A 144,179-nucleotide genomic window follows, 5' to 3' on the forward strand; every position below is an offset into this window, starting at 1 on the left:
TGAGACTTTTTGGAGCCCTGAGAGGGAGAGGTTTATTCTGCATTTGAGCTTGATGTGAATTATTATGGAGGGGACTGTGGTTACTGGCCCCCAAGAGCCTTATCTCCTCATGTTAATTCCCACATCCCACATTGAATGAAGGCTGGCCTATATGATAAATAGAATATGACAGAAGTGATGGTATTTGACTTCCAAGTTTAGGTCATAAAAGGTATTTCAGTTTTTGCCTTAGCCTCAGGATCTCTCACTCTTGAGGCAGTCAGTCGCCATCTCATGAGGACACCCCAGCAGCCCTGAGGAGAGCCCCATATGCAGAAAACTAACACTCATGACCAATTGTCAGCAGTGGTGAGGGAACCACCCTGAAAGTGGATCCCCCACCTCTAGTCAAGCCTTCAGATGACTGCACCCCTGGCCGACATTTCACTGCAAATGCATGAAAGACCCCAAGAGATGCCCACCTGAGGTCTTTCCAAAGATTGAGCACACAGAAAACATGAGAGGTGACAAATTATTGTTGTTATTTGAGCAACTAAGTTTTGAAATAATTTGTTACACAGCATAGTAGCTTATACAGAAATACCAGATGAAGTAAATGTTGTAAATAAATAATTATTCAAAAGTAAAAATACAGTAAAGAAAACATAAATTATGTTTTGTAGCAGAGAAGGTACATTGAGAAAAAAAAGAAAATGTAACAGGAATAAAGATATTTTGACTCAAGAGAAGAAATTTTATGTGTGTTTTGCAGTGCATTTTATTTCAGTAGTAAGATCTAATGTGGGACATCAGTAAGACACTATATAAGAGATCACCCAAAAACCACATGTGATAATTATATACTAGACATTAGCAGGTGCAATTAACCTGGAATTTCATTGTACAAGCATTATAAATATGTTAATGTCATACATATTAACAAAGTGCACTGAATAACTTTTTAAAAAAACTGTAAGGGTCTAAACTTCATACTTCCAAATGGAGACCATGTTGTATACTTTCAGAATGTACGCAAAGTTAATCTTTTTATTTTTATCATTTAAAAAATATATTGTCAAAATTTCTTTTAAATGAATTTCTTTAAATAAACATGGAACCAAAAGTTTGTTTACTCTGATTTGCCTGCAATAGGCAATATGTATTAACCTATCAACTTTACATATAAACTAATTGTAATTATTACAATCCATATAATTTAGCAGGTTTTTTTTTCAAAAATTACACCCAAGCAACACCTTTCCATATGGCCAATTAGTAGAGTTGTAAAATGCAGCAAATATATGATGCTGTATTGAACATCTGTGTTGGTTATCCTATGGGAATTTTTAATAAAGGACCAAGCAGCATATTGATGTTAATTCTACGTTACCGGGACTTTAAATAAAAAACTAAAATAAATAGCATCCATTAAACTGATCATACTGTTGTAACTCAAATTGTGTTTATTATGCTAATGGAACATGAAATTAAGAAAAAGACCTTTATGCCAGTGGAATTAATTAATGAGCTTTATGAAGGCATTGGGATGTAATTTATTTCTAGATAAGTAAGTCTAATTTGCAGTTCCACGGGTCTCTGCAATGCTGATTGTAATAGTTATTCCTGCAGATGTGCTGCTCACAGCATGTCTTTCCATTAGAACTGAACACCTCATTATATAAACTGTACCTAATTAAACATAATACAGTGGCGACTTGTTAAACTGGCCTTTTTAAGTCAGCAGCTGCCTAAGCTAATAATACTGTACACAAGATTTATATCATCTTCCCTATAACACTGATATTAAAATAGACTGCCCAAGGGATTGATAACTAATTTACCAGTATGTAACAGGTACATTTCTGATTCTGTGATAAGAGATTAAAGACCAGCAGCCCATAAAAATAAAATGAATTCAAGTCCATTTGGAACTCAAGAGTACTTGGGGAACTTTATTAAAACTACATACCTTTTTTAAAAATCAGTGAAATAGTCATGAAAAGAAAGTGAACACTAAAAGTAAAAAATATAAATAAATAAATGTGAAAGATCGAGAGGTCCTTCAGGTCTTTTTCAAGTGCATACAAAATTTTTTCAGAGTCAACATGCTGCAGTTACAATCGTCACTTAAAGTCACATCTAGATATGAAATATGGCACCTTTCCACTAGAGATAAGGAAAGTACTTAGAATGCCAGACCTTGCTCTGCTTAAATTGGGTTTTGAACTGATATCCTTAACAGAAACTATAATCATCTTCCTTTTTTTGACTGTTAGCCAGTAAGGTGAAAATAATAGTTGTGAAGCTTGAACTCCATAACACAAAGTACAGCATACACAGAGATATCTATGCAAATTCATGTTCTCCTCCAACCCCACACTCACCTGGTTATACCATTCATCCTTCAACACTCAGCTCAGGCCTGAAATGCTCTGAAAAGCTATTCTTGACTCACCCAATCTATCTTAGGTATTTCTTGTTATATTTCCTAAATATCAGTGCTTCTATGTAATTATTGCAGGTATAACGCTGTGCTAAAGATGTCCAGGATGTCTCTCCTCCCCACCAATGAATTATAGGACAATGGCTAGCTAACATCTATCACCGCAACCTAACTCCTAACTGGATCACAGTGCTGCTTAATAAATATCAGTTTATTGGATGATTCAAACAATCCTCGGCATGTGATTTTTCTGTTAATTCTTTCTGCATTCAACTCCAATAACTTTACAGGGATATAGCGGGTCACTGGGTAAATATTTGCCATTTTAATCCATTGATAGACACTGTTAAAACCAAAGTCCGTTTAACTTGTGTACTAAATACTAATTTCACATCAGACTTAGGGATGCCACACTTCACCCAACTTTGTATTTCTAAGTCATCTCTTTCTGGTCTCCAATAGCTACTTCCCCTTCCACTTATTCACAGGGAATACATTCTAAGACCCCCTAGGGGATGCCTGAAACCATAGATAATAGCAAATCCTAAATATACTATGTTTTTTCCTGTACATACACACTTATGATAAAGTTTAATTTATAAATTAGGCACAGTAAGAGATTAACTATAACAATATACTGTAATAAAAAGTACATGAATACGGTCTCTTTTAAAATGCCTTATTATACTGTATTGACCCTTCTCGTGATGATGCAAGATGATTAAATACCTATGTGATGAGATGCAGTGAGGTAAAGGACACAGGCATTTTGACATAGTATTAGGCTACTATGGACCTTCTGACCATACGTCAGAAAAAGCATCTTCTGCTTCTGGGCTGCACTGACCATAGGTAACTAAAATAGGAAAGCGAAACCCCAGACAAGGGGGCGAGTTCTGTATATATTATTTGAGTCATGAAAGACTCTTCTCTCAACAGTTCCAAATATCACCTACTAGAAATATTATGAAGTTTCCATATGACCACTTTGAAACATTTAAACATAAGGCATAGTAGGTTCTGATACTTACAAATTGGTATTTATTTGTGGCAAATAGTAGAGCCAGTATAATCCCTGCTGTTAGCTCCTCCTAAAATGTTTATAAACCCTGTTATTCTCATTCTAGGTTAGCAAATGGCATCAACCCCAGGTTAAAAAAAAAAAAATCCATAGACTAGCCAAGAACCAATGGCCAACATGGGCTGAAAAAATAAACTAGACAAATCAGATTTCATTTTGGAGAAGATTAGAAAAAAAAATCATGATTAGTTAGAAATAAAGCTGCATGTGAATGAGCTGCATTCATGAGACCGGGTAAGATCCATGGTAGGCCAAAGCCATATAGAAGCTAATGACATGAAAGCACAGAAGAGACACAGTATCAGGTGAGAAGGGTTGGTCAGAAAAGAGCAGCACGATTGCTCCGTTGGAAGTAGAGATGCTACCAGAGAAACAACTTGAGCTTTCCTGTTGTGATTCCATTCCACATAGGGAAAAGTCTTTTTCTTCAGTCAGCCTAAGTACGTATCTGGTTTTTCATAGCCAAAAGAACCAAAATCAAATGCATCATTAAAAGGGAGGCATATAAATTGGTATAATGCTGGTTGCTATAATAAATAAACCCCAAAACTTCAGTAGCTGTTCTGTTAAAAGTAGGCTGACGCATGCATTCAAAGGCCAAAGAAACCACTGCTTCCAAACCATTTGCAATGATTACACCAGAAGTGTGGGTTTGAAGATCTAATGAAGATACCAAGTCTACCAAGGAGAACTAATAACTCCAACAAAGACGAGAGAGGGAGAGAGAGTTTTAATTCTATTTGTTTCTCTTTTTTTAAGTTTATTTATTTTGAGACAGAGAAAGTGTAAATGGGGGAGGGGCAGAGAGAGAGGGAGAGAGAGAATCCCAAGCAGTCTCCATACTGCCCGCTCAGAGCCCAGCACAGGGCTCAAACTCACAAAACCGTGAGCTCATGACCTGAGCTGAAATCAAGAGTTGGACACTTAACCAACTGAGCCACACAGGTGCCCCTCTATTTATTTCTTAATACAATTCTTTTAAAGCATGGAGAATATCAGAACCATATCTGAAAGGGTCATTTTCTGCACTGTTCTATCACTGTCGATCTACCTTAAAGAGGAAGCAACAGGGAATAATGGAAGGAGTCAGAGACCTGATGGAATCCTGTCTTAATAGTTGTGTAACTTTTAGCAAGACTTTTGACTATTTCTGACCTTCGGTTACCACATCTGAAAATGACATAACACCTACTTTGCAGCTGTTGTGTAAACTAAATGGACAATATGTAAAAGTTCCTATTTTCTGCTACAGCTTTGAAAAGTACCCTGAGTGTGGTACTATTCTTTTGATAACATGATACATCTAGATTCCTTAGAGGATCAGAATTTCTCTTTTCTGCTTTCCCAAACGACTGAGTTCTCAAACTGTGGATATCACAACCACCTCTGGATTTCAGAACACAACTCCTCAAATATCCAGGTGATCTTAGCTGTATGTTAGGCATCTAACTAGCAGTGCAAATTATTCTCCAAATCTGCACCAGCCATGATCCATTCAGTAGAATCTTAGACCCTTTGTTCTGAATGAGAAGAGACAGGATGTAACAATTGTAATTTAAAGTGTCCCCCAACCCTCTCCAAACTGCTGATAACAATGAGGTTACCCAAACCCAAATTTCACTGTCACCTCCAATCAGAGACCTCCAATCAGTCTTCTCAAGCTATCTCAGGGAGTTCTGGGGGCTGTCCCACACATTCCTACAAATACCACATCTTATACTGACAGTGTGCCTCAACCCTCCACCCCCTGCCTCTAGGTTTCTCCTGCTTGGGAAGTCACTTGAGGGAAATTTTCACCAATATTGCTACCAGTGCCATCATTAAAAACAAAGATTCTCTGCATGGGATGCTGTCTCCTATTCATAATTTTTTTAAGTTTATTTATTTATCATGAGAGAGAAAGAAAGCATGAGCAAGGGAGGGACAGAGAGAGAGAGAAAGAGAGAGAATCCCAAGCAGGTTCTGCACTGACAGCACAGATGTGGAGCTCGAACTCATGAACTGAAATCAAGGGTTGACGCTTAACCAACTGAGCCACCCAGGCACCCCAAGGCTGTCTCCTATTTAAATTCATATATACAAAACTCCAAAGGCCACAGGGCTAAAGCAAGACTATGTTATCTTCAAACCTCACTACACTGAAGCTTCCCTAGGCTTTCACAGAAATGGACAGGATGCACACCTTTATCATTCTATCATCTGGGCCTCAAACAAAACTATTTCTGTCTTCAAGGTTTAGGGTCTTTGCAGAAAGCTAATCTACTCCTTTCCTCTAAGAACTGCATGCCCTCCTCCCCTGTTCCCTCACTCCTCTTACCCCAGTCCACTTCTAACAGAAGTAGCTTGTAAATCTCTGTCCTTCATGCAAATCAACACTAAGGGCCATAGGCTCTACCAATGTTTCACTCAAGCCCAGGCATGGGAGAAAGCCAATGAGGGTACAACCAGAGCCTTGGATATAATAAAATATATAGAAATTCACATATGAGGAAAAACCCAATCAAAATACCTCTAGACTAGAAAAAACTGTCTTGTCCTGTAAGTTCCACGTGCTCAATTATAAATAACACGAGACCCAAACTACACCAGCTCACAACTAAGCTGGTAATTGGTCTCTTTAAAGATTTGTCATACAGAGGTCATCACAGGTTGACCAAAGAAAACCAAAACTACTAGATGTAGAAGTGTAGCAATCAACGTACAGAGCCAAACCTTCCTAAGTCCCTTAACATCAGAAGCCAAGCTGTGCTTCCTGTAACCGCTGTAAGTGAAATATACCCAGAATTTGAAATCCATGTTTTTTGAGTTTATTTATTTTTGAGAGAGAGAGAGTGCAAGCAGGGGAGGGGCAGAGAAAGAGGGGGACAGAGGATCCTGAAGCAGGTTTTGCACACACAGCAAAGAGCCCAATGTGGGGCTTAAACTCACTGTGAGATCATGACCTGAGCTGAAGGCACGTAACCAACTGAGCCACCCAGGCGCCCCTGAAATCCATGTTCTTAACTACATCCTGAAGTGTCTGAAATAATTCCTTTGGAGAAGATTCTATTTGATTCTTGTAGAATTAGCCTTTAGAGTCTCTAAAATGAGAATACTTTATACGTGCCCTTAGAAACAAGAGCAGAAAAGTGAATGTTGTAACATCAAAACAAAAACACCATTAATCAAAGATAATAAGATCACATTTCAGTGCTTGAAGGTGGATTATTGCTATCTTGAATCTATCCATTTAGGTCCAATTTCACAACCTCCATTTTTGTCTAAGGCGCCCTCATTTCCCATCTGAACTACCACAACAGCTTCCCACTTGCTCTCTTGCAACCTCACCTGTATTCCTGTTTTCTCTTCACCCAGCAGATCCCCATGCATTCTTCAAGATGCAGTGTAAATGTCAATTCCTCAAAAAAAAAAAAAAAAAAAAAAAGAAGTATAAAAAAAATTCCCTGACCATTCTTGTTACAGAGAGATTAAGATCATGTGATAGGCAGAATACTGTCCCCTTCCCAGTGATGTCCTAATTTCCGGAAAATGGGAATATGTTACATTACATGACAAAGGGAGAAAGAAGAGTTTAGGTGGAATTAATATTGCTAATTAGCTTAACTAAGATAGGGAGATTGTCCTGGATTTTCCAGGCGGCTTCAATGCAATCACAAGGGTCCTGAAATGTGGAAGGAGAGGAGGAGATCAGAGTAAACATGAAAAGAACTTAACCTGGGCACCATGGTGACTCAGGCGGTTTAGCATCCAACTCTTGATTTTGGCTCAGGTCATGATCTCACAGGTCATGAGTTCGAGCCCCATGTCATGCTCCACGCTGACAGTGCAAAGCCTGCTTGGGATTCTCTCCCACTCTCTGCCCCTCCCTGACTCATGTGCACACATGTTCTCTGTCTCTCTCAAAAATAAATTAAAAAAAAAAAAAAGACTCAACCTGCATAGCTTTGAAGACAGAGAAAGGAAAGGGAGCCACATGCCAAGGAATGTAGGTGGCCTCTTGAAGCTAGAATGAGCAGGAAAACAGATTCCAGCCTAGAGAATCTAGACACCTTGATAATAGCCCAGTGAGATCCATTCTAGACTTCTGACTTCCAGAATTGTAAGATCATATATCTGTATCAACCCAGAATCAGTGAACACCACTAGAGCCCAGACTCTAGCCTCAACATACCATTTCCCTTTAAATGAAACTAAGACTGTTTAGAAAAATGGCTAACTTGGGCTCAAGGATGGTAAATGTACAAAGTTGTCTTGGAACACGTATATACCATGTCACGAGAAAATTATCAGACTAGCGGGTGATATGTATCTATATAACTCAAGAGACAACTTGAGGGGAGAAGCCAATGATCCAAAGATAGGAAAAAATGAGCTTTATTTAAGGAGGATAAGATTACAATGGATTGAAATCTATAAACTATGCTTAAATCCATGAATTCAGAAAAATTTTATTAACAGAAAAACTGAATCATCCTTGGCAAGTGACAAGAAATCAATTCATCGTCTTGAATACCAAACAAATAAAAGGAAAATACCAAGAATTATTGGGTATATAATTCTTATAATTATATAAGGGTTTTCTATGTGATCTGTATCAATAGATTGTAGACAATGGATAAGTAAAAGTATCTCGTTAAAAAATTATTACAAACTCATAAATAAAAAAAACTTGATAGAATATCACCATTTTACAAACCTCATTGAATTAATGAATTCAGGTGTTGAGTTGTCAATGGCAGTTAAAAACAAAAAAGCAAAAACCAGGTAACATGTGCATCCTGATGAAAAGAAATATAAGCACACCTGTAATATTGCCAAATGATTAAAAGTGAATCCTCCAGCCTCTGGATCCAGCTGCCAATATTCAGGAAAAGAAGAGAACAGAGGAACGTGTACAAGTGCTCCATGCTCCATGAGTATACAATCAGAAAAATACAGACTGTGGGAGCCTTAGCAAAAGCCCAGTTTCTTTAATAGATAAACTGTAAATCAAAGAAAGGTAAATTGTCAAATTTTGATTGTGTATTAAAAGAGACTCAAAAGACATCAATTTTTTTTAACATGCAAGACTAACCTATAGTGTCTGAGGAAGTCAGCAAACCATGAAGAAAGTTCAAATAAGTGATGATTATAGAAGTCAGAAGTACTACTTTTGAAAGGAGAGGCTGTAAAGAGGCCCTGGGGTGACCAGAAAGTTCTATTTTTGTCTCAGATGGTGGTCACAATGGTTTTCACTTTATAACAATTTACTAGCTACATATTTTGGTGTTTTGGTGTTTGGCGATTCTTGTCCTTGCATTTTATTTTATAATAAAATGTTTTAAAAAATATGAATGCAGTTTCTAAGAACATAGACCACAGAGAAACAAAGAAGCAACTTCTTACCCCCTGATTTGGTTGTAGATACAGAGAGAAATGAATGCTGAGGAGATTCAGAGTAATACAGTTATCAGTGGTATTAATTTCTTACATATTTTTTTTTTATTCTTAGGAAAATGTACTTAAAGAATGAAAGTAAAGTCAGATTCACCTAAATTGTAGAACCCTTGGGAGCCTAATCATCTTCTCCCCCATAACTTTTTGCATGATTATTGTGGTTGGGAGAGGAGATAATCATTTGTGACTGACAACATTACAAACAGCTACAAATCTTCCAATAACATTTTCGTCTACACCATGGGAAATTTAAGAATTGGGCCTTTCTTTTCTCCTTAATATTGTCATCCCCTAGGTTTAGCTGACACTAGAGGTAAAAATAACAAATCAACTGCTTGAACTGAACCCCATCCTATTTAATTAAACAACACAGTTGACCCTTTTCAGCATAATTATTAATACTTTTAGATGTTTGCTTGAAAATTTTTTTACTTTCATAAACATCAGAATTCCACTCAAAACTAAATTTCCAAAACATAATGGGATCAATATAATCGATAATGAACCACAGAATATAATGTTTAGACCCAATTGCTATGAAGTGAAATAAAATTGGATATTTCCCTGAAAATATATTAAAGTTAATAGAGACAGAAAGTGGATTAGTGGTTACCCAGATCCGGGAGAAGGAGGGAATGGACAGTGACCTCTAATGGTTATATGATAAAAATGCCCTAAAATTAGTGCGATTCTTGCACAACTGTGAGTAGACTAAAAGCCATTGCATTGTGCACTTTTCAAGGGTGAATTTTATGGTATGTGAATTATATCTTAATAAAGCCATTTTACACACACACACACACACACACACACACACACACACACTCATTAATGAGCACCCTGGTGCTTTCTCTCTCCCTCGCTCACTCTTGCTCTTACCCAGTCTTTTCCTACTTTCCCTTGTCCCTTGACCTGAAAGGTAAACAAATTAATTCTTTAAAAAGTCTGTTATGCGTGCTTTCTATAAATATCAGGGCACGCATACAGTTGTAAGAAGTTTGCATCCTTTTATTTTACTTACTTCAAATTAGAGCTTTGGGAATTAGTCATGCAAATTTATGCAGAATAGGAATAGGAGTGCGGTCCTAATTCAATTCAGAGACGGGAGCACTATCCCTTTAAAAACCAGAACAAACCCTACCTCACTGTTATTGTGATCTTTCTGATTTCAAGAAATAGCAACTCTTTCTGATTAAAGTGCCTCCTCACTATTGTATGTATTTCTAATAGACATTAATAGCACATTACACATATTACATCCATTAAGTGAAACACATATCAGCAAATTTGTGTGCTGCATGCATCGAATGGAGCAGAAATGATAGCATACTTGATTAAAATACTGGGTAAAAGTGTTTCTATCCAGAAGTCTCTAGGAGAGATATAATTTAGTTTATGTATGTATAAATTATATTAACTGCCTTGGATTCTAAGTGTTTAAGTGTGATGCTACAGTGATTTTCAGCAACATATACCTCTCCTACATTTCTCATGCCACTACCGATTAGATATGTCTTCAAAATATAACTGCAACACCAGAATTTTATCTTATCTTTTCATGACTTCTATCTATAAACCAAATACTTCAATAACGTTTTCTAAGTTCAAACAAGACTTGTATGGTTTTTGCATCCGCAATGTTAAAGACGTAACTGGGTTTTAATTGAATTCCATCTCCACATTGTCCCTGATTATTTGAAAGGCATAGCAAATTGTACTTATAGCAAATGCTTAAAGCTTAAACATTTTATTTGCGTTTGTTTCAAGGCCAGAGATTTATTGAAACAATATCAAAAAAAACATTTTTTAAACTTTAGTAAATACAGTGTCTCATTTTATAAAGCAAAATACTCAAAATTTGTGCCAGTTTTCCTGTGGTTTGTAAAATCTGGTGTACAGTATGTTTGCTGAGTGAAGCCAAATCATCGGGATAGAAAATACGGTCCCAAGTTAATACATCACTTTACCATCTAGCATTTATCAAACATGTAGAGGAAAGTAGGAAAACAGGGCTAAACATGTTTTACATTTTAAGGTAGCAAAGACATTGGAACATTTCCTTCAAATTAGATCTCTTTCCCTAAAACAAACTAGTTCTCACTCTGAAGACACATTTTTTTAAAGGAATTTTTTTTTTTTTAAATAACAAAACAAATTAAAAGACAGGTCTTTCTGTCCATGATGATTTCTTTTTTCCTTGTTAGGGAAAATAGAACACATTCACAGTGTCACTGTCCCTTTTATGTCCCTATGTGATTTTAGTCACAGAGATATTTAAAAAGTAGAATTGGAGGGGCACCTGGGTGGCTCAGTCGGTTAAGCAGCCGACTTCGGCTCAGGTCATGATCTCGTGGTCCGTGAGTTCAAGCCCCGCGTCGGGCTCTGTGCTGACAGCTCAGAGCCTGGAGCCTGTTTCAGATTCTGTGTCTCCCTCCTTCTCTGACCCTCCCCTGTTCATGCTCTCTCTCTCTCTGTCTCAAAAATAAATAAATGTTAAAAAAAAATTTTTTTTTAAATAAAAAATAAAAAGTAGAATCGGAAACACTTAGTTAAGCCAGACAACATTAGACTAAAACCACAGCATTCTTATACCCTGATTTCTTCTCATGCTGGAGTCCTATTTATGATAAATGGTATGACCCAGTTACAGACAGTTCTGATCGGTAGCACTAGGAGGTTGTAAAGTTCATGAATCCCTTCTCTCTTTTTCTCTAAGACACTTTGTTTATTTCCTTTTCATGCCCCAAAATTGCCTTTTTGCAAAAGCCTAAAATTTCCCATCGATTCTGTATATTTTTAACTAAAATTGCACACCTAATGCACCAAATAACTTGTAACACTGAAAAGCATGTTATAAAGCCACTAAACATGTATGAAACCTGTTTCTAGTATGACTTGTCATTTCCTGACAACCTTATATTAAACTCAAGGCATAATCTAATTTATCACACTAGTTTTTATACATTTGTATAACTCAGACTTGACAATGAATCTCCCTGCTTAGCAAAACAATGATTAAATTAAAAATGATATTGTACGTGATAAGGGATATGCCAAAGTATTAAATATTTGCGGTTTTATATTACTAGGAATGATCCTTCAGCAAAATGAGCATGGTAGAATGTACTCCTTCTGCGAGCAGAACCTTTGTTTCATTCACCATTTAATCCCCAGAACCTAAAACAGAATCTGGCACATATCATAGGTTCACCACAAACACACTAACTAAACAGAAGTCTTAGTAGTAAATTAATAAATAAATGAAATTCAGGACGATTGATAACTATCTAAAATGCTTCATGTAGATACCTGAAATCTGAATGTGCAGAGGGAGCATAAAACAATTGTGAATATATAATTTTTTTCATATCCAGTGTTAGTAAAAATGTAGAAAAATAAAAAAGGAATCATCTACTGCTGATACAAATGTAAATTGGTACATTTTTGGATGATAACTTACAATATACATTATAAGCCTGAATCCAAAAACTCTATTTCTACCAATTGATTCTATGAAAATAATCAGAGATGGGCACAAATGTTTATTGACAAAGATAATAGAGTTGTTTATACTACTAAAAAATTGAAATGCTTTATGTATCCAAAAGTAATGGAGTGATTAATTAAATTATGGAACAATCATAAAATGAAACACTATGCAGCTATTAAAAATTGTCAAATATAAAAATTATTATAAAAAGTATTCAATAACATGAAAAAGCAGTTCTGAAAATACTGTCAATTAAAAAGAAAATCACAAAACAGCATGGTCCCTTTTAAAAAAAAAAGTGTATTATGCATATTCACAAGAAAGAATGGAAAAAACTTCAAAATACAAATGGCAGTCTTGGGTGCCTGGATGGCTCCATCAGTTAAGTGTCCTACTTCAGCTCAGGTCATGATCTCATAGTTCGTGGGTTCAAGCCCCACGTTGGGCTCTGTGCCGACCACTCAGAGCCTGGAGTGTGCTTCAGATTCTGTGTCTCCCCTGCTCGCGCTCTGTCTCTCACTCTCAATGATAAACATACATTAAAATTGTTTTCAATACTAATGGCGGTCATTTCTTGCTGGTGGGACTGCAAGTGACATGTATTTTCAATATTTTGTTATTGCCATTTTTCAATATTTTTCCAAATCTTCTACAATAAAAAGACATTGCTCTTGAGGTCAGGTGATTTTAATGATATTCATTTAAAAGCTAAATACAAAAAAATATATATTGAAACCAGACTAAGCAGGGTTTGAAATTAAGTTCAAACACAATTTTCTTATCCTGTCTCTTTATGTATATAAGACCATTGGCATTGCAGCGTTTGGCATAGGGCCCTGCACATAGTAGATGTTCAATAAATGATACCTAATTATGATGCCTAACTACATCCAGTTAATGCTACACACAGGTATCTACAGATGAAAGTTAAGAAACATATTTTTGGAAATTTTTCCATTTTAACATCTTTATCCCCATCTAAAACATATTTCATTGCCTGTTACACAGGTCAGATAAAAAATAATAATTGCATATGGAAGGACCATGGAAATTACAGCCAAAGCAATTGCTACTGGAGTTCACCAATGTATTTTTGAGCATATTGCTCAAACGCTTAAAATGTAACTTAAAAAAAAAATCTATCTAAAACATTTTATAACTGGCCAGCTTCTATGACAATTTAAATTTTTCCATATGGCCAACAGCTGACAGTATTATGCCAGCTTTAGAGTTCCTCTCTTTTTTTATATAAATACGCACTTTCAAAAACAGATCTCAATTATTGAGAAGAGAACGATGAATTTTTATAGAGTTCATGTTGATATAGGGCTTTGTAATACTTAACTAAACCTTTGTAGTATATCTTCTATATCGTTTTTCTCCATAGCACTCATGGAGTTTTAACTTCATGAAAATCTGGAAGAGGTGGGTTTAAGGCCCCGTTAGCACTATTGATTGCATCATACCAATTTTGCACTAATAGCTTAGCTCAGTCTGAGATTTGGCTACTGAAGGAGATCCAGACTTAGATTTCAAAGATCTACAGTTGAGTCCTAGCCCCCTCACTTCTAACTTAGTTTCCTTGCTTCTAACATGGAGATAAAAAAATGTTTGTATCACATGGATAGTAGGAATCAAATAAATTTAGATATAAGCAAAACTTTGTCAAAGCTAAAACCACTGTATGAGTCTCCCAAATAATGTTTCCATAAATTGGCCCCAGCTCTGCATAAAAATGGGGTTCTGAGCTTGCATGAGTTTGGGAAACCTTTTCCATGTTGGAGAATCACTGGCACATTAATGCACTAACACTGTGATTTTCAAGATTGAAGAGGAGACTGGTGGAGAGGGGTAGAAACATTTCAAAATCACCTGGAGAGAATTATCAAAATGAACATACAATCCCACACCTCCACCCCCACATACCCAGCAACCAGATCCAGACTCATCCTGGAGAAGAGCATATACTTGTTGAGGTGAGGACAATAAATCTGTTTTTTAGAAGTATCGAAGGGTTTCTGACGTATGGTTATGTCAGAGGATTTAACTACTCTATTAAAGGTGATAATTTCTACATTAACATATGGGTTTAACTTTTAATCCCATTATTTCACGTGTTGTTTTGAGTAATATCAATTAATAACCCACACAACTAGCATTCTTCAGAACACATCTTAGAAAACACTCTGCAATGTAAGTTAGCATTATTGCAATTACCATTCACCACAATGGCTTGAGAAAACCACATGGGTAGATAGACTGAGGTCACTCACAGACCCAGCCCCTGCATGGGACTCTTGAGGTTCTCTATGAAGTCTTGGAAAGTTGCTAGGTAAGGTTTACTCTGAAACCAGGCAGGTACGCAATCAAAATACTCAACTAAGGGAAAATATAGAAGAAAACGTCTATTACCTGAGGACAGGAAAGGGTTTTTTTTTTTTTTTTTTTTTTAGAAATTCACGTACATACTTAAACATAAGGCACAAGATAAATGAGTACCCCTACACAATAGGCAAGTCTAGTTTTCACAACTGTATTGTCCAAAAAAAAGTAAATCCTTACGTCTAAGTGTGCCACTTATTCTTGCCTTTGTTTATTCATTCACAAAATATTTATTGCATATCTACTATGTAACAGCTTTAGTAGTGATTTTTTTCAGAGGCTTGTGTACCAGTTACCATTTTTTTCGCAGAGAATTTTCTGCAGTGATCATATTCTGTAGCAAGACTTTTTAGTCACGACAGCTGGGCAAAATTTGAAATGGTGACCTCTCTCAATTCTGTTCTTTATACCCACTTTCTTCTTCACAACATGAGGCTTCTAGTACAAAACACCACCAGTATTCACTTCCTGACCTAGCAAAACAGAGATTTCCCCAAAAACAACAGACTGAACATTCAGGCAAGAGCAATCGTAATGCCTTGCACATAATAGGAGCTATACAATAATTTGATGTTTTTTTTTTAAGGTAGATCCTTTTGTTTAAAAAGTCATTTAAAAACATTTGTGTACTGTGATCAACACAGATTACATACTATTTAACAACTGGAGAGTAGGGGATAACACAATTCAGAAATTTGCCTGTGAAGCATTTAGTATTTCCGGCGTATGAAGTCTCTGAAGGATATTGTACGTGTGCTCATGTGCTTCTGCAAGCTTATTTGCACTGAAGCAATATGCTCATTGAGTTTGCCTCCTCTGATGTGTCTTGGTGTGTATTTCTTTGGATTTATACTGTTTGAGATTAACTCAGCTTCTTAAATCTGTAGGTTTCCTTTGCCACACTTAAAAATTTTTCCATTATATCTTTGAATATGTACTGAGCCCCACGATTTTCCTCTGTTCCTTCTGGGACCCAGCTGATAGAATTGTCAGATCTTTTGTTATAGTTCCATAGATTCCTGAGGCTCTGTTAATTATTTTTCAATCTATTTTCTCTCTTTTGTTCAGACTGAGTTATTTCTATTGTTCTATTTTCAAGTTTGTTGATTCTTTCTTCTGTCCTCTCCCTTCCACTGTTGAGCCTATCCAATAAGATTTAGTTTTGGTTATGGTATTTTTCAGTTCTTGTACTCCCATTTGGTTCTTCCTCATATCTCCCATTTCTTTGCTGACACTTTCCATTTCTTCCTTTGTTTCAAGTGTACTCATGGAACTACATGCTCATGGAAGCATTTTATGATGGCTGCTTTAAAATCTTTGTCAGATAATTTCAACACTTATGTCATCCTTGTGTTAGCCTCTGTTGTCTTTTCTTGTTCAAGGTAATATTTTCCTGGTTATCAATATGACACATGATTTTGTTGTTGTTGTATTCTGCACATTGTGTGTATTATGAGACTTTGGATCTTAGTTAAGTCTTCTGTTTTGGCAGATCTCCTCTGATGTAGCAGTGGCTGGGGGAGGGGAGCTGCCTCATTTCTGCTGGCTGGGGGTCCAAGTTCAGGCTCCCTACTAGGCTTCCACTGACATCACCCTGGCTGGGAGAGAGGGAGGTGCTTCATCACTGCCCCACACATGGCCTCCACTGACACCACTGTTGAAGGGACTCACAAACTCTGGGAGTAGGTGCATGTCCCAGATTCCCCCATTCAGCCTCTCTGACACAACCTCAGTGAGGAGTGAGAGAGATGTCTCATTACTTCCAGGTGAGGGTACATGTCCGGGTTCCACATTCAGCCTTTGCTGACAAGAGAAGGAATCAGGCCACCATTTTTTTTTCCCACTGTGTTTGGCTGGAGTACGGAGTGGGTATCTTCTAAAAGTTTTTTGTCTTGTTAGGCTGACCCTCCATGCTCCTTTGGCTGGAGATCAAATCATTCATTTACTGGGGCTTTCTATGTGTTTGTTTGCAATTTTAGCATTTCTAGGTTTCTGGCTTCTCCAGCACCCAGTCTGGGGTGTAAGTGGCAAAAATAAAACCCAGGGAACTCATTGCCATGTTGTTCTTCAGATCCCAAGGCCCCTAACTAATCTGCCTTCTTCTGTCCATCTTTCAGAATTTTCTCATGTTTGTTTTATATGTAATATCCAGAGTTTTTAAAAGTATTTAGCAAGAAGAAGGGGAAGAAGTGTGTGTGTCCTGTCTTTTCCAGAATCAGAAGTCAACATATTTGATTTTAACATTCTCTATGTTATATGTATGTTATTTCTCCTAAGATTTTTGTGGCCTGACACTCTAGTGATTTCATTCATTTGGAGGCTTGCTTAGAAATGTTTTTCATGACTACTATATCTTTGCATATTTCTCTGAAAGATTTTCATTTCACCATTAAAATTTTCTTAATCTGCAGCATGCACCCAATTGCGCTTTTGCTGCAAACCCACATTTCTTGGAAGGTATCACATCCAGAGCCACAAAACCCAATTTCAATGAAAGTACAAAGGTAGTATACGATTATTCCACATGGGCGAAGGATGAGATGCTACTCATCATATCTTTCATAGACTTTTTCCAAATGCACACGACCAGAGTCTGATTATTCTCTTAATTTCAGCCTCACCTGAACAGATGTTCCTAGTTGATTTTCTTCTACTTGTGCACTGATAGTCTCATTTATTCTGATTATCATTTTGTGTTTTTATTGAGCATGATCTTCTATTTGCTCATTTTCATTCCCCATTCCTGTTTGAGCACCTCCATCATCTTTCACACAGTTTGCTTTTGATGTCTGAAAGAGCCAATAATACCCACAAATCTGCTGTGGCTCAGATGCTCACTACAAAAGTCTTTTCCTATTCAGTCCATCTCCTGAAGATATTTTTCTGGCAGGCAATAAAACAACTTTGGAGAAATAATGTCTCATTTACTTCTCTCCACTTAATTTGCTTTTTTAATTTTTTCTCATCTTGGGAATTTGCATGAGGGAAAAACTCCATTGTTTTTTGAGCCTGTTTCATGGACTAAACATAACCTTTGACAATATTTCAGTGATACGATGCTCATTTGAAAATTTTACTAAAAATGTAAAACCTGTTTGGTGTAGCACGCCATGCTAACTATTGTTATTTCCACATCTGCACTATTTTGAAACAAAGGATTGTAAAAATCCAAGTCATCTTGTCCCAGACCATTCTGTTGCTTAACAAAGGGGTTTCACGAAACTCAATAGGTAGGCCACAAATTCGCACAAGTAACACTAATTTGTAAGCTGATTTGAAGTCTCTGTACCATCTACTCTCTTATTTTCTTTCCAATCACCCAATACAGGGTAGGAAAAAAGTAAAGAAAACAGGATTAAAAAATTATAGAAACATTGAGCCCACTGCTTTGTTTTCTCCCTCTTTGTGGCATGAACAGAATTGCTACTGAAATCCTCTTGGCTCTTATGATGTCATTAGAGAAATGCCCTCTCGCAAATCCTTTCCATTTGTCTCCTTCACTGCCTGCTCTGTAGTTGAAACAATTCTTTTCAAAATAATTTATAAGTTGTTTTGTATGACACCAGTGACATTTGTTACAGACATCAAGTTCAGCAAAAGATGCCAAATTATTTCTATTTAATTCATTTATCAAATGCTAAAGGCTACGGCAAGAATTTAGAGGGCATGTCACTTAGTATCTTACAGCGAGGAGGATGGTTTTGTTCCCCGTAGGATGAGCTAACTGGGAAAGCATTGGTCAACAGGAAATCTTTTAGAGAAGAAGCAACGGTGGCATTGAACAGAGAGGCTTGAGACAGAGGCCAAGATTTAACCACTACCAACAGCTGACTTGATTTGCTGTCATTCTTTTCTTTTATAAAGTGGCTATTTTCTACTATTTCTTTAAAACTGTTTTACTTGTTTTTTCAAATTGTCATATCACATGAGTAAAAGTGATTCTTTAGATAAATCTGACTCTTTAACCTTAATTATTATCGAATTTTATACCAGCCCTATATGCATAATGGGATTCTATTTGAAACATAGGTAGAAACCATGTTCAATTTCCCTCCCTGTACTGTGCGCTATACAGTTTTCATGCAATGCAAATATTTCCCCAAACTATTTCTCTCCATTGAAATTTTACTTGAAGAATTTATCATCACAGCATGGGGTTTATAGGAATCTGCATCTGTCTTTTGGACAAGAGAATGCCTTTTCATCCATCTCTACCCCTAGTCTTTTGAAAGTGTGTTCAAAACCACAGGGATCAGTGTCTGCTTGGTTTCATTGACTCCACCCAACGTTAGAAAATAAGAATTGTCGGATAAAACTATTGCACCACTCTCTTATTAACTTCTATTCTTTCTATGTTTATAACTCTAGCTGTACAGCTGTCCATGATGGTGTTTTACATGTAGTGATGCTCAACCCCAAAGAAGAAAATATTCCTAGATTTATACTGAATGACGTCTTCACTTGAACTATTTTTTTAAACAGAACCATTTTAACACATGTTTCACTGTTGGTTATTAATGTATTGTGGGTATTATGAGTTCACACACACAAAAACATCTGGGTGGGAATGAAGCTCTTCACTAGTCCTTACAAATGAGAAAAGATTCTGCAACTGATAAGCAGAAAACTTCTCGATGTTGAGGCATGTGCGAGATGCCACTTAGAATTGTAATAAAGACCACTAAGGAGTAAGATTCTTACCAAAGTCAGCTGAACAGCCTTGTTCAAATGGATCCCCAACATACCTAACGAGAGGACAGCAATCACACCATTGAGTTGTCATGTAAACTGGCCTTTGACTATTACTAGGAATCCCCTGATGTTCTAGCCTCACACTGGCACCTGCACCCTAGAACCTTCCCTTCTCATAGGATGGGAAAGGAGGGAGCATTCATTCTGGGATGTTTAATGCATCCATGTTAAATTCTTGATATACTATTCAAACATTTGCATGTTGATAGCACCTTGAGGTCTTTGAAGTTTATTTTTGCGCATTTTCTTATCTCTTGGCCCACATATTCCCTTTCCTTCATCCATCTGCCTTTATTTCTCCCACCATATCTATCTATATCTTGCAAAGAAATGAGACTCTAACATTTTCCCTTGCAGTACTTCTTCCCTAGAGTTCGTGCCAACAAATTGCAACCATTGATGGGCCCTGGTGTGCTAGTACGCTTCTGTGCATCACCACTAGAAACGGTAAGAGACAATAGCAAGCGCAGATCGAGCATCTAGTGTGGATATACAGCTAACATCCACCACTTGGCAAGCCGTGTTCAGGGAGGCTTACTTAGCTCTCATTCCGGGATTATTATAAAAATAAATCTTTTAACATTTGTTTGGGATTAAAAGTGAGGGAATCTAGACTCACATTTTAAAATGCACATCCTGATGAATAATAAATACACTTAGTAAATATACATTAAGAGAGAATTATATTTTCTGCAGCTTGTTGTGTTCACTGAAGGCATTCTGCACATAACAATGAATTAACAGAACCCAAATACCAAATCGAGATTGGAGGAGTTGAGTGTATAATTTGTACCATCTCCTAGAGATGAAAGAGGCTGAAAGAGAATGAAAGGGTTCTGTGTGAGTGTAAAGAGAAGCAACCTGCAGGACAACCCAGGGCAGTAAATGGGAGGCTACCAGGGGGGTGCTGGAGAGAGGCTTGGCCTCAGAGCCAACAACGTGGGTTCTACTCTTCCCTTGGCCAGCAATCCTCTGCTTCTTGGGTTCCTCGGCTGCACTGGAAATTCAAATGCCTTTGAGGATCACGGGATCTCATGGCTGCAGCACTACATGCAAGCCATGTAGCTGACAAACACGAAAGAAGGGCAGAAGTCCTGCATTTTCAGGATCTAAGAGACAGCTAAGAAAAATGATTCCATCAAATGGGCCACAAGCAAATCTGTGAAATGAACTTTCTGCCTCCTTAGCTCCTCCTCTTTTTCCATGTTCATTTCCACAAGTCCTTCCCTTCCAAGCCCCCAGCAGTGATCAGGAGCTCATGACATCTACCTTCCCTCTAATTAGTGTTCGCTTTTATGCGCACTCCCTCATCTGCTGGACAACACCCTTCCCGGGCCCACCACGTCAAAGTTTAACCCCATACTCTGTTTTTTCTGGACGTCATTCTCTGTTGACACCAAGTCAGAAGAAACTCGGGCTCAGCAATCAGATAGTCTAGGTAAAAACCTAGCTCCTCTGCTTGCCGACTCTAAGACTTGTCAAATAACTTAACCCTCAGGTGTCTTTGTCTCCTCATCTGCAACCTGAAGATAGTAATAGTACCAGCTTCCTAGCATTCTTGTGAGGGTAAATAGTAAGGATAAAATCTCTGGCATAGTGCCTGGCTCGTAAATAAGCACTCAGTAAATGTAAGTATTATTTGATCTAAAATGTTAATGATGTCAGTCTAATGTCACTCCTCTAAAGCAACTCCTGATTTCACCAGAATAGAAGTGTGTGATTTTTAAACACCATGACAAGGTGCTGAGGGAGATACTTTAGGGCAGGGGGCGGAGGGACCCTTGGGACAGGCTATTCCAACCTTTACTATAGGATATTCCAACACACCGGACCAGCCCTACTTGCTGGGATTCTAAGAGCATGTTCATCCACACATCCCCTCATTCATTTGTGTAACAACAGAAAATGCAGAGGCCTGAACCGGAAGACAGGAGGGAATATCCATCTATCTGGACATTGTTTACTCTGGGGCCATGTCACATGATCTGCTTTTTATCCAGAACTGGGTAAACAGAAATACTTTTGCAGAAACAAGTAAACACTGTACTGTGTGCAGTGATTTCACAAACAACTATTTAATAGCCCATTACCTGCTTTTCCACACAAACGATCACCAAACCTCCTTTTTTTGTGGAATGGGTGTTCATCTCTTTGTTTATGGCTTGAGGGACGGTGGGGAGGCAGAAGGGACAGGGAGGTGACACTAAAATTACTTGTCCCTCTTTGAAGCTTTCCAGGTAAGCTGTGCCCAGATTCAAGGACAATGTGTTAAGACTGACTCCTGTGTCGCCCCTGAACGGCCCTGGGAATTTTAATTGAAATTAGTTTTCAGCACTGGCATGCTGCCTTATTTGCAATTTGTATTATGAAGGACGATTTTAAATAAGAAGGGCAACTTTTTCTGAAAAACAGGCGCCAAAATTGTGTGTCGGCAAGCCTCCCCTCCCCACCTAAGAAATACACACAAGATTTTTTTTTTCATTAAAGGACAGTAAACATCTTTGGATATCGATATTCAAAAGCCAACTAAAACAAGCACACAAGCTGTAGTGGGAGAAGGTCCCCGAAGTAGAAAGCTATTCATGGAAATGGAAACAAGCAGAAGAACAAACAGAAAAATCTCCATGTTTTCAGCCTACATTTCAAAGCTGCACTGAAGTCACCCAGTTCCCCTGCCCCTTGCCAGGCATTTCCTAAAAATTCATGAAACTCCATAAAACAGACTTTTCTTTTCCTTTTTCAGTATTATTTTCCCTTCTCCATTCTGCTTTAGCTTACTTACTAATGTAACAGAATATTTCTAAAGAAAAACTAAAAACTGGTAACTCTCCATAAATGCCCTTCCTGCAAAGGCCCCCACCCCCAGCTCTCACTTTTATAGTGTTCTGAGCTGCTGGCACACTGCTTTCCTGTGACTTAAGAACACTTTTCCCCAGGAGGAAATACCACAGTAAGCACGATTTACTTTTTCCAAAATGCGACCAAGTTGCAGAAAATGATGCTCAGCTAATTCTGAGATATGATGGCATCTTGGAGAGGGAGGGGGAATCAAATCCTGTTCCTGAAAGGAGGCAATCTCAAAAAACCTGCAAGTTCTTAAAATGTAAGAACATGAAGAGCCTTTTCTCGGGGCCCAGATATGTGCCAGAGATAATGCTCCAAGAGAATAATTATTTCCCTGTGACAGGCTACTATGATTATCTAGCCCATTATGAGTCGAGCCTTTGAAAATCCAAAGGTAAGCATCAGTTAAACAGCTATAAACAGTGGTTAATGAGAATTTTGAGGGAGGATGATGAGGTGACAACACTGTGAAACCCACCACAGAAATGAATCCTGAGTATGAAAAGAATATGTTTCCCAAACGGCAGACTCCATACACTGCCCCCGTTTTTCTTCGATGATCCTCTCCTTTGTCCCCCCATCTCTCCCTTTCCTTCTTTCTCCTGTCCTGTGTTCATTTTCTCCAGTTTATTTTTCTCTCTCGACTTCCTCTGTCTCTCCCCCACACCCCTAATTTGTCTCTTCCATCGCCTTTTTTCTCTCATTTCCACACATATCCTATGACTTCCCTCCTCCAGTGCTGTGTCACAATATTGCATGGAAGTTTACTGTAAGCATATTTGGGTTCCCTGTTGTTATTTTTTTAATCAAAGTTAAGTCTTTTATATCACTCTTTCTGGGTACGAAAGGAAGTCAAGTTACAATGCTTTTTATCTTCATATGATGTGCCTGTTTATTTGAAAGCCATTTGCCAAAGATAGGGAGCAAGGAGGTAAGGAATAAAATACATGATCCTTACCCTCAAAAAAATGCCAAAGCTCTAAGAACCTCTTCCAACTAGACTCCTTTTATTCCATCTGCCTTGTTCCCCAAATCCTTTATTTTTTTTTTAATATTTATTCATCATAAATTTACTGAGTGCTTAATGTTTGCCAGGAAGTGAAAACATACAAACAATTAGTTGCCAGAAGGAGGGATTGTAAGCAACGTTTTTCTACTTTTTACTCTCCAATTTATTCCTTATTTTTCTTTGGGAGGATACTAGTGCAGAAAGAAACAAAAGAGCAGGGACAACCCCCTACACACACACACACACACACACACACACACGCACGCATACACACACACACACATACACCACAGAGTGGCCTAAAGTATTGGAACGTCTGCTTTCCTCCTGTCCCCAGTCCTTGCCTCTATGCAGACATCACCTGAGACTTGGCCTTTCTTCTAGGCACATTGAAGAAAAAGAATTAGGCAATGGGGGTGGGGAGGGGAGACAGTATCCAGAGGCCGAATTCTTCCCCTCCCAGGTCCAAAGATCTAAAAAACACCAGGAAAGGAGTGCAGCCATACCCTGATGCATATAGGTGAGCACCTGCCCTGCAAGCTGGATATTCTCAATCCCAAATGGCTGAGTTTCAGAGAGGCGAAATCGCTGGCTCAGCAGGTACATAGCAGATTCTAACCCGTAGTCATCTCGTACCAAGACCCCTGCGCTTCCTGCTCTACTCCATGGTTGCCCTCCACGCCTTGACTAGCTCCAAAAGACTCCTTAGCACTCTGGTTAAGTTTCCTTCCTACTTAAGTGATCCTTCAACCTCTTTCCTCAGAGCCCTGTCTCTGTCTCCATTATAACATTTATTACATTGATGACAATTATTTGCTTCTCCATTACCTCAACCCCTCACATATGAACGGCTTAAGGACAGAGTAAGCATCCTACTCATCTTTGTAACTCCTGAGATGTTTCATATAATGCCTCATACAGAGGGGTTCAACAAATGGTTGCATTGAAGTAAGATGAACACTAAAATATGGTAAATTAGAAAATCTATCTTGTTCTAAAAGAATAAATGGCAAAACAGCTAGGTTATCACAGGAAGAAAAGAGACACTAAATCCAAAAAAATTACTTATGCTGCTTCAGATTGAGGTCAAGAGAAACAAGTTTTCAAGAGGGACCTATGAGAGACCCAAGGACAAAAGAACCCAGTGGGTTGATCTGGAATTGTAAAGTTGATAAATGAGGCAGAAAATGTGTATTGGCCAACCCTGACAAGGCAACAGCTAAATTCCTCAGGAGAAAGGTAGAGAAGAAACAATATCTATCAGTTGGGGTTCTAACATTATAAACAATTAACTGGCCATCTAAAAAGCCTATAATCTTGCACTCAGACATGCCTTAGACAGATGTAGAACTTTTCGTGACCAGTATTTTTTCAGCTTTATATAATTGTACAATTGTGCAATTTGTATAATTGACACATAATATTGTAAGATATTTAGAGTGTACATCAAAGTGAGTTAATATACATATACATTGTGAAAGGATTCCCCATTATCTAATTAATTAACATATCCAATCATCTTATTTACTTATTGGGTGCATTTAAGTTATAGTCAGTTAGCAAATTTGAATTATACAATAATGTTATTAACTATAGTCACCATGTTTTACACTAGCTCCTCAGACTTTATTTTATAACTGAAAGTTTGTATCCTTATACCAGCCTCTCCCCATTTCCCCCACCCCCAAGTAACCACTTTGCCACTCTCTGTTTTTATGAGTTTGACTTTTTTTTTTTTTTTTTTTTTAAGATTCTACATGTAAGTGATCCCATATAGTATTGTCTTTCTCTGTCTGGTTTATCTTGCTTGGCATAATGTCCTCAAGGTCCATCCATGTTGTTGCAAAGGGCAGGATTTCCTTCCTTCTTTTTTTTTAATTTATTCTCATTATTCATTTTTGAGAGAGAGAGAGAGAGAGACAGAGTGTGAGTGGGGGAGTCAGAGAAAGAGGGAGACACAGAATCTGAAGCAGGCTCCAGGTCCTGAGCTGTCATCACAGAGCCCAACACGGGACTCAAACTCACAGACCGCGAGATCATGACCTGAGCAGAAGTCGGACACTTAACTGACTGAGCCACCCACGTGCCCCAGGATTTCCTTCTCTTTTAAAGCTGAATAATAGTCCTTTCTCAATAGAGATAGAGATAGAGATAGAGAGAGAGAGAGAGAGAGAGAGAGAGAGAGATAAACATCTGATAGAGATATAAACATCTTCTTATCCATTCATCCTTTAATGGACACTTAGTTCATTTCCATATCTTGACGATCGTGAATGATTTTAGCCAGTATTTTAATTAAGCTTAAGTTGAGAGGTATACAACAAAATCCCCACCCTTTCCACACTAAACTGAAGTTTGAGCAGATCTTCAAATAAAGCTCTCTTTGAACTGAATCAACTGTAGATAAAAAAATGCAACCTTCACTATGGGGTAACATCACTTCTCTTTACAGCTTTTGTTCAGATTTCTACTGCTTTAAAATATTTTTCAAAATTTTTTTCAACACATAGTGATAAACTCTTATCATTGAAATTACGTAATTCTGCTGGAGGATTTTTTCTTTTAATTTGGAAGAAAATGTTATTGATTTTATCTGAAATGCTTTTGTATATGATATGCTTATATTTATGTTACTTTTCTCACATAGAGTATTGAAAACCCAATTTTATAGATCTGCAAATAAAATGGATTTAGTAAGGTAATTTATTTAGAATGGTGGAAAAATATGGTATTCTGGTTAACTCAATGTTTTCATTAATTGAACTACCCCCTACTCACCATAAGTTGGAAACTGAGCCTCAGAAACTCGGTACAATACTCTAATGAGACTTAATAAGATTTTATCTGTTTTAATTTTATTGGGTGTTGACTTCTTAGAAAATCATCATTCCAGACATTACAACTCATCATTGCAAGTTCTCATTATACAGTTTACCAAGAGAGAAGTAAAATTCTAGCCATCGTCTATGAAATAGAAGATGCACAGGTGATTTTTAAAGGCCCAAGGACTGAGGTTGACCTGGGTCCTGGGCAAACATGTGAATACACAGTTCATTTTAAGTGCCTCCTTCCACCTGCCCCCCATCAATGTCTCCATCTCTTTCTTCTTTCTTCCACCCATTTCCTGTCCCCTTTCCATCCTCCAAATTCCTCTAATCTGCTTTTTGTTACAGCTCATCACTGTTGAAGTAATAGCTAAGACATTATTAGTTCATAAGAGACACAGATGAGATTACCACAGTTCCAGGAATATTTGTACTCCCGCAGAAACTGCACAAACAGTTGTCTTCCAGACTAAAGGAAGAAATGATTTGTCCTCAATACACAAAGCACTTACTAGCCTTAACCCTGGCTTTGTAGTTCAATCTCCCGGCATGTCCTCACACAAGCCTATAGCTTTCATTCCATCCCATACCTCCCTGCTATGCCACCTGCTTTTCCTTCTACCTGGTAGACTCCCACCCTTGCCCCCACCCATACCACCAACACCTCTCCACCTTGGTGACTTGCCCTTGGATGTAGGGCCCAAGAGAACACTGCATGGAAAAGCTTTCCCAGGCCTCCCATTCTGCATTAGATGTGCCCCCAGTGCTCCGTGCACATTAGAACACTTACTATTTCATACAATAATTATTGGCTCCTTTCTGTTTTCCCCACTAGCTAAACTGTAACTTCCTACAGGCTTATCATTCTTCTATTTTCAACATCTAGCAAATTGCCCGGTACTCACAGCTCATTAAGGTTGAACAAATGAAACACTGCAATGAAATGAAGGAGGTCTGAGATAGCACCACTTCATGGGGGATGGGATAAGTAAATGCTGGAAATACTAATTGAAAATGTTGTCACCCCCACTGTCGAATATAGGACTTAATGTGCACGGAGCCCAGGGTACTATAAAGCTTCCTGGTTTTTTGTTTTAAAAAAATCCCTGATACTACCTTATTAACTTTCCATTTGTTCCCTTCCCACTAAAGTAGAGCACAAAGCAATCCCGTTATTTAGGCTTCCCAATTGTCTAAGTTCCAGATAAATAGGCTTACCGAGTTTGTGTGTGCTTTTATGCACTTTAATCAATATATTTCCCAGTTTGAACAAGACAATAAATTAATTCCTGTCTTTTTTAAACTAGTTTCCACTTACTCAAAGATGTCACTACACAACTTGGAAGCAGACTTGAACAGTGAAAAAAAGAGTTTCTTTGGCCCCAAAGTTAGTTAAACCTGCAAGTTTCAGTCCTGGCTCTGCCTCTGGCCTTGACTCTGTGGCTTGGGAAATTTACATAACATTTATGCGCCTCAGTTTCCTCATCTATAAAACATAGGAGTTGGACCAGGTGATTTTTAAGCACCCTGTTGGTTTAAAATTCTATTATTATATAAATCTTTAATTTGAACGCAGAGCAGGTGGACCCTGAAAAGTACTGGAAATGACGTACTGTACTGTCACACAAAGAAGATAATCTCCATCACGGGCAATTCAATTTAAAATTCACGGCAAAGTCAAATTTGCACGCACCATGTTTGAGTGGCCAAGAGTAATAAAACGCGCACATGGAAGGAGCAGGAAGCAGAGGGGAGGGGACCCACACACTCTGTGAAACAGTACACAGCCTAAATGTATTTTCTCACACTGATGTATTTTAAATTTGTGACTATGAATATACCACAGTGAACAGCTTGAAGTTCTTTGGAACAAACATCGTCTCTTCTAAGGTCACTCCTGAAGGAACTGCAATAATAACATTTGGCATATGTAGATAGAGTGCTTTGCAGACTGGAGCATGGAGAATTATGCTCTGCATGTTCCAGAAAAGATGATCCATGATTCAGATGGAAAAAAATGTCAGGTACATTTTTGACAGTGGCAGCAAACCCAAACAGTAGAACCATGCAATCAATATGGACGCCCTCATTAAAATCCCCAAGTAGCTGTGAGTTTGATTTTCAGCAGGGTCTGGACAGGAATAATGGATTTGGTGGCCTGAAGGAACATTAGAGGTTTTAATAAAAGGAACTTAAAATTACCAGTGTTGGCCCTGGTTCCTAGGAAGCCTGGCTCTGAGTCCGCAGCAACACAGGATGAACCTAATTCCTTGCTTCTCCGATCCGTGCCATTCAGTTTAAAATGACATTTTATATACAGCCTGATAATTCCTCCTCAAAATAAACTCATAAAAATTGCTTTAAAATTCCTGATCAATGTTTCCAGTTCACATAGATACTAAACCGAATTTCCTAAAGCCTGAAAAGCTAATTATGCATTCAATTAGAGTTTCTTAATAAAGATTAAAACTCTGAAGTCTATTACAAGCCCATATTTAATTCAACTGCCATTTTATCCATGCCATGGAAGTGTAAGTGGTAACAATGAATATAAATTATAATACATGCCATAGAAAGAATGCTATTTGTCCAAGTACGTTACTATAAAGAATTAAATTTTGCTATCAGTTCCATGATCTAGTTAAAATTGGTATTCTTTATTTGGTCTTTCAATGTAGTCCAATTTCCTACTTTGAAAAACAAATTCTAGGGAATAAAGAAAAGAGATTAATTTATCATTAAGACTCTGCTTAATTGAAGTCAATTCCGAACAAACTTGAATTCAATTTCTGCTCATTAAATTGAATGTGCTCCGCGTTCCTCTCTGCATTGCTTTGAGCAAGCAGCTGAGAACAAGGGACTAACATCAAAATTATTAAATTGAGGAGATTTTATTTGGTCTTCACATGCCAGAGCCGCTTTGATGAGGAGCTGTTTTGGCACTGAAAGGAAAGAAGAGCAGCTGGAGGAAAAATCAAATGAAACTAAGCCTTGGAAAATTGAAGAAAACGCAAGCTTAATAATATTTAATAATTAAATTTCCACAAACAATAGCGGCAAATGAAGTAATCTGCAAAGTCTGTGAACTCATTTGCATAATTGATGCCGGTCCCCTGTAAATGAATAATGAAGATAATAAAAGATGTTGCTAAAAATGGGCACAATAACAGCAAATTTCATCAAGCCGCGCTCTCTGATTAATCTGCTCTTGCAAATCAGCAGCGAGAGGGGAGCGCGTGATTAACCGCGCCGAGGACGGCAGCAGGCGGCGGCGCTGCCCTTTCTCTGCGTGTCTCTGGGCGCGTCCCGCCCGCTCCCCGCGCCGCCCGCGCTCCTCTCGCCGCAGCTGCCGCTGGGGCTGCCGCGGGCGCCGCTCAGCCGGAGCGCGCCTCCGCCCGGCCCGCCCGCGCCCCGCAGCCCGCGTGCGCTGCTCCGCCACCTCGCCGCTGCCTTTTGTCGCGGCTGCCCGGCCCCCGGGTCTGCCCTTCTCCCAGCCCCAACCCCCTCTCCTTCCGATCGCCAGCCCTGGGGGCTTCCCGCCTGGCCTCCGCGGGGGCGCCCCGGCCCACCGCCTAGACGCGGAATAAATGAATAAAACGTTCGCAATCCGCGTGGGGAGGGAGTGGGTGACTCCAGTGCCAGTCGGCCGCGTGCCCCCCCACCGCCGGCGCTGGGATAGGGATTCCGGGCAGTTGGGAATTTATGTTTGGGAACGAAGGTGAGAGGTGTCGGGTCCGCCCACGAGGGCAACAGCCTCTCTCTGGGAACCCTGGAATGGCTGAGTAAACGTGCAGGCGCTCAGCTTCCTCTCTCCCCATCTTCACGCACAAAAAGAATGGGCCTTGAAAAGGATGAGTTTATTATGCCACTTTTAAATGACTATTCAGAAAAGATCAGGAGGCACAATAAAAAAATGCTTCCCACCCTGCCAATTCCCTTCCCTTAGAGAAGGAAAAAGGAAAAAAGAGAGAAAGAGAGAAAGCAACCCACAAAGGTAGGCTGGACATTGCAGATTTTTTTTTTTAAATCAAAATAGCATTTTCCAGTTTGCGACTTACATTTTCGAGTGTATTCTTCTCAGGGCCAACCCAAGGGGCTAATAAAACCTCTGAGAGCTGTTATGCCCAAATACATTGCGTGCGGGAGTTTGTGAAAGCAACTTTGCAGAGTGCAAACCTTAGAAGATGAAAATACTCTGAAAATCACACAATCCTCTTCCAACCGAGGCGCCGCACTTTTCCAGCCCTCTAGGATAAAGTTGTCTCAGGAAAATAAAACTGTTGATAAACCATGGTTCCAGACTGTTACTTATTTTACAACCCTGGGTTTGCAATCGATCATAGCTTGGGCCTAACAGGACTGACTGGGGCTTTTCATTTGTTTATAGTGTGTGCAGTGTTTTATCCCTCAAATGTACCATGTCAGCTACGTAAAATAATGTATTATTTCTGTCCGCATCCTGGATCCACCTCCACAGTGGTTTTTGTTTAAAATAAAGGCCTTGGTTATTTTCCATTATTACAGAGTGGAAACTACAATACTAGACATCTGAGAACACATCTTTAAAATCCAGTACTGAGTTGGGAAAAACAGAGAGGAGCTCTTGTTTACTTCATTTGCAGAGCGCAATTGACTCTATCTTACTTGACCAGTTTTAACCCAGTTTGACAAACCATGAGCTTGCTTTTCCTTCAGAAAAGCCAATATGCCACCCTGGGTCCCAAACTCCATCTTTCCCAGTGTCATGTCACCAAATAAACCTGTGAACTCCCTTTTTTTGCTAAGCAAGTGGTTCATACATTGAAATTAATTTTTCTGGTGCAAAGACTACACTGTAATTTTCCCTGACTCCTCTCTAAAAGTACAAAGAAATGCTAGCATCAGACAATGTTGAGCCAGAGGAAACTTCCTTGATTCACATGGGAGGAAACGGAGACCGAGAGAAGTGAAGTGACTGCCCACTCTCACACAGGCCCTACCGCGAGCTCCAGGTCTCTGTGCTCCCGGACCATTGGTCTCTCACCACCTCCAGCCTCTCATGGAAGGAAGGAAACTGAAAAGGGACTCAAGAGCAGTATTTCAAGAAGCACAGGGAAACCAAGGGAAGGCGGTAAAGAATTAATGGGATGTGGGAAAGGTTAGGAATGATAAATCCAGGTGATAAAATGAGTGTCAAAGAATCAGGAGCCAGATGGTGGTAGAGGAACCAGGGAAGGGCAGAGATGGTGTAAAAACTAATCTGGCAAAATAAGGACCGTGGAGAGGAAGTAAGTGGTTTTTAAGATGTCTCAAACATGGGGTCGAAGCTAGGTCAAGAGAAGAACAGAAAAGTCCACAGGAATGTTTGTAGACTGGCAGGAGGAGAGGATAAGTGCACTGGTGTCCAAAAGATTCTTTCTGTGCAGTGCTTCTGAGGAAGAAACGGTGACAAACTGCCTCATGAGAATGAACTAGTGGAGGATCGGAGACACACAAGGAATGGCTGCAGTCAAGGTGAATTGTAGGCAGTTGTTTGAGTTTCATCCCAAGAGCATGATGAGAATGTCAGGGCCTGACCCACAGCAAGGGTGCTTCATCTGCTCAGAGACAGAGTATCCTAAAACCATCAGCCCTCGGATGAAAAGCAGGCTGTCCTCGGATGAAAAGCAGGTGTCACCTAGCAGCCCAATGCCAGGCAGAGAGAATTTAGGCTTCCGGATCCCCATCCGTGCCTGCCGGCGGAGGACACCACTCTCCCGGTTAAGACCTGGAATTGTGCATTCGGGAAGGGCCCTGAACAGAGGCCCTCCGGGTTCTTTGTGGTTTCCTGTTCCAAATCACCCTAGTGTATAAAATAAGAATGTGTTCTACGGTGTTCCTCGGCTTATCAGTTCTCGTGTAAGAAATGAAAAATCCTCATGGTCACTTGAAGACATCCACACTTTGGAAACGCCTAGGCTACCAGAACGTGACAATAAAATTCATTTCAATCTGCCAGTCTTAAAAGTTAATCGGACAGGTATGCTTTAGTCTATTCCTGGCTAACATTGAAGCTATGAAAAATTAGGTGATGTTTTTAACCAACTCCTTGGGTTTTTTCTCTCAGACTTCTCTTTTTCTTTCTTTTCTTTTTTTCTCTTTTTATTTATTTATTTATTTATTTTTTAGTTACTTATTTTTTTTTAAAGACTGACGAGTTTGGGCAAGGGCCGAACACTCTAAGCAAATGAACTTGGCAGCAGTGTTTCTGAAACCCTGGGTTCTGGAATACTTTATGGCTCTTCATCACCTTCGAGAGCTGTCCTTATGAGGCCAGGAATCTAGCTGAGTTCCATGTGGGTAGAAAATGTAATGCTCTGGTTGCCTGGATACTCTGGTTAACCGATGGTGACCACATGCATTAGAAACCAGCGTCTGATTCGTAGAAACTTTGAAGGAGATGCCAGCTCTCCTGATATGCAGCAATAGGCAGAAATTGTTGGTAATCTGGCAAATTAAAATATTCATACTGTGTGATGTTTACTGTCTGTTTATATCCCGAAATTTGCACACACTCCAGAGTTATTATTTCCTCCAAATAATTTATCTCTAGTGAATAATGATGTTTTTTGTTGTGAGCCCCTGGTCCAAATAGCAAGTCTTTCCAGTCACGATTATCCACAACTATTAAATGTTTTCCCATTCAATTAAACTTTTCTTACAGAAAGTTTTATTAAAATTGTCAGAAATTATTTAAAAATTAGCATATAAACTAAAGAAAGCAATATTTAAGTAGGATACCCATAAGCCATTTAAAGCATAATTTATGGATATATAGACATTTTAAACAATTAGGGATTTTTCCCCACTGGTTATTAATTCTTTTTGATGATAGTTTTTCTGTCTACCCTCCTCCCGAGCTAAAAAGCACAAGTTATTTATAATTCCTGGTTTTTGAAGAATTTTTGAGGCTTTATTTTTACAACCCCCTGAAAACGAGTGTCAAAGGCTGTGCATCTGCCCTATTTCTATTTACTCTAGCCTCTGTCAAAAGCTCTGCATCTGCCCTATTTCTATTTACTCTACCCTTCTCTCTAGCAGGAAAGCCAAGAGAAAAGAGAAATAAAGGAGAAGGCTGCAATTCTAAATTCCTTAACTCCTGCTCTTTTCCTATCTCACCATATTGGATTTAATCAGCTTGTGCTGAGCATGTGACAGACACTGGGGTGAATAAATAGAACCCCCGTCCTCCAGGAGCTTAAAGACACCTGGGGAATACCTACACGGACACAGATTATAATGTTTACATAATGCAGCAAGTGCAGAAGCTCTTAGTCCAGCCCCAAAACTCTGGGATGTGTTCATAAAATGAAAAAAATGGGGGAAATGGTATGACCATGATCTCCTTGCCAACTTTTTGATGGTCTTTTTACAACCATAGACATCATCTTGCAATTCCCCATCTCCACCAGGTATTAAAAAAGGATCACTTATTTATAGTTCTAGTACGCTATTAGCAAGCACAGCTCTGATTCTAAATGTTCCCATAGAATGCACCTTTCCAAAAAACTTAGGTTAAAAAAAAAAATATGCCAAGCATACCTTGTTCAATATTGACCTGTATGGCATCGATTCCTTAGAGTGTTGTAAATATGAGATTCATTTTAAATACGTGTATGAGTATACCTGAATATATACATGTTTCCTTCTGGATATGAAACTTCAACTCTTATGGTGACTTGAGATGCCGTTAAGAGATTGGTCTAAAAAACCAAATATAAAAATTATCAGGCAATTAGGAATTGGTGGAAGTTCTTAAACTTTATGCATAGTATTACAAACATTGTAGCCTGAGAGCGTTGACCAACAAGTCTGACTACTGGTTGAAAGAAACCATGGCTGGAGTACGTCATGATATACTTCGGGAAATGTGAAGAAAACATAGGAGTGACGGCCTAAGTAGAGTACTAGGAGCCTATATTCTCAGAGACCATACTCTAACAAACGTGTTGTATCTCGCTCTATCGTTCACCTGTCTGTAACAGGAACTCTACTCCACTGGCTTCACCAAATAGGAATTTTTCATTTAGGGGGAGGCAGGCGGGGGCTAGTTCAATGGCCCTGAATTTCATCAGAGACTTAATTTCCCCTGTCTTTCCTATCATCCTCAGCGTGTATGTTTTCCCCTTATGGTCACAAGATGGTCCCTTTACCTCCAGGCATTGTGTCTGCATCCCAAGTGAAAAGAAGGAATGGCAAAAGGTATGTAGCAGCTGAGTTTGTCCCTTTTAATAGGAAAACAATTGGTTGCCAAGAGCCTCCACTGGTAGAGTTTGCGCACGTATCATTGAATAGAACTAGTCACATGACCTTAGCTGTAAAAGAATCTGGGAGGTGGGAAATTTTAACTGGCACATAGCCCAGTCTCAAACCAATCCAAGTTATCTTGATAAGGAACAAAGAAGACACAGATATTGTAGAGAACTGGTGCCAATGCATTCAGCCTTTCCAATTCTATAAGGTGTAGCTCTACAGCCCAATGCATGCAACTTCCCTATATTTATATAAAATGTAGCACTGTCATAAAATAAACATATCAAATAATTTCCATATCTCCTTTTCTCAGTACATTTTCCTTGGGTAAACAGGAAGTATTTTCTAAATGTGTCAAGTGGCCTGACCATTTTTAAAGACACCCAATATTTCTATAACTAGAGATATATCCTCCATTCTGGATCTTAACCTCACACGATGCTATATTTTTAAAGGCTTTGTGTCCTTACTGCTGGAAGTTTATTTGCTGGCTTATAATAAATGCATGCATAACATTAAGTAATGCTTTAATACACAAGGCAGGTACGAGGGTTTCTGAGCAACCCCAGGAATTGTGATCTAGGTCAGTGATAAAAGAAGAGACAGGATGATATATTTTTATCATCATATATCACTCTCATTAAAAAGCATTTGTTAAACACCCACATGCATGTATCATAGTTGTCAAAATAAAACAAAGAGATGTTTTACTCTAATCAACTCTTGATTTTATTAATCCTGTTACCTATTTTCTGTAAACCCTTTCTCCACTCAGCAGTACCTCAACAAGAACAGAGTGGGGAGGGGGGCAGAATGATAAAACTCAAACCAGTCAACATAATTTTGTTATTAGCTATAGTGAAAGGTTTGCTGAGGGAGAGATTGACGCCATTTGTAACATGAGATTTGTTTGTCTGTGGATTTCAATTATCCATGCTATTTCCCTATTTCCAGGGCTAATCAAGAGTTGGATAAATCTGAAACTATTGCTTTGGAGCAAGATTTGGTTGCTATCTGTCAGAAATCATAATTAAGATCAAAAAGCATTTATTCCACCCTACTTTTGTGCAAGGCATTGTACTAGCTGGTAGCAGTTAGGGACATTTTGAAAAAGGAATGTTATAGCAGCCCTCTCACCACATGCACATTTTCTTAGAAAAAGCAAGTAATGAGTACATAAGTGTATAACCTTCAACATGATGGGAGGAAAGAGTACAAGTAGTTTTTTCCTCAATAATTAGATTCAGATTCTTAGGAGTCTGGCTGAAGGCATCAGCCGACATGTATCATCTCATCCAGTTATCCCAAAAGGGAAGTTTGAATGTTCAATTTACACAAATGTGTTGACTTAGGTTTTGCAAATTAAAGACTTTTTTTTTTTTAATGTTTCACGCTATGTCCCACATCAGACTCTGTCTCAATCTTCCTTTGACTGAAGTACAAAGAGACGGCTCTGCCGATTTCGATGTGACCTTGGGAAAATCACTCACTTAACCTTTCTGGGCTTCCTTTCCTTCATCTTTAAAATGGGGGCAACACTGTCTACTCTGTGAAGCCACTGTAAAGTGTAATGTGTTACAGTAATATAAGGTATTGTTTCATTAATCCAAATATACTGTTGAGGAATCTTTTTTTAATATACCCAAAGCTTTATAAAAATGCAATCAAACAATAAATACTGTTTGTAACAACTTTCCAAACATCAGCAAATGGAGATCTATGTCATAATAAGCTATCTTATTGTACCATATCTTTGAACATGGTATTCGAACCATATTCAATTTCATGAGTGGACTCCCCTAGATTGATGTTTCCTCTACAGATTCTTACCAGTTCATAAGTGGCATTTTCTTTCTTTTTCTTTTTTTCTAATTATATAGGTTTCAGGTGTACAGCTTTATAATTCAACGTCTGTATACACTACAAACTCATTGCCACCCCAAGTCTAGTTAATTCCACTATACAGTTAACCCCTTCATCTATTTGGCCCACCTCCAAACCCATTCCTCTCTGGTAACCACTAGTCTGTTCTCTGTATCAATGAGTTTGCTTTTGTCTTATTTTATTCATTCGTTTGTTTTCATAGGGTTTTTTTAGATCCCACCTATGAGTGAAGGCATACAGTATTTGTCTCTCTCCATCTGGCTTATATTGTTTACCATAATACCCTCAAGGTCCATCCAGGCTGTCACAAATGGCAAGACTTCACTCTTTCTGTGGCTGAGTAATAGTCCATTGTGTATATATACCACATCTTCTTTATCCATTCATCTCATCTACTGATGGACACTTGGGCTGTTTCCATAACTTGGCTATTGTAAGTAATGCTGCAATGAACATAGGGGTGCATATATCTTTTCAAATCAGTGTTTTCATATTCTTCAGATAAATACCCAGAAGTCAAACAGCTGGACCATATGGTGTTTCTACTCTTAATTTTTTTTTTTTTGAGGAATCTCCATACTGTTTTCCATAGTAGCTACATCAATCACAATCCCACCCACAGTGTTCACAGGTTCCCTTTGCTTCCACATCTTCTCCAACACTTGTTATTTCCTACCTTTTTGATAATAGTCATTCTGGCAGATGTGAACAATATCTTATTGTGATTTCAATTTGCATTTTCCTAATAATTAGTGATGCTAAGAATCTTTATCTCATGTTGGAGTCATTGAGCTTTTGAGTGACTTTGAGCTTTGAATAATTTTGCTGAAGTATCACATGGTCTCAAAGACCAGACAGCATTAACAAGCTAATTGGGCATTCTCTGGTTTTTTAAGTGAGTGCCAAGGTAGTATACAATGGACTTCTGCTTCAGAAATTTTGTTTAGGGTAATCCTACTGTGGAAATGGAAACTACTTTCCAAGTTTGCTGAGGTAAATGGTCCTTAGCCTTCAGAAAGGACAGGTGGGCAAGTAGATATGGCCATCACTTATTTATTTAGTGTCGAGTACTACTAATACCTATGAAATGTATCCAAAGAAACCTTCACATTTGTATGTGCATTTTCTCCTTTAAGGAATGCACTAAAATTAAGAAGACATTGCTGAAATGGGTGTGTTAGTCCTCACAAATTGCTACCATCAAAAATCTGGTTATTGTTTTCTCCTTTGTAACCTAAGTTCCAGCTTTGCCCAACACAAAGGACACTCAACAATGAAAATACCATGTAATTCTCACTTAATATTCTGCATTAAATTACCTATGGTTGCTCAACTCTTTAGTCCTTGATATCATTATAAATCTTTTTTGGGGAGACTAATTTTTATAGGAAAACATGTGTGTGTGTGTGTGTGTGTGTGTGTGTGTGTGTACACATATTTCAAAAACATTTGATGGAAGAGTTTTTTTATTATTATTTCTTTCTAAACTTCTGCTCATTTCTTCTGGTGATTTGTAATGATAGGTTCATGCTAAATAACATCAGGTATTGCACTATACTATTTATAAGGCATGCTTCCAAATATTTGTGGGTAATTTCTAAAATGGGTTCTGAGCAGAGGATCTTAGAGAGGAAAAAGTATCATTAGTATCCCTCCTCGGCTAATTTAGCCAAGTACATTCCAGAACTCTCCCAATCAGTATATTAAGCAGATGTGGTCTTTGTCCACCTAGTATGTTGTGTTAGACCTTTCAACACTCTGCAGTCTTTTTATCACTCAGCTGCCAAGTTCCCTAGGGTAATCATAGACAGCTTGTCAATTTAATTGCAAAGAAACAGGCTTTCTTGTGACCATTCCAATTTTAGCTGCTACTTTAAATTGTACATGATAGTTCTTCCATGCTGTCTGCCCTTTAAACAGTGTGGATCTCTGCAAGCCTCTTAATGGTGATGGAAAGAAGAGGCAGGGATGAAAATCTGGCTTGCTGATAGAGCCTACAACATGCACTTTATTAAGTTGCTGCTTTAGGAAAGGAAGCTTTTCCTTGAGCCCTGTATGTCACCATTACATTGCCAACACTAAATTATTTTTTTTCTTTTCAGTGTTCCACTTTCATGCATATTTTCCTCCTTTCTGGGTGATAGAGGATTCATAGGCCATCTGGATTCTGAAACATCTGGACACTGAATTTCTTCAGAGGAGAATCAGAGGAAAGAGACGATCAGTGGTACTGGGTGTCTCCGGAGAGATTTAAATCAACGATGATATTTTGGTTGCTCCCTTTGGAACATTAACACAAAAAGTGAAAGGAAAAAACAACACATCACAGGAACCCAGTGTTCTAAGAACACCAAGAGTGTATAAGAAGGTAGGACTTTTAATATGAATTTAAGTCAATAACTGGATACATCTCTATATGTAAAACTTCCCCCTATTTTTTCCATTGTTATGCATTTTGGATTTAATGTAGTTAGATATACTTTTAACACTGCTGGGTGTAGATGGCGCATCCTTTGAACCCATTTTACTTTAAGCCATGTATAATTCAATTCAATAAACCCTTATTTATCAAGTTTTATATGTAAAGTCACAAAACTACCATACTAAAAATGCTGAGATGTTCAGCTTGGTAGAAAGACTAGTCGTGAGCACCTCTTGGGTAAATCAAGAAGAGTTACATTTCTAAGATACACAGAAGATTAGAACAAAGAGATAAACAATGTTTCCTAGGACGGTGGGAGCTGTAAACTTCTGGAGCCAAAAATCAAGAACCAAGGTGATAATATATGAATGAAATAGGGTCTCAGACCTTTAGAACGTTCAAATGGTCTCTTACAAGCTCAGCTTTAGGTATGCATGTGTATACGTGTGTGTGTAAGGATCTGCAACAGGCTTAGAGGCTGCTCTGGAAATGCTCAGGGGACCACCTATTCTAGGCCATCAATCTTGGTGTTATACCATACATAACATGAGTGCACGGTTTCCATACAGTCTAGCCAACCCCAAGCAAGTGCTTACCTATCACCCTCAGGCTTTCCCCACTAATGTAGCCGGGGCCACTGCCTTCCCTGAACTTGAGCTTCAGAACCAGAACAAGGGCCAGTTGCTCAGACTGCTCAGCGAATCTCAGGAAGCAGCCCTTAGACCAGTAGTAAAGCTTCTCCTTTGTGCAAAGGCACTAGATTCAGCTGTCAGGAAGTATGCGGAGATGTATAGATCCTGTGATTTATTCCCCACACTGTTAAAAAATTTTTTTCTTCTACTATATTTTCTCTGGTAAATATGTGGGTTCTTAATTGATAGATATTCTTTGCTGAAAAAACTGAAATTGCTACAAAGCACTCTCTAAAGGACATGAGTTTGAAGCAACTAATCTTCCACAACTTCAGGCAGATTTCCTGAACTATGTGATGCTTTGCCATACTTAAAAAAAAGAAAAAAATGTTTTAAAACATGCCAGTTTAAGTTGATTTCTAAGAATCCAGAACAGTTCAAAAGAAAAAGAATTCAACAGCAAAATTTTAGTAACTATTTTTTTAATTAGGCATATCTACATTTAAATATAATAACTCTCTGAAATAAGGGACTACAGACATAGTCTCTGTTTTCTGCAAGTCCACTGTGCCCTCAATTTCCTCTAACTGCATCTTTGGTGAGCCCCACAATGAAGTACAATATTAGATGTTCACTTGTATGATATCAACCTTGTATGAAGAGAATGAATAAAAAATGAAGTTCTTAGCTGTGATCTATTTCAGATTAGCCATTTTCATTTATAAAACTGTTTATTTTACTTTGTCAGCTTGAAGGTCAATCCAACTTCAAATTGCACCTTGTAGAATTTCAACAAAGATATGAGGCCCATCTCTGCTTCCTTTAAGACTAAAGGGGAAAAGCTGAGTCTTAACACGGGTATTAGGCAGAGCTTTATGAAATGGACCAGATCAACACTGATAGAAAACTCTCAAAGACACTCTACTTTGAAGTCAAAACATCAGGGCCTGGACAAGGTGGCAGATGGCATCAGGATTAACAAGCATTAATTGTGGACATTAACCCACAGCAAGCTGTAAGCACAAGTTCAAAGGAACACTTGTCACACACTAAGGGAGGAATAAACCACAAAAAATTATAACAGCTATCATTTTACGTACAGTGTATCAGGGACTATTCTGTGCATTTAAAATTTTTTTTAATGTTTACTTTTGAGAGAGAGAGAGAGAGAGAGAGAGAGAGAGAGAGAGAGAATCCAATGCAGAGAATCCACGCTGTCAGTGCAGAGCCTACATGGGGCTCGAACCCACAAACCCTGAGATCATGACCGAGCCAAAATCAAGAGTCAGACACTCAATGAACTGAGCCACCCAGGTGCCCCTATTCTGTGCATTTTAAAAATTTTTTTAACGTTTATTTATTTTTGAGAGAGACACACACAGAGTATGAGGGGGGTGGGCAGAGAGAGAGAGAGAGACGCAGAATGTGAAGCAGACTCCAGGCTCTGAGCTGTCAGCACAGAGCCGGATGCAGGGCTTGAACCCACGAGCCGAGCCGTGAGATCATTACCTGAGCCGAAGCTAGATGCTTAACTGACTGAGTCACCCAAGCACCCCATTCTGTGCATTTTAGAACGATCATCTCACATCTCCACACTAACTCTTTCAGGTAGGTACTGCTGTTATCCCATTGTACAGATGACGAAGCTGAGGGACATGGAGGTTAAGAACCTTGACCAAGATCACACAAGCCAAGTACATGAAGAAACAAGGACTCAAAAACCCAGGCAGAAAGACTCCGATACTCGTATTCTGAATGAGAATGGTATGTGTATATGCAGTGTGAAGAACACTATGAAGGACACAACCCAGTATGCTCAGATACTGATGTACATGAAAGCAGGCCCAGTCCCTCCTACATAGTACCATAAACTCTTACATCATCACACTTTACTATAATGATGCATTTCACGCCTGCCCCACATGATTGTAAGCTTCACTAAGAGACCATGTCCGTTTTCTTCACATTATAAGGTCAGTGCCTAGCATATCACCTTGTCACACTGTAGCCGTTTGATTAATATTTGTAGACTAAATATTCAATAATTAGATCTATTGAATATTTATTGAAATGTGATTTCTTGTGAGTCACTGTCCATTCCTTAAAGAGGCTATAAATAAGGCCACAGAAGGGTGCCTGTGTTGCTCAATAGTTTAAGCATCTGACTTCGGCTCAGGTCATGATCTCACAGTCCGAGGGTTCGAGCCCCGCATCGGACTCTGTGCTGACAGCTCAGAGCCTGGATCCTGCTTCGGATTCTGTGTCTCCCTCTCTCTCTGCCCCTCCCCCTCCCAAAAGTAAATAAACATTAAAAAAATTTTAATAAGGCCACAGAGTCCAGTAAAAAGAACATGAAATTCAGACACAAATAACTTAGGTTCTGATCTGAACACCACAACATCCGTAGTGCTGTGGTCTTGGACAAACCACTAAACCTCTGAAATCTCAATTTTATCATCTGACCAGGAAGCACAGTAAAAATACGTTTCTTAAGCAAATTTGGGGTGTCCTACAAACTATCATTATGGTAACGACAGGTTCTTCTATTTGGTGGTGAAATATCTAAAAAGCCAAATATTTTTTTATGGATTCTGGAAACAGGAACACAGAACAGGAAGTCATAAATACCAAATGCTCACTTCACTGAAAAGACCCTGTATCCTCAAACTTAACCTGAATAGGCCTGGCTGCTTTTCTTGTAATATATCCCATCTTGGAACTTGTGCTATAGGAAACAGCAGCCTGGGTATGCCTCTGGGATTAAAGCATTTCTTAAGTGATTCAGATCATCAGAACTTCTGCCCCTTAAAATGGGCTGGCTTTTTAAAAAAAAGTTTTAAGTACCTTGAATTCTTTATCCAGAGCTTAACTCCCCAGAGGCATGTTAGGGCTTTTACTCAAGTAGATCTTCTCAATATTCCAACCATTCTTCCTGAAGATACTGCTTCCTCTTAGGTTGGCTTTTTTTGGGAAGCAGTCTTTTGTCTTCAGTAAGGAAAATAGTTTTGCTTTTTGCTTACATATTTTCCTTTTCCGAAAGGACCAAGCTCAGAAACTACTGTGAGATAAAATCATAGATGCACTATTTCATATGGCCTGAACCCAGATTTATTTTTTTCTTTGATGGGAATTTTAGCAATGCCCATAAAATATATGGCTTTCCTAAATCAGTCAGTCACAAAAAGGAAGTATGCCTGTATTTGGCAAGTGAATTTAAAAGTGGATCCTCATGTTGTAATAATCCCTTTAAATTTTTTTTAATGTTTATTTATTTTGGAGAGAGAGAGAGACAGAGTGTGAGTGGGGGAGGGCAGAGAGAGAGGAAGACACAGAATCTGAAGCAGGCTCCACGCTGTGAGCTGTCAGCACAGAGCCCAACACGGGGCTCATACTCACAAACTGCTAGATCATGACCTGAGCCAAAGCCGGACACTTAACCGACTGAGCCACCCAGGTGCCCCTGTAAAATCTCTTTATAAATGGAGTTAGTTATTAAAGTAATTTTACCACTTTAACCTTACTTACACCGGTTTTAGCCCCAGCTGAAAACCACAACTTTTAAAATATTCTTTAAAACCAAATTCCACTATAACAAAAACTATGAATAAGTCTGTTATTAAGTATAATAAAAGCTGACATATTTTTTATGATTATAAGCATTACTAATATAAAAACAGATTTTAAAATTACAAACACATCTCAAAAAGTGACCTATCCAGGGGTTCTTGACTATGGTCCATTCATAAAAGTAAGAAAGTCTTTGAATTTGGATAAAAACAAAAATTTCACTTTTATTTCCAGGTCTGATTAAAATGTTACATTTCCTTTCATTACAGATGTTAGGAACCAACCACAATAGTATTAGTAGTACCTGTGATTTTGTCACCAATAAAAAACACAAACATTTTCCAATTATATTATAGTTACTGCAAATATTTCAAAATATCATTTTTATCCATTACTAGAGCATGTTAACTAATTGTTAATAAAAAAGAACCATATTTCTAGATCACAGCATTTTAATATTTTCTAACTGCGTTTCCGTATAATTAGATTCCTTTGTAACCCTATATAATTTACTTCATGCATTTAAACACTTTGTTCTGAGAGGGAGTCCATACACAGGCTTTACCAAACTGCCAAAGGGCTCTTTGGCACCAAAAGAAGTTATGAACCCCAATTTTAAAAGCCCCATATTTAAATAATTTAGTGTATACTATGGACTGAATTGTGTCCCCCCAAAATTCACATGCTGAAACCCTAACCCCCAATGTGACTGTATTTGGAGATGGGGCCTTTACGGAAGTAATTGAGGTTAAATGAGGTCATAAGAGTAGAGCCTTGGTTCAATAACATTAATATCCTTATAACAAGAGATACCAGGGCTCACTCCTTCTCCCTGCTAGTGAGGACACAGCAAGATGGTAGCCATCTGCAAACCAGAAAGAGAGCTCTTACCAGAACGTCTCATGCTGGCAGCCTAACCTTGGACTTCCAGCCTAGAGAACTGTGAGAAAACAAATTTCTGTCAAGCCACCCAATCTGTAATATTTTGTCATGGCAGCCTGAGCTGACTGATACAGAGTAACATTAGGTATATCCTTTTTGAAGGCTTCCTTACCACTTTCTGTGGTTGCAAACTTGGGTGTTACTGGGGAATTCACCGTACTCCATCAAGATGCAAGCCTCAGAGCCATTTTTAAGGGAAAAGTCCTAGAAGTTATTTAAATAGATATCCTAAAAAGGAGCCAATCTATTAGACAATAATACATAACATTTTTAGATACAGCTCTGATTTGTCTCAGAAGTAAATGGCAATTGCTACAACCGCTATCAGATTCCAGATTCTACTTCCATTGGCAACATTATTTTCCCAAGTCCCCTGTGCTCCAACTCCCTTCTGAGACACTCCACTTCTCCTTGGCAGGCCCCCACCTGCCCCACAGGAAACGCCACAATTCACCCAATTAGGCAGCTGGATGTCCCGACTGCAGGTGGCTAATTGTGAAAAGGATTTTTGTTAAGGACCCGTCTTCCTACATCAGCACTATAACCAACTTCAGAAAACACACCATACCATTTCTGGTTAACCTTAAAACAATCACGTGAAAATAAAGAGGACTGTCAGTAGAGCAATTTTATAAATAGCTAAAATTAAACAGAGCAAGACTGGCAGTGCTAATGCATAAGCAAAGAACTGACTTCCTGCATTTCATTGAGAATTCCTGATAGCAAACTGCAGTATGTTTATTATACATTAATTCAACACAGCATTCAAAATGAATTTATGCCCTGGCTGAAGGGTGCGATATTGAAACTAAATATTATTTATTATCTTAATATTAGTAACCATACTAAAAAAAAATGTGTTAACAATTCGGAGTGTTTAAAAAGCTAAGGATACCATAGCTCTACTTACCAACCAACAGCTCTTGCCTTAATTTATGCAAGTGTAGCCCTATAGCTAAAAGCTTTGTATATTTGTTTCCCCATGGTATTAGTGCTCAAAAATAGGACACTCTTTCAAGGGCACCTTATAAACACAGAACTATAATTTATTTGGCAAATTAAAGCTCATATAAAATGTGCACACAGAGGTACAGATTAACATATTTAATTTCAATATTACCTGCAAACCTATTTTTTCCCATACACTGTTCTAATTAGTCATATAAAATCGAGTCTGTGTATTATAAGCAATTATTTTAGTGGAAATAGAACTGGATCTGAATTAAATATACTGTAAAAAGATAACACTTTTATGGAAATTAATATATCCATTTGTATCTAGAAAAATGTGTTCTAGTTAAATGGCAAGAGAATGTTGAGCATTCCAAACCTGATTGCGATAAAAGTTGAGGTTTTTTTATGATTTAATAATACAGAATAATATGCAATCTTGGCATTATACCAATATTTATATTTTGATGATATTTCCAAGTTTCCAAATCCCCAGTAACCATTAGATTCATTTTTGTAGTGGAATTTTTCCTATTAGCAATATTAACTCCCCCTACAGTTGAACATGCAAATTGTTTGCGAACATTTTATTTAGTAATCGAGTCTTTTCCTATTTAAGCCTGTCCTGGGAACTACAGTGTTGTAGGTACCAAGCTTCCATTGCATTAACATAGTTGAAAATAGATGTTAATAAAGAATTATGCCTGCAGGTAAATGGAAGCTATAACTTTAGTGGCAGAGGCGTTAAGCTTTCTAAAAGTTGTCATAAACGGACATAAAGGCTTCACCACATAAGGAGATTTTTGAAAAGGACAAATTAAATTGAAGACACCTTGACCTAACACCGGGCATGTGAGTGGAGATGATCTAATGCTCCAGACTATCAGCGGCTCAGATAACCTCCCCAGAGAAAACTTCCCCAAACACCTGATCTCAGAGGGCTCTCCTGCCCTAGCCACACCCATTACTTACCTCCCCATCTGGTGTGTTACTTTCATAGGACAAATCAAAGTTGTTCATTTCCTTGTTTACTATTTGTTTTCCCCATTAAAAGAGACTCTGTAAGGATAAAGGCCAATCAAGCATTTAGTGCTTCTCCTGGCACAAAGAGGAGCTTGATTACCATTTTTTGAATGAATGAATAAGTGAATGAATGAATGAACAAATGAGTGAGCTAATGAGATATTTCTTTAAAATATTTCTGTAAGATTATCTAGTATTTGACTGTCAAGTAATCTCATAGTTCTTAAAAGGTCTTTAAACTATTCCCTTTGATTCAGGATTAGCTGCCCATTGTATTCACAAAAACAGGGGCTAGAATTGTGTCCTTCCCCCTTTGAGTACCTTCCCAAGCAGATGAGAATCTACCTTGCAAATTTGCAAATTACAATGCATCTTGTGTGAGGAGAACCCACAGAACTCCCTGAATGATACATGATTGTTTTTCAGCTACCCATCCTGGCCCCAAGTAACTCTTCCTGCAAAACGCCAAGTCCCTCTCCTGTCTCTCTATGCTAACTAAGTCTCATCACTCTCACCTCGTGAATGGTTTCCTGGTTAGGGGCAGTTAAAACTAAGAAGTCCAACTAGCAAAGCACCCTAAGATTCACCATAGTTAACTAATTTTGAACATTGTCACCCTTTGGTCTGCCCAGCTTCTAAAGACTTTCAGAAAAGGCAAGCCCACAACATTTATTATCATGTGTTATAATGTCAAAACATTCTTCCTCCGATATCCCTCAATCCTTAGTAGAGGCTTTTCTTTTTCTTTTTGGATTTTCATTGTAGACGGACTATAGCTTGTCACCACTCGTTAACCATGCCCTGTTCTAACATTACAGCAAAGGACAAACAGGTCCGGCCACCTGGTCTCTTCTGTAGCATTCATTATTTTACATGCCTAGTTCCATTCTTCTTTCCAACTTAAAAAAAGGCTTCTGCAACTCTCAGTCTGGGTATCACACCGCCAGCCATACCATACCTGGTTTCTATTATTCCTCTCTAGCTTTTATGAGGTTTTTATCTTTTTTTAAAATAAAATGACTGAAAAATTAAATATTACTCACAATCCCACCTTATTTTGGTCTCAGTCATTGTACCTCAAGAGGCTGTTTTGCAATTCTGCCATTCATTCATCCTGCTTTCTCCCCTGTATTTAATACACATTTTAAGCAGAAACTTCCATTACCCTGTCCTTGAAGCCCTTCATTATTCACTTCTGCCCAGCTAAAAGATTTTAATTCATTGTTTTATAGTCTTTCTCTTCTTAGCATTTTGAATGGCTTCCCACTGCTCATGAGTTCAAAATCCTCACATGGCCCCTTACGCAATCTGGCTCCTACCTTCCCTTCAACTGCATTTCACATCACCCTCCCATGGCACACCATGTTCTTGCCCCACTTGCCCGTGCTCTGTTCAGTGTGCACCCGCCCCTGGCCGCCCCAGGTTGCCTGCTCAGACAATTGCTCTGTCTGAGTTGGCTGACTCCTTCCTACTTCTCCTTCAGGTCTCCTTGAAAGCACCACTTTCTGGGGCATCTGGGTGGCTAGTCAGTTGAGTGTTCGACTCGGGTCATGATCCCAGGGTGGTGGGATCAAGCTCTCACTTTGGGCTTGACAATGAGCTCCTGCTTAGGATTCTCTCTCTCTCTCCTTCTGCCCCCCTCCCCCACTGGCACTTGTGCTCTCTGAATGAATGAATGAATGAATGAATGAATGAATGAATGAATTAGTGCCACTTTCTGTGGGAGGCTCACCCTGAGCTGACCGTCTTCCACCAGAGCCCCATGAGGTTTTCCTTCATAGAACTTTCTCATTATTGCAATTACATCTTTAGCTCATTAAGTATGTGTTTAATGCCTGAAGCATGAAGACAGCCTGGTCCCTGGTTCTCTTGTCTCTCTCCAGCATCACAACTTTGGCAGTCTCATCCACCTCAGGGTTTTAAACACCATCACCATACTGACAATTCCCAAAACCAGATGCAGGCATACATCCACTCCAGAGTCCTTTCCCAAACTCCGGACTCTGGAATCTAATTTCCTACTTGGCAGTTGGCCTACATATACTTAAAGACAGTATCAAACTTCACACATCTACCTCTGAATTCCAGCCTTCCGCCGAAAACCTGTTCTACCTGCAGCCTTCCCCCATACCCATTGATGGCAACTCCACCCTTCCAGGCGCTCAGGTCAGAGAACCTTGGAGTCCTTCTTCACATGCCGTTCTCTTTTACCTTCATCCAATCTCAGGAAATCCTGTCAGCTATTCCTTCAAAATATGTTCAAATTGTATCCATTTCTCACTACTTCCCCTGGACCTTCCTGGGTCTGAGCCACCTCACCACTCTCCTGAATTAGTGTGTGAGCCTCCTGGCTGGTCTCCCTGAGAACCTTGTCATCCACACTCTGTTTCAACACAACAGCGGCGTGGAACTTCTAAAATTCACGTGAGATTGTGTCACTCTGTTGCTCAAACTCTTGCAATAGCTCCCTATTTCCCTTTAAGGAAGAACCAAAGACATTACAGTGGTCTGTATTGTCTGTCTGACTTCATTTCTTCGTTACTCTGCTTCAACCACATGAGCCATTTTGCATTTCCTCAGAGGGACAGGCACATTCCTCCTAAGGATCTCACACTGACTGGGCTCTCATCTGGGAATGCCCTTCACCCAGATATCCCCATGGATAAGCCCTCACCTCCTTCCAAATTTATTTTTCTTCTTCTATACTAATTATCACCCTCTAACATCCTATTTAATCTACTTGTTTTTTTACATCTGTTATTTTTTTATCAACAAGAGTATCAAATAAGGGTTTTGGTTCTGAAGTCACGGGCTTTGTTGTCTGATACATCGCAAGCAGCTGAAACACAGTAGGTTCTCAACTGTTTGTGAGATGAATAGAGAGGAACTTCCTATACAAACTGGACTTACACGTGTTTCAAGGATAAGAGAAACAGTGTGTGAGAGAGTGCTTTGTGGGCCCAGTCCTCTTCGATGAAGACCTCAATCTTTATTCCTTCTACAGAAGTCTGCACTGTTGTCAATGGTATGTTTTTTCCCACATAATCTATTTACATATACCTGTAACAAATACACTATTGTTTCATGTGAGTTTTTAAATAATGAACAGCATCATACAACTGAAGAACAAAAACCCTTTGCAACAAGTAAGGTTCTAAGTGTGTGTGAGATTATTGTTACTTGGGGGTGGGGAATAAGGGACTCTCAAAACAAGTGATGAAATACAGATTTTTGCAGTAACCCTATACCTTAACTCCAGCATGACCCTTGAATATCCCTCTTCTGAAAATGGAGTGCCCTATGAAAATAGAAATAAATGCAATTTCCGTAAGGTTAAGGCAAAGATTGAGGAAAATAAAATTCACTTTTCTAAGAGATGGTCTATTTGGTTTGTTACTCTCTGTGTGTTCTAAAGGATTCTGGTGGGATTTATATTCAATTTCTGAAAAAAGTGCCGAGAGTTCTGGACTTAAACACATCACAAAGGATATTTTCTCAGTCTTCTAAACATTTGATGCTTAAGTCTACTTCTAATTCCTGACCTCAAAGTTGATGTAACTTATAATTTACATAATATAAATTATATACAATATATATAATTATAATCTAGCATTTACTTGTTTCCGGAACATTTGACTATTTTTAGACTAACTTACTGCATTATTCATCTTTATTATCCACATATAATAATCAGATAACACTACCTTCAATGGTCTCTTGAATGAAAACCATTAATTGGTTCCTTTGAACTGCTTTTCCCCTACTGAAAGCTACTTATTTACCTTAAAAGTAGATTATGCCACTTTCTCTTTTAAAGACCTTCTCCCATTATTAGTTTTTGTAACTTTGCCAATTTTTGTATAATTTTTGCGGTCTCCGTCAATATTTTTAAATTAATTATGATTTCTAAACAAGTTAAAATAGGCCTAGAATAGGTTCGTTGTCGTTTAACCCGATAAATCTAGCAAGTAAAATTGAAAGCCGGAGTCAATGAAGCCACGTCGGGGTATCATTGCCAATTTAGCTATCAAAAGTAATCCATGATGATAGAGTTTATTACAAAGTACATTTAACACATTAATTATTAATCTACAGTGCAAAGCTTTTAACAAAAGTCTGTCCTTGATTGCTTTGTTTTCCCAAGTAGTTAGAGTCTACAGTTTTGTAATCTAAGACTAGTATTTGGCGCCTTGATCAAATTCCCAAAGTTCTGTAATGTCTCTTTTTATTGCCAGTAAATCCAGATGGAAGTGGCTTTTAGTGTTGTGATTGAGTGTGCATTTATTAATGTTATCTATTAAGCACACACTGCACATTGCCCATGTAAGAACTTTCGGAATCATACTTGATAAATGTATTAAGCAAGTCCAAAAGGTTTCAGAACAAAATGAAGACTTTAGTATGTAAATTAAAACACTTTGTTGGCACTTAAAAAGCATCTTGGACATAAAGTTCTGACTCATTAATTATATATTAGAGCAAAGCCTCTCATCAATACAGTTTTTTAAACTATAGGCACAAGTTCCCAAAATGGACTTTAGCTGAAATTCAAGGAGAAGGAGAGAAAGGAAGCCAATCAGAAAAATAGTAGCTCCTCACAGGGGAGGAAGGTTGGGAGATCAGGGGACAGATGTAAACTGAGCTGTGGGCATCATCTACTATTTTGGAACATTTCTGCGTGAAAAGACTAACAGAGAATTGATAGCGTCAACTCCCACAAAATTGTCAAAAAAATAACTTTTGCAGAGGCAGGGATATATTCTCCAACTGTTGATCCTTCCATTAAAGACCCAGAAAAAGTCTCCCTGTTCACACTTCCAAAACTTAACAGAGATTTTTTAAAAAAAGGAAATCATCAGCAGATGGAGTATTTAAAATGTTTTACATCCTCCAACCTTTCCTAATATTCTTTCCTTGAATAATTTTCCTTTAAAAATCAAGTTGTTGGGGCGCCTGGGTGGCTCAGTCAGGTAAGCATCTGACTCTTGATTTTGGCTCAGGTCATGATCTCATAGTCGTGAGATCGAGCCCCACATCAAGCTTCATGCTAGGCGTGGAGCCTGCTTAAGATTCTCTCTCTCTCCCTCTCTCCCTGTCTCTCTCTCTCTCTCTCTTTCTCTCTCTCTCTCTCTCTCTCTCTCTCTGCCTCTCTTTCTCTCAAAAATAAAAATAAAATTAAAATCGAGTTGTTCACTTAAAAAAACTAAAAAAAGATACAGGCCATTATTGTTGCTGAGGTCCCAGAACAGAGGCCCGAGATGTGAATTTGTTGCAAAATCAAACTCATCTGGGGCTCTGTCTGATAGGCAGTGGGACTGGAGATCACCTTCCTCACCCCTTCATCCCCCAGCATGTAGATGAGCTCAGGGGACAACAGGACAGTGTAGATGGAAGGTCAAGGAGGCACAGGGGTCAAGCTAAGTTCCAGCCTTAGGACAGGGGCTAGAAAAGAGTGTGGCTTTAGAACAACACAGTGAAGAGCAACAGGATGGTCCTCAACCTGCACCCCATCCTTTCCCCCTGGGTCAAAGCCAAAATCACAGATAGAAGAATCTTGTATGTGAAAAGCAATATAGAACAAAGCCCTGTATTACTCAGGTCTCTGTAAGCATACAACACACATACCGAATGTGCTTGGTGGCCTAACACCAGGGCTGACACAGGTGAGAAGAAGGTATGCCTCCACGCTGACAGGGGCCAAGGATCCCCAGCTGGGAGCAGTAAGAGATCATGTCATAACATTGGAGTGCAGGAGATGCTCTTTCTTTACCTCTACCCCCGCCCAAAGACTTCCTGCAGTAATCAGAAAGGATTTGGGTCAGGAGGTAGAGATTAAACCAAAATTTACTTTTTGACTCCTCTTGGGACCCTATCACACAGACTTGACTGTGACACCATCTCTCCTTCCCCTCGGGAACCTGTCACGGCCTTGAACACCACCTAAGTGAGTGTTCAAATCGAAATGTGGAGTCCAAACAGAATCCCCATAGTTGAACCAACTAGCTCCCTCCAGAAATTCCGTGCTCAGACAGTGAGAAAAAGGCAGGTGAATGCACTTCTTACCTGCCTCTGTGAAGCATTGCTGAGCTTGGCACCTACAGAAAGTAATTTGCTTACAGTACACTTATAGTAAAAGGTTGGGGTGACCAGTTGTTACATCTCTCCCCATCCTCTGCTTCTCAGTGTTTGAGTCTTTGCTACTAATTGACAGTTTCTAGGTGAGGGATCATTCACGTAAAAGAGTAAAGATTTGTTACTTTACTTGCACTTTGTCAGCAGGACTCACTGCCAAAGTTTTAGGTCAGAAGAGCTCTGGGCAGCTGGAGGTGACCGCTCCAGCCATCCCAGGAGTACAACTGGGGCCTCTTTTTTTTTTTATTATTGTAAAAGAGCACAGGATATGACAGTTGAACCAGTGCGTCACCACAAAGTGCAAGTGGAGTGACAGACAGAGTGACAGACAAATTAAAGAGTAAGTTCTGTCTAGCAATTTTGGGTGACAGCACTTAAAATTTTTAGCTCTAGGATTGTTTAGGAATGACAGTATGCAGCTGAGAAAGGCAGCCTACCCACTATAAAAAGGAATTTGTGTGCGAACTTAGAAAACGCAGCCCTCCAAACTGAAGAAAAAAAAAGTCTACGTATGTTTTTAAATAGTAACCCATTAACCTTTTACACAGTCTTCAAATCATCTAAGGCCACATGTCCTCATTAGCCCAATGTTTGGATCAAGGCTTTCAGACAGATTTTGTTTCACCACCCCTGTAGAAACCCCTAGAAAACGGATTTCGCATACATGCGTTGTTGTCATTGTTCTGACCAATGAATGGACTGTGCTATCACAAACATCAGCTCCTGACCAGAAAAAGGCATCATGGTAAAACGTCTTCTTGGTAAGGCGTTCACTGCACAAGATGACAAATCGCACCAGAATTTGCAATGATCTCCTTGGGAGTAGTACTAAATAGGGATAAGTACTCGTCACTCACTGAGTACTTACCATCCACGGGAAAACTGTGCTAAGTACTTTGTCCTCATCCATCTCTGACATATCTAATGGACACTTAAGAAGTGTATGTTGGCGAGGGGTGCCTGGGTGGCTCAGTTGGTTGAGCATCTGATTTCGGCTCAGGTCATGATCTCACTGTTTGTGGGTTCCAGCCCCACGTCAGGCTCTTTGCTGACAGCTCGGAGCCTGGAAGCCTGCTTCAGATTCTGTGTCTCCCTCTCTCTCTGCCCCTCCCCCACTCACACTCTGTCTCTTTCTCTCTCAAAGATAAATAAACATTAAAAAAAAATTTAAGAAGTGTGTGTTGGCAGGAATGAGGAAAGGAAGAGAGTTTTGGTGTAATTTAAAACTTTTACTGAGCATTTACTCTTTTGTCAGTCATTTTAAGAACCCGAAAAGCAAGCTGTTAAGCAGACAGCATTATTCCTTTTTTCCACTGGAATTTATTGAAGCAGGTCCCACACCCAGCCAGAAACATGCCTAAATTGCCTTTTGAATATTTGCACTTGTGGCCTTCAATCACAGGTAACACAGCTGCCGACAACTAAGACTAATAGCTCAGAAGTTAAAGGAAATGACCCCGACTTTTCCTCACTTCACAGAAACTCTGAAATGGCTCCAGATACCATGAGCTCCTTACTTCTCCTTTGCTTTGTTCACTCTGAGGATTTGAAGGCAAGCAGCACCCACCCCACCCCCCAGGTGTGAACAACAGGAGATTACTCATAGATGGTATAAACAGAAGGTGAGTGCAAAGGTCCAGGCCGGGCCTCAGTTGTCATCTAAACAGACACATCAGCTACAAAGCTTGTCCAAACATTCATCACAAACAGGTTTCAGAATGCTTTATATGGATCGGAGCCAGGTTTTTACCTTGTCGGTATCCCAGAAAGATGACCTATCTCAGTGCAATGAACTTTCAAATAACAATAAAAATTATTTGATTAGAAGAAAGAACAGGGCGGGAGGGTGAGCCTCCTGTGACTCACACAGAGCCTGAGGAAGGCGGGAAGAGCTGGCCCCCTACAGAATCCATACCACCCTGCAGATTGAATTCAACAAGCTATTCAGGATGATTTTGTGAGTAAGCATGAAATTGAAATTACACCATCTCCTGGGTCAGAGTGTTGTAAACCCTTTTTCCTTCATTATTTCAGAATTTTTTTTTTTTTAATACTGGTGCTTTGTTAGAGCTCACAAAATAACTAGTTTGTAAACTACAAGAAGAAATGTATGTCTTCTTATTTCCATTGTGTTGGAAGGACTTGGTAAGGAATGTTACTGTTAACTATCACTTACCATGTTGTCACTATTACTATTAATTATTATTACCAACCTAAAGCTCGTCCTCCACAACCACACACTTTGCACCTGCAAAACAATATAGACAAACAGCCATTCAAATATAATTTGTGTTTCTTCCTTTGTTGCCAACCCAGTCTGATTCCAAATGGTTTCTTTTTTTTTTTAATATGAAATTTATTGTCAAATTGGTTTCCATATAGCACCCAGTGATCATCCCAACAGGTGCCCTCCTCAATGCCCATCACCCACTTCCCCCTCCCTCTCCCCGCCCATCAACCCTCAGTTTATTCTCAATTTTTAAGAGTCTCTTATGGTTTGCCTCCCTCCCTCTCTAACTTTTTTCCCCTTGCCCTCCCCCATGGTCTTCTGTTAAGTTTCTCAGGATCCACATAAGAGTGAAAACATATGATATCTGCCTTTCTCTGTATGACTTATTTCACTTAGCATAACACTCTCCAGTTCCATCCACGTTGCTACAAAAGGCCAGATTTCATTCTTTCTCATTGCCAAGTAGTATTCCACTGTATATATAAACCACAACTTCTTTATCCATTAATCAGTTGATGGACATTTAGGCTCTTTCCATAATTTGGCTATTGTTGAAAGTGCTGCTATAAACACTAGGGTACAAGTGCCCCTATGCATCAGCACTCCTGTAGCCCTTGGGTAAATTCCAACTGGTTTCTATTCACCTCCTGACTCATAGCCCAGACTTTCATTTGCTGCTGATTCCTATCCTTTCAGGCTTGATATTAAAGGGGGGGGAGGGTGAAACATAATTTTCTTAAAAAATGCATTTAAAAAGTATTTAATACTTATTCAAAGGTTAATTTTAAAACCCTGTGAAAATTATGGCTAGAAATAAACTTTCTTCACCTGAGTAATGACATCATTGTAAAGCTAGAGCAATCATAATATTTAATGATAAAATTATAGAATAACTCCCATTTAAATCACAAACAAAACAAGATGCCCACCATCCTATTATCACTGCTTCTATACAATATTATCATGGGTGTTTTACAATAATAAGGTAAGAAGGTAAAATAAAATGTATAAAAATTAGGAAAGATAAAACTGCTGTTTCCATCCAACATGACTATCTATAGAGTATATTCAAAATTATCTGCAAACTTTTTAAACCAGTAACAGAGTTCAGCAAAGTGATCAGACAGATAAAAGTAATTTAACCAGCTAACACATATTATATTCTTATTGTGGGCCAAACACAGTTCTAGGTACTTTCCATATATTATTAACTAATCCATTAACTAATCTAATACAACAGCCTTCTGACAATAATACAATTACTATTTCCAAAGAAAACTGATGTACAGAAAGATTAAGGAACTTACTGTTAGAGGTTGAATTGTGTTCCCCAGAAGACACGGTGAAGCCCTAACCCCTGGTACTTGTGAATATGACCCTATTGAAAATCAGATCTTTGCAGATGTAATCGATTTAAGATGATACCGTTAGGGTGGGTTCTAATCTAACATGATTGATGCCCTTTTAAGAATAGGGAATTGGGGCACAGACACGCACAGGGAGATCATTATGTGACAACAAAGTCAGAGAGTGGAGGCATGCAGTTGCAAACCAAGGAATGCCAAAGATGATTCGCAATCATCAGAAGCTAGGAAGAGGAAAGGAAGGAGTCCCCTGCAGTTTTCAGGGGGAACGTGACCCTGCCAACAGTTTGATTTCAGACTTTTAGCCTCCAGAACTGTGAGATAATAAATTTCTGTTGTTCTGAGCCACACAGATTGTGGTACTTTGTTAGGGCTGCCCTACCAACCTAATAAACTTGCCAAGAATCACACAACTAGTAAAATGACAAAGCTGGGACATAAGATCAGCATACCAAAATCAATACACTCAACACCAGTAAAAACAAGTTAGAAAATGTAATGTAAAAACAGATACTATTTACAATTACATAAAATACAAGATGCCTTAAAATAAATATAATAAAAAATGTTTAGGCTACAGTCGATTCTCATTATTCGTGGTAATTATGTTCTATAAAGTTGCCACATACACTAAAGTAGCAAATACTGAACCATTGCTCCTAGGGGAAATACAGGGAAGGGTTCCTGCAAGTTTCTGGTCACATTTTCACTGACTGATCAATATATAACTTTGTTTCATGTGTGTTTCTGTTTTAAAAGACCTTGGTTACTATATATTGTTGATTCATTAACACTAAACTCACAGCCAACAGCACTATAACTCATCCCTGAACAAAGCTTACATAACACATGTATTTTCTCTGAAAGGCACATCCCAGCCTTCTTGCCCTTAGGAGCACTAGATAACACTTCAGCACTATGCTTGAGGGGGATTTTAAACAGTTAAATCACTGGAAAAGGGCAGAACAATATGAAAAATACGGCACTAAATAAACTGCAGAAAGGACACTCATGTTTACAATATGAGAACTAAAACAAGAAAACAAAACATTGCTTTGCTGGAACTCAGCTGGGAACATGGGTGTATGTTAGTCAACTCAAATTTTTTGCTACTCTGCACGTGTTTGCCAATTGACCGTGAATGCACGGTCAGTATTGATGTGGAAGATCACAAATAAATTTTAGGAAGTAGACAAATTCACAAATATGAAATCCACAAATAATGAGGACCAACTGTATTTATGGATAAAATTATAAAACCTTATAAGGGGACCAAAGGAAAAAAAAAAAAAAAGACCTAAGTAAACGGAGATAGAATATGGTCATGAATAGGGAGACTCAGAATTATAAAGATATTAATTTTACTACAAATTAATTCCATCAAAATCCCAAGGAGTATTTTTAAAGAACATGACAAGCTGATCCTAAAATTCAAAGAGAAAAGGAAAGAACCAAGAATCACTAACATAATTTTGAAAACTAAGGTGTAGAGACTTATTCTATAATATATTAGAATAGTTATATTAATTAAGATATACAGGTCTAGACAGATAGAACAGGAGAGCAGAAAAAAGAGACCAGAACCAACAAACACTTACATAGAAATGTTGTTTGTGTCTGAGATGGTATTACAAATCAATGAAGAAGGATTAATTATTCAGAAAACATGATCAAGACCAATAAGTTATCCAAGTAGGAAAAAAGATAGCTTCCTACTTCACATCATATCAAAAATGAATTGGAAAAAAAAATGAAAGATCCAAATGTAAAAAGTAAACAGTCAAAACATTTGGAGGGGCGCCTGGGTGACTCAGTCAGTTAAATGTCAACTCTTGATTTCAGTTCAGGTCATGATCTCACAGTAGTAAGTTGAGCCCACAGCAGGCTCCTTGCTAGGTATGGAGCCTGCTTAAGATTCTCTCTCTCCCTCTGCCCCTCTCCCACTCACGGGCATTCTCATTCTCTCCCTCCCTCTCTCTCACTTTCTCTCTGCCTCTCTCAATAAATAAATAATGAATAAGTAAATAATCAATCATTGGGGAAAAAATAGAGAAGATAATTAATGATTTCCAGGAAGGAACAGATCCATTTAGTAGGACAGGAAAAAGCACAAACCATAAAGGAAAAGATAAATAAATTTGACATTAAATTTTTAAAACTTCTGTTCAAAAAGACACCAAAGTTAAAATGCAATCTATGAAGCTGAGAGAAAGTATTTGCAATGCACATAATGAATAAAAAGTTAATATGTAAGATTTGTATACAAATCCTATAAATGAATAGGAAAAGGACAAAAATCGATTAGAGAAATAGACAAAGAACATGAATGTACAAAAAATACTCAACAGCATTAGTAATCAAAGAAATGCAAAACTTATTTTTTTTTATTTTTTTAATGTTTATTTTTGAGACAGAGAATGAGCGGGGAAGGGGCAGAGAGAGGGAGACACAGAATCCAAAGCAGGCTCCAGGCTCCGAGCTGTCAGCACAGAGCCTGATGAGGGGCTCAAACTCACGGACCATGAGATCATGACCTGAGCCAAAATCAAGAGTCGGACTCTAAACTGACCGAGCTACCAAAGTGCCCCAAAATGCAAAACTTTTAAAATTGCATTTCATACTCATTCGATTGCCAAAAATTATCATACTTCCTAGTCTGATAATCCCACACTTTGGTAAGAATTTGAAGGAACAAGAACTTCCAACAATTCTGATGGAAACTGAATTGTAAGAAACACATTAAAAAAACACAATTTGTCAATACCTACTAAAGTCAAAGTTGTGTGCATCCTTATACTCTGCAATTCATCCTCCAGGTAGAACCTTGGAGACACTTCTTCACGTGTGCATAAGATGACATGTACAAGAACGTGCAGTAGAGCATGATCTGTAACAGCAAAAATCTGTTTCTACCTACATGTTCATCAACAGCAGATTTGATTAAGTATGGTTACAGTCACATAATAAAGTATATAGGCACTAAAATGGATATATCAAAAAACTAAGACACAGAAGGGTGTATAAGAATTTCATTTATAACAGTTTAAAACAGGGGCACATGGGTGGCTCCGTCAGTTAGGTGTCTGACTCTTGATTTCAGCTCAGGTCAGGATCTCACGGTTCATGGGATGTAACCCCATATCAGCCTCCATGCTGTTGGTGTAGAGCCTGCCTGGGATTCTGTTTCTCTCCTCTCTCTGCTCCTTCTCCCGGTCTCACTGTCTCGCTCTCTCAAACTAAATAAATACACATTTTTTTAAGTTTAAAACAAAGCAATATTATATATTATTTATTGATATATACATATATCATAATTGTATGAAACATTCATGGGAAAGATTTAGAACAGTAATTTTTTCTGGGGGAGGGAACAGTATCACAGAGGTCTAGTCAATGGTATCTACAATTCATTATTATCTTTTTAATCTATAGAAGGTTAAAAGTTGATACAAGACAGACTAGGTGAGTGTTTGTTGTCATGTCTTATATAATTTTTTGGGTGCTGGCAATATTTAATTTAAACAGAAAATGTTAAAGCCTGTTGAAGTTGGAAGAACTTGGTGTCAGGTTAAGTCCTAAATTCAGCACTTGCTGTTGAAATTTAGAGCCTGCCATCAAGTTCTATAAATAAGATAATAGAATGTAGGAATTACACTTAATCCTCTAATTACTCTCAGCTTTAATCAAGCCTTTATTAACATAATGTGTCTAGCTCGGGGTCTTAAAACCTGAGAGGGGATTTAGGGAAGAGTAATCAAAACAATGAAAAATAAGTAGGTGATATAAGGAAAGGCAAAGAGAACTGGGATGATTTAGACCAGTTACAGAAAGCAAAGGGGGAAAGATACTGAGGAAGATGCACAGTTTGCTCCTTTTACACTGTCTGTGCCTCAATTAAGGCTGAATAAAATTAGCTGTTTTGGTTATCTACTGCTATGTAGCAAATCACTCTAAAACATAGTGTTTTAAGCAATGATAATTCATTATTTTGCTCCTGAATCTCTAATTTGATCAGGACTTCAGTGAAGATGGTTCTTTGTGGCTCAGTGTGGCATCAGCTGTAACAGCTCACCCCAGGTGATCCATTTGCACAATGCTCCACTCGCATGCTGGCAAGTTGGTGCCAGCTATTGGCTGGAGCTACACTGGGACCACTGGCAATGATCTTCAGTTCTTCTCCTTTGTGGACCTCTCTATGGGTTTCTTGGATTTCCTCACACCATGACGTCTGGATTCCAAGAGCGAGATTCCTACGGGGGCAGGGCATGGCGTTTTTCTATCCTGTCCTAAGAAGTCACATAGTCACTCTCACCAAGCTCTATTAGTCCAAAAAGTCATAGAGACTCACCTAGTTTCAAAGGTTAGGGGTGGGGAACTAGCGAAGAGGAATGTGCACTCCACCTCTTGATGGGGGCATGGCATGGTTATAGAAGAAGTCTGGGTGGGAAGATATCGTTGTTTCCATGTTTGTAAAATACAACGTGCCACACTGACGTACTTGCTCAAATCTCTCTCTGGCTCAGTCTCTTATTCTCACTGCTCCCGTTGAGATCTTATCATGCCATTCTCTTGTTCAGCAATAAGGGACATTGTTCTCCACTCTTCACACATCAGATTTGTTCTGTGGAGCTGCAAGGCTTCATGGAGTCTTGCAATGTGTAATATTTTATGTAATAATTTACATGATAGGTATGGAATAATTTATGGAGGGACCGTGAAACATTCACTTCTGTGACCAAAACTTAGGAAAGGCTGACCAAAAATATTGATGCTTCAGATGCTTTTCTACTTGAGGTTAGCTAAAATAACATGACAGGACATTCATATTTCATGTGACCTGGTGTCAAGCCCATGTGCAGACGTATCAGCAACCCCGGTGAATTCGGAGGAATTTGCACAGCAGTATTTCTGCCACACTCAAGACATTCAAGCAGAATGTTACTCATCCATCAAATCAGATTTTAAAATATTTTTCAGCCTAAAGAAAGACAAGATAGGCCTTGGAAAGTTTTTCTTTAAAGTACGCTGAGGTGTTTGACCTGGGTTTTTTCAGCACAACAGTCAAAAGCGGTGTTTGTCCATTCAAAGATCTGATAGTTGGTCACACCATTAGGCTTCCATTTTCACTCATCCACCAAATGAACACATCGTTTTCTTGTTTTTTTGCTAAACTCAGAAAATCACCTACCACTTTACACCAGAAGTCCTACCACTCCTTTCTTATGAAACTGTTAAATATGCTCCCTGAATGGGTATCAGCTAGACCTGGCTGACATGTGAGACTAGTTTGCCCTAGGGACAGATAGGACTGAGAGGGTTCTTGGACTCTGCCTCTATTAGGTTGGACATAATAAGTCGCTGAGAATCAACCAGTTTTGTCCAACAACAACAACAAAAAAAAAATGGGAATTTCAAATGGCTGTATATATGTATGCATTGTTCAGAGTGAAAAATTTCGTTGCAAAACCCAAGTCAGGGATTTGATTCAAGGCCAGTCTAGAATGAGCCCTAACTAAAGATTCAAATGGTTTTTCCATGTACATAATGTTTTTATGTAAAATCCCAGGAAAGTAGTATCACTAACTGTTAAGTGAGTCAACCACTTCAGTTCTTCAGCAAACAACTAAGAAACGCCTGTTTATCTGGGCTGTCTTTTAGCTGCTATGCAAATTAGTCAATAACATTTAAATAGGACAGTCTTTAAGAAGACATGTGATATTACTGGATAAAGCTGTTGTGGATTTTTTAATGGACCAAATTTCACTGGAACGGTTGAAGATTTTTGTTTTCTAAACTGTGAAGTGGACAAACTAATCTCAATTTACCCCAGAAGTTAGAAGTAATGACAAGAATCCTTAAGCAGTACTTAATAAGTACTTAATACTATAATTATGATCCATAAAATAGATATCCACAAAAACATGACCAAAATGACTGGGAATTATGATCAGTATAACATAATAATAAGGCTGTGGCAGAGTTTACAAGGTAACCACCTATTTGAATTGTCACCAAAAAACCCCACCATATGCTAAGAAAATTAAAATCAAAGAGACATATAATTTAAAAGCTTAACATTAACTTCATTTGATAATCTTTGGGAATAAACATAGGCTTGGGAGACCTTTGTGAGTGTTTCTGGGGAGTACGAAGTATACTGCAATGGTTAAATATTTCTGATTGCTTTTGAATTCCTCCTGTCTTTATAAAGCCTCAACTGTACTAGGTGTGCTCCAAGTTGTGGGTTTAACAACGAAAGGATAAAATTGTGCATTGCACTACCCTGAGCTTCTCTTCTGAGTATAGTCAGTAGCTGACAGCATGCAGTCTGGATATGTGAAAAAGACGAGCCATTTTCTACACCCAGCCATGCAGTTCCATCCCAAAATTCTTCTCTCCAAGCACAACCCTTGGTCCGGAGACAGAAATATGAGGACAAATTCAAAACTTCATATTTTTTTCACATGTAGTGACAAGAACCCCACAATCACTGTCCCACCACATTTGAATCTGTACTGTTCATATTTCTTTGAATTCCTCAAAACTTAGATAAAGTATGCCTTACGTGATCTTTAAGTAACACATTTAAGCAGCATTTCTGAATACATGTTCCATAGAGGTCTAGCTCTACAACATGTTAATAAAATGATTATGACATAAAAGAGTTTCATGTCAATGCTGGGTTAAGCAAATTTATTTATTTATGGTAATTCCTATCAGAATTTTTTATATACCAATATATATTATAAATCTTCTAGGGTATATATAGCATGTTGTATATAGCATTCCAAACTTGTTTCAGTCATGGAGACCATTTTGCAAAAATATCTCAACAACCAAAACAATATCTTGTGAAACTTGGATCTAAGCCATTTCTTACAATATTTTTTTGATACCAATGTTAACTATAGGTTCCTTACTGATAAAATTCCTTTCCAGGCTTCTTATTTATCTCCTTCTGAATCTACTAACGTCTAAATATTTGTTTGGGAGTTTATTTATTCAATGAATACGTATTAAATGCCTACTATATTCAAACCACTATTATGGGCTTTGGAGACACAGAAATGAGCAATTTTTTTGAGAGTACAATTGGGGGACGGGCAGAGAGAGGGGGACAGAGGATCTGAAGTGGACTCTGAGTAGACAGGCTGACAGCAGCAAGTCCAATGTGGGGTTCAAACTCACGAACTGCAAGATCATGACCTGAGCCTAAGTTGGATGCTCAACGAACTTAGCCACCCAAGTGTCCCAGAAATGAGCAATTTTTAAAATTTCCCTTTCCTTACAGAACTTACATTCTAAAGGAGATGTCAATTTACACATAAATAAAATTTCAAGATTGCAGATATGGATAACAGCTAATGAAAAAAATAAAAACAAGATAATGAACTAGAGAGTTTCTTGGTGGTAACTAGAGTGTTCGTGGCATTTCATAAAAGCAATCAGCATGATTTCTTTAAGAAGGTAGCATTAGAACTAAAGGAATATAAAATGAGCCTTTCCCTTTACTAATCTTGCATCCTCTGTATTACTTTTAATCAAAATAATACTTGTACATGGTAAAAAAAAATAAAAATATAATGAACAGTTTATAATAAGAAGTAACTGCTGCTCTGACACTCTGCATCTTAGCTCTAATTCCAGAAGCATCCTCTTTTAATAGTTTATTATGTGAGATTTTCTCGCGATCACCATTACACGGAACCCATAGGTGGAGTTTGACAGAGCAACAAGATGGAAAGATCATGGGTTTCTCAATGATCTTGAGACTATTGTATCAGCCCTAAAGTTCCTTCTTCCATGCAAGAGAGAAATAAATCTATCTTCCTTAAACCTCTGATATTTATCTATTACTTGTAACCAAACCCCATATGATACAGGATCCAGTATTATATCCCAGGCAACTCAAGGGAAAACATTCATAACAGGCACGTCAAATGCATTACATTCTTCTATTTCTACAGAGATAGAATCATGCTACATTTTAGTGTGCTTCCTATTTGGGTTGTGACTTTCCTGTTTTTTGTTTGTTGGTTGGTTGGTTTCCCCTTTTCTAATTCTCTTTTCTGTTTTCTTAAAAGAGAAGAGATGTGCCTGCTTCACCTGGTCATTCATGACATCAGCTCTTAACCCATTCTAATCTTTAAAATGTGTCTCTTCTACTTGAGTCATGCTTCCAGGGCGATTCAGAAGCTTCCAGCCAAACTGTCATGCTGCAATGTCTTTTCCCTAGACTCTTGGTGTAATGCCACAGTTTCTTTTATGACCATTTTTCTCTTTCATGGATATTTACCCTCATTTTTCTAGAGTACACCATAATTTTCTAAGCAAGAAGAGTGCCTGGAAGTAAATGTTCCAGGCCCCTAGATGTTTGAAGAAGTCTGTTTTCTCTTCATACTTTGATTGGTTCTAATTTTTTTTTCTCAGAACATTGCAGGCTTTGTATTGCTCTATTGTCTTCAAGACCCCATACATTTGGGATTGCCACCTGTCAGCCTTATTCCTCTTCCTTTGTTTTTGACCTATATTTTCTTTCTGGAAGCTTCTCAGACATACTGGTTATTTCTGATATCTGAAGTGTCATGATGCTATGTTTAGACAGGTAGTTCTTTTTGCAATCATTTCAACATTGGGTGGGATCTTTCTTTCTTTCTTTCTTTCTTTCTTTCTTTCTTTCTTTCTTTTTCTTTCTTTCTTTTCTTTTCTTTCTTTCTTTTTTAGGGCAGAGAGAGAAAGAGAAAATTCCAATCAGGCTCCACGCTGTGAGCATAGAGCCTGAGGTGGGGCTCAAACTCAAGAACCACGAGATCATGACCTGAGCTGAGATCAAGGGTCAGACGCTTAGCCAACTGAGCCACCCAGATGCCCCTGGGTGGGATTCTTCAAGACCAAATATTCAGCTCTGGATATTTTTCCTCTAATGTTTGGTTAATTTCCTTCCCTCTGTTCTGTCTTTCAAAAACACCCATTAGTTAAGGTTAAATAACTAGACAGATGCACTGTATTTGCTAACTCTGAACTGAAGTTCCTTTAGAGTTTTTCCTGGCAAGTCAGTTCTTTCCATTGTCACAGTCCCTGCTTAAGTGTCCTGGGTTGGTATTTTCTCAATTAAAAAAAGAAAAAGGGGGTACCTGGGTGGCTCAACCAGTTAAGCCAACTCCTGATTTCTGCTCAGGTCATATTCCCAGGGTTGTGGGATTGAGCCCTGTGTCAGGCTCTGCACTGGGCATGGCGCCTGCTTAAGATTCTCTCTCTCCCTCTCTCCCTCTCTCTCTGCTCCTCTCTCTCTCAAAAAGAAAAAAGGAAAAGAAAAAAAAAGCCATCAACAGCCTTCTAGTCTCCTTTCATCTTTTAGCAATTTGTTGAAATAACTCATCTACAGATGGCATCCCTCCTTTTCTTTTGGTTTATTCTTTTGTGTTTACTATATTTCATTTTCAGACCTGTGTGTTCAGTCTGCCATCTTGCTAGAAAACTTGAAGTTTACCTTGGGTAACACAGTTGAAATTAAACTGCTGCACCATACTCTCAGCAGTACTATTTTTAAATATAAGAATATGTTGTACAACGTAAGTAACACCAAAGCACAAGTTTAAGTATTCAAGTATTTTATCACTCTAAAACAGGATACAAAGGGCAAAATACACCCAGGTTTTCTTTTCTTTGAAAAAAAACTGAACAGAGTGCTATTCTTCTTCTTCTGTTGTTATTTTTCATTTTCATGTAGAATGCAGCTCTTGATATATAGCTTTAAAAACAATTTTTTTTCATTTAGGTGATACCATAAAAGCTTCTCTGTACAAAAACTTAAATGATTTTCAGTAGCAATTTTCCCTGTGTCCTTGGACCAATTTCTGATTCTTTTAAGACATGTTACCCACTGCGATATTAACGTATTACTATAAGAGTTGCAACAGCAGGAGACAGCTTTTTTCTTCCTCAGGAGACATAGAAGGGATGTGTGCCTACACTTTGCATGAGAATTTTCTTGACATCTAACTTATACTTTTGGCAGCATAAGTGCTCTATAGTAATACTTCTCCACTTTAGCAAGCTTCTTCTGATGAACTCAAGGATATGTAGGCAAAACATATTTCTCTATAACTCTCATAACTAGTTGTTTATAGATAACTGAAATATATTTATTCAATAAATATTAGAGCTGAACACCATATTTTGTCCAGGGATACCACAGTAAGTAAGACATCATGCCCTTCAGGAACTATTGTGTTTAATGAAGAAATACAATTAAGTAAACAGTAAATTAAAAAAAAAAAAAAGTCACCATTGCTATTGTAGAGTAACCATAAGATGCCATTAAAGCATATAAATGGAACAGTGAACCCCATGGAGGCGGAGGGGGAATCTAGGTGATAGATAGCTTCCTGAGGAGGTGACTCCTGAACTGAGTGATCCTCAAAGGACCAGCACAAATTAGCAAAGGGAAGCAAGTTGAGATAGATGGGATAAAAGGAACATTCCAGGTGTTCAGAACAATGCGTGTGAAGGCCAGGAAGCAGAAGCAGTCATGAGCAACAAGCAAAAATGGTAAGAAATGGAACTGGAGAAGGAAGCAAAGACTAGATTCAAAACTATTTCCAGTATTCCATATCTAAGAATGTGGACTTCCTTCTGAAACAAGCATTAAAAAAAAAAAAACTATGCTCAGCATAGAAGCAAATCTTTCATACTCGCTTTGACCAAGTTCTGATTTTTTTTTTCATAGGTGAAATAATAATGTCACAAACTTCCATTACAGGTTCACTGCGTGCAAGATACTGTACTTGGCCGGTAGGAGGTAATAGCATTCAGCCTCAGGAATCAGTGTGAAAACAGAGCAGAATATTTGGAACTGCTGTGTATCCTGGTAAGAAGGGAACCTGGGTAGCAGGAGTGCTGGGTGGCAGAAGATAAAACTGAAAAGTTACAGGGGCACCTCTGAGGCTCAGTAGGGTAAGTGTCTGACTCTTGATTTCAGCTCGGGTCATGATCTCACTATTCGTGAGATGGAGCCCTGGCATTGGGCTCTGTGCTGACAGCATCAAGACTGCTTGAGATTCACTCTCTCCCTCTGTCTCTGCCCTTACCCTGCTCATGTGCTTGCTCTCTCTCTCAAATAAACTTTTTTTAAAAATTAAAAAAAAACTGAAAAGTTATGTTACAGCTTATATCATAGTAAGGACTTGGACTTTAAATAATAAATATGCTATCCAAGTTTTCTGAACAAGAAAATGGACTCTGTGTGCGTTTTACCCAAAATGTGTATTCCTCCTCTTTATTACAGTGCACAAGTCGGGAAATATATCACTTGGCTTGAAGCAATTTAAACTCTACTTCTCTTTTAGTTAATTAAGGACCTAGGCTACCTAAACGAGCCACAATGGCTTGTTTTAAATATTGATGCTGGACACCACTCCTCCAAATACAAATGGAACATTCATTTCAACTTGCCCTCAAGGAGCTCGTAGTCCAAAGTTACGACCCAAAGCAGTTTTCATAAGCCCCCATCATATTTTTCTCTACTGTTCAATGACAGTGAAATGGAATAGCCATCAAATTTCATGGTAATCCCATGGCTGTACATCTCTCCAACCTTTCCTCTGGGCTTCTTATTTAATGAACAAGTTAAGTTAAAGACAGTGGGTTAAGTTGACCCGCATTCCTTCTCCCAGGGAAACTACTGAGACATCACTATCTCCTAAAAACCAGAAACTCTTTCTACCTCCTTCTTACAAACAGGAGCTGATTCAGTTTGTTTGGACATGAACTTCATTCATTTGGGAGAGGAAAGGGACTCTTTAAGAAAATAGTATACAAAATTATATACAGATTCCTAGCTTTCCTCCTTGTAAGAAGTTGGAACGGATCCTCACAAATAAAGGGCCAAGCTTTATTAGCTTCGTGGCAAATTCTCCTCTCAGGAAGGACAAATATATAAACATGCAATGTACTTTAAGAGTTATTAACCAAATGTGCGCCTACATTGGGTGTAAGAAATCTATCAGAAACATGAAAACTCCATTAAAATCCCCTGCTTTCTGCTGTCATCATCCACATTTGCCAAAACCTTGACTTATCACAGGGAGCAGTTTTCACCTGAATATTGAATCAACAGGGAAATTTTTGTGCACAGCCTGTCCTTTCTCTCTCTCTCTCTCCCCCCACCTCGTATTTTAACAATTTTACTGATTCTAGATTCCACACCTTGACACTTTAGCAATGAACGTTTGCCTCATACATGCCCTTTCAATAAGTTCCATCCAGAGAGCTAGGCCATTTTCAAATGCTGGCACCCATATAGCTAGGATAATAAGGTAGACGAGATGTGTTTTATCAGGTAGAAAAAAACAACAGGGGGAAAAAAAGCTGCTTTGGGGCAGTGTCCTTAAAAGTCAGGTTCTGAAGCCAATGTTGGCTGCTACATTTAGCTGCTTAGTTCCGTGGAAACCAGTTGTATGACTCTGCAGATAAAAGGCTGTAGACCTCTGGAATACAGGCAAGTAGCACCTCATTATACAAATAGAAGCAACTCAACTATGCATGCCCTCAAACTGAGCTCAGTGTTCTGCTGCATTTCAAAAATATCCATCTGTTCCAAGAGAAGAAACAGGAAGTTTTGTTAATTATCTCTCACAACCCACTAGTTAGTTTCCAGAAAAATCACTAAAGCCATCTTTCCTGAATAAATTTAACAAGTAAGTTACAAGATGCAGCACAGTAGATAAACCTTCCATTACTCCTTTTAAATGAACCAAATCTATCAGTTGGCCAATTGCACACTCACTGCCTCTAAATCCCTTCCCGTGTCCTCGGCGCTCAACAGCCATAATTATTTCCTGGACATAACTTTCTTTCATGTGGCAATGTTGATTAATAAAGCAATATCACACTAGATATATGCAAAACACTAGATATTACACAAGCATTCAAGAGATATTTTCTGACTGATTTGCTTTAAGCACAGTTCAGGGTCAGGATTCCATTAAAATATGTCACAAATTTTCACACTATTAGACAAAATAAACTCATGGGCAATATCTTCTTCTTGGTTATTAGCTAATTTAAATAGGTGTCTCTAAAACTTCGTCCCCAGTCCAGTTATGTCATGTTGAATAAGATCCATGCCAGAGTGCTATAATGGTATTAAGGATACACATGCCCATTTGGACTCCTGCCATCATTCTATAAATCATTGCCAATTATGCCAATAAAGCAGCCTGGGCAATGATTGATTTCTTAGTTATGCAGTCAGCTGCTCTTCAACACTTTGTTTTCCTTCAAATGTCTCAACCATGGCCTTGTTTCCTGAAATCATGATGGCTTACATACCCCCAAAAAAGAGACAACTGTACACATCTGTTGGTGAGAAAAAGTTTAGAAAGTCAGTAAAGCCTCAATAATTCCATCTAAGCGTTGGGAAAGATAATGCAAATTTGGGAAAACTCTGGACTGCGAAAGATTTCTTTAAAAACAAAGTACTTGTTTTTCCTACTATTATATATCTACAACAATTCAAATTAACCTAACAAAGAATCACTTTTTGAAGTGCTCCAAGTCAGTGAAATATCTGGTAAGTCTATAAAAATATAACAAATATTTAGCATTAGCATGACAGTTGACTGTTAACTGGGGTCACTTATTCACTGGCAAAGAGAAGCACAATATTATGGAATCTTTGAAGCAATCCGCTTTTATTTTTAGTAGAATCAATTATTTGCCAAAACTTAAATGTGTTTTTAATCAAATATCTTGCATCAAGCCTGGATATTTGCTATTTATTCAGATATTAAACACTAGGCCCAGCTGGAAAACAACGTGCTAGAGTGGGAAGTGGATAGACCCTGAAGCCAAACAGATTTGGATTCAAATCCAGCTTCATCCTTCACTAGGTCTACAGGATTTATCTGTTAATTCAGCCAACAAATATGTATCATACAGCTACCCTGGGCTGCAGATACGGTGGTGGCAATGAGACCAAAGTCCCTATTTTGTGAAGGCTAACTTCTCTAGGTTAAATTCCCTCTAGTGGAGAGAAGAAAATAACCAAATAAAGGAAGAAAATAATTTCAAATAACCTTAAGTCCGCAGAGAGTGAGTGGAGGGAGGCTGGAGTGGGAAATATGTTTAGGTGGTTAGTGAAGACCTCAAAGGGCAGACGATGCCCCAGGTGAGACCTGAATGACACGGAGGGCCAGGCATGTAAAGGCTGGGAGGGAGCAGATTATTCAAAGCAAAGAGAACAGCACAGTGGTCCTCAGTTGAAACCAGTTTGGTGTGTTTAAAGAAAATAAATAAAGCCTCGGTGGTTTTCTCTGAGTGACAACTGTCTTCAGATGTGAGATGAAAATAGCAATAATGCCAATTTTAAAGAAATATCATTGGGGATTTCATTTGCAAATGCCCTCAGGAGTCCCTAACACATCTTAAGACACTCAAAAACAAAAGTAAATGTTATTGTCATTACCATTAATGTTTGGGGGCACTGAAATCTTGTAACTACTTCAATATCTATAAAACCAAAAGAGGTTCATCCACTCAGAGTTATGGATAATTTCCAAATAATGCTAGTGAGCTGTGTTTATCTAAACCACCAGAACTGAGCTTTGCTCTATCTCCTCATAGAAACAGACATTCATGTTTAATTTTAAATGCTCATGAATATATCTTTTCATCTTAAATACCCTTGAATATATGTCTGCCATGTGCAAAACATTTTATTAAAAACCAGCATTGCAGGGTGTTCCACAAATCTTGTGCATGTGTGAAAACTGATATTGATAAAGTGGCAATGAGTCCACCTGGGTCACTTATAAATATGCATATCTTCTGCATTATCAATACACAAATGTTCAAGCACATGGACTGTGTCAGAACTGTAGCACTACTGTGACTAGAATTACGTGTTCATAATACACTTTCTAAAGTAGCTGCTGAAACCAGTTAATTGTACTAAGCATAATCAAATTCATAAGCATCCCTCTTAACATTTAACTTTAAGTCACCCCTGGGTGATAACTGACTCAATCATACTACTTCATAATCATTACCCTAATATTTACTAAAGCCTAAGCTACTTAATTCTTCCAAACAATAAAAATGTCTGCACACCAAGAAAGCTACTTTCAAATACAATTCAAATCCAACAGGCCAAACCTTGGAGCTATACAGAGAAAATACAAATAGTTTCTAATTCAGTAAGAAATATTATCAATTAAAAGAAGCTATCTTCTTTATTTAAAAATGCTAGTTGTCTAGGGAGCCTGGGTGGCTTGGTTGGTTGAACATCCAACTCTTGATTTTGGCTCAGGTCATGATCCCAGGGTCTAGCGATCTAGCCCTGTGTTGGGCTCTGCACTGAACATGGAGCCTGCTTGAGGTTCCCTCTCTCTCTCCCTTTGCTCTCCCCTGCTGCTCACATGCTCTCTCTAAAAAAAAAAAACAAAAACAAAAACTCACCAATATGCATTACTTCCTTCTCTATCTTTATCTAAGTTCTTTGAGACCCATAAGTCACACAGAAAACAAATCATCTTGGTTCCACTTAAACATCTTTGTCTTAAAATCAAAAAAGAAAATGAATTTGGGCAACAAAATAAATGACGTGACACTAGATTATAATCCAAAATGTAAAACAGATATCCATGGCTCTGTATTGATATAAATAAATGATTAAATAAATGAGAGAGAAGAGACAAATCTCCTATGCAGAAACTTTCCAAACAAATTGTGTAGATATCCTGTCCACAAGGAGATGAAGCATAACTCTGCACATCTTAAGTTGTGGGGTATACATAGTAACTTCCTTCCAAAGAGTACAGTTTGGAAAGTGGGCAAAAAAAGAATAACATGACAGTGGAAAAAGCTGACAAACACTCCCTCAGCTAGGTGATCAAGGTCAATATCAATAGTGATGAGTCATATTGATAGTATACATCTTTGAGATGATGCTCTGAGAGATGATGTGTTGAGAATGGTACTTTACCTTGATAATCTTCTCTCCCAAAACCTGTAACCCCAATCGATTTATAAGACAAACATGAGACAAATCTCAATTGACGGCTGGTCTACAAAAGGCTTGAGTACTCCAAACTCTCATCCAAAACAAGATAAGTCTGAGAAACTGTCACAGCCAAGAAGAGCCTAAGGAGACATAATGACTAAATGTAATACGATATCCTGGATGGGATCCTAGAACACAAAAAAGACACAGGCTATAAACTAAGGAAGTCTGATTAAAATATGGATTTCAGCTTAAAGAAAGAAAACAATGTACATTCACAAGTCTCTGGAATCCTTTGAAATGAGCCTAAGTGAATCAGGAGTAAAATACACTATTTTCATTTATTGATTTTCCTTTTTCTAGCACAGGTTACTGGTTAACTCAACATAAAAATACCATCAATAACTAAGAGGTAGCATTTGAGGAAAATATCAAAGTTATCAACCCCCATCCTCAAAAGGTGTTTTAAAAGTTTACTGATTTAAATAACAATGGTAACATTTGTAAGTGATTTGGAAAAGCAAGGAAAAAAGCTCAAGAGTCTCAGCTACCTCCTAGAAATTGCTCTCCTGTGGAACTCTTCCCAGTGTGAACACTTACAGAAAAATAACAGCCTAATTATTGGCAGACTTTTCCTTATCACTTACTATGTATGAAGAACCTCTATAAGCCTTTTATATTAAGTCATATAAGTCTCATATCATCGTCATTATTATCCATCGTGCTAATAAGGAAATTGAGACACTGAGAGGTTAAGAAATTTGCCCATTAACCAGACTAGTAAGTCACAGAGCCAGTTTTTTTTGTTTTGTTTTGTTTTTAATGTTTATTTATTTTTTGAGAGAGAGAGAGCAAGGGAGGGGCAGAGACAGTGGGGGACAGAGAATCAGAAGTAGACTCCGCCCTGATAGCAGACAGCCTGATGCAGGGCTCGATCTCACGAACTGTGAGATACTGAACTGAGCTAAAGTTGAGCTTAATTGACTGAGTCACCCGACTCAGTTTTTTAACCAAGGCAGTGTGGTTCCAGGGCATGTACATTTTCTGAATGGGCTACATATCATCCCCACTTCTCTTTCTCCTGAGGGCTCTTCCAGAGCTGCTCCAAGTCTGCCCTGAGTGCCTCCTTTGCCCCACCGCTGAGTGTCCCCTTTGTCAGCCACCACCACCACCATCAGAAAAACTCCAGGATTTCCGGTGGGGCAAATCAGTTTCTTGTCCACAGTAGTTTAAGTTCTCCCGGAAGCACATTCTGAGATAGAGTTTAGCATGCAGGATGTTGACTACAGAGTTCCCCATGGTACCAATACCTGTAGAAGTGAGATGGCAAGTATAAACAGGCAGGGAGAAGTCAAGCTGTCATGCAGGCCCAACCAACCTCGGCAGACTCACAGAGAGTCTGGGTCTAAAATGGCCCCCAAAGCCATCTCCAGGTGGGCCAAGACAGCCAGGCTTCCATTAATTGCATGATAAATTACATAATCACCCTGCCTAAAACCTGCCATAATCGGCACAGAAAAAACAAACTCTTCAGTCCCCTCTGTGGTCATGCCCATTCCAAAGCATATGCTGGGTTCCCTGTGGGTAGCTTTGCCCAAGCAGGGCCCATTTGGAGTAGGTAGTAATCAAAGTGATTTTATCTGACAGGTATCTATCTCCCTTTCTAGCGAACTGTCAGGTATGAAGTTTGAAAATCCACCATTAGAAATTCATTCTTTTTTCTATTTTGAAGTTTTTTGTCATGAAAACACTTTCACCAAATTGCAAAAAAAGTCCTCCAATACAAACCATTTTCAGCTAATCCTGGTGGAACTTAATTGATTGTAGCTGTAAGCAAAGAAGAGAACACTTTGAAAGAGAAATGGGGCACTAAAAGAAGAAGTAAGAGGATGCCAAAATTAAATACTACCTTAATTCACAGGTTTACTGACAGTCAACTCTGCACCCTAGTACAAAGAAGTTACTCCCTTCTCTTTACCTTCATGTCATTTCAGTGCCCTCAGGACTCTAGAAAATAATAAAGACATTTCATGGGACATCATATGTTTCATAATTGCATTATAGTGCATAAAGTAGAGTCTGATTATTTCTCTGAAACTGATCTCTTCCCAAATGGACAATGTTTACTGCTACTTGGACCCTCTTGATTTCTGTTGCATAATACCGGGAGAAATATGCCTAGAGATATCCTTAACACAAACTATAGTCCTAGCAGATCATGTGTAAGTTCCCACAAATACAACCAATGATTTAATATGTGCCCTTATATTTATGGATGTCAATGCAAGATGAAGAAGATGTGAAAATTACTAGAAACCAATTTACAGCAGCTGAAGCAAATTAGGGCTTTAGGGCTCATTGAAAAAAAAAAAAGAAAGAAAGAAAGAAAAGTAATGAAACAACCAGCTCTAGGCAAACCATATGTCCCATCCAAATTCTTTATTAATGGAAGTATAGCTACATGTTAAAGAGGATTTAGTTCCTACAGCAAAGATGCCAATAGTGATATGAATAGATTTTAATTTTTTTATCCTCAAGGTAAGGGACCAAAAAATTGTGCAGTTATTTAGAGGCAGTTTCTACAGTGACCTTACACTCACATGTGTGAAAGACCTCTACGTTATTCTCGACAGTGCCCAAAACTCAGTGTACTCTTTGAAATTTGGGGAAATGATAAATCTTGATTTTGCCAAGATTAGAAAACTTCATTCTCTACCAAGAATCTTCAAAGTAGTTGGCCTATATCTCTTGACTACAGCTGAGATTTTTAACAATTACCACAACGTTACCAAAGCTTGAAACATTGGTAGTAGGTCAAAAGCTACCTTCTAATAGTAGTAATAATCTATATGGGGTCACAATTTCCATATATGTTAAAAAAAAAAAGTGGACAGAGAATGTGGCATCTCTGAGCAAAAATTAACATCCAAAGGAATTTTCTGCTCAGATGACATCAAAAATCACCCTTCAAATGAGCAAATCATCTACCAGCTTTTATCAGCATATAACAGAGACAAAAAAGTTTATATACAAGACATGCCACAAAAATCGACTTGATCTCACTAAGTTATAGTGAACCTTTCTCTGAAAGGTTCTCCATCCCCAAATACTTACATTTTGCAAAATTGGTTCAGTGTAAAATCAAAAACTTGGAAACATCATTGTGAACAAGAATTGGGTCAAAAGTCAATGTGTCTTAGGCTCATTAGTATGATTTTCTTCTGATTCTCAACCCACACACATGCTTAATTTCCTCTGGTTGAACTTCTTAGCTCTCCAAATTGCCAAGTGTCTCTTAAATTTACCTAACCATTGATTAATCTTACATTTCAAAAACTTTATTATCAATTATAGTACACTATCATCTTGAATTAAAAAATCATTAAAATATATACAATGGAATACTATTTGGCAATGAGAAAGAATGAAATCATGCCATTTGCAGCAACATGGATGGAACTGGAAGGTATTATGCTGAGTGAAATAAGTCAGTCATAGAAGGACAGATATCATATGTTTTCATTCATACGTGGATCTTGAGAAACTTAACACAAGACCATGGGGGAAGAGAAGGGGGAAAAAATAGGTACAAAGAGAGAGGGAGGGAGGCGGACCATAATAGACTCTTAAATACAGAGAACAAACTGAGGGTGGATGGGGGGGTAGGGGAGAGGAGGAAATGGGTGATGGGCATTGAGGAGAGTATTTGTTGGGATAAGCACTGGGTGTTGTATGTAAGTGATGAATCACGGGAATCTACCCCAAAAACCAAGAGCACACTTAACACACTGTATGTTAGCTAATTTGGCAATAAATTATATTTAAAAAAAGAATAAATTAATAATAAAAAAAACATTGAAAAAGATCCAATTACCCAATTATCCCCATTTTTTATAAACTACCATTATGAGTAATAATTACATTATAATTCTTAATGCCCTAATATTATTAGTATTATTAATACTAGTCTGTGTTTTTACCTACAATATTTGAAGTGTGCTTGTTGATATTCCTTATCATTACCTATGATTTAGGGTGAAATATTATCAGAGTTTGACCGTATAATTTGTTTTCTTAAGAGGAATCAGCTACTCTTTGATTCCTCTAACTGCTAGTGATCAAGGTTGCTCTTTAATATTTGAAAATACCGGAACAAAATCCACCAATCACTAATCATCCATATACATGCCTCTCTGGAACACTCCATTACCAGAGCAATAAAAAATGATGGCGCTTTTGAGTACAGCATCAGTATTTATATACTGTAGATAGTTTTACAGTTGAACATGTTATTATGTTTATGCCTAGCAGTTATAGCCATGTTCCCTGTTTAGTGATGACATACTATGAGAGTACTCATAGTAAACTAACTAGAAATAATTTATACACTACCATCATGAGATGGACAGCCTGACACTAAAAGTCCTATTAACTATAACATTAAATGATCCTTTGAATATTACTTTCTCCAGGATGAAGATACTCTGAGGTCAGCTAATTCAAATATTAGACTGCCTCACGATTATGCTAGCCCCTTTTTTCTATTTAATATGTTGAATTTCAAAGTGTGGTTTTAATTATTTTGCATTCTTAAATGCTTAACGTGTACTCTGTGTAAATTATGAAGCCACAGAAGTTTTGATCCATGAGGTATACTGATCACTTAATTGCATGGTCATGTAATTCCCTTAGTAGGTCTCTCACAAAGTTCACTCAATTTTTTCATTTCTTTCAATGTGTGTGATACCAGAATTCTTCCAACACATGGTATGCACCTATCAGAAGTTTCACTACCCTGTTTTATTAAAAGCATGGAGGGTGTGATTTCCAATCCTTTATAATTTCTGGATTTACTAATTAAATTGCTTCAATCGTGTCAAAGGCACTTTTTATCACTTAGAATATTAAAATCAGCCCTTTTTGGAGAACAAAGTCAATCAGAAAAACTCTAAAAGCATGAAAAAGTGTTTCCTGTGTTCAAATGACTTAAAAGGAGCTCAAAGGAAATTCACCAAATTTAAATAAAAATTCATTATCCTAAAGAAAATAAGCCTGCAAATTAAAGCCACAGCAGCCAGCACCCTGAAAACAAGGCTAGGTAAAAGGCAGCCCCACCTACAAAGGACACACTCTCCTACTATTCTTATTATGATCTTTCATCCATGCCTCTAATCTGTTTAGATGTATAGCAAATTCTTCATCTGATGTGGTCAGTAAACGGGGTGTTTTGATTAATGTGTTGGTCAAGGGAGACAGGAATTAAACATTTTCAAACACCTATATGTGGCAACTACACTCCATTGTATTCCATATCATAGTTCTCATGATGTCCTGCAAGGTAGGTATCGTTAGGCCCATTTTTCAGATGCAAAGACCGAGGGTGAGTGATGTTACAGAACTCTTGTGAACTCACCGGGCTAGCAGATGAAGAGGCATGATATAAATCAAGTTGTTTGATTCCAAAGCCCCTACCCCTACTTTTGCATTTACCATGTTGAATATGTATACCATGCCATATACAAATGACTACTTTCCAGGGAACTCGAATATGATAAAACTAAATTTGGGCCATGAGAAATATAATTTATTCTCTTTGAAGATTCAAAAAGCATTTAAGAATTTTGTCATGCCTCAGGGTCATCATTAGAAACATCAGTCATGCTTTCATTATCAATATATCAGAAGTGCCTATTAACAGGGCTTTATGGTTAATGGAATGACAAGGAATATATCTGTACATGTGTCTGCTTTCTACATGAACATGACAAATTTCAGACTTCCAAGACTATCTAAGTAACCATTTCATGATTATACATGAAAATATGATTTGTCATTAAGCATGATTGTACAGGCTGTTTGCACGTTGCCCTCACATGAAGCCTTTTGAAATTACTCAGTGCACAGAGCATGATATGCCCATCATCATACTTGCCCTTTAAACTCCGTGGCACATTAAGTCCAGGCTTAACATCCAAATCCCCAGAGACCTACTGCTTTTAATCCCTAATTAGGAAATGACCTCAAGTAGCCCCTAACATCATCCAAAGGAAAGGACTGTTTCATTTGTTTTTCCAATTTGTCAGACTAATGATAACCCCAAATAAAGTCACTTTCATCACATTACCAACATGGGGCCAAATACTGCTCAGCTCTTCTGAGCATATTCTGGATTTTTAAAGAAATTTTTAATGATTGAAAGTTTTCCTGACCCAAAACATAAATTCTCCACCAACAGCCTTTCTAACCCTGGCTTGTGGGTTGAGGAGAGATTTGGAAAACAAAGGCCTCCCCTGGCCTCCTTAGCTCTTCATAGCCTTTGGATGCTGCCTACTCTACCACGTTGACCTTGATTCCCCCCACCCCAAACTTGAATCTTAGCAGACACCAGATCCCATGCCAAATACAAAGTTTTAGTCATCTGTTTCAGTATCTTTGTATTTCTTCATTGCCATGGAACGCTAGAATGGGCAAGCCTGTAAGACAGAAAAATAATAATGTGCAACCTATGCATGTGCACAGTCTAAATGAATCTAATCTATTAGTGTTCTCTCCACAAGTTCCATTTTATTTATTTTAAAATGTATTTATTTATTTTGAGAAGGAGAGAGAGCAGGAGCAGAAGAGGGGCAGAGAGAGAGGGACAGAGAGAATCTCAAGCAGCCTCTGAGCTATCAGTGCAGAGCACAACGCAGGCTCGATCCCACAAAACAGATCATTACCTGAACTGAAATCAACAGTCAGATGCTTAACCAACTGAGCCACTCAAGGGCCCCTCCCCAAGTTCCATTTTAAATTATACAGCTACATGTCATAGATTTAAAATCTTCCTCTTCAGATGGTTTAACTAAAACTATGATAAACAAATCCTTTCTGATTTATAGGAACTTCCTAAAAGATCTCCTATTTGATATGTTATAAAAACTAGGAAATATGCAACTGTTAATATCAGAGAAGGAGGTAGTCTGGGAAAAAAATCATATGGTCAGATTTATTAATGGTCTAGAAGATGCAAGAAAAGCAAACAAACTTAAAAATTTGCATAAATGTGAAGCTTAGAATATATTTCAAACTTTCAAGGGCTAGTGATATTTGGAAAGGAAGAGTAAAAATTTAGAAAATCAAGGTAGCTGTATTAGTTTGCTAAGGTTACTATAAACACAGATTTGGTGCCTTAAACGACAGAAATGTATTTTCCCACAGATCTAGAGGCTGGAAGTCTGAGATCAAGATGTTGCAGAGTTGGTTTCTTCTGAGGCCTGTCTCCTTAGCTTGGAGATGGCCATCTTCAACCTGTGTCTCCAACATGGCCTTCATCTGCGCATATCTCTGTCTGAATGTCCTCTTCTTATAAGGATACTAGTCATATTGGATTAGGGCCCACCCTAATGACTTCATTTTAATACCTCTTTAACAACCCCGTCTCCAAAACAGGATTTGTACATATAGATTTGGTGGGAACACAACTCAGCCCATAACAAAAAGGACATGAAAAATATAATCCCATTCCAAGACTGCCTGTGCCCTCAGATGATTTCTGTTATGAATGATGCAGAGCAAAGTGACCCATTGTGGAATGAGAGATCAGGACCTGAAGTATAGATACCAAAGATGTTGCTATGGTTACATGAACAAAGGCAATATTAAAAGCAGCCTGAGTAGATGGGGCAATAATTTAATCATAAAAACTTGTAATAAAAATTGTGAAGTTTGATATAAATTTTATAGATTTTTAAAGAAAAAAAAGCACATATGATCTTCTATTCAAAATTTGGTTCTTATGTTCAAATATACATTACAGATACTTTCATTCATTCATTTTATTCTGTCTATGTTTATTATTGGCACCTACTATGTGCTGTGTTATATAACCAAAGCCCAAATAATAAATAGACAGTGTTTTGTTTTCTGGTGAACAATACCAACTTAAAAGTGAGGCTTTTGGCAAGTCAGTGTTAAATCAGCTTGCCTTTCATTTTAATTGTTTACTTCTTTTAGTTTTTATCAAGAGTAGGCAACATAAATTTTAGCTAGTTGTCAAATGAAACATATGTAGAAAATAATTACATATACATATGTATGCCATTGTTGTTTGTATTCAAACACACCATGGCTAAAGCAAAGGTTTTCCTGGTACTTCCATATGTTTAGAATAGTAATTATTAATGGGTGCCCTTTCTTCAGTGGCAATATTTGAATTAAGAACAGTCACTATCAAGATCTGGAGCCCTCACTGGTGCCATGAAATTTGCACTCAGATTGTGCCACTTAATGACTCTGAAGATTCATATCTGACTTCCTTTAGCTCTAGATTTGAATAGCACTTCTAAGGAAATAACAAAAAGGATGTCTGTAAATCAAGAGATCCTCATGAAGAAGCTTATCTTTATCCTAAAAAGAAGTGATAAACAGATAGTCATGACTAAATAAGACCCTTCCAGGATACCAAATGGCTGCTGGCAATTCCATGTCACAGGTTTTCAGGTAGTTAAATACAATTTTCAAAATGTCACCTTCAAACACCAAAGCTTGGTAGGAAAATTGCAAAACCCACAAAGGGAGAAATCACTATAATACAGGATGTCTCTGTTCATTCTTAATGGACTCCTATTACTCAAACAGACCATGTGACTTTAGAAAGTCTTTGTCTGCATTAAATTGCAGAATGGTTTGAACATACTACAGATGCCATGGAAAGCAAAGATGGACAATTTGTTTTCAAGCTGAAAACATGTAATGGTTGCCTAGTACAGAGATAAAAAATTGGCAGATGAAGTAACCCAAATTGACTTGTAAAACACTTGAAAACAAACAACTTTTCATTACACATCTCATTTCTCATCTTTAAGCTTTGGCAGCGAGCATTCTTTGGAGAGCTGGTCTGATGAAGAAAGCTTTTACAGCTCCATTTCATGAAAACCATTGTTTGTGTTTCTGAGTTCAATCGAAGTCAAAATTAGCAAGAGAGCAGGAAGAGTTAAAATGCCAGTTCCAAAGATCCTCTAGAGATTATTAATCAGCATTGCCTGTTCTCCAATGGAATCTTTTTCTTATAAGTGAAGCAAGTCTGGCATTGCCAGCAAATGTCAATGCCATGCAGAGAGAATAGATAAATTTAGAACAAATGATTTCCCAGTTAAATAGGGACCAACAGTGAGTTTATAATAAAACAATTTGCACACAGTTTGGAATATGACAATGGTAATTGTTCTTACGTTGAAAACAAATCGCTACTGATGTGTGCCTGTGGCAGAGCAGAGCATGTCCTGATATAGCCCTTCCCACATCTACATACAGTACCAGGAAGGCCATTCAGTATTTGTTAATACTTGCCCAGCTTAGACAAGATGGTAACACATTGGGAGGCATGACTACACACAAGAGTTTTCAAATCCTTATTTTGAGCTAGAAATACAATATTCAATAGCAGATATTTGAAAGCAGAGAAAGAATAGAATGCCCTTTCATCTTCAGCTGGTGGTTCATATTCCTGTGATAGGGAACTTCTGAAAATATTTTAATCCTGCCAGAGCACTGACTCTCAACCTGGATGTACAATGAAACCAACTGAGGAGCTTTAATAAACTGATGTCTGGAATCCACCCCAGAGACTCTGATTTAACTGATTTGGGGTGTGGCCAGGCACTGGAATTTTTAAAAGCTCCCCAGGTGATTCTGAAGAGCAGACATGGTTCAGGAAGACTGTTGGGGGAAAAAAATGAAATAATCAGATGACATTTTGCCATTTAAAGCTATAAAAGTTAGACCTACATAAAGAGTTCATATCCCATTTTTACTACCATCACATCAATCATCCAAATCATCATAGAAGATATGAATAATACAATGTTTGAACTAGAAGGAACCCAAAAGATCATTTAGTCCATAGATTTTCCAACCAGGGGTTCTTGGGTTTCTGGAAGTCCTTCAGGTAGTGTGCCAACCTCTCAAAATTGCAGCTATGTATATTTTTTTTTGAGAAGAGTGCCCATAGATTCCATCAGCTTCTAAAAGGAGGAGTTGGCCCCCAAAAGTTAAGAACCATTTATGTAGTCTAAATCCCTCAATTTGCAGACAATGAAACTGAAGACCAACATGAAAACAGCAAAGAATATATTCCTCACCATTCCCTCTAAGACATCTCAGAACTAAGCCATGATGGCCCATATGTTTTTACACAAACTGATTAAAATCCCAAACAAACAAAAAAAAGGAGCCCCAAACAGCCCACATTCTGACTGAGTGAAGATTTCAACCAGATAATTGAAGTATCCAGAACTGCAGAAATGGTAATATTTTTGAAGACTTTCTTAGACTTCACAGAGTAGAGTTCCACCAAATGGGGCCCCTGGCTAGGACCGTTCCCCTCAAGGATTTCTCTGATTAAATATGAAATCAGGAAGTGAGCAAATGTTAGCCAAGCCCACGCAGAGATCATGTAGTGCTCCCAATGTAGTGTTGTAACCTCAGTTCAATTTCTCCACAGTTTGTATCATGTTTGACTTATACCACCATTCCATAACCTTAGTAAAGTGAGGTTCCTATATATACTCATCAACGATGGCCTCATTGTGAGTCCACAGCCATTCATGAGAAAAAGATTCTCTAAGAGAGGTTACTGGTATGTCTAAATATCATTCACATAACACATTACAACTCTACGTGGCAAAAACTAGAGGCTTTTTCTGCAACCAAGACCCAACTCTAGACAGAGTCACCATAGAAGGTAGAACTTTATAAGACATGTTTTGTCTTTAAGTTGTTGCTGAGACTATTGGGAATTATTCTAATATCTAATTTTCTTCAACTTTCTAATTCTGGCATATGCTAGCAGAATATTTTTGGAGTTCCCTCTGGGAAGATACACATAATATTAAAACTATTCTTCATTCAGTGTCAATATACAGAGAAATCTATCCAGTTAAACAGGTATAAGTTGGTAAGTTTGAAGGTTGGAGTCAAACCTGTGCCTACCTAACTCCCACAGATATTTTGATATAGTTATGACTAGGATAGAGTACAATGAGCATGGGTTTCAGGATCACACTTATGTTTAAATCTCAGTCCTGCTCTTTATTAGCTATGTGACCCTAGGCAAAGTACTGAGTCTCTGAGACTCAATTTTACTTCTGTAAAATAGAATTAATTGCCCCTCCATCAGAGGGTTGATATTAGGTGGAGGCACTACCTAACACAGTGCCTTGAATATTAAAGATACTCAGATGTGATTCACCTTCTGCCAGTACCTTCTAAAGCTCATGTTCTTTCCACCAAGCCAAGTGACTTTTCAGAAATATTCCTATCCCTCTTCCTCACCTCAGCATCAATGAAAACTGAGGGTTTTTTTTTCATCCCTAAATCTTGGTAGCCTCACTTAAATGGTCTTTGATTTCTTGATTGTCTTTTAGATAGACTTTACATTTATTCACTGAAGCTTTTCAAATATAAAGCAGAAAACACTGCATTAATGAACAAAAGATGTTGAATACTATTATTCCCCTGTGCTTTGTATTCTTACTCCAGTTGCGATAATAGAGTAAAAGCTAATACCAGGAACTGAAAAAAGGAAAGGAGAAAAGAAAAAAAGAGCCAAGTCGAAGGGGAAAAGTAGGAGAAATTTAGGAGAGGAGGAGGCATTCTGGCACCTAGTCATCATAATTCTGGACTGAGATGTATTTACAAAATGGTACCCAGTTTATTCACTCATTCACTAAATATTCTCTGAAGAAAGCAAGTGTTTAATGGAAGACTAAAGGATCAGAAGATGTCAATCCATGAAGCAAAGGTAGGAAAAGGTTCTATGAAAATGGGATAACATCATAGGGTTGAGATTTGCTCAAGGGGCATTAAAGAAATTAATGTCTACCAGATAGTATTTTGGAGTCCTAAGAGATACAGCAGTAAAAGGACCTCAGTGTCATGACCATGTCATGTAGCCCTTGGACATTCTCTAAGCTTAGTAAGCAAATCTAGTGACATAGGAAGAAATAATAATAGAAATAAAATATTTCAGAAGTTCCCTAAGAACCTAAAGAAAATCTAAAAGAAAAACACCTAAAAGAGGCCCATTTTAGGTTTTCCTCTGCTTTTTCACATGTAGTCATTTCCCAATAATTTGCAAAATGCTTTAGAATGTTAAACAAACATCAGACTATACATAAAAAGAAGAAACAAGCCTATGTTTCAGATTGGTGATTTCAGGCTTGATGTATAATTACTCTTCAGCATTCAACTGTTAAAGTCACTTGGATGTATTTCTCTCATCTTTTAATTTATCCACCATTTTTAAGGCAGCAGCCTCAAAACTGTTTGCCAGGGCACACAGGAATTTTTTTTCTAATTTTACATTGTTCCACTTGGCAAAAAAAAGAAACTGATTATCAACTACATTGTCCATAGTTCTTAAAAACTGGTCATACATTCCCAGGGATTCCCAACCTTGAATTTCCTACGTGAGTAATTCTCCAGGCTGGAGACATGGCTGTCAGACCTCAGAATACTGTCAGTGCCCGGAATACTGTTCAGAGCTCATTTAAATTCATATGATAAGACTTCACATGGATGATTTTGTGTTTGCAAAGAAAGAGGGATGAAAAGTCATTTTCCTCTCCACCTCAAGCTTAGGGTTAGCCACCAAGGGAAACTACCCCTCCTCAGTTTCCCCCTGAAACTCTATGTAAACAGCTTGAAGCCAAGGGAAATCAACTAACCTTAGCTAGTAAGATCAAGGGTTATGTCCCTCCTCTGGGACAGCTCTGGTTCTGATCCAACACAGAGGGAAAGGTCCAATGTTATTATGTGCATGCCTACTTCTTCCTTGTAGGTAGCAAAAATCAGAGGAACAGGAACAACAACAACAACAACAACTAGATAAATAAATAAATAAATAAATAAATAAATAAATAAATAAATAAGCAAGCAAGCCAAAAACAAAGCTAAATACGAAGGAAAGGGAGCTAGCTCGAAGAAGGGAGAATAAGAGATGAAAATCTCATGCTAATAGAAACGGAGCGGATGGATGGTTGAGATAGAGATAATGATGCCTCCAGCAGTGTCAAGCACTGCTTTTTTCTCCTCCTGAAACTACCACAGGCACCTTTACAAAAGTTGCTATCTCTTTCCAAAGTTGGATATAATTTATCTTAAAGGCATCTTACTGGTTAATACATCTTTACAATAAACCCTCTACAAAGTGTAAAGAACTGAAGAAATAAATTGAAGTGGCTTTTAGTGGTGGCTGGGGGTACCAGATTGACAGCTTTGGAAATAGATGGCTTCTTTTCCTCCGAAGACTAGATACAGGCTGATAAGCAGAAGTGTGAGACTTCCCCAACTGCTTCCCCACTGTGCCTTCACCCTGACAAAGTAATGCTGGCTTCGTGAAAGAAAGGACAAGTCACCTTACCCAGGCAGTTCTCTGCTGACACTACTCAAGAACTGCCATTTAGCACCAAGGCATTAGGAGCATTTTCCTCACTACCAGCAAAACAGAGGCACCACTCTTATTTCACTTAGAACAGTGAACAGTCAAATCAGATAGTAATGACTTTTGACTACCCTCAACTCCACTGGATTCAAAGCGCTGAACTTAAAAGTGAAAACTAACTTGAGTTTCCCATTACAATTTTCCACAGCCATCTAGTCCTCTAACAGTCCCCAGCACTAAATCAGGTAATGCAGTATAGTGTAGCTATTTTATCTGGTTCTCCCAAAGATATTTGAAATGAGTACTCCGCCATCCATGAAATCAAATGAATCTCGGGGACATTTCTATTTATGCAGTGTGAGGGGGATCTTTCAACAGAGAAAGGAAAAGCATAAAAAAGGATGGAATGCTTCCAAGAGAACAAGTAATGCACATTTTCCTTTCTGAAAGAAAAGCAGCAAATATGTATGAAAAATTGAGGGGCATGAGTTAAAGTGGAGTCTTAACATCATTTATTTATATACTGAACATAAGAACCACTAAAGTCATCTTCATCACATAACCTTAAAATGAGCAGAGACCAATTTAACACGACTATCAGATTACAGTCAGTAGAAGTTAGAAAACATACGCTTTGTTTATCTTACACTTTCCTAAACAATCATGCACGGCTTTCCTTTGTTCCAGGAGTCATTCAAGCATATAATAAAGAGTTCCAGCAAGTTGAAACCTCTTGTATCTGGTTATTTTCAGGGAGTTGTAAACTTGCTGCCGCCAAGTCAGTAGTTTTCTTATGTTGTCAGCAAGGATTTTGAAAAATGCCATCATCCCAATTCTTGTTAGCAAAGAGCTTCTCTATGTTCAGTCCTTTCCATTAACCCTCATTAACACTTTGCTCGCTCTTTTAAAATAATTTGAAACATCTCTGCTGCTTTCAAGGTAGAAAGCTCTAGTGTTGCAGTGATCGGTCCTCACTTACTGTTCCCTCAGCTGTTACATTTTTCTCACCCTGGCTTTTTGCTCCTGTATCTCAGGGCAAATCCCCTACCATCAGCCTTATGGGTCCTCAACTGGTTTTCCCATACATTTCAAATTTTGTCTTGTCTTTGCTCATCTATTAGTTCATTCATTCCTTCCTTCATAGAACAGACATTTATGTAATATCTCCTCGTGTCTTCACTTGTCCCATATACATGTTGGATTGAATTCAAGATAAAATATTATGCAGTTGTAAAGGCACTAGAATAGAAATCCTGGATCCCTTGTGTCAACTCTGTCATCCATTAAGTATGTGATCTTGAGAGACTCACTTTCCCTATATACACCTCTGTTAATAGGGCTATGTCATATCTAAAATCACTTACAGCTCTGAAATTCTACAATATCATTGTAACCTCAGGAATTCAGTGAAAACAGATAAATCCACACCACGATGTTAGTAGCTCTGAGATACCAGTTTCAAGATACTTACATTTTCAGTGGTTGAATACAGGGGCCCTCCTAAAGGAAAGTAAGGAAATTCTGACTTTCATACATTGGGCATTAATGAGCAAGCGGAGGAGTACTTGAGTCCAAAGTGCTCAGGTTCCATTTAGACTAGTCTTGACTATTAGGCTATTTGCTGCCTGCATGTCATCTCCTGCCATTCTCCCTTTACCCACAGGCCTTCACCTCCACACGTCCAACGACTGCCCTCATGAATGTTACCAAATGACTTCCACAGAGTTTGGTCCACTAGTCAACTGTTACTTCTCATCTTGCTTTACTCCTCATCAGCATTTGACATATTTTATCATTCCCTCCTTAATACACTTTATTATTTGGGCCTCTATGACTCACCCACCTCTCTCCCTAACTCACTGGTTACTCCTCATTTTTCTTTACTGGTTTCTCTTCTGTACCTCAAGCCCCTAATGTTGGAGTGCTCTCAGCACTGACTTATTGGTCTTATATTTTGTGTGCACTCACTCCCTTGGTGATCTTATCCAATCCCTTGATTTTAAATTCTATATATGTGCCAAAAAACCCCACAAATTTATATCTTTACCCAAGACCTCTTTCCTGAACTCCAGATTGATAGATCCAGATGGCTAACAGGCTTCTAAAAAGAGAATTCCTGATGTTCTTGCCCAAACCTAATCCAGACAGTCCAGTTGATGGAAGCTCCATCTTTCCAGATGCTCTGTCAAAAAAAAGTCTTCGGGAGCATTTTAGTCCCTTTATTTCTTTCATACCCTACATCTAATCCATTAGGATATTGACTCTAGTTTTAAAAATGTATCAGAATGGAATTACTTCTTACCTCTCTCTCCTAGAGCTGCAATAGCTTCTTAACAGGCTTTCCAGCTTCTATACTTGCCCCTCAGAACCTTCTCTCAACACAGAAGTCAGAGTGGTCTTTGAAACACTATGTCAAGCACTCCATTGGATCACCAACGTTTTCACAATGGCCTACTGGTGCTACATCATAGAGGCCTTCCAAAACCCCTCTGATTTCACCTCCTACTACTGCCTCCCTTGCTCACTTTACTGCACTCGCATAGCCCTTCTTGCCTCAAACACAACAGGCATAGCCTTGGTGTCAGCTCTTCTGCCTCACACACATCTGCACAGCAAATTTCCTCACCTCCTGCAAGCCTTTGCTCACGTCATGCCTTTGCAATGAACCTTGACCATCCTACCTTGATCAGGCACTCCTCATCTTTCTTACCTGAATCTACCTTTCCCTTTTCCATAGCATTTATCACCTTCTCATGTTCTATATAGTTTACTTATTACAATTTTTGCTCATTTTCTGCCCTCCCATGCCAGAATGTAAGCCATGGGATAGCAGGAATCCTTTCCTATTTGTTCATCGATGTATCTCAAGTATCTTCGGTACCTCGTAAGTGTTTTATATTCGTTAACAAATGATGAATCAATAGATCACTGAATGGGTGAATAGGGAAGACTGGTTTTATAGCTATCAGATAATAGCCAACATCACACGAAGCTACATGTGAAATAATAAGCTTAATACAACTTCATTCTAATTATACAATCAATGCCCAATCCTGCTGTCCCTTCTTGATCATTTGATATCTGTGATCGATAGAGAGTCTTTGGAGTTCATGTCTCCTCACTGTGGAGACCCTTGCCCTTCATCCACCAGAACTCACAGAAAAAAATTGTAATCTTGGGCTGAAGAGACATGGAGAGTTCTGTACTCATCCTGGCAGACATAGAATAATGCCTATAAGATAGCTACCTTATATTTCTGCTATAAAAAGTATAAAAAAGAAGAGCAGTAATTAACAGTTATTGAGACCTAACCCTGTGACAGACATTATTCTGAGGTTTCACAAGTATAAACTCATTTCTTCCTTGCAATAACCTCCACCCCCTGACCTCACACTTCTCTCCCCATTATTGGATGTGATCCATCTAGACAACAATCAGAAAGTAACAAAAGTGCAAGTGGGTCAGAAGGGAAGATACAAAACTGAAGAAACAGACCATGGCCTTTAACATTTCTAAAGAAAAATGTTATCCCTGTTAAGCACAGCTGCCATATCTCCATGAAGCCAGGTTGAGAAAATGTTTATGTTGACACATTGAAGGTCAAATATTCCAGGGTAATTAGATTTCTCCAAGGTGAATTATGGAGACATTCTAGTTAGAAGCAGATACAGAACTTTTGCTGTCCAGCCATAAAGCAGCACTGACTTGACAAATACACGTAGGCACATTTCTAAGCATTTTTGCTTGTAGCTTAATCAATTGTTTTACATATTTTCTGTTACTAATCTTTTACAAATTTCATTAGGATCATAAAAATTTACTAACTTACCCATCCAGAATTCAGTATCATTTCGAGTAGCTTTTTATTACCCTATATTTTCATCTCCATAAATACAAGAAAAAATGCAATTTCAACTTCTTTGAAGTCACCCTCTGATTGCTTTCAATCATGTTAACCTTCTCAAAGTTGAAGACCATCACTTGCCCAGATATTTTCATCAACTCATTCAGCATACATTTATTGAGTTGCAATTACAGTGCTAAGCCCAAAGAAGCATAATCCACAGTCCCTCAATGAGAGAATTCAGCGTCTAATAGTAAAGGAGAAACAAATACATTGAAATAGCTTCCTGTAAGAACCTCAATGTCCATAAAAAGAGAATTAGATAAAGGAGACATTTATTCCCATGAAATTGAATACTACAATTTAAATGAATAAATTAGATTTAAATGCATCAATATGGCTACTTTTTAAAATATATTGAGTGAAAAAAGCAAATTTTCAAAAGATGTATGCAATAATTGCACTATGTTCTCTACAACAACAAAAAAAGATTATAATATGACATTATGTATTGCTTACAAATATACAATGTGTAACAAAAATTAAAACCACAGATTGAGAGGTTAGGTACCAAAATCAGATTAGTGGTTACTTCTGGAGAGAAAGAAGATGAATGGGATTGGAAATGTGTAATGTGAAATTCAACTTGATTGGTAAGGTGCTATTTATTTATTTAAAGAAAAATATTTGAAGCCAGGAATTTTAAATGGTAAATTTTGTTAATCTGGGGTGGTAGGATATATGGCATTTTTCTATATTTTAATGGTTTTTCCCCCTAATGTCTTCCAAATGTATAAATGAGAGAGAGGAGAGTGAGGACAGGTGTCGCACTGAAAACACCATTCACAATAAATGGGAAGTGCCAAAGCTACAGAGAATGTACCAGAGATAAAAGCAGATGTCCAGAGCAGCAGTAGGAAGAGCTGTGAGGTTAAAATGGGGAGGAACCAGTGGATGGGAGCGTTCCTAGAAACCTTCCTAAAAATGCAGATGAAGTCAGGCGTGAAGAATGACCAAAAGTCATACACGCTGAGATGAGCAAGAAGGATATTCCAAGCAGGAATGGCAGAGGAAGGACAAATCTGCAGAAAAGAGTATGGAGCATTCAGCAGAGACAGAGCCTCGGGAGACAGTTTCAAGTTTGAAACTTAACTCTGCTACTTATTAGCTTAGTGACCTTGGGAAAGTCACTTAAACTCTCCAAAACTGATTCTTCAGCTTGGACATGGGATAATAATATCTTCCTGGTTGCATGATTGCACAGGCCAGAGAAAATATATTCCAAGATGCCTGACATATAGTGATACAGTAATGCACACAAATGAAGATTATGATTAATGATTATTAAATGGGACTAAGACTCAGGTCTCCTGATTCCTGAGTCAGTGATCTTTTCATAACACTGCATTGCTGATTTTGTAATTTAGCATTATCTTATATTCATGTGGCCAAACTTTCACAGTAATAAAGCAAGTGACCTCGATGGAGTCCTGGACAACTTACTGAATCTTAATTATAAAATATGCCTCTTTAAAACAGTATGGAAGTTCCTCAAAAAATTAAAAATAGAACTACCATATGATCCAGAAATTCCACTTCTGGGTATTTATCCAAAGAAACCAAAATCACTAACTCAGAAAGATACATGCACCTTAATGTGCACTGCAGCATTATTTACAATAACCAAGACATAGAAACAACCTAAGTGTCCATCAATGGATAAGTAGATAAAGAAACTGTGGTATATATATAGTTGACCCTTAAACAACACAGGTTTGAACTGATCAGGCCCACTTATATGCAGATTTTTTTCAATAAATACAGTACAGAACTGTAAATGTATTTTCTCTTCCTTATGATTTTCTTCATAACATTTTCTTTTCTGTAACTCACTTTAGTGTAAGAATACAGTGTGTAATAATTTAACATACAAAATATGTGTTAATTGACTATTTATGTTATCAGTAAGGCTTCCAGTCAACAGTAGGCTATTAGTGGTTAAATTTTTAAGAAATTAAAAGTTATACATGAATTTTGAACTGCATCGGGGGGTGGGGGCAGTGCCCCTAACCCCCACATTGTTCAATGGTCAACTATCCATAGTAGAATATTATTCAGCCATACAAAATAACGAAATCTTCCCACTGCAACACAGATGGACCTTGAAGTCATTAAGCTAAGCAAAGTAAGTCAAAGAAAGACAAATACCATATAATCTCACTCATATGTAGAATCTAAAAGAACAACAATAACAAAAGAAAACAAAAAACTGATCTTGTAGATACAGAGAAAACATGGTTGGTTTTCTCTGGTGGTTGCCAGAGGCAGGAGTGTGGTGTGGAGGGTGGCCAAAATTGGTGAAGGGAGTCAAAAGGTACAGACTTCTGGTAGTAAAATAAATAAATCTCATACAGCATGGTGACTCCAGATTAATAATACTGTTTTGCATATTTGAAAGCTACTAAGAAAGTAAATCTTAAAAGTTCTCATCACAAGAAAAAATTCTGTAACTATGTAAGGTTACAGATGTTAACTAGATTTATTGTGGTGATCATTTTGCAATATATACAAATACTGGATAATTATATTGTACACCTGAGACTAATATAATGTTGTATGTCAGTTATATTAAAAAATATCTCTTTTTGGTGTGCAAAGCAGCTCCAGACTCTGCCTCTCACTCCATATTGTTGATGGTTTTCTAAAACATTTCTAATTCTTTTGTCTGTCCTATATATGACCCTGAAACAGTCAAAGGCAGAACTTTTGGTCAATTGGCTTCCCAGTTGTTGAGTCAGCTGCTGGCTAAAATTTGGAATGCCAAATTTGTCTCAGCCAGGATTTAAAATAGGAAGCTACACGTTTAATGCCTTTATGTGCCTGGACTTCAATATTTACAAAAAAAAAAAAAAAAACAAACAAACAAGTGCATAGGACTTTGGTCACATTGCTGTTATTGATAAAGCATTCACAAATTTCTTCAATAGATTCTAATATATTTTTCATTTTATTTAGGTTGTTATGCTTGTTTAGGTTGAAAGAAAGTTTAAAAAGCATTAAAAATGACAACAACAACTTCATAAGACTTACACGATGCTGGGTTATGTGAATGGTATATGTTACTCTGAAAGTCCCCAGGCCTCTTTTATCATAGTCAGTATCAGTTAAAGGGAGGCTCCATCCACATGATTCCCAAGCACACCTCATTCCAAAGCAGATCAATGGTACCTTGCCACTCTCCTAAGCCAGCTGCAGCATGAGCTCAGCCCAAATTTGGGCAATTGAATTATTTTTCTCAGTGAGGTTTTAGCAACCATTATTACTATCCCAGGAAGTTGTCCTTTCTTGGAGATAAACTGTCATGACAAACTCTGTTTTCTATTTAGCACATATTTCCAAATTCCATTGCTCTGCATGGAAGAGAAGAAGCATATGTTGCTTCTCAACACCACTCACTTCAAACGACTGAGAAACTCAGGGTTGTTTAGGCCACAGGAGCAATGGACATACACCATCCAGAAATCTCCTATTGTCTGACAAAAATGCCACAAGCTTGCATTGATAACATGCTATTTTTGTTCACCATTAACCCATTACCGCTGCCAGCAACCCTTTAAAAAAAAATCAGAGCTCTCAAAAAGACTCAACCATCTCCATACCTTTTCTTTCATCTCCCAAAGAACAAAGAAACAATTCTGTGATTTTATCAGGGTTAGTTAACAATATTAATTAAAGGCACTAACTGTATCACATTGTGTTTGGTTGCAGTAGTGCTGTCACAGAGGGGATTTAAAATGTTCCAAAAATGACATCTCAGCCCTTGAGAAAAAACCCCACACAAAACCACAGCCAGGATTGGTTCTAGTGGTTGACATTTGGATCTATGTTCGAGACAAGGAAGCCAGAAAGAAAATAGGCCAAGAATCAGCAATCCTTTTAATCCAATGTCCTTTCAAAGTAATGGGGAGCAAAATATGCCACCCTACAAAGTGCCTCTTTAGCACAGGATTACTTTGAACTGAAGGCAACTAAGAAGAAACACTTCTCTGCTGCCCCCTCCCCATTGTCCTAAAAGCAGGATACAGATTTGTAAAGGGGTACACTCTTCCCTCTACCAGGAAGGACAGACATTACTGAAGATAATTCTGGACACTTTTCAGCCCCAAGGGGGCACCAGAGGAATCTAGATAATAAACTCCATTAACTAGAACTTATCTGCCATTAGTTTCCCCATATATTAACCTTACCACAATTTGCCACCCTAGAAATTCAAAGTCTTTTTCCTTAGTCTTGTCCCTTCACTAAAAATGTATAGCATATTGTTCTTTTCTTAAGCGCTAAATGCCCAAGTTCTAACCACCCCTTTGAGTTATTCATTATTGAGTACTCCCATGTGTACATAAGACACACGTGGTAATAAATCCGTTTGTTTTTTACCTGTTAATCTGTCTTCTGTCAGTCTAATTTGCAAGGCACCAACCAATGCACCTAAGATGGGTAGAGGGAAAGAGAGTTACAGTAAAACCTTGGATTGCAAGTAACTCGTTCTGTGAGTGTTCTGCGAGATAAGCAAACATTTCTTTTTTTTTTTATTTTTTTTTAATGTTTACTTTTGTTTTTGAGACAGAGAGAGACAGAGAGAGACAGAGCATGAGCAGGGGAGAGGCAGAGAGATAGGGAGACACAGAATCTGAAGCAGGCTCCAGGCTCTGAGCTCTCAGCACAGAACCCCGCTCAGGGCTCGAACTCGTCAACTGCACGATCATGATCTGAGCCGAAGTAGGACGCTCAACCAACTGAGTCACCCAGGTGCCCTGATGAGCAAACATTTCTAATAAATTTTAACTTGATAAAGGAGCGATGTCTTGCAATACGAGGAGTACCTGATGCCAAATGTCACATGATCACAACTGAGCCAATGGCTCTTAAAATTCGCTTTGATATACAAGTGCTTTGGATTTACAAGCATGTTTCCAGAACAAATTATGCTTGCCAACCAAGGTTTTATGGTGTTTTCCTCCCCTACAAGAGCATACTAGAGGACAGGATGGGGCTGATAAACTGCCTTTTTCTATCTTCTCTAAAGAGATTACCCATCTCTGAGATTATTGGTCTAGTGTCTTCTATGATCATAAAACCTCCCAGTAATTGTGGGTAAGGGATAAATGAAGATAGGAAAAGCCATGATTTTCTTTCCATTTCTAATTTTGGGAACTTCTGAAATTAAAGGAAAATTTTCTCTTTTTTAAAAGAAGCAGAGGCCAGTAGGCACAGTACATCTGATGATGTTTTAAAGGTAACGTTTTAGAGTTCATCCCCACGGATGGGCTAGGCAACAGCAGAGAAATCTATGGAACTTCGATTAGCCATCACAGTTTTTCATTTTATTTTTTGATTAACTTTTCTCATGCATAGCTGAAAAACACTAAACAGAATGAAAGGCAAGTTTTGTAATTAGACTAGATTGCCCAGGGCGAGAGAAAAAGAGACACAAGCAAATCCTGTAATTCAGCTCCTAAGTAACATCCTCCACATGATAGAGTTCCTTCATACATTTTTTAATCAGGTTTTAAAGTTTTGCATGTATACACTGAAATGAGTGTTTCTTTTGGGAAAATGTATTTGTTTGCATCAAGGCTTTCATTTTCTCTTAAATACAACTTTGCCCCCGTACTTTATAACATATAGTACATAAAGGTATGTGGAGGCAGAAAGGAAAGGAAAAATATCATGAGAGACAAATACATGATGAAGCTTACATAAGTGACTATAGCTCTTTCAAAAACACTATTCACTTGGAGATAAAACTGGGATGTGGACCAAATCATACCCTCTGGGATAGCAAATAAAAAACTAAGTGTAGTATCCTTATTATGTGGAAAACTGCAGAACTCCTCATATAGAAAAATATCTGATTTAAGATAAAATACACTTTCATTCGACAAAATCTTCCATGTTATCTTTATGGCCAAAACAGAAAACTGTGGATGATGTGATAGAATAGTTGAAGGAGTGTACCCAAAACAGTATTGATGGTTCAATGTCATCCTGCAGCAAGGTTTCTCTTTGCCTTGGGACCAAGAGCATTTTTCATCAATAAGTTATATAAAAGAATAAGCCCAGCATATTAGTAACAAGTATACAAACTGAAAGGATTAGTGAAGATGGTAAAATAAGTATGTTAAGATTCCAGAAGGACTCAAGAAGTATAGGCCAGAACTAACAAGATATCTTTAGTAAGGATAATTCAGGAAGGTATAGTTCTACACTGGGATCAAAAACTTGGGTGCAAATTTAGAAAATGATGGAGAACTAGGAGCTAGGTCTGTATTAGAAAAAGTCCTAGGGGCACCTGTGTGGCTTAGTCAGTTAAGCATCTGACTTTGGCTCAGGTCATGATCTCTTCATTCCTGAGTTCAAGCCCCAAGTTGAGCTCTGTGCTGACAGGTCAGAGCCTAGAGCCTGCTTCAGATTCTCTCTCTCTCTCTCTCTCTCTCTCTCTCTCTCTGCCCCTTGCCCCCCCCGCCAAAAATAAATAAACATTAAAAAATATTTTTTTTGAAGAAAAAGTCCTGAATATGGAATTAGAGAACACCAGTGATTTAAATCAATTTAACTTGCTTATTTCCATCTATTTTCTCATGTAAAAACTGGGTATAACAGTATCTACCTCTCGGGACTGTTAGGCCATTTAAATGAGATGACATGTGAGACCAAATCTTATAGCAGTCTATGTGGACTGAGATCTTATGAGCCCCCACACAATGTCAGGATCAGTTCAAGCAGTATCATGCCTCTACCATGGTTAGCACTAGTCAAACCAGAGAATAACACTGTGATGAGGTATAGGGGCCTTGATTTTAGAGGAAGGAAAGAGAGTTAGAAAGTGTTTATTGGACATCCATTTGTGAGTCAAATAGCAGGTTCTGGGGATATTCATTAGAAGACATGGTCACTATCCTTAAGGAGCTCTTACTCTAGAAACAAAGGATGAGAACGTCCATCTAGAAGTTGGCCAGTGTCTTACCAGCTCTGTAAGCAAAATCAATGAGAAACGGTTGTCCAAGTCACCTACTCCATCTAACCCAGTATTTGTATCTACACAATAAACATTTTTTGAAAAATGAGTGATATAAGTTTTGCTTGGAAAGAAGATAAAGGGAGAACAAGAAAACTCTCTTTAATATTTTGCAATTCTAATTTCAGAGGGGAGAGATCTATATTTGTAGCTCTAGAGAGCAGAACTGAGGCAAAAGGGTGAGAGGACAGGAGGCAGATCTGAGTTTTCTACAGAAAAACTTTACAATAAGAGCTGCTGAAACAGAGAGGACTCGCCTAAGAACTGGTAAGTGCCCCATCACCGAAAGTGTCCAATAAGGGGCTACCCAGGATGGTCAGGATGTTCTAAGGAAACTCCTACACGGAGCGGTTGGAAGCCGAACTATATGGGAAAAAAATTACTTTCCATTTTAGAGGTGCTCGTGGAAGAATTACAAGGCTGTAGTTCTAAAATCCAGTGCCTGTGTGCAAAGCCTGTCACACTAAGGGCTGGGAAATTAAACTGGGCAATAGCATTTAGTTCAAACAGAAAAACCAAGAGGGAAGATGACAACTTAAAAATTATCTCAATTTATAATGAGGACTCCACTAACTGTGTGGCATCTGGTATTGGTATGTATAGATGTACAGTCAGTCTTCAAGCTCCATGGCAGAAAGTTTTCCTGGAGTCCTTGGCTCTGACATGGGAGTCTGAATTAGAACAGCTATTCCATAACTGGTCAAGTGCATAAAGGAATTTCTCTCAGCGTGCTTGCAGAGGAGAGTCACTGCTTCAGATGTAATAGTTTATGTAACAATTCCCAGATGCAGACTCATGTCCCCCAAGACAGTCACTTCCCTATGCCTACCTAGAATAAAATGAAGCAAGTAGAGTTAACCCCAGACCGGAATGAAAGGTGCACCCATGTCCTCATTAGGGGCTACCCTCTAAGCCCTAATACCTGAACACCTCATGCTGAATCACCCTCAAGAAAAATACTAATGATAGCACTGCTGGTACTCAGTCATGGCAGACACCATGAAGATGCTCATGAACGTCCTCTATTTGATAAACATTGTTCTATAACAGCACAAATACTTATTATTGTAAGATCAGTTATCATATTTTATCTGAGCCTGAGAATCCTAAAGCTTGGCCTTCTTTGTGTGTCTCTATTCAAAGAGCACAAGCTATGGTGTCTTTTTGTGAGATATTTGCCTTCATAACTAAGACATACTGTCTGAGACCTTAAAGTAAGATTTGGATAGCAGACCGAAATTACCCCTTCAGGATATTTGTGTACTTGTACTCCTCTAAAAGTTATATGTCTTTGCTTTAAAAAAAAAACAAATCCGGGGCACCTGGGTGGCTCAGTAGGTTAAGTGTCTGACTCTTGATTTCTGCTCAGGTCATGATCTCACATTTGTGGGATCAAGCCCTGTGCCAGGCTCTGCGCTGAGTGTAGAGCCTGCTTAAGATTCTCTCTCTCTCTCTCTCTTTCTCTCAAAGAAAAAAATCTACTTAAGATACAAGAAGAAAAGAAAGAAAGAGAGAAAGAGAGGAGGAAGGAAGGAAGGAAGGAAGGAAGGAAGGAAGGAAGGAAGGAAGGAAGGAAGGAAGGAAAGGAGGGAGGGAAGGAAAGGGGGAGGGAGACAGGCAGACTGGATCTTTCTCTTTCCAGGCCTCTTAATTGAGATCCAGGGTTTGTGAATCTCTGGCAATACAGGACCCTTTGCCTGGTACCCTGCTCTTTTATGTTCGATACCACATCAGGGACACTGATTATACTTAAAAGCTAATATATTTATTTATGGTTCTTAATGGCTCTTTCCATTGCTGCTTTACCTCTGGTCCTATTAATTAGAATCAAGGTAAAAAAAAAAATCCCAAATTTTCTAGCCAGAGTTGCATGTAGAAGCAAAACCAAAGGCTTAACACAAAAGGGAAGAAAAACCGTGAAAAGTCCATTTCCAAAATTAACAAATAGAGAAAGCCTGAAAACCACACACCCCAGGGCTCCATTTTGTCTTCAAGAAAAATCAGGATCTAACTTTTCACTCAGAAGTTTCCATCTCAGGCCACTTCAGCAGCACAACATTTCAATTCTATTATTTAAGAAATGGTTTGAAATATTCCCCAATTCCGCTTAACACATCCCAGAGCACATTTCCACGGTGTGTAAGTGCACTGCCAAACAGCCAGCTCGCTGCGAACACAGGTGGGAGAGCTCGGCCAGCAGGAGAGGTTACATTTGTTTGGCAACTTCCTTCGGGCTGTGAGAGCTGAGACCACGAGAAGCTAAATTGAGAAGTGCTTCTTGACGTCTGTTGTAAACTAAGCTGAAGAGCAAAGGGCACAGCCTGAGGCCTGGAACAAAGGACAGAGCAGGAGCCGTGATGAGCCACCTGAATGATCCTGTTCCTCAGCAGGGTCACAAACCAAAGTGCTTTCCGAGGCCCATGGCTGCCATTTGGAACCTCTGGCCCTTCTGCATGAACGCCAGACCCCAGACCAGCAAGTCAGAGACAGTACTTCAATCCACCTCTCCAGCCTATATTTAATTTTTTCAGCAAACACAGTAAAAAATAAATGAGGTTGTACTTAAGCTGTCAAAGGCCTCACCACCTTACCTCACCAGAGGACTTCTGACTAGTTGGTTCTACCTTTAGTGCTACCTCCATTGGCCACAAGTTGTTATGTTAAACTCAGCCTCAAAAACGCTTAGGCTGTAATCCACAATCCGTTTTTCATTTAACGTCTAAACGTTAAGACAAATAGAAACCTCATCAGTAAACAGTGTGACAGTTATCTTTTTAACTGTCATTTCTGTAAGCTGATACACATCCCCTCCTAAATCAAGCTCAGATGTATCAGTTGTTCAAATACAAACATATTTAGCAGATTTCTGTCATTTCCTCATATGTATATTAATTTGCGAATGACTCACTTCATACATCTTGATAAACCTGAAAAACTATCTGTTGAGTTATTCACAGATGCCGGTGCTGATGCTGGCAGGGCGGAAAGCTGACAATGTATGCAGGGTCAGCGATGGGGGGGGGGGGCGGGAAGTAGCTGAATGTCATGGCCCTGGGATCATTTTAATCTGTCTTGGGGTGCAAGAAGTGTCACAGAGGTTCGCCTGAAATAAAAGTGTCCCTTTCCCTTAGCTTGTTTTGTACCACCTAATCCTCTACCTCTTTATTAAACATTATCTTTTCCATCTGCTCTAGTGAGTGTTCAGCACGTTGTGGACCAACTCCAGGCTGATTGGTTTTTATGGGCAACATGATCTCAGTTTTATGCACATACTTAGGATTATCTCAAGGACAAAGAGGATGAACAATCCATTAACTCTAATAAGCAACTACACATCTCAAGATAGTTACAGCATATATTTGATTTCAAAAGAAAAGGCTGGATTAAAACATGTCCAAAAACATCTAACCTCCAACATATAGAAATAGAATTTTCTGTTCGCCATGCTCTGGCGAGCGCTCCTACTAGAAATCACGTCTCAGTCCCACTCAATCAGACTTTCCAGCCCTTAAATCTTATTTTAAGATCTGACACTACAGCAAGAAAAAGATCCTCTTGAAAGCCCTCCTCGTGATGATCTGTGGGCAAAGCGTGCAGAAAGTACACGTGCACGCTCACACACACACGCGCGCGTGCACTTTTTTAAAGGAAAATGCATTGTTATTGCTTTATGTAGAAAACTTATTTCTTCAGTAACTTTATAATTACATGGTTTCCATGGTTTAAAATTATAAAACCTCAGTCATGAAAATTTAGTCAAATACACACAGTCACCTGAGAAAGCCAATTTATATTCTTAGCCAGTGTTACTGACAAGTATTGGAAAACCATTGCTAGTGTTTATTTCAAAATTTAGTCCAATGCAGGGGCGCCTGGGTGGTGCAGTCGGTTAAGCGTCTGACTTCAGCCAGGTCACGATCTCGCGGTCCGTGAGTTCGAGCCCCGCGTCAGGCTCTGGGCTGATGGCTCAGAGCCTGGAGCCTGTTTCCCATTCTGTATCTCCCTCTCTCTCTGTCCCTCCCCCGTTCATGCTCTGTCTCTCTCTGTCCCAAAAATAAATAAACGTTGAAAAAAAAAAATTTAGTCCAATGCAAAGTAATCTACTAGGACCTCATTTGCCCACATTATTGTTAAAAGTTTCTGCTTACTTGATTTTCATAAGAATTCCTTTTAAATACTCATCTCTCTTTGCACCACTGTTTTATTGATGAGCTCAGTCTGTTTCTTTGGCTGACCTTTCAAACAAAGATGCTTGCTTTTTCTGTTACTTTAAATCTTTATGATCCTGTAATAATAACAATTATGATGGCATCTGATCACACTGTATGTATTAATGACAAGACATATCTGGCCACTTGTCTTCACAGCTTACTGATCTCATTGATGAGAGCTGTCAGGCTGCCTCCTTGCAACTTGTAATTCAAGGTAATTAAAAACTAGCTTTTTTAGCAGCTTGAACTTTGTTTTGCAGTGAATTGGAAATATCGCATGCTGCAGAAATAGAGAATGTCCTAGTCACCTGCTTGGCCTTATGCCAAGAGAAGGTGTGAAAAACAGGTACAGGAGTTAATCACCTAGCCAGAGTGAGGACTTTCAAGCCCTTGTATATGTGTCTTTATTCATTGTTTTGCTCAAGGGAAGAATGCTAAAGTGCAGAGCCGAGTATCATCTTCTGATTGCAGTTTAGGACCTTATTTAACAGGTCAAAGCCAAGGTAAAGCCAAGGTGAAGAACAAGGCAGGCATGCATGGGCCCAGGCTGTCCAGAAAAATGCACCAGCCAGCAGTGCCGGCCTCTGGGGATGGAAGAAGAGGGCTGGGGTGGCAGGAAGAATTACTTTTCACTGGGTTCTATTTTGTTCCATTTGAACATTTTACCTGATGTTCGTATTACTTTAAAAACAAACAAATGTAGTGATAGCTAAATAGCGTTTGCCCTCCCAGCACCGTGACAAGCAATCCCAAAGGTCAGCACCAGCAAAATGGCGCAGGAGCCAAGGCTGCCACCGGGAGGCCCAGCTCCTCACTTGTTTTCCTCTTGACCGCAGCCAGTGTCCTTAGACTCTCACCCTGTTAAAGCAAGTGCCCAAGAAACTACCTGACTGCTGAATACAAATGAAGGATGACAGTCATGCTTTCATACATACACATTCAAAAGCAATGTCCAACTGAAAGGAATGACACAAATCTTCATCGTCAAGACCGTTGGAAACCAATTTTCCTAGATTACACAATTGGTTGGGGAGGATGCCTGTGTGTGTTACAGTTTGGAGGGAAGAGGAATATCTGTGCAGGGAAGAGGAGGGCTGTGATCATGAGCAGAAGATGGAGTCCTGGACTGGAGGACACCCCACCAGGGGCATAGGCGGGCCTGACCATGCACACCTCTGCACAGGATGCTGGGTAAACCGGGTCCTTACTCCCAGCCCCTCCCAATGGGGCTGGTGTCTGCGCGAGCCCTGAGCACAATGATACGCATAAAACACTGTCACTGCATCCCTTCAATGTGGTAGAGCAATTGCACCTGGCAGAACCCTGGGCTAGTGAAAGTATTTCTGCAGGGTTCTTAGACAGCTCTCCATGAGGCTGCTCTAACCTTCCTTAGCTGCTTGACTTTCCTCCCTTCTGCCTTTCAATGCCCTCTTGTGATACTGCTTCAAACCCAAATTTTCTTTTTCTAGACACATATGCATGCATTAGAACACAGTAAGACAAAAACTTACCTACTTGAGAATTAAATTTTTCACCTCTAGGCAAGTTATTAAGGCCCAACTCATTCATCTTCTCCTATTTGCTGTTTTCGGCAATATAATTACATGGCACTGACCAGTGAAAATGCTGGTAAAAGGCTTGTGTTATGACTCTGTGCCTGCCCTGCATGCCCATGTTATTCTGCATAAAAGTTAGCATGGGAACACCAGCTCCTGTTACTGAATAATCCATGTGAGGTCTACTTGATGACATCTGCTTTTGTGTCCATATGAGAAATTATTACATTAAGATTATGCAGCATTGACCTTTTTTTTCAAAATGGAAACACCTTCTTTGCCTTTGCTTCTTAAAGTAATAAATGCCTGCTTTCCAGAAACCTAACACCAGAGAAATACAAAGTTGTAAATAAGAGTCCTCTTCATAATTTTCTCTGACTGGGGTATCCACTGTGACAAGTCTGGTATATATTTTTAGAGATATCTGTTATGCACAACCACTAATGAGTGTATATTGTACATCCTCTGCCAGAACTCTGTTACAAGAGACAAAATCTAATGCATGCTATCTTAAGCACAAAAAAAAGTCTCACATCACTTAAAGAATCCTGGTAGTTTCAGGCATAGCTTGATCCAGGGACTCAAATGATATTACCAGGACTTGGTTTCTATTTGTCTCTCACCTTTGCCATTCTTCATGTTGGTAGTGTTCTTGGGGTCCATATCATGTCCACAAACAGCTCCAGGCTTACCTGTCCTCAGATTAAATTCTAGCAACAAAAGGTGGAAAATCCATTCTTACTATTTCTTACACAAGTCTTATGATCTGTATGGATCAACATAGCTCAAACGATCACCTCAAACCAATCAATATACCCAGGAAAATGAAATGCTCTAATTGACCAAGATTGAGTATCACACAAACCCCTGGAGCCAATTGTGAAGTCAACTCCTTCCTGTTCACATGGACAGAGAGTGGATGCCTCCAGAAAATCATGGGCTGTTGACAGAAAAGTAAATAAGTGCTAATAAACAAAAGCAACAAACACCCCCAATACATTCGCTTCTTTCACCACAGGCATCAGAGCAAGCTACAAAATTTGTGGGATTCAGTTCGCCATGAAAATATGGGATCCATATTCAAAAAATCCTAAAAAGAAAAAAGTGGCATTAATGGTACTAAAATATAACACTATTTTTGCTCTTCTACCTTCTTCCTGTCAACTGATCATGGTGTTTGTTTTTTACTATATGATGTTGTTTTAAGTAAAGAAAAATTAAAAATTCAATTTATTAGCATGGATATAACTATTCATATTTATATTTTCTGTATCAGTTTTGAATGCAGATATAAAGCTCTTAACTCCTGTATGGATTACGAAAATTGTACAACTGGAATTTTGCAGCTCCTACCTACACACAGATTTCATTCTTAGGCAGAACAGTGGAAACAAACTCAATTGCTTTAATTTCACCTCTTGATAGGTGCACCTTCTACAACACTGTCTACCTGCAGCTTACGGATGAGTTAGGAAAGACTTAAAGGAAATGTAATTATGTGTTTCTCTCTTCTCCCTGTACTTCTATGCCATCATTTTTGGCACAAGTGGTTGGCAAATACACAGACGTAATACAAGCATGAAAGGATATGGTAGGGTTTCTCAGTTGTTCACGGTTCTCAGAACACCATTACTTCTTTCTGCATTCAAAGCAAGTTTTGGTTTGCATGGAACACATGGCCTCTTGGAGCCATCAGGGCCCCCATCTGCTCACCTGGAGATGGAAATCCCTTACCTTATACTCACTTGAATCTCCTTAAACTCCCACACATGATGAATTAACTAGAATTCTATGCTCAGGGGCATTGGGAATGCTATGTGTAAATGGTAAAGGGTGGGAAAAATGGGAAGTGGGAAAGGATGCCAGGCACACTTACTGCATTTGTCTTTTCTGCTCATGCACATGCTCCATTCTCTTATCAAATCTCACTTATAAAACACAAATTCAAAAATAAAATTCTTGGGGTGCCTGGATGGCTCAGTCAGTTGAGCATCTGACTTCGACTCGGGTCATGACCTCACAGTTCTTGAGTTTGAGCCCCACGTCGGGCTGTCTGCTGTCCGCGTGGAGCCTGCTTCGGATCCTCTGTCTCCCACTTTCTCTATCCCAACCCACTTGCTCTGTCACTCTCTCTCTCTCTCTCTCTCTCTCTCTCTCTCTCAAAAATAAATAAGCCTTTAAAAAATAACTAAATAAAATTCTTAAGATTTCCAAGACAGCTACAGTCAAGTATTAAACCAAGTTCAGGAACTTCTGAGTGTCAGGCTTGTATGACTGCAGAGGTCACAGGCCCAAGAAGTTGGCCTTCGGTCTCAACAAACAGAACGTGGTTAAGGAAACCCACTGCTCAGAAAGAAAGGAGGTTCCACATAGAGTAGTGGTAACAGCTATGGCAAAAAAAATGGAAGCATTTCAAATATCTGCCCTGCAAGTTATGCGTACTCAATCAAACCTATTGCATGTAAAATTCATTCATTCTTAATGGTTACGTAGTATCCCATTGTATGATTGCACCATAATTTATTTTAACAGTCCCATATTAACATTTCAGTTCTCTCCAATTTTTCAATAGGGCTTTTATGAATATTCTTGAAAATTCATGTGATTATTTCCCTAAGATAAATGTTTAGTGGTAGAATTGCTGAGTCAAACAAGATGCATGTTTTAAATTTTTTATATACATTACCAGACTGCCTGTCAGAATGGTATACCAGTTTATACCAGTGGCAGTGTATAATAAAGCCTGTTTCCCCATACCAAACATAGGATATTACCATTTGTTTTTGTCTTTGACAATCTGAATGATGAAAAATGGTATCATTGTACTTTTTTTGAATCATGGCTGAGGATGAGCATCTTTTTATGCTTATTGTTAAATTTCATCTTTCACATTTCTGAATATACAAATTCTCTTTGGGGCCCCCATCTTGCATTCAATGAGAGATGAAGAAAAGGGAATGAATTGAAACAATATGCTATTATTATTTCCTACCAAAATGAGGGACAATAATTACAGCCACCATTTAAATGAAGTGCTTACTACACCTCATACACATTATACACATCATCTCTTCAAATCTTCACAGTGTTCTTGAATCTTAGAAATCAAGACTAGTATTACCCCCCATTTTATAGAGGAGAAAACAGAGGCTTGGAAAGTTTAAGTAACAGTTAGGTGGTAAAACAAGGACTCTGTTGGAACATGGGTCTGTCTAAAACCAAAGTCCTTAAAAACCTCCCTAAAACCCTGGTATCCAACTATATGTTCCTAAACTCCACCTAATGTTTCTCATTTTCATATTAATATGGCACCTGTTCTGCATCTGGTTGGATTTGAGCATAAAATAATCCTTAACCACAGAATGGCATTGTCTAATAGCTAGAAAGCCCTGAGGATGTTAACCAAAAGGCAGAATGTTACCTAAACTCTATCTGTCTGGCCAGAAGCTGAAAGGCAACTGGGAAAGCTGAGTGTGCATCACTCATCTTGAAGCCTCGTAAAAGAAGGGAAATTGTATTTGCAAGTCCAATTTCTGAATGTTTGAGGAAGCCTCGCAGGAACACTGCAGTGAGGAGTTAAAATGAGGACCCAGAGAGGGCATGTGGATAATATAGTGTGTGGGGCTCTCCACTGCAGGGTATGTAAATACTTTATACACTAATTCAATTACATTTTCAGATTATGCAGGAAGACTGATTTAAGCAACAGCCTGCACTGCTGTCCCATCACCCATGCATACATGCAGGAGAACAGAGTTAAGAGAGCTGGGTCGACCTTAACTCTGGATTTCTTGACTTTTATGGGCTTAAGTTGGAACTTTAATGTTTTATTAATGTCGAGTTTTTGGAGTTGGTATTCAAAATGTTTCAAGCGAGATAAGATGGGTCTCAAAGACCTGGAATCTGTTCACATTGGCAGGTAGTAAAAAAAATAATAATAATAATAATAATCTACTATTTTAGACAAATTATCAACCACTCAAAAAAATCAGTGGGATTATTTTTGCATAAATTATTAATGCTGCGTAAAGTGAAAATAATTAACATGCCATTCTTGGTAAAAGCATGGATAGTGTACATAATTATGAGTTTTGGAAGTCCTGTTCTAATATATAACTAAATACATTCTTAAATTGATCATCTTCAGAGAAAGGGCAAAAAGAAACCATAAATAAAGAGATTTGCTCAAAGCACAAAAGAAATGAGCTAACCCTTGTAAATGCCTCAAAGAGTCAAAAAATTCTAGGTTATCTTTCACATTATTTATATCTTATATTGATTTATGCAAGAAGTCCCTTCCAAAACCTTAAGGCCCTGGTTCTATGTGTGATTTTCTAGAAAGAAATTCAAAGATGACCCAAGGTTGCAATTTGTAGTAATAAAAACTTTTCTATCAGCCTAGTTCTCTTCTTTCTCAAAAGATTTGGCCTTTGGAAAAAAGTGAGATATATGTAATATATTTCTGAGTGAGAAGGAAAGAGCTGTATTATGTGTTAATTTCAGGGTTGTTTTTTTTTTTTTTGCATCTGAATAAATATATTTGATGGTCTATATTTTCCTTGAAAATGACAGATTAGCCTTTTGAGAGACCAAGGATCAATGTGCTATAAACATTTTAATCAGATTGCTACCATTAATGAATGTTAGCACTTTTCCCCAGTGTTGCTTCTGTTTCTGCCACCATCTATGTGACTTGCTTTGCCTCATTTCCTGTTCATTTGCAATACTCACAGGTTTATCAGACAGGTTTTTATTTTTCGGGAAACTGAAGATTTTGAGTCACATGTTTTCATATTCATAAATGTCTTGACCGAAGAACAAAGTGAAAAGAGATTTAAACTGTGCAAAAGCACTGCTTATGAAACAGTCACTCAGAATCATCTGAATAATCATCTCAACTAAAGCGACTGTTTGTGCAAAGACAAAAGGGGCCAAATTCTGTCCTTGGATGTGCACACACAGCTCCTATTAGCTTTTGAAAACAGCAATGTGAGTGTAGCCAAGGACAGTAGTTAGCTCAATTTGGTCTAATTTATCCAGACCACCACAGCCATGAAAGATAAAGACGGCTTATGAGACATTTTGCATGTCAGGACAGTAGCAAGCTTGGTGTTTTTCAGTCCCCAGGGTTTCCTTCATCAGGCCAAATGTCAGTGATCACATCTGAGAAGTTTGAAAAGTACAGAGATCAAATTGACTTGCAATGCTGCTTACCCTACTTGGCAGCCCTACCTCAGAGAGTGCCATTCTTTCTGGGTTGGGGGCCAAACTCTAGCAAACTGAATTTACCAAAAGGAAACAGACTTAGTCATATGTAAATGAAATTAAACGCAAAGATAAAAATAAAAGGACATTGATTTGAAACAGTTTCTTTTTTTAAGACTGATCAAGAGATATTGAATTAATATGTTTTAGACAGTCTTACTGCCCTAGTTTAAAAGAAATATTCCAAGAAGAGTGTTTTTAATAGTTTGCTAAAGTAAGTTGCCCTCAGAAATATTTATACCTATATACATGGCAGCCTGCAATGGCTCTTTACTCCAGAATGGGACCATAAGTCACAGGACTGGCTTTGTGTAAGCCAATGCTTAGAAGGTTGGTCGAAAAATGTCATATCCTCTGCCAAAGTGCTGCCTCTATCTTGAATATCAGATGGCCCATCCTCATCATACAATATTACACAATCATCCAATAATGGGACTACCAGCCCCCTCTTTTGTCTTTCACTGACATCTTATATGGAAGAAAAATAGTTTGGCAATCTATTTTACACATCCATGTCAAACTCACACTGCCAAATGCACTGTTTATTGCAGCTAATGAGCACCCAGAGATGTTTGCTTTCTTGGTGGGCACTTGACACCTCTTGATTCTTGGGCACTTTTGGAATGCTTCCTGTCTGCTGCACATGTCCAAGAGCCTGAGTCAGGGCATTTTACATGAGTTAAAAGTCCTACTGATGTCAACAGAATGTTTGACATGAGTGTAAGATGTATCACTAAGGCCATCTCAGAACTTTTCAGGGCATTGCAAGTACAGATTAAGAAGACAACACCTGGCATTTTCTCACCTGTGTGTCTTAGGATCAATGTTCTGCATATTTTGCCCAATTTCTCAATCTGTGCATTGAAGTTAATAATAAATGTACCAAAGCATTTTAAGCTTTTGGGGGAGAGTTTGAGAAGTACATAGAAATGCTATTCTATACAAAAGCAATAATAATAGCAATAATAGCTTCCATTTATGATATGGAATAAGCATTTGACACCTGATTTCATATGTGTAACAATTCTAAAAAATGGGTTTTATTATTTTTTGTCATATTTTTTTTAATTAAGGGTTCAAAGAGCATAAGAAACTTGCCTAAGTTCATATAGTAAATGATTCAAGGCTGAAGTGGCAAGTTGTTCTTCGTGCTTATCAGATCTGGGGGTAATACGGACCCAGGGTTAGATCCTCATCACGAAGCATGTCATGTTTTATTTCTATGTCTGCCCTTTCCTACAGTCATCAGAAAGATTCCTGGTTTCAAAAATATGAATTTATCTGTTGCCTTTTCTCAGTATCTTCATGGCTACAAATGTTTTCTCCTCCTTATAACAGTAGGTGTTGTGGATTTCTTTGTTTTTGTGTTTGTTTTTCTTAAAAAAAAATGAAGAAGAAGAAATGGAGAAACACTCACAACATGTTTATATCTGCAAATAAAGCTAAATTGAATTGGTAATAAATGGCCTCTCAAGCATTATTTTCATTTGCTAGTGCTGCACCTAATGACTGACAATTTCCTCATCTTTATTCTCAAACAAGCTCAATGGCATTGGGCATTCTTTGCTTTGTGTCAAAGAAAGACAAAGTCGGGAATTTGCTTTATTTGATTGTCAAACTGATTTTTCAAGATTGGCAATTTGTATTCACACCTTGATATTGTTTGGGAACTCATCAGGGGCCTTAGTTACACCAAACAGGGTGAGAACACAAAAGCAAAGAACTATTAACTGTTTGTGTCACCAGTCATGTTCCCAATATGTCATGTAACAAACTGGATCTTTGCCAGCTAAATATTTAAAGTCATCCTTGAAACTTTCTCCTTAGACTATTGTTTGTGATTTTCCCCTTTCTTTTTGCCAAACCTTTTGAAAAATAAAAAGTCACCAGTGTTTAAGTAGAGTAATTTTCCAACCCTATCCACCTCTGGAGGCCTATAACCCTGATGAGTGAAACTGGTAAATGCTAACCCTTCTTTGGAATCTCTCCTTGAGCCCACCAGAATTCAAGGCTGCTTTTTGAAGAAAGGAAAATCAGTATGGAAAGCTCTCTGAGCACGGTGATCCATATGAAAAGAGATGACAACACCCTTTCTCTCCTTCTTTTGCCATTTTACTCCTTTGTTCTCAAAGTACAGCTAGAAAATGAATAAGGTCTGAGGATCTAATGTATAACATGGCGACTATGGCTGATAACACTGTATTGTATAATAGAAATGTGCATGTGCACATGAGAATAGAACCGAGATATTCCCACCAAAAAAAAAAAAAAGTGATATAATCGATGTGTATTAACTCAATGGGGGGAATTATTTCACAACCTATACATTTATTTTTATATAACATATACAAATATAAAATTATGTATATAATATATACAAATACAAAATTATATAAAAATATAAAATATACAAAAATATAAAATGAATTAAAAATTAAAATGTACAGGGGCGCCTGGGTGGCTGAGTTGGTTAAACGTCTGACTTTGGCTCAGGTCATGATCTCTCGGTTTGTGAGTTCAGGCCCCACATGGGGCCCTGTGCTGATAGCTCAAAGCCTGGAGCCTGCTTCGGTTTCTGTGTCTACCTTTCTCACTGCCTCTCTCTCTCTCTCTCTCTCTCTCTCTCTCTCTCTCTCTCCCTCTCTAAAATGAATAAACATTTAAAAATAATACTAATAAAATAAAAATGTAGAAAATATTAAATATTGAAATATATTGAAATATTAAAATATATATCAATATATATTAATAGGTACATAAAATCATCAAAGTATAAACATCTTATCATTTTATTTGTCAATTATACCTCAATAAAACTGGGGAAAAAATAAAAAAGAAAGACCTGATTGACCATTGCTGGCATTGTCAGTTTGAAGATGGAAGGGCCATAAAAAAAGGAATGGAGGGTGGCTGTCAGCAACCATAGCAGCCCCTGCTGACAGCCAGCAAGGAAACCAAGACCTCAGTCCTACAACTGCAAGGAACTGAAATTGGCCAACAACCCAAAGAGCTTGGAAGTGAATTTCTTCCAGAGTTTCCACATAGAAGTCCAGCTTAGCTGAAATCTTGATTTCAGCTTTGTAATACCCAGAGCATAAAACCCAGTTGAGCCTATCTGGACTTCTAATGTACAGAGATAAAAAAAATTGTGTGGTTTTGCATCTCAGTGTTTGTGGCAATTTTAACATCCACAATAGAAAGCAAATAAAAGGACAACAGAAAGCAAATAAAATTTGCCTTCACATTATTAAAAATAAACATTTATAAAGAGTGTAAATGTAAAAGAAAGTTTGATTTGCAACTTTTTAAACTTAGATAAAGCAGTCTCCTCTATTGCTTGTATAATGTGTGGGAGAGGGGCAGGAGTAGGGGTGAAAGTCTGGCAGAGATGTATCCTAGAAATTAACACTGAACATTACCCAGGGAAGTTGAGTCACTCAACCAGCGTTTGAGTCACTCAACCTGCTATACACAAGGAATCATGCATTGCAAAGGAGATTGAGATTAATCAGACAGAGTCCTAGTAATAGATCCAGTAAGTAATAGAAAAATAAAATTAAAAGTGAGAAATGCTATAGTTTCTATAGGTAAAAGTGCCATGGTGAGATAGCAAGGAACTGAAGACAATTAGGATAATTTAATCAATTGTCAAGCCTTTTCCATTATTTCTCCTTAATACCACTTGAATCCATCACAGTTTTTACCTTTTGCTGTCCAAATTACCACTTCCCGGCATCAGTCCAGGGCCATCTGGGGCTAGATTTCTGCCACAGCCTGTAAACCGGCTTCCTGCCATCCCTCCACCATCACTCAACTCATTATCTACTCAGAGACTAGAGTGTTACTTCTAAAGTGTGACTCAGATCATGTCACTCTTCTCTGTACTATTTTTCAATAGCCTCTCATTGTATTTACATAATTTCCAAACTCTTTAAAATGGCTCACATGGCCTTCCACGACCTGGCCCCTGCCCTGTCCAGCTCTATTTCTTACAACACACTCACCAAACCTTCTGCTCCAATGACACCAAACATTCATGTTCTCTCTTCTTTGGAACTTGGGACTCTTATCCTTGGCCCCATCCTACCTAGGTAGCTTCTGCCATTCCTCAAGCCTCAGTTCAGGCTTGAAGTCCTCTTCAGCCCTTCAGGCCCAGAAATGAGTACACTTTCATGCACAGACTTTCCTTCCTGATTTGTACTTGCCTGTTTACTTGTCTTTCTTCTCCTCTACAGTGTAATATCCTTGGGGCCAGAGACCACATATTACTCCCCTTTATATCTCAAAAATTAGAGCAGTAGGCATTCAGTAAAGACAGGTATACTGATAGACATTCTGGAAGCCAATGCAAGTGTCAAGAAGTCAAAAGAGTCAACAGTGTTAAAAGCTGAGAAAATGTTGGGGATGGTGGCTGGTTCAGTCAAAAGAAAAAGCGACTCTTGATCTCAGGGTAGTGAGTTTGAGCCCCATGTTGGGCTAGAAATTACCTAAAAAATAAATAAATAACAAACAAAAACAAACAAACAAACTGAGAAAGTGTTGAAAATTGGAAACAGGCGTTAGATTTAGCAATAGGGAAGTCATCAGTAATCTTAGCAAGATCAGGTGGTTCAATGGGATGAGAAGAGAGTGGGGGCTGAGGAAGTAGAGACAGTGTTATCAAAGTGCTTCAGAGTTCAGGAGAATGTCTGAGACCCCCTTCTGTGGTAAAAAAAAAAAAAAAAAGGCCAAACTTCGGCCCACCAGATATGATTAGGACCCAAGTACATGGGAGCTACAACCAGGGAAAAACAGAAGATTAAAATTTGAGGACACAGAAACAGTTCTCTAAAGGCAGGGTTAAAAACAAGGAAATAGCAGACAGGGATGATGAGCTAGGAAGGGAGAACAAGTGGGCAAGAGCTCCCAGGTGATTACCTGAGATAGGTGTGGCCTTTGCACCTAATCCCCAGTGTCCAGTGAATTCAGAGCGGGGGGCTGCAGGTGGAAAAGAGAGTTGGCTGCACACAAAGGGCCAAGTGTGGATAAGACAAGAAGGGAGGTGGGGGAGATTAAGGTAGTAGTAGATGGTGATCGTGTCCATAGGCTGAAGAGAGGGAACCAGGGGAGAGGGAAAGAAAGAGGCTGGCGTGTAGAGGAGAGGCCAGAGAAGATGGAATCGAATGCATCTGAAAGGTTAGTATCGAAGGAAGGTAAAACCCTCTTCACTCAAGACTGAGGGAGAAATGGCTAAAATACGTGTGCTTCTGTAGGTGAGTCTGCAGGTAGAAGCATGGAAAGTCCAAGGAGACTGCTTAGAAACTGCTACATTCTCTGTAAATTATGAAGCAGGGCTAAAGGCTGTGAATGAGAAGAATAACACAAGTTTAAAGGTTGATAACAGCTGCCTCATGAGGAATACTAGAGGAAGCCAACCAGGGACAAGTAAGAGGATTGCTAAGTTGCATTGAGAGCCCAGCTGAAGTCAGATAATTAAAGAATAATTATATTTTTCTGATTTTAATTTCCATACACATACAGAAAATGCTGTCCAGCCTGTGTATGTTCCCACTTCCACGAGAGAAAGAAACTGAGTTTAAAAAAAAGAAAACCTGATTGAACTATCTTTTATCTGTTTCTGAATTAAAATAGTTTTGAAGTTATCTGTGGTTGATTTCCAAATATTGGAAGATCGAGAATTTTTGTCAATCACAACCCTATCTATTTTCTGCTTGTGTGTGTGCTTCTACCTTTTCACATTTGGTTAAAAAAAATTACAGGTGGGGGGAAAAACATCAGCCAACAGGGTTTTGTGGATCACACAGCCCCATGCAATTAAGGCACCATTGTTAATTTTCAAATTGTCATAATCCATTTGAGAATTTAAGACAATTCAAAAAACAATTATGACTGAATGAAAAGTGAATTGGGCAATCAACTGAGATGAAATTCAGCCCAGAGAAACAAAATGTTGAGAAAAAAACCTAGAATAAAGGAAGAAGGAGAGGCATATGGAAGTGACTGATTGGGTAGGGATGGTCTGTAAAGACCAAGGTTACTCGACAAAAAGATGGTAGGGGTTTGTTTTACACTGAATGAAATTTAGTTATTTTGCTAAGTGCAGCAGATCTGGCTTATTAATGTTTAAGTTGCATAGTAAATATGTTGAAGCCTACCCAGATGCACATGGCTATAACCATATATTGTTTACCTAAGACTATCGTACAGCAGCAAATAAACAAAGCCAGTCCCCAACAGACATTATGGAGCAGTTTGCAGAGAATCAGAATTTCAACTTCTTATTCTGATTCTATGAAGGGATTAATTTGTGAGGCATGTAAATGAAAAATTTTGCCCTAAATCAACAAGTTTAAATCATCACATCTTGTGTCTTTTGTTTCTGAATTTGAAATAAATGTAGGTGGCAGGATTATCTTCATCAACAAACAACATAAAAGCACCCTGGAAATTCTGTCTGGATGACTACATTAATGTGTCCCGAATGAATTTTTATTTTTAAGTTTTTATCTCTGAAATCTTACATTCCACCCAAGCAAATAGGCCCATGTAAGAAGAGTCCAATATTATTGCATTACGGCTCCTGTCATTGTAAATTCCTCCTAAACCTTTATTCTCCACCAAGCTATTTCCTACTATTCCAATCTTTAGTCTATGCCTTTTTTAAAGGTATTAGCCAAGATTCATCTCCAGTCCCATGCCTTCCCTGATAAATCACATCCCATCATGATCCTTCTCATGCTTTGAATTCCCTCTGAAATCATTCATTTATTCACTCACTCATTCATACATCATTATGCATTTACCATGTGAGACCCCAATAGCATCAAGTTCAGTGTTCTCCATGCAATCAAAGTGTATCTATTCTATGCTTCCTTTGGGGCCCTGGACCTATGCTAGGCACCATAAAGTTTACAGAAAGAAGAATATGTAATTATCTATTTTTTTTCAAAAAGATTTAAAGCAACTGGCTGTTTAAAACACATTAGAATACAGTAACATAGTCCACAAAATAAAAGAAAAAATTGAGTAATAAAGAGATAAAGAAAATTATATTAGAACTTTCCCCTGAGTTTCTGGCAGCTAAAAAAAGGGAAATTAAATGGATCATAAAGCTCTCATTCTCTAATAAAAGAAATGCTACTACTAAAAAAAGATTCTAAGTTGAGCAAGGATGACAAAAACATGGCAGTGTTGGTTCGATACTGACACAAACTCAGAATCCCTCTTTACATAGCATTCCCGTGAGCAACTACTCATTCATCAGAGTGGCCATTCAAAATAAATCCTTCTACCATTTTTTATACAAATGATGTTCTTTTCCTTCAAGAAATTTGCCATTTAAAAAATAATCATAAAGCATGGTAAAAATTGAAGAACATTTTAGACCTAAACTGTGTGATGCTAACTTATTAAGTCTTCTCCTTCTTTGTACCCCCAGTAGCACCAGGTCTAGTCCTTGCCCAGAATGAGGGTAGAAAAACCTGCACCTGATTGACTTAGAATGCAGTATAAATTCAAAGAAGGAAGACCCTGGTAGTGAGAAATCTGTCTTGAAGAGTGACAACTGAAGCCAAGCCTTAAAGATGAGTGTTTGCTGAATGAGCAAACTAAAATTTTGAGTCGGTTAACGTTTTGAATAGATTTTCTTTAAAATCATAAGCAACTTATTGAATCTCTACTCTTATTTAGTGACTTCTCCATTGAAAGTGCATTTTCCAATCATCCTTTGTTCATCTCATACTGCCCCCTCCATTCTTCTCCTTTCAGGCTTTAATACATCAAAAATCCATGGGGAACAAGTCAGTTTATTAGCCTCTATTAATCACCAACCCAAGAAGTTAAATGGGCACTTTGTTGATGTCCTCAACTTTATCTTCTTGAGATCCCAACAGGTTTTGTGTCATCTAAAAAAGGAGAGGTTCTTTGTAAGGTTACAAGTTCAAGGAGCCGAAAGACCATTTTAGTTGCATCAGTAATCCAGTCAACAGCACCTATTAGGTTTGTCTGCTAAATCATCCTTTCATATTTTAACCACAAAAATGAATTCATTCTCATTTCCTCCTGTTGCTGGTAGTTAGAGGTTGCAATATGCAAAAGCCTATATGCCGTAGACCCCCTCAAATCAGTAAGTACTCAAAATTGTGTGCAAAATATGAATAAAATATTGATTTCATTAAAAATGTTAAGGACTACTTAATTCAAAAACATTTTATATGTTTGCATATTTATTTCTCAATTTGCATATTTGTTTGCATATAACTTGTAAAGATGAATGTTAATTATACTTTAAAATCATTTATAAATTGTAACTAAGAATGTTGTATGAATTTTTAAAACTGCCAAATTCTCAAGTACCACTAATTATAAAGTGTCATGTAAAGTACACTGGAGCAGACCTCATATTGAAAAAATATTGAGATCTTGACAAATAGAAAAGCAGAATTATTAACTGTGCTTGCTGATTAAATGATACCTGAGGCAAGCGAAACTTAAGTGACACTCTGTGCTTTTCCAAAGCATCCATTTACCTTCACTGAATTATGATGAGAAACTCATGTTCCTACCCAGACAAATATTTTGCCTAACGCCTCCATATCATCCCACATTTAAATGTGAGCTTCTGAGAACTATTTCACAGTCTAGCTGCACATTTCTAAAAAACGACAAAGAAAGGAAATAAATAAGGATCACAATAAGCAGTAAGGCTACTTTGGCAGTACTCTGTGTCAAATGAGGTGAGCTGAGAAGATCTGACTGTGCACTAATTGGATTTGTAAAATGTTTCAGAGCCATTTAAAAAACACTTACACAAGGTCAGATCTGAACTGGTTTCCAAAAAGAACCACAGAGAAGAATGAAATGTCCAAGTAATTACACTGGACATGTAGATCTCACACTCTCTCTATTAAATTGGGCATGAAATTGGACCTTTTAAGAGTACAGTAGGTCTTGCATGATTTTCTACATTTTCAATAAAATGTTTAATTATCCTAAGCACAGATATGCCATAGATAGCAGTGGCTGCTCATGTATTGTTTCTCCTAAATTAGCAACTACTGTGAGTCAATTTCTTTTGAAAAAGTTTGAAAGAGTCGCAGCATATTGAAAACTGACGAGTCGACTTCAGCTTATTACGTCATCTATAGTCTTGCCAACAGAAAGAGACATTGCTACCAGTTCGTCCTCCTCCACTGCCACCATGCCCCTGTCTCTATTAGTTTAGGGTTGATTTCTAAACGTCTTAATACAGAAAATAAGTATGCTAAATTATTCCATGTTGTTATATTATCAGTGTCCTATCTGAATCCATACTAATATAATTAGAGATAAAGTCGACATTGAAATAACAAGTAGCTCTTAAAGTTCCATGCATCTTAAGTAGCATTTACTGTGCTGGCAGAACAGAACTTAGATCTCGAAAATAATTTGATATTAAAAGACAAAAGTAAACAAATTAGATTGTAAGTTTCTTTTTTCCCCTGGGTATTAATCAGCTCTAGTAAACCTTGTATTGTACTCTTCAAATCTGTGTTAATCAGAATTTAGGTTTTGAAACGCAAAAGGAAAAAAATTGTCTCCCTCTGGTGGGGAATATAACAAGTTTTTCTTTATTTCCTTTTTTTTTGTTGTTCATTTTTTTTCCCCCTACAGTCAATGTCAGATAAGTTTCCCGATGCTCTAAAAGAGTACTCTTGAAAAACAAGATTTTATCATCTTTTGAACATGGCCAACACTCAGGAAATCCATATTCAAAGATGATCTTCACTTCTTTCACTTTTTCTCTGAAGAAAATAAAAGGATAAAAGAAGGAAAATATAAAACCAGCAGCAAGAAGCAGGAAAGCTTCATATTTATATGAAATATCCAGCTCCTGATTGGATTGGGTTGCAAAATATCACTTTAGAACCTGTAGTTTTGAATTAATGCTACTGAATAAGTAGTTTCAGAAAAGGAAAAATCATAGAAAGTCCCCTTCCCCCTCCACCAGATCATCTGCCAAGAGTTCACTGGCCTTTTTCCTCTCTCTGTGACCCTGAAACACTTTCTCATTACATCACCTGTGATTTTGTTCATATGTTAGTCTCTTCAGTAAGACTATGGGTCCCTCAGGGTAGCACTACACTTTATGTATCTCCAGGTCACCAGTGTTCAGCTTGGTATTTCGCACCAAGTAAAATTTACCACTGTACCAGGCAGCGTCCAAAGCTTTGGGCATAAACCATGGGCAAGATCCACCTGGTCCCTGCTTTGATGAAATTACAATATAGTGGAAAATAATGGATTGATCTAAAGTACACTTTACCATAGAAGCTATATATTAAATCGTAGTCACCAGCCACAAAAACCTACTTAATTTCTATTGTAGCTGAAATGAATTAAAATTCCCCTTTAAGTAGATTCATGCCTGAAAGTTCTATAGGGTTATTCTCATTATAATGTGTAGAAAGATTTTTGAGGGGCACCTGAGTGGCTCAGTCAGTAAGCATTCAACTTCAGCTCAGGCCATGATCTTACCGTTCATGGGTTGGAGCCCCATGTCAGGCTTTTTGCTGACAGCTGGGAGTCTGGAGCCTGTTTCAGATTCTGTATCTCCCTCTCTTTCTCTCCCTCCCACACTCACACTCTGTCTCTCTGTCTCTCTCAAAATTAAATAAACATTAAAAGAAAGAAAGAAAGAAAGAGAAAGAAAGAAAGAAAGAAAGAAAGAAAGAAAGAAAGAAAGAAAAAGAAAGAAAGAAAGAAGGAAAAAATTTGAGCTAGAAGTTTTGTACACCTGGATCTATTCATTCAACAAACATTTATCAAGTACCTTCTATGTGTCAGACACTGTGCCAAGCCATGGAAACACATTCTGATTAAGAAGGCCAGATTATAAAGAAATTAAACAAACAAACAAACAATAAGTTGAAGGTATCTTGTCATTTGTGCTATGAGGGGAAAAAATAAGCCAACAGAGGAGGGGTATAGTAATCAGGGCTCAAGCAGGAAATCAATTTTATACTCAATGGGGAAACTGAAGAGAGTTTAATAAAGGTACTGTTTAAATGGTGTGGGGAGTATAAGATAAGCCAATAAGGAACAGTGAAGTACCTTGGGACTAATAAAAAGTGGGAGCCAATACTAAGCCTAGGCCTGAATGGACAAAGGAATGGAGCAGTTACCAGAACCCAAAGAGAAAGCTATAACTGAAGGAGGGTCTCCCAATAGGAACTGTGGCTTTTAGTAGTGAACACAGCCACCAATGGCTTATAGTCATATTGCCAGGCCACCATGATAATAAATGCACTGACCTCAATTTCCTCCTGCCTACCAACACCGTGCCAAGTCTCCCATTGGCCAAACCCAACCCAGAAGTCAGGGGGCAATGGAACCTACTGATATTGTCCTTAAAGGTCGACTCACTGGAGCAGGTGCAAAGATGCTCTCGAAGGGCAAATGGAAAATATGTTTATAGGAAGTCATTAGGTTTATCGAACATTAGAAGAGGTGACATTGGAGCTAAAACCTGGATACATTGTGGGGGGTTGTTTTGTTGTTGTTGTTTTTTTAATGGAGACCACTGCCAAGTAGAGGTTTTGAGGCAAGAAAAATCTTGATGATCTAACTCTAGAACTAACTGGATATGTGACCTTGTACCAGTCACTTCGTATTTAGGACTATATCTGTAAGGTGGACAGGATGGACTATGATAATCTCTAAACTTCTTTTCCACTTGAACCATTTGGGATTCTCTGATTTTCATGATTCTGCTTCCTCTTATTATCTCTCCCATGATGTTTTGATAGCATGAGCATAAATTGAAAGTTTATAAATTAGGACCTACTCAGATTTTCTAAGAGTTGACAGTCCCAGAGGTAAGGGAAAAGAGAAACTTAGGAATTGCCTGTACTGGTTTTACTCATAGAGTTTGGAGTAAAATCTCTGGTCCATGTATGAAAGCTGATTAGGAGACCTGGCTCACGTCACAGCCAAATCTGACACCTCTTCTTAGAAAATATTTTAATTAAAATTATCCTGAGTACATGTTTTATTCCCTTTGAAGAATTCAATAAAGAGTATTTCCATTTTTAGTCAAAAGCCTTTATAATTCATATTTTAAAATTAGTGAAGGAAAATTCAAATGACATGGATCTTTTTCTTACAACTAACATACGTCAAGGTTTTATTGTGACAGTCACAAATGAGGTGCACTACATTAAATTATTATTCCCATCTCAACTGAATCCTTGGATGGGACTAAGATCATACGTGGGCTGATCCGTATGACTAGATCACATGACTGCATCACATTAATTAGCATAATATTTATGTACCAACTGACTGAAAACTGAAAGCTTCTTTCTTTTTATTTTTTCTTATTTTCAGGGAACCTAAACCTGGAGTTCTATGTAACATGTCAGAATTCAGAAGTAGAAAGGTAGACATTTGTCATCCCAACTTTACTCATTCATTCTCTTATTCATTCAGTCAGTATTGACTTACTAAATGCATGCACCAATATCTATGTGTTTAATAGTAAAGAAGGGCCAGGACCAGTCTTCATGGAGTCAAGTCATCTAGTAGGAGCTGCCACCACCAGGTGTCACTAACTCCACCCCTCACCATTCACAGCATTGGTGAGTATGGAAATGTCTTTCTAACACTGAAAAGCTTCATATTCACTTACATTTATTCAAAAATAGGTATATTTTATATGTTAGGTGAAAAAGTATATACTGACACAAGTTGCTATGAATGTAGCAATTCTTTCAATAAACTTGTATTCATCCATTGAAATAGTTTCTACACATATTTGAAGGGACGTAATGCATCCATTTGGGAGACATACCAGTTTGCCCATCAACAAAATATCACGTGCACATGGAATTGTGGTCCTCTTGCCATACAGCTTAACATTTTGCCCAGAAATCTACAGACTTCACGGACAAATATTCTCTGCTAAAGCCCATGATGAACTCAAGCCAGACTGTGGTCTCCACAGTTCTGATGCACTTGCTGTATAATGCCCAAAGATTAGTACCATATGCATATAGTGTTACTCTGTATGTCACTCTCTAGCGAGGCTACTTTCTTGTCCCAAACATCTCACAGATAGTTTGTATGAAAACAGTCTCAGATGTTTTAGTTACAGCCTCTTCCATGTCCCACCACCTTCTGACTCAGGCACAACTGGATGGGAGCACAAGGAAGTCTGGAATCATCAAGGAAACCCATCCTCCTACCACAAAGGTGATATGTTTTGGACAAAGTATGTGTTTCTGATTCTCTGTTTTCCCAACCTTATCCCTGCCACCCAAAGAGACTTCTCCATTCCTCAGGTGAGTGGACTACCAACAAGTCCACTTTGCTAGTATGGCAGATATGCTCAGAGATGTCCAAATCCCAAAGGAAAACACAGCTTGATCTGCCATCAGGATACTCCACGTTGCTAGACAGTAGGTAACAAGTAGATATATGACCAATGTGCTGGCAGAAAAAGAGAGAAGGTAGTACTAACTGTGATGGGGGAAGAGTTTGCAGAAAGTGAATTTGATTTGGACCCGAAAGAGTAAGTATACCTTCAACTCTCACTGGAAAGAGAAAGAGGATCATCCAGGCTGGGAGAAAAGGAGAAGAGATCTGGAATACAGCAAGTGGCCTAAGGACTAGTGTTTTTTTGTATGCAACAATTATTGATTTAAGCAGGTTGTAAAGTCTGTGTTGACCATTGCTTGTAGAAAAAGAGGGCATACCAGTTGGGGAAAACAGCATCCCCAATAAAGCAGATGGAAGAAAAAAGAGAAAAAAAGGCATGATGAGGACTGAACCTCAGGCAGAAGTGATCTTTTCCTCATTCAGACCCTTTGGTGTGTTTCATTCTGCTCAAATGATATTTATCACAGACTACTTTGCCATCAGTCTTTTATGTTCTTGTCTCTTCTCTTCTGTTAGACTGTAATTAAATTCACACAGGAGCAGCAACACGACAGAGCAGAAATAGCAAAGGATTTGTAACCAAACAGGTATGTTCAAAACCTAGCACTTACGTGTATGTGACTTCAGACAAGTCTCACAGCCTCTCTTAGCATTATGGATAGCAATACTTATATCTAAGGGTTGTTTTAAAGATTGAATGAACAATGAAGCAATGAAGCATGTGAAGGTCTTACACACATTAGACACATAAGAAATAAGGTTCTTGTCCAATCTCACTTCCATGTTATGTCCTTAATGCTAACCTTCATTTCTTTCTTTCACATAGTTGGTGCTCATTAAGAGCTGAGTACAAAGCAGTTGCACTGCATTCCAGATCACCCCAGATTATACTGCTTTGAATAATCTGGTTTGGTTTACAGTCTTCATAAAATTTATCCAAAACTCATTTCTCAATCACCTTCAATGTCTGGCACTGCTGTCTAGGACCATAACTGTATGTGTATTATGGGCCCTGCTCTCAAGGAGTTCAAGATTAGTGTGTTGTTTCCTTTGACGGCTCATCCCTATAGCAGTACCTTTAAGGAAATAAGCCAAGGGTACACTAAATGAAGCCATTAAACCTGAGTAATCCAAGAATATATTTTTAGAGCCAAGTAACTCTTTCATGAGAATGTTTTGTTAATGTCATGAGGGCTTTAGACAAAAATAATACCACAGTTAAAATCAAGACTCTTAACAGAAAAAAACTCTGAGGAAAAAAGATTTTATTCTATGCTCATCAAATCATGTTTGATCTTATTAGTGAATCGGTCCTTTAGGTATGATATTGATGAACAGATTTAAAACTGGTTCCAGGGCATACCAAATTTTCTGGTTACATACTTTTGTATAATAGCAGTTAATAAATGTCAACTCCAGGTTGTGATCCAAGACAAGTTAACTTTATTTAAGGTAGCACCAGGCCAACCAGAAGCTTAAAGGAAAGAGGCCCAGTGACACACAGCATAGTCAGTGGCCACAGTTATCTCTCAGGGACAGAATTTTCCACTATCCTAGAGAAAGCAGTACTAAGTGAGGTATAATTATGGATAAAAACTACAACCTAAAGGTGCAGAATAGCAGGAAAAGATATAAAAACTCCAGCATGCCTTAGATAATCAAGACTAAGAGACTGTTCCATCAGAACTGAACTAGAGGGGCTCAAAGAGAAATTGTAAATGAAATCAGGGGGAAATACTCTCCCTTACACTGTCACTAAGTCCCAGTCTCTCTCCTTGGCTTAACTCTCCAAGATCCCAAACCATTCTTTTATCTTTCTCTATATCTACATGGAAAGAGTATTTCCAGAATCCCTCTTATTGGGAAGGTACCATGCAAAATGTTTCACACAAAGTGTATATTTCACTCTATAGTTACTCTAGGAATTAAGTGCTGTTGTTAGCTCCATTTTACAGATGAGGAAATCAAGACCTAGGAAAAGTCTTCAGGTTCACACACAACTCAGTGTAATAGCTGGGACATGAACTCACGTCTATCGGATGACAGAGTCTGTGCTTCTCAGATTATTCAAGTTAACCCCCCTCAAACAGGTTCTTAAATTTTAGAAATTCATTAAGTGTTTCTTCAACTTTCATTCATTAGATGCTCTTGAAAATGAAAATTCCTTTTAGACCTGAGGGAATGCACTTCTGATGGTAAGATTTCCACTCAGGTCCAGTGATAACCAGAGGCCAGACAGGCAAGGTGTACAATAGAAAACCAGCCTAGGTGAACACAAATCATACCCCATACGTGGCTAATAGGCCAAGTCATAGGGCTACATGTGAGTAAGAAAGAAAATGTTTATGAACTTGCAACAGAGCCTCAAGGTGGTATGGTTGAAGGAGAATGATAAGGTCAGAAAAAACTGTCTTAACTTCAAGAAAGGGAAATAAGATGGGGATACACTTTTGAATGGGATGAGAACTGGTTGTAGTGGTGACAGGTTTTCCTCCTCCCTAAAATATAGTCCCACGACTATACTATTCATGAGTATAAATGTTGTCTAGGTTATTCCCAGTTTAAGAAAAAAAGCAATTGACCATATCCTTTTCACCATTTTAATGTTGAGCTATTATAATCTCACATTCCAGTGGCCTTCTAACTGCATGGTTATAGTCTCCTTACACTTACTCTGAAATTGTTTTTCCATTGTTATCTTACATTATAGTCGCATCGTAATGTCATGTTTAAAGGTTCCCCATACACTTGTAATGAAATCGTTTTGCAGTTCAGAATGGCATCATATTGGCACTTTAAGCAGGGTATCCATCACCCTGTATTGATAGTTTTCACAACAAAACACCCTATTTTAGTGACTGTGAAAGTAAATAGCTGTTGCCAGTGATCTGTTCTTCCATTTCAAACTTAAATGGTCTCATCTGTTTTATTTTACCTTGCAATTTTCACACCCACTGTGGTATGGGCCAAATTTATACTGTTTGCTTTCAAATGAGGACTGTCATTCCATCGGCTCATAAATGTGTGTATGACGAGCCACTTATCTGTTTTGGTTTGGCCTTTGTGCTGTAGATAATTCCTTACAGTCTGATAATCAATATAGTTTGGCCACCCCATCTGCAAGGCTAATGCAGATAAGTCTTCCGCTAATTGAAATCTACAGGGAAATTATTTGGTGAATGTTTTCGAATCAAACTAACTGAACATCCAAAAGTTAAGTAGGTAATTACTTCATTCCACAATAACACCAAAAAAAGAACTCTATTTCCAAACAGCCGCACACGAAAAATGTGAGTAGTGTTTTAAGGCAAAGGCTCAAGGACAGAAAATTTGAGAAGAACACATGCGGTATCGTTATAATTATTACCAAGAATCGGGCATCTTTATGTAATTTTTTTAAAGTGCCATCATCACCTGTGGGTGGTTAAACTTTGAGAGGTTAACAATTTGATTTAAATCTCCACTTCAGAAATTAAATGTTACCCAACCCAAGTCTAATCCAAACTAACTCTCACTTGGAAGTCGGCCAGGGCAGGCGCAAGTCTCCTGACAATAGGCTTCACTTTTGAGATCTTTCTATTCCCTGCTGTTAAAAGAGCCATTACTGCCTCCTACACAACTCTTCCACAGCTGTTTTCACGTTTCTTCACGTGTCCAGCCAGAAGTCGGAGGAGCAAAAAGAGAATAAAAGCGATACATGTTGACAAGAAAAGATTTCTGCCAGCATTTTCATACTCAAAGAAATTTGGCATTCAGTTGGAGCTGGGAGCAAAGCTTCAGATAAGCCTTTATTTTATACAAAACTGCTTCTCAAGTCTTTAGGAGTTAGCACAGATAATGAGGATGACGCAGCCAGCAGATCAGTGGGGCCCAAGTGTTAAACACTGTAAATCCACTTGTTTCAGGCATTTGTGCCTGAGCTAATGCTTGAATACATTTTCTGGCAGGAAGGAAGCAGAGACAGCCACAGCCATGATTTTGGTTCTTGGATGATCCAAGGTGCCCAAGAAGTGACAGTAGATTCTTTAACATATCTCCCCCCAAATGTGAATTTGCTTTATGTAAAAAAAAAAAAAAAAAAAAAAAAAAAAAAAAAAAAAACCAAATATATGTGCTCTTGTTCCAAGAGAATGTGGCTTAAATTAGAAAACCAAACAAAATATGAGATAGGGTTAAGAATCACTCCACAGTGTCCAGACCAAATGCCACCATCTCAGTATGAAGCCCTCCTGATTCTCATTTCGATGCATTCAGAATGAACCCAAAGAGGACCATGCACATTCGAATGACCACACATGAAAAACGTGAATGCAGTTTTAAGATATAAACTTAATTATAGGCAGCTGAGCACTGCCTGAGAAAAGCTCCTATAACCTTGCAGAAGGGCATCACTACACGTATTCACGGTCTCTGAATTTCTCTGCCTTCAGGCTCTGATAAGCATTTTATCACCTTATAATCAGCTCCTTCTCTTCCTCCTGAATGTAACTGCGAATTCCAGACCTTCTCCAGTCTCCCTAGAGGCTCAGCCCTGTACCTCTCACTCACAGCAGTCCACATTGCCTCCCTCCTCATTGGGAAAATGGAATCCACAGGCATGAGCTCACCCTCTGGCTTTCCACGCCACTATGGCCACCACAGCCAAGTGTGTCAGTGGCCACACACATTGACACTTTCCCTCAGTCTCAGAGAATGAGATGACTTTACCTTTAAGACTCATCTCTCTTCTTTGAGACCTCATTTAATGAGTGAAACTCTCACTTATATCTCGAATTAAGCTCCTCTCTCTCCTCTTTTGCCTATAAACTCCCATTATTTGAAAAAGAAAATCTACCTCGATTCTATATCTCTCTCATCCCCATATCTCCCTCAGCTACAGCCCAGCCTCTCGCCCCTCCCCACCGTATTTCCAGCTGAACTTGTCAAAACAGCAGTATCCATTCATTTCTGGTCAGGGCTCCATTGCAATGTCTTCCAAACCCTCCTTCCCACCAGAACTTCCCTCGTTTCAGTAGTCTTCTTTCTGTATTTCATTGCCACAGCAAATTATGTTGATCATTACTTCCTTCTTAATGGAACTCTATCCTCTCTTGACAGCAATTCCACCATCCTCTCCTGACTTTCTTCATTCCACTCTGACTATCCCTTCTCTCCTTCTGATGTGGGCTCCCCTTCCTCCGCCTACCCTTTCCATGGTGTTTCTTCACCTTCTGAATGCTATTCCTCCCCTGCCCTTCCATATCTTCTTCCATCCTTGTGACTCCAACTACCTCATAAAAGGGATGTGTTCTCTGTCCCCAGCACTGACTTCTTCCCTGATTTCATATTATACATATAACTACCTCTTAAACAACCCTACCTGGATGTCCCATAGACATCATAAACAGCACGTCCAAAATAGTGTGTACCATCTTCTCTCAAATCCATCTCATCCTCCTGTATTCTCTTTCTACATTGGTATCAGCCCAATCCCTGGAGACACCCAAACTAGAAATTTAGGAACCACCCTTGACTGACCCCTTCATTCTCTACATTAACCAAGTATTTCTGACCTAATTAAAATTCTGTTGAATACCATATCCTCCTCTCCATTCCTACTGCCACTTCCTTATTTAAAGCCCTGGTAATCAGAAGCCCATCCACTTAGTACTTCCCCCATCTGTCTCCCATTAGTTAGCCTTGTCACCTTCAAATGATCTTCCACAGAACAACCTTTTTTCTCTGCCTAAAGAAAATCTAATCATATCATTTCCCTTCTTAGAAATTCTTAAATGACTCCCTCAGCCATAAGATGTTTTGCAAGCTCCTTCACATTTCCTACTTTGTCTTAAAGAGCTTGCCCCTGCTGACCTCCCCAGCTTCATCTCTCACTTCTCCCTGACTCACATTTTATGGCCCAGGAACACCAAACCTTTCACAGTTTCTTCAAATACCGCACTGCTTCACACATCCATGACTTTATTTGCACTCTAGGGAAAATCCCTAGGGTCCTCTCTCTAAGTTGACTTTGATCTATAGATCAAGCAATGTATTTATTGAGCTTTTTGGAAGATACAAATTACCTCAGTGAAAGGGCCTTTATTGTAACACAACTGGAGAAGTAAGCAACCAGAAACCCTCTAAAGGCAGCATAGAACCAGGTTTGTGGGAGAATTGAAATATCATTCCAAGTACAGCCACAACTCGAGTAGGATTACTCCTAGAACACTCCACTATCCTCACAGTTTCTCCTCCAGAAGATGCGTCTATTGCTTATGGCTCAATTGTTCCACCATTTCAGTGACCCCGTTTTTTGCTTCAGTGCTTCTGCCGTGACTGATTTGTTTACTATCACTATATTATGGCTTCTCTCTACTCTTCTTTTTAGCCCATAGGGGCTTACTGCCTTCTCATCTGTACGTCTTTCCGCTTTTACCACTCTCCTGCCTTACCATTTTCTATATGATTAGGATGTAAACTTCTCATAGAGAGGATCAGATTGGTTGGCCAGATGCCATCTGTATAGGTACCATAGATACTTCTTTGGGCAGCACTGTCCCCTTTGCCTATTTTATAGGTGTAAAGTGTCTTTTCCTGGGTGTGAGAGTCACATAGAGAAATTATGAAGATTTCTGAAGAAGTTACCACCAAGAAGATTGTAGATATAAGTGTACCCTGAGACCTCTCAGAAGGAGATAATATGATTGGCAGGAACTCTCTTTTTAAATCCTTATAATTAACACCATCACAATAATTCCACTTGTTAAGCAACTAGTATGTGACAAATACTTTACAGACATCATTTTTCATTCTTACCAAAAGGCTGGAAGGCAGCCACTGTTAACACTTTGTTGAGTATCAACAGGTATAGTGAGCATGCTCAAGACTGCACAAATGACCTAATAAATGATAACATAATTCAAATCCCAAAATGCCCCTCTCCAAGGGGAATGCTATTTCCTCTGAACATGACTATATCTAGACTACATTCCTCAAGACTCATGTCTTTAATTTATTACACTCCACTCTATAATACTAACCACTTTAAGGCTTTTCTTATTCCTCAGCCATGTCTTTGTACAAGAATGAAGTTGCATCTTTTGACGCATGATAACTCAGTCTTACTATCTAATACATATGAGAATTTCTTCTCCAAATTTCTGTCTATATCACGCTCAGTCAAAAACTGATCAAAGTTTAAAATTGACAGTACGATGTCCTCATTAGTCCAGTTCTTCTCTCATTGAGAAGAGGCCTTCAGTATAGAAATAGCCAGAAGCATTTTTTCCTTAGAATGTGGCTATACATTAAATATACAAATATGCTGACATCTAAGTCATTTTAAAAAGAGAAATGAATGTGGAGTTTTAACTTCTGTTGGTTCAGTAAGAAGGATGGAAGAAGGATGGAAGAGTTCATACTTTAATAAATGTATATAAAATAGACATGCGCATAGACAGTAGCAAAAATTTATATGATGGTGGGAATACAAATATTCCCTCTTTTTTTCCATGTGGAGTTTTTAAAACTGAAAAACTAAAGACCATGAACAACTACACACACCCCAGCTCAGCCCATTTCAAAAACCACTCAGAGGAGCTGAGCTGAGAGGAATCCATCCTGAGATCAAGGCGTTATACAACTAAATGTGATTTCCAACATTTTGTTTCCACCTTTCTTTTCAAACTGCACTTACTCCCACAACTGCTCTCTTCTATTAAAGGTAAGGGCAATAACATTTCTTCTTTTAAAGCAGCAATGATATTACAAAAGAAGAATAGTCAAAATTTGCAAATTTCTTTTGGAGTTCTCAATGGAAATGGAAACCAATCTCTATTTAACTTGTCCTATAACTGGCCTCCCCCAAATCACTACCTGGGAATAACGGCTTACAAATTTTAACATTCAATAAATGTAAAGCATCAGAGCTGATGCAAAGTACCATTATTGTGACATACTCTAATTTGAAAAGGGTAAATCAATTTAAGCCATTTTTGTTTAAAATCAGCTCCGTAGGCTGTATACTCATAGTAGTTGCCAAGTTTCAACCCAAAGTGAATGTTAAGGTCTATGTTATTAACCCTTGAAAAATGAGCTCTATCATGGAAACAATGACAGACCTGGGGACTACCAGGTGCAGCTGCTGAAGCTGACAGTCAGTCAAGTAAGAGTAATGCCTCGTTTCTTCATATGCAAATCACATAATATATGCTTACCCTTAAAGGGCAATGTCAGATTATTGTAAAAGTGTTTAGATATAAATACCTTTTTTTAAGAAACCAAATTCATTTATACTGAACTCTCTATGGCTGACATTCCATGATAAATCACCTCATTACACACGAAGGTACAAATATGGCTATTGAAGATGAGTGTGATGGTAAATGAGTCTGTTGGAACTCTTCTGTGGCTCGCAATGACCCTCAATAAAGAGATACCTGTAGATCATGGCAATAGTTTCCCTTGGAACTATCTGGAAAGAGTGAATCGCTAGTACCCACACTTACAATGCTATCCAAATAAGTTTTCAAGGGCTTGAATTTTGCTGCTTTTTTTTTAATGCTTTTTATTTATTTTTGAGAGAGAGAGAGAGAGAGAGAGAAAGGGAGTGAGAGCTTGAGTAGGAGAGAAGCAGAGAGAGGGAGAGAGAGAATCCCAAGCAGGCTCCACGCTGTCAATACAGAGCCCCACACAGGGTTCGATCTCACAAATCCTGAGATCATGACCTGAGCCTAAATCAAGAGTTGGATGCTTAACCACCTGAGCCACCCAGGAGCCTCTTGAATTTTGCTTCTTAAAATGAAGCTATGGGGTATATTTTTCTTAGCAATGTCTGTCAAACAACTATAAGCCTTCCTTTAAACACGTTGCAAGAGATTAAGAAATATACACCGGTGGATTTATATGCTGGGAAGAGTCACACTGTAGCCTCTGGGTGCTGATCATACTCTAAATATTTACCTGATAGTCATTACAAGGAGTGTGTGTGTGTGTGTAATTATAGAGCTGCACACTTAAGAGTTATATGCTTTATTCTCTATACATTATTTTGCAACTTTTTTAAAAAGTTAAAACGCAAAGCAGAAAAAAAAAAAAACATTCTGACATCACTACGTAATTTTTCAGGTGACAGCCTAGGACAGGGGCTGTTAATGCGAACTTTAAGTATCACTTCCCAAAATGGAGATCCATGCTGTGCTCTCTGGCCCTTGCCTCCTGAGTCCTTTCACATTCTTCCCATGGAAAGATGTCAAGGTAGAATTTTCCCGGTGTGCATTTACTCTTCAAATCCAGAATCATGCATGCTAAAGTGAGATTTCCAAAAAAGACTACAGTGTTTTTATAGAGAAGAAATAAGATGAGAAGTTGTCTGGACAACTGGCAGGGGGAAAAAAAAAGGCAGGGGGGATGGTGGTACAGAGGAAAGGGGAAAAATAAAATGTTCTGAAGGATATACAGAGATAGAGATCAAAGATCCCTGGTTTTTCTATCCTCAGGAGGCCCCACAGGCTTCTTGATCCTCTGTTCACCCTTCCTACCACTATTCATAATCTTATAACCTGTACCTCTCACATCTACCTCACCCCCCCCCCCCCCACTGGCTTAATCACCAAGTATAGGACAAAAGGAACTGAAAAGTCCCCAGCTGTGCTGTCTGCCCGAGACAATGGGTGCTATAACAATAGCTCAGCCTCATGTTTAAAAATCAAATCATCCATTTGATTTTCAATTTATTTTCAAGTTAGGAACTTTTCTGGCTCTTGGTAAAGAAAACCCAAAGCATATTCAATATCTGTGTTTATGCTGTATGCAGACACTTGAGTATATGGTAAATGTAGTTTCAGTAGCACACATCGTGCCTTATTTAATTCATCGAGCCTGACAGAGTTGGTAAGAATGAATGCAACAATAGTAATATTTCATTTAGATCCACTGGCATTTCTCATGATGTACATTAAAAAGATGTAATATATATTATAAATGTGAGAGCAGGTAGATACACAAGCATGCATTTTACTCTAAGGTACATTAATAGAATGATAAATTCCGTGTAGTCAATCTACAAAAACCAAATACTCTGAGTGAAGACATCTATACAGAATTAGGTGCCAAATGAAATGTCACAATCAAATAAAACATCCCTTTATGATCCTATATCATAGGATTTTTTTTAGAGCTAGAAGGAACCTTTGAAATCATCGAGTAAGATTTGCTCCTTGGCAGATATCTAGCCTGTGCTTGAGAAAGATTAAATGACTTATATAAGGTCACACCTAGTTAGTGGAAAAGCTGTGGCTAGAAACTTCCTTCTCCAGGTGAAATGTTCCTCCACTACACCACTGCAGCAACTGCTTGTGAAGCAAAAATATGCACGGGCTCACCGTAACATCCTCGTGTGCTCATTTCAGTGTGTGCACAGGTGCTCTTTGTTATATATGCTTACAACTCGGCCAAATTCTTCTTTTGAAGACTGAGTCTGGAACCAAACTGGGTTCCAGACCTTTGAGTACATAATTCAAATCCACAGGCCCTGTGAACGGAGCCTGGTTAGTGATGGAGCCAAAGATTGGCCATTTATATTCTATATGGATATCCACACAGAGCCAACTTCTCCAAACTAGCAAGATTAAAATTATATTTACTTAATTTAGTACCTCCATCCTAACCAGACCAACCTTAATATAAACCCTGAAATTAAGAGAAGTATTACAACTCAGAACGTTTCCACACAGAGCTCAGAACCAACGTACACAGATGCCAGGGCAGCAGGGAGTGGGAGAGAAGTGACTGTCTCAAGTTCCCAGTCCCAGAGCACATTGAGTGAATCCCCATCAAGCCATGTCCATAAAAAGGGCTCCAAATAGAATCACAGCTTTAAAAGTTCCTTGAGGCGTGGTCTAATCTCTGAAAAGAATATGGATGGTGAGGGGCACCTGGCTGGCCCAGTCAGTACAGCATGTGGCTTCTGATCTCTGGGTCATGAGTTCAAGCCCCACGTTGGGTGTAGAGCTCACAAAAATACTAATACTAATGCTAAAATTCTAAAAATATAAAATAAATAAAAATAATATGGATACTGAAACTACAATACCTCATCAAATAAATATCTGACATGAGACTACCAAAGACGCAAGCTGAAGGCCAGAGAGACCCTTAAAACAAACATCCAGCATTGCTCCTGCCCAGTTTGCCTTTGAGAAATTATATCCGAGTAACACACACCTCAGTTGACCTTCTGTACAGTAGCATAAAAGTCAGAACCTATGCTTGTATCTCAGCGGAAATGTTGCATGAACCAAGCACATGGGATCAGATTCCAGCTTAGACAATATATTCTCAAAACCCTCACCATAAGGACGGTGAAATACCACAGTAGGAGCAGGTTGCTAACTAAAACAAATGATTACAAGAGTCAGTATAAATAATTGAATTTAGGAAATTATCAAGGAAGTAAAAAGACCAAAAAGCAAGGCTAACCCAGGACAGGTTGTCTTTTGTTCCTTTGTAGAAATGTGTAGCCAGAAACCACTAGCTGCACTGCCTTGGACACTAGTAAAATTCCTGTAGAGTGTTTTATAAAGGTAATGAACTTGTGTGCCTCACTGAACAGGCCTGCTATTAAATCTTCCCTAAAAAATGGGATGAGATTGCTGGGGTGTTTTGTGAGCAGTGTGAGCTTTGCCTGTAGCATAGTCAGGAATTTTAATCGCTGGCCCCAAAATTATGATTTTCACTAAGTAAAATAAAATTGAAAACAACCCGGTACACACTCCATATCATCAATTTTTAATCTGCCTTATTTTTAAGATTTCCCTTGTTAGGAGTAGATTTGGGGGAAAGGAGTAAAGAAGAAATCTCAGATGACAAATGTCCAGCCCTGACAACGCAATCACAAACAAATTAAATGTCCATCTCTGTCACAGCTGGCAACCCCAGCCTGGCCTGGGGGAAATCCTCTATGTGGTTCAGAACAAATGTATTGGAGGCTAATCAAAATCTAATGAATCCCTCAGGAAAATAGCTTCCTTAGTCCACATCTATGAGAATTATACTCAGTTTGGGGGAGGTGTCTACCAGTTGTTTTCCGATACAGCAATTGTTTTGTGAATAACACAACTAGACACCCCCAGAAAGACATTTCAGCTAAGTCTATTATTCAAATCTATGCTTCACTCACCGACGTGTCAAGGTGATGCATTTGTTGATCTGTCTCACAATACATTTTATTACTGACATGTACAGAGTAAAAGACCAGAGGAGGAAAGTCGGGCAGGGCAAAAGAAAGAGAAGCAATTTTTGACTTGCAAACAAAGCCCGCCTGTAACTATGGGGTCTGACTAGCTCTGCCAGTTTCTTTGTCTAAAGGAATGAAAAGGAAAAAACAAAAGAGAGGGGCAGATAGGGTGAGTTGGGAACATTAAGTTAACCTGCAGAGAGCCAGGGACAGAAGGGCAAAGAAACAAGAAAAACGCATCAAAAGAGTTATCATCAACATGAATCAGATTTGTCCTGCATCCTGATTCTTTTCTGACCTCACACTGCTGGAAGACAAACTCTTTCCATACAAAATAAAATCTATCGTAACTATGTCAGATATTTCTCACATACCTGCTAAGTACCAGGCACTTTACACACATTATCTTGGAATCTCACCATCACCTGGCAAGGAAGTAGTTATTACTCCCATTTTATAGATGAGAAAACCGAGCTTCAGAGAGGTTCAAACCTTGCTGAAGGCCCACTGCAGAGCTAGTATGCGGCAGACCGAAATTCAGACCCAGAGCCTGAGCCATTGCCATAAGTGAATCCCTTCCACTCTTTCTCTCTCTCTCTCTCTCTCTCTCTCTCTCTCTCTCGGCTTCTCAAGAGTTCTCTCTCAGGAGGCTCCCATTTAAGACATAGTTCCACATTTAAGTCCCTTATAGCTCCACATTTAAGACAAATTCAAAGCTGCCTCATACCAAAGCATCCCTACTACAAGCCATGTCATCAGTAAGCTAGGGAAAAATCACTTGCTCTCCTACTTGGCAGATTATATAATTAGTCAAAGCAAAGTGGGGCAAAGGCATGTAGAAGGAAAGAGCGGTTTAGGGCTACACTTCTCTTATGTATATGCAGCTTTTGCACAAAGACTTATTGTTCTCACCTTTTTTGGCAGATGGAAAAGTGTTGGGTTCCAACATCACTTTAAGGTTTACAGTCCCTGGAAGGCTCAGATGAAAATGAGGCAATATCCATATGGTTCCAGGGTTCTTTTTTTTTTTTTTTTTTGTTCTTTAACAAAGAAGCCTACTACATACCTCTAATTAAAGTATATACATTAGCATTGGAAATGGTAATTAAAGGATTTATACACATCTAGAGTCCTCTGACAACACATTCATTCATGTTACTATCTAAATGGTCTATTTGTTCCCATGGGAATTTACAATTTAAATGCCATTTTATGGTCCATTCCAAAGACATGTTTTGAAGGGAGTGGAGACATCTCTGGAAAAAAAAAAAAAACCTAGAAATTTAATTTTGGGTTAGAATGATTAATTTCTCTTTTAATTGCCTATAACCGTTCTTTCTTAATATGAAATTTATTGTCAAATTGGTTTCCTCCTGTAATCCTTCTAAGAACTATATCAGTAATCTTTGCTAAGAGCCATTTTGGCATCCACATGTTAGCCCCTAAAGGGACAATGTGATATCACTGAGTGTCAGAGCAGCATGGGAGCAGAGCTTGGGAACTAGAATGAGAAATACAACAGCCTCGGGGCACCTGGGTGGCACAGTCGGTTAAGCTTCCAACTTCGGCTCAAGTCATGATCTCGTGGTTTGTGAGTTCGAGCCCCGCGTCGTGCTCTGTGCTGACAGCTCAGAGCCTGGAGCCTGCTTTGGATTCTGTGTCTCCCTCTCTCTCTGCCCCTCTCCTGCTCACTCTCTCTCTCTCTCTCTCTCTCTCTCTCTCTCTCTCATGAATCAACATTAAAAAAAATTGAAAAGGGGCGCCTGGGTGGCTCAGTCGATTGAGTGTCCAAGTTCGGCTCAGGTCATGATCTCACAGTCTGTGAGTTCGAGCCCCGCATCAGACTCTGTGCTGACAGTTCAAAGCCTGGAACCTGCTTCAAATTCTGTGTCTCCCTCTCTGTCTGCCCCTCCCCTGCTCACGTTCTGTCTCTGTCTCTCTCAAAAAATAAATAAACATTAAACAATTTTTAAAAATAAATTAAAAAAAATTAATATAATGGCCTCAAATTCTAGCAGGCTGTTGACTTAGGGTACATTATTTAAATCCCCTGAGTCTCAATTTCCTCCTGTGTAAAGTGAGATCAATATGTTTCACCGGATGGTTTTGAAGTTTGAATAAGGTAAAGTATATAAAGCCCAACAGAATGCCTTGACACATAGCAGGGTCAAAAGCTGTTCCACTCTGTTTTTGTTTTTGTTTTTTTCCAGATTCTAGCAATGTTCATGCAGTCAGTATTCAACAAATGCTTTTGCACTTCTAGGTAACAAGGCACAAGTCTAAGATTCTTAGCACGAAAATGAGTTACTGTCTTTTTTTTTTTAATTTATTTATTTTGAGAGAGAGTGTGTGCATGCATGCACACAGTGGAGAAGGGGCAGAGAAAGAGGGAGAGAGAATCACAAGCACTGAAAGTGCAGAGTCCCACGTGGGGCTCGAACTCATACACTGTGATACCATGACCTGAGGCAAAACCAAGAGCTGGTAGCTTAACCAACTGAGTCACCCAGGTGCCCCAATTACTGTCTTTTTTTATTCTTAAAGAGCTAATGGGCTAGTGAAGGACTTATTTATATACTACTTATACATATATAGAAATGTTTTTCTTAGACAATGTGATAAGTAAAACTAATTGCTAATATTTATTGAACACTTTCACTGTGGTGAACACGGTGCTTTACACTATTTGGTTTAATGTGTACTACCTTAATGTTATGGAAAACATAAGTAAAATGTGATGAAAACCCAGAGAAAAGTTATTCATACTAAGAAAGGAAATAACGAAGTCTCTTCCAAAATATTTGTGATACTTAAATCAGGTTTTAAAAGATGACTCGGACTTTAACAGCCTGACGTGTTTAATAGCCCAAGAAGGGAGGCCTGCTCCAGGTGGAGGGAACAGCAACAGCAAATGTGAAGATCATAAAAGAACTCGGAAAAGCACAAGTATCCCGGAGTGGCCAATGGACAAGGAGATGAGGCTGGAAAGACAGACTGTAGAAAGCACAGAGGCCATGCTAAGGACATTAGATAATTCCCCATGGGAGAACCTAACTGGGCCTAACTTTTAAGAAACCTTGGCAGTGGATAAGGTAGATGAGAGAAAGAACCAACTGGACGTAGGAAGCCCCATTCTGGGCCTAGAAATGAGGGTCAAAAGAGTGCGTACATTCACTGTTATCCTTGCCAACAAGTGGGGGTAAATGCAATTCCTTCCAGTGGTATTGGTGTGGAGAGGGGGAAATAAATGATTCGAAATAAATTTGTAGTGGTCACTATCTTCCAGGAAGATCAGAGTGCTAGGAGCCTAAACTTTGGATTTCAAAAACCTCCAATAGGCAAAGAAAAGGTTGTTTAATAGAACTTAAGAACCAGAGAGCAGCGATGAGTCAAGTCTAGACCTTAGGAAGAGTCATACTAGGATTTCTAAACTTATCTGAAGTTTTATTAGCTACGCATCCCACTAGTAAAAAGCCAATCACTGCAAAGCATCACCTCCTAAAGGCTTTGTGGCTTTTTCATTTTTTTCTTGTTTGCAGTGGGTAGAAGCGTAGTTGATTCATTTACATATTGAATACCCCTGAGCTCCTCAAGAAAAGGTTCTTCTGTTTATTCCCATCCTTATTCCCCCAGCCCCCACAGTACACATGGGACATGGAGAATGCTGAGTAACTCAACAAATGTTTAATTATTTAATCAATCAATTCAAGACAGGAGACAGTAAGAAGCTAGACTAGACTCTGGTTAGTTCTAGCAACATGGGAACCACTCGTTTAGCATTTCAGACCAGGGGACTCAGGAAGGTCCATTTCTAGGCTCTCCCTACATCTCTGAAAAAAGAGTTCCCAGGAGAAAGCTATTTTCTTCTCTCCAAGGCCTGTACAAAATGCAACAGAACGCTTATTCCTAAATATTAGCTAGTTATTCCACTCCTCTCTACCTTCTAAGTATTGGCATTTGTGCACTGGCCTCCCCTAAACAAGAAAATACCTGAAATACAGTAATATATATAATTTATATATCTTTTAAGATAGACAGGTCTATACATGAAGTCTAGAAGTTGTTGCAAAACTCATTTTCCTCCTTGAATTTCCTGTCTATAATTGAGTCTCTCCTCTGTGATGTCCCTCTGTCTTACCTTCCATTTATGCCTCACTCTTCTTCTACACAGTGTCCTGGCTTTTTCCTCTTGGCCTTGGACATGGGCTTTTAGTCAAATGGTCCCATCCAGTTTTCTCTCCACTAGAGCCGTGTATGGCTCTAGCAGTTCCAGGAGAATTGAGAAGATGAAGGGGAATAACCACTCCTAGTCTAAGCTCAGAATTAAACATGTAAAAGACGAGTCTCCCTTGTGGTTGATTGCATATTAAAGCAGAACTCCATTGTTATGCTTATAGAGTCTTTTTGATTTGTTTATTTTTCCAAAGAATATCTTCTGTCATCATTAATAGGTATGTGCCAGGGCTCCAGAAAGTTTGATTAGAACCCCAGCCCAAAAGAGTTGGAGGTGAAAATTTTGTCTTGATGCAATAATATAAAGATATAAAGTAGCAAAAGTAATATGTTTTATGACTTTATGATGGGATTTCTCATGTTTTAATATTAAACATCTATCTAACAAATACTACTCAGTGGCTCTATCTTGAAACTCAGCTTACCTGGCTGGCATATGTCGTAAGCAGTACTGACATGCTTCAGTTAAACACAGGGGCTCGGACACGGTCTTAATTTCTATGAAAGGACCCAAAAAAAAAAAAAAAGCTGGGGCACAGAGGACCTTGGTAAAATTATGTTCCATGGAACATAGCATTACTTTTAAGTTTGCCCTCCCTGGGCACTTTACAGACCAATTTTGTTTTTAACAAAGGATGATTGCTGACTTATCTCCATATTTAAAAGAATAAAACCAGAGAAAGTAGAGCTAAATTTCAACTGAAAAGATTTAGATTAAGCATAAAGCAAAGTTTTATGGTTGAATTTGAGGGTTCTTTAAAGTTTAAGTGGAAAAAAGGAGTCACACAGAGATAAGACTTCAAGTCTTGTAAACACTCAAATCTTGTTGTAGGACTCAGGAAAAGATTAACCATAGAAAACAATGCAAGGAAGGCAGTTTCTTGAGCACTCCAGGCTTCTGCACATTCTATTCCCACTACTTAAAATGCTTTTCCCATTTGGCAAACTACTATTAATCCCTCAAAACCCAGATCAGATGTCGCCTTCTTTAAGAAGCTGTCCTTATGCCTCATCACAGTTATAGTTAATCATTCCTTTCCCTGTACTGAGGACATAGTTCTGTTATGGCACTTTTTCTACCAAGTTGTATTCATTTGTCCATATGTCGACTTCTCTACCAGAAATATTAATTCCTCGAAAGCAGGCCAATGCCTTATTGATCTTTGAGGAAGTAAAATATTGGAGACGTAACAGGTATGTTTTTCACATTGTGGCATTGAAGAAGCAAGAACTAAATATGCAAAACTGCCAAGCAGTTCTTAGAACGCACTCTGCACAGCCTGAGAAGTCACACAAGATTCGGTCTTCAGCACCCTTAGTCTCCTTGGGCAATTTCTTTCAGTTCTTTGATTTCAGCTGTTTTTCTTCTGATTACCACATCTACTCCAGCCCTGAACTTTTCTCCAAGTTCTAGACTTGCATCCCCAGCAGCCAGCTGAACATTTATTTCCACATGAATAGCCCATGAATACCTTGAATTTCAATATACCCCCCCAAAAAACCTTTTAATTCCTTTTCCACAAATTTACCCATCTTGCTGTGTCCTCTGCTTGGATTCGTCACCACCACCACCACCACCACCCACTGCCCCGTATGACAAGCTAAACACCTAGAGTCAGCTTTCTGACTCTATTATTTACCCTGTTCATTCGGTTGCCAAGTCCTTTCAATCTGCCCATCCTCTCTCTCTCATTCTCCCTCTCTCTCTCTCTCTCTCTCTCTCTCTCTTACTTGGGTCTTCTCTTTTCCATTTCTACTGAATTACTTCAAGCTCTCAATATATTTCTCCTAACCAATGCAATAAGCTACTAAAAGGCTTCCTGCTTCCAGCGTTTTTAACCCAATTCCCACTATGCTGCAAATTACTTTCCTAAAACAAAAATATATTCCTATCAGTCCCCTGCTTAAAACAACACTGATGGCTCCCCACTGATCCAACTCCTCAGCCTGATACCCCAAGCCCCTCACTATCTCTCCTTTTCCTGTCATCCATCGTTTTTTCATTTTATCCCACATGGTGCATGCACCACACACACACACACACACACACACACACACACACACACACACGTAGCCATACCTACCTACTCTTCAAATCCCCTCCATGCCCTGTCCCTAAAGTCTTTGCTCAAGTTGTTCTACCTGGAAAGTCCTCCCTCTCTCACTTCTCTCCTCTCTCTCCATGTCCCGGTTAATGTCTTACTCATATTTCTAAGCCAGCATTTCTTAACCTGTACTCCAGATCCTTAAAAGGCCAGTGATCAAATAAGGGGATTTGTGAACTTGAATTAAAGAAAAATTACATCTTGACTCTCACTAATTCCTAACTAAAATGTAGCATTTCCTTCTATCATGAATTTAGGGAACAAACTATAGAACCATTAGAAGTACATGTGACTCTGTAAAATAGAAATCAGACCTATCCACATCACATTATGGTTGCTCCAAATATCTTGAATTACCACGTATGCTCATCACTACTTCAAAATTACAATAGTTATTAGATATGCAATTGGAATTTTTTTTATTTAAAACTTTTTTTTTTTCAGAGAGAGAGAAAGATGAGGGGAGGGGGCAGAGGGAGAGACGATCTTAAGCAGGCTCCACACTCAGTGCAGAGCCCAACACGTGGCTCAATCCCACAACCCTGGGATCATGACCTGAGCCAAAATCTAGAGTCAAGCAGTCAACTGACTGAGCCACCCAGATGCCCCTATTTAATACCTTTATAAAGAAGTACACCTATTACGATTTCACAATTGTTTTTGATATTTCAACAACCGTATTTCAACAAAATCGGTTTCTATTGTAATCTTTTGTGTCTTATTTAATATGTTTCAAAACATTATTCTGAGAACGGATCAATATGGATAAGAAAAGGCTAAGGATGCCTCTTTAAGTTTATCCCAAATTCTACCTCCACTAAGAAGTTTTCCCAGATCACTCACCCCTACCACACATGGTTTAAATTAATAACTCCTTCCAGCTTAAACCCAACAACAATTAGTTGAAACTCCCTCCGAAGGCACTCATCACCCTGCCAATCCTTGTAGTTATTTATTAGTCATTTACCAGGTTTTAAGGTCCTGAGGATAGGAACATGTAGTTCCCATTTTTTCAGTCTCTCCTAGTGTTTGTGTTCATGATAGGTGATGAACTTAAATTGCACTGAACATGTTCCTTTTTCAGGGAACGTTTTAGGTTGAAGGAATTCAAATTGAGAGAATAGATATGTTGCTGATGCATTTCTGTGGCTGAAGTGAGCTTGCCAGCTTGTAACTCGAACTGAATAGCTCTGTCCTCCCACCTGATTTCTGCATCTCAGAACAAAAGGGGGAACATGGGCAAGGACAGAAAAGGTGACTCTAGAAATTTTCTTTTAATAATCCAGACACGTGGCAATGAATGATTATATATATATATATATATATATATATATATATATATGGTTTTATTTATAGCTCCATCATGCAACTAACAGCTTAAATGAGTTGAATTTGAACACTCACAAGATAACAAGAAAACATTTGGAATACTGACCATTCAAAGATCATCTATGCTTCAGGGTCAAAAAAAGTATTTTTGGAACAATGATTTTTATTGTTACTTGCTACTGCATGGCATAAGGTCTTTGTGCAAGGATATAAAACAGTTCCTCCCCAATGAGGGTGTTTTATGTTCAGTGATACCCAAATCCATAACCTTAATAGTGTGGTTTAAAGAAATAATGTACCATAACACAGGCATGGGACACTCATCTCTGAATAATTAAATGAGACTGATAAAAATCAACACCAGATAAACACCCTTTGGACAATAGGTCTCATATATGATGCTTGAGAGAAACAGAAGTTGCGAATAATAAAGAAGACCTAAAAGAAAATACTGTGAAAGATTTCAATCTAACACAGAGATAAATATTACAACTATGTGTTTAACCAAATAATCAGGAATTTGGTCATCCTTTTATTTTATCACTAGTACAGAGCTTAACACATAACAAATGGCCTCAAAACCATCTGCCAGGAATATACATTTGCATGCTGATATTTTATGATTCACAGTTTGTAGTTACTTCTGCAAACTCCCAGCTCATTTTCTTCTTCCAGTTTTATCTATTATAGTGCTCCCCAACATACTCCTGCTTCTTCTGATGACTGGCAAAGGAACTACTAATTCTGCTAGTAGTAATAATGATAATAATAATAATAAATACCCGATGTCTACATAATGTTTTAGAGCTGTCAATGTTTTAGCTGCTAATGTTTCAGCTTCACTCTCATAAGAAACTGTGAAGACAGGATTATTATATTGAATATATGTATAAAAGGACCAAAACTCATGGAAGTCAAGCTGTTTTCCCCAGTTCCCACAACTTGTGAATAACACAGTCAAAGCATGTAACCAGGTTTAATGAGTCCAAAGTCACTTTCCTTTCCATGTTTTCATTCTAACTCAGGGAAGAGTTGAAAATCAAATAACTCTATTTGGATGATTTCTGAATCTAATTTCAGCTTTCCACCAATCATTGTGGTTAGGGGCATGACAGACCACAGGTATGCAGCAGGCACTTAATCATTTGTTCATCTATTTATGCAACAAACAATTCTTTAGTGCCTCATATTTGCCAAGCATATAAAACCATTTGGCAGGTCCAATTGTCCTTAAATACTTAGGGTATTTACACCACAAGGAAAGGAAAGGAAAGGAAAGGAAAGGAAAGGAAAGGAAAGGAAAGGAAAGGAAAGGAAAGGAAAGGTCCAACTCAGAAGATCTACTGAGTTCACGGACCCACCAAAAGGTCCTCTAATTGTAAGAAACTTTCTTGGTAGTTGGTGCAACTCCAACATTGGTTTCTTGGCCAGACAAAATAGTAAACCAAAATAGACTTCAACGTTACATCCTGAGGGAACTGGCGGAAGTTGGTGCCACCCTTAAAGACCTAAAAGACTTGGTGGGGAGGAGGGGAGGTTCCCTACCATATCTCTATTTAATTTGCAAGTCTGGTCCCTGCAAAAGCAGATAGATCCCAGAGGATCAAACAGTAGACTACCACAAACTGAACCAAGCAATCTCAATTGTAGTTACTGTGCCAGATATGTATCTTTGCTAGAGCACATTAGCACAGCCTCAGGTACAAGGTATGCAGCCACTGATCTGGCTTATGCATTCTTTCCATCTCTGTCAGGAACGGTTCTGGGGCACATGGGTGGCTCAGTTCATTAAGCACCCAACTTCAGCTCAGGTTGTGATCTCACAGTTCATGCGTTCAAGCCCCGCCATCCGGCTCTGTGCTGACAGGCAGAGCTTAGAGCCTGCTCCGGATTCTGTGTCTCCCTTTCTCTCTGCCCCTTCCCTGCTTGTGCTTTTTCTCTCTCTGTCTCTCAAAAATAAATAAATGTTAGAAAGAAAGAAAGAAAGAAAGAAAGAAAGAAAGAAAGAAAGAAAGAAAGAAAGAAAGAAAGACAAAAAGAAAGCGTTCTCACAACAATGAACATTCACAGTCATGCCCCAGGGCTATGCTAACTCTCTCATCCTAATCATAAAGTGATCTAAAGGGACCCAGATCACCTGGGCACAGCTGCAAAACATCACATTTGGTCCACCATATCAGTGATAAGTAAATCGGACTGGATGTTGAGAATCAGCAGTGTGTTGGAGGCTTTAGTAATAAACAAAACCTTCAGGTGAGTAAAGATAAGAAAGGCAAAATGCCCAGAAGGCGTATTTGAAGGCCTGAAAAGCATAATCCACTCTTGCACTATTGTTCTGACCCCTATGCCAGGAAACATGAAAGGTTGCCAGCTTTGAGTGCATCCCAGAGCTGCGAAAGGGTGTGCCGCAGATCCTAGGTCATGGTACAAGCAGTCTTACCACTGAGGCCAGAGGACACAACAGACCTTGTGGGTTTACAGGTATCTGGGAGAGTGAAGGAGATGCTCTGCGGAGTCTATGAGAAACTCCAGTATGAGGGTCCTAGGATTCTGAAGCAAAGCCACCCTATCAGGAGTGAAAAATTAGACATCTTTCCAAAAAACAAACAAAACAAACAATAACAATAGCAACAACAACAACAAAAAAAACAGCTCTTAGCATAAAAACAGCTCTTAGCGTGCTACGGGGCCTTGGTAGAAATGGAATGCCTGACTATAGGGCAATAGTAACCTTGCTGTCAGGACTGCCCACCATGAACTGGCCCTTGTCCAGCTGCAACAGTGGGAGCTGTGGTTCATCCTACTTTCTTCTTCAAAGTATCCACCCACGAAGAGAGGCCCACCAAAACCCTGAAAATGCTATCTCTAGAACCTACACAAGGCAAATAGACCTGAGTGGCACAAGGATTGGACTTCAGCTTGGGTTCACTGACTAATCAAAGAAGGTATAAAGTCCCACCCCCTTTGTTTACAGCCATTTGAGATGCAGAACTCCTGTAGAGTCAGCTGCAGTCTGTTTTCAACATCAGAGCTTTCATTTTCCCTCTTCCCCTCCTGCATTCTTCACTCTCCTACAGGTGTTAACCCAAGAATACTCCCCAGTAAACTTTCGGCATGCTGATCTCAGAATTTTCTTTCCAGGGAATCTGACTTTAAACAGTTATAATCAGAGTGGCAATCTTTCCTTGATATACTCCCTTAACAAGAAAATGTTTTTTATAATATGGGATTAAAGGAGAGTTTTGAATATCAAATCTCACATAGCTACCCTTAATGGTCAATCCACAATTCAATTTAACCTAATTGTCTTTTAAAAACTAAAGTTACAATTAAAAAGTACCTATACTTCATGTTTTTGTAGCTCTTTATTCAGCTATTTCATTATTTTATAAACATATTTCCCCACTCTATGGAATCAACATCATGGCTACATTTTCATACCTTTCTTCCTTCATAAAAATATAAAAACCAATGCCATTTATTTCATTATCCCTTAAGTCTTTCTACTGAGAAATAATTACAAATTCCCAAAACTCCAGTTGCCAATGTTACCAATCCACTAGAGCCTAATGGTGAAAGTAGACATTAAACAAATGATATAAATGATCATTTAGATAATGATTGTGATAACTGAGCTAAAAAAAACAAAACAAAACAAAAAGCCAAGGTGGTATATGCACACACAACAGAAGGCCCTAACATAGCCTGAGGTACCTGGGTTTCTTTGAGGCTAAGATATCTAAGTCTATCCAAAGAATGGATGAGCTTAGCAAGATGGGAGAGGGGGAAAAAAAGATGTACGGCACAGACAAGAGAATAAGATATAATAGAATTTCAAGATGG

At 38.5% G+C, this 144,179-nt stretch overlaps 2 long non-coding RNA genes across 5 annotated transcripts; one reads left to right on the top strand and one right to left on the bottom strand.

Annotated features, from left to right (window-relative positions):
- The first annotated feature begins 38,293 nt into the window (after nucleotides 1–38,293).
- LOC128313919 (uncharacterized) lies at nucleotides 38,294–103,507 on the top strand. Of its 3 annotated transcripts, XR_008295034.1 has the most exons (6): nucleotides 38,297–38,449; nucleotides 38,541–38,764; nucleotides 53,545–53,687; nucleotides 66,422–66,529; nucleotides 96,136–96,274; nucleotides 100,375–103,507. It is a non-coding gene; the product is annotated as an uncharacterized LOC128313919 (long non-coding RNA). The 3 variants fall into 3 exon arrangements; XR_008295033.1 differs by having other exon boundaries at nucleotides 38,294–38,764; XR_008295035.1 differs by lacking the exons at nucleotides 96,136–96,274; nucleotides 100,375–103,507 and adding an exon at nucleotides 66,641–68,264 and having other exon boundaries at nucleotides 38,294–38,764.
- LOC113599268 (uncharacterized) lies at nucleotides 38,366–99,017 on the bottom strand. 2 transcript variants are annotated; one of them, XR_003420034.2, is made up of 4 exons: nucleotides 98,916–99,017; nucleotides 93,367–93,417; nucleotides 49,182–49,231; nucleotides 38,366–38,587 (listed from the first exon to the last, which is right to left on the bottom strand). It is a non-coding gene; the product is annotated as an uncharacterized LOC113599268 (long non-coding RNA). The 2 variants fall into 2 exon arrangements; XR_008295036.1 differs by lacking the exon at nucleotides 98,916–99,017 and adding an exon at nucleotides 98,599–98,818.
- Nucleotides 103,508–144,179: the final 40,672 nt, after the last annotated feature.

The sequence above is a fragment of the Acinonyx jubatus genome, chromosome C1, assembly GCF_027475565.1.
Source record: "Acinonyx jubatus isolate Ajub_Pintada_27869175 chromosome C1, VMU_Ajub_asm_v1.0, whole genome shotgun sequence".
NCBI classification, from domain to species: domain Eukaryota; kingdom Metazoa; phylum Chordata; class Mammalia; order Carnivora; family Felidae; genus Acinonyx; species Acinonyx jubatus.